The sequence below is a fragment of the Lytechinus variegatus genome, chromosome 3 (assembly GCF_018143015.1).
Source record: "Lytechinus variegatus isolate NC3 chromosome 3, Lvar_3.0, whole genome shotgun sequence".
Taxonomy (NCBI): Eukaryota; Metazoa; Echinodermata; class Echinoidea; order Temnopleuroida; family Toxopneustidae; genus Lytechinus; species Lytechinus variegatus.
The window spans coordinates 41,161,570-41,283,465 of NC_054742.1; the positions used below are offsets into that span (position 1 = coordinate 41,161,570).

Genomic DNA, 121,896 nt, shown 5'->3' on the forward strand with positions numbered 1-121,896 from the left:
AGAATAAACTGTACACATTATGGTGAAGCCAGTTTAAATGCAGCTAAGGCAAGTTTCAATGGATCGAGGTTTTTTAAAAGGAATAAACCGTACCACACATTATGGTGAAGCCAGTTTGAAAGGAGGTGAGGCAAGTTTCAATGGAGGTTTTTTAAAAAGAATAAACTGCATGTACCACACATTATGGTGAAGCCAGTTTGAAAGGAGGCAAATTTCAATGGAGGTTTTTCAAAAAGAATAAACTGTACCACACATTATGGTGCATGAAGCCAGTTTGAAAGTAGGTGAGGCAAGTTTCAATGGAGGTTTTTTAAAAAGAATAAACTAACTCACAATGTGGTGAAGCCAGTTTAAAAGGAGGTGAGGCAAGTTTCAATGGAGGTTTTTTCGAATAAACTAGCTGTACTACACATTATGGTGAAGCGGCACCAGTTTAAATGGAGGCTAGGCAAGTTTCAATCGAGGTTTTTATAACGTACTCTAAATTATGGTGAAGCCAATTTGAATGGAGGTGAGGCAAGTTTCAATGGAGGTTTTTTCAAAAGAATAAACTGTACTACACATTATGGTGAAGCCAGTTTAAATGGAGGTGAGGCAAGTTTCAATGGAGGTTTTTTTAAAGAATAAACTACCACACATTATGGTGCATGAAGCCAGTTTGAAAGGAGGTGAGGCAAGTTTCAATGGAGGTTTTTTAAAAAGAATAAACTACCACACAATGTGGTGAAGCCAGTTTAAAAGGAGGTTAGGCAAGTTTCAATGGAGGTTTTTTTTTCAAAATAAACTACTATACATTATAGTGAAGCCAGTTTGAAAGGAGGTGAGGCAAGTTTCATTGGAGGTTTTTTAAAAAAATAAACTGTACCACACATATTCTGTTGAAGCCAGTTTTAAAGGAGGTGAGGCAAGTTTCAATGGAGGTTTCTTAAAAGGAGTAAACTGACCACACATTATGGTGCAGACAGTTCAAAAGGAGGTGAAGCAAGTTTCAATGGAGTCTCCTCTTCCTGCACCATGATTTCGTTTTTGTACGAGCTATACGTACAGGCATATTAAAGAGCACCCTCTATGATAAATATACATGTGAACGCAGCGCCTGCATCGAGTCAGTACATACAGTGCAGGCATTTTTTGATACTACCACGTGCGTGATCGTGAATCCAAAAGTTGACGAGAAGCTACAAGATGGCCTTTTCAAGTGTGTCCATTGAAACTTGCCTCACCTCCTTTTAAAGGGGCTTCACCATAATGTGTGGTAGAGTTAATTCTTTTTAAAAAATACTGAGCTCCATTGAAACCTGCCTCACCTCCATTTAAATTGGCTTCACCATAATTTAGAGTACAATTATAAAAACCTCCATTGAAACTTGCCTCACCTCCTTTAAAACTGGCTTCACCATAATGTGTGGTACAGTTTATTCTTTTAAAAAAACTGAGCTCCATTGAAACCTGCCTCACCTCCATTTAAATTGGCTTCAACATAATTTAGAGTACAGTTATAAAAACCTCCATGGAAACTTGCCTCACCTCCTTTCAAACTGGCTTCACCATAATGTGTGGTACAGTTTATTCTTTTAAAAAAAACCTCCATTGAAACTTGCCTCACCTCCATTTAGACTGGCTTCACCATAATGGGTAGTACAGTTTATTCGAAAAAACCTCCATTGAAACCTGCCTCACCTCCTTTCAAACTGGCCCCATCATAATGTGTGGTACAGTTTATTCTTTTTAAAAAACCTCCATTGAAACTTGCCTCACCTCTATTCAAATTGGCTTCAACATAATTTAGAGTACAGTTATAAAAACCTCCATTGAAACTTGCCTCACCTCCTTTAAAACTGGCTTCACCATAATGTGTGGTAAAGTTTATTCTTTTAAAAAAAACCTCCATTGAAACTTGCCTCACCTCCATTTAAACTGGCTTCACCATAATGAGTAGTACAGTTTATTCGAAAAAACCTCCATTGAAACCTGCCTCACCTCCTTTCAAACTGGCTTCACCATAATGTGTGGTACAGTTTATTCGTTAAAAAAAACCTCCATTGAAACTTGCCTCACCTCCATTTAAACTGGCTTCACCATAATGTGTAGTACGTACAGTTTATTCGAAAAAACCCTCCATTGAAACCTGCGTCACTTCCTTTTCAAACTGGCTTCACCATAATGTGTGGTACAGTTTATTCTTAAAAAAAACCTCCATTGAAACTTGCCTCACCTCCATTTAAACTGGCTTCACCATAATGTGTAGTACAGTTTATTCTTTTGAAAAAAAAACCTCCATTGAAACTTGCCTCACCTCCTTTTAAACTGGCTCACCATAATGTGTGGTACAGTTTATTGTTTTGAAAAAAACCTCCTTTTAAACTGGCTTCACCACATTGTGTGGTACAGTTTATTCTATTTAAAAAACTTAGCTCCATTGAAACCTGCCTCGCCTCCATTTAAATTGGCTTCAACATAATTTAGAGTACAGTTATAAAAACCTCCATTGAAACTTGCCTCACCTCCTTTCAAACTGGATTCACCATGTGTGGTACAGTTTATTCTTTAGAAAAACCTCCATTGAAACTCGCCTCACCTCCATTTAAACTGGCTTCACCATAATGTGTGGTACAGTTTATTCTTTTTAAAAAACCTCCATTGAAACTTGCCTCACCTCCATTCAAATTGGCTTCACCATAATTTAGAGTACAGTTATAACAACCTCCATTGAAACTTGCCTCACCTCCTTTTAAAGTGGCTTCACCATAATGTGTGGTAGAGTTTATTCTTTTTAAAAAACTGAGCTCCATTGAAACCTGCCTCACCTCCATTTAAATTGGCTTCACCATAATTTAGAGTACAATTATAAAAACCTCCATTGAAACTTGCCTCACCTCCTTTAAAACTGGCTTCACCATAATGTGTGGTACAGTTTATTCTTTTAAAAAAACTGAGCTCCATTGAAACCTGCCTCACCTCCATTTAAATTGGCTTCAACATAATTTAGAGTACAGTTATAAAAACCTCCATGGAAACTTGCCTCACCTCCTTTCAAACTGGCTTCACCATAATGTGTGGTACAGTTTATTCTTTTAAAAAAAACCTCCATTGAAACTTGCCTCACCTCCATTTAGACTGGCTTCACCATAATGGGTAGTACAGTTTATTCGAAAAAACCTCCATTGAAACCTGCCTCACCTCCTTTCAAACTGGCCTCATCATAATGTGTGGTACAGTTTATTCTTTTTAAAAAACCTCCATTGAAACTTGCCTCACCTCTATTCAAATTGGCTTCAACATAATTTAGAGTACAGTTATAAAAACCTCCATTGAAACTTGCCTCACCTCCTTTAAAACTGGCTTCACCATAATGTGTGGTAAAGTTTATTCTTTTAAAAAAAACCTCCATTGAAACTTGCCTCACCTCCATTTAAACTGGCTTCACCATAATGAGTAGTACAGTTTATTCGAAAAAACCTCCATTGAAACCTGCCTCACCTCCTTTCAAACTGGCTTCACCATAATGTGTGGTACAGTTTATTCGTTAAAAAAAACCTCCATTGAAACTTGCCTCACCTCCATTTAAACTGGCTTCACCATAATGTGTAGTACGTACAGTTTATTCGAAAAAACCCTCCATTGAAACCTGCGTCACTTCCTTTTCAAACTGGCTTCACCATAATGTGTGGTACAGTTTATTCTTAAAAAAAAACCTCCATTGAAACTTGCCTCACCTCCATTTAAACTGGCTTCACCATAATGTGTAGTACAGTTTATTCTTTTGAAAAAAACCTCCATTGAAACTTGCCTCACCTCCTTTTAAACTGGCTCACCATAATGTGTGGTACAGTTTATTGTTTTGAAAAAAACCTCCTTTTAAACTGGCTTCACCACATTGTGTGGTACAGTTTATTCTATTTAAAAAACTTAGCTCCATTGAAACCTGCCTCACCTCCATTTAAATTGGCTTCAACATAATTTAGAGTACAGTTATAAAAACCTCCATTGAAACTTGCCTCACCTCCTTTCAAACTGGATTCACCATGTGTGGTACAGTTTATTCTTTAGAAAAACCTCCATTGAAACTCGCCTCACCTCCATTTAAACTGGCTTCACCATAATGTGTGGTACAGTTTATTCTTTTTAAAAAACCTCCATTGAAACTTGCCTCACCTCCATTCAAATTGGCTTCACCATAATTTAGAGTACAGTTATAACAACCTCCATTGAAACTTGCCTCACCTCCTTTTAAAGTGGCTTCACCATAATGTGTGGTAGAGTTTATTCTTTTTAAAAAACTGAGCTCCATTGAAACCTGCCTCACCTCCATTTAAATTGGCTTCACCATAATTTAGAGTACAGTTATAACAACCTCCATTGAAACTTGCCTCACCTCCTTTTAAAGTGGCTTCACCATAATGTGTGGTAGAGTTTATTCTTTTTAAAAAACTGAGCTCCATTGAAACCTGCCTCACCTCCATTTAAATTGGCTTCACCATAATTTAGAGTACAATTATAAAAACCTCCATTGAAACTTGCCTCACCTCCTTTAAAACTGGCTTCACCATAATGTGTGGTACAGTTTATTCTATTTAAAAAACTGAGCTCCATTGAAACCTGCCTCACCTCCATTTTAATTGGCTTCAACATAATTTAGAGTACAGTTATAAAAACCTCCATTGAAACTTGCCTCACCTCCTTTCAAACTGCTTCACCATAATGTGTGGTACAGTTATTCTTTTTTTAAAAAAACCTCCATTGAAACCTGCCTCACCTCCATTTAAATTGGCTTCACCATAATGTGCGGTACAGTTTATTCTTTTTTTAAAAAAAACTCCATTGAAACTTGCCTCACCTCCATTTAAACTGGCTTCACCATAATGTGTAGTACAGTTTATTCTTTTTAAAAAACCTCCATTGAAACTTGCCTCACCTCCTTTCAAACTGTCTGCACCATAATGTATGGTACAGTTTATTCCTTTTAAAAAACCTCCATTGAAACTTGCCTCACCTCCATTTAAACTGGCTTCACCATAATGTGTAGTACAGTTTATTCTTTTGAAAAAAAACCTCCATTGAAACTTGCCTCACCTCCTTTAAACTGGCTTCACTATGTGTAGTACAGTTTATTCTTTTGAAAAAAAACCTCCATTGAAACTTGCCTCACCTCCTTTTAAACTGGCTTCACCATAATGTGTGGTACAGTTTATTCTTTTGAAAAAAACCTCCATTTAAACTTGCCTCACCTCCTTTAAAACTGGCTTCACCATAATGTGTGGTACAGTTTATTACTTTTAAAAAACCTCCATTGAAACTTGCCTCACCTTCATTTAAACTGGCTTCACCATAATGTGTAATACAGTTTATTCGTTTGAAAAAACCCCCATTGAAACTTGCCTCACCTCCTTTAAAACTGGCTTCACTATATTGTGTAGTAGTTTATTCTTTTGAAAAAACCTCCATTGAAATTTGCCTCACCTCCTTTGAAACTGCTTCACCATAATGTGTGGTATAATTATTCTTTTTTAAAAAACCTCCATTGAAACCTGCCTCACCTCCATTTAAATTGGCTTCACCATAATGTCCGGTACAGTTTATTCTTTTTTTAAAAAAACTCCATTGAAACTTGCCTCACCTCCTTTTAAACTGGCTTCACCATAATGTGTGGTACAGTTTATTCTTTTTAAAAAACTGAGCTCCATTGAAACCTGCCTCACCTCCATTTAAATTGGTTTCAACATAATTTAGAGTACAGTTATAAAAACCTCCACTGAAACTTGCCTCACCTCCTTTTAAACTGGCTTCAACATAATATGTGTGGTACAGTTTATTAAAATCTCCATTGAAACTTGCCTCACCTCCTGGAGGGCGCTCTTTAATATGCCTGTAGGTTGTACGAAAAACGAAATCACGTTGCAGGGACTGGAAAAGGGAGTCTCTGATCTCGTCTTCGCTGTTTTCGTTTTTACAAACGGAATCACGGAGCGGGGAGCGTGTTCTGGTTTTGTTTTTGATACATAAAAACACAAATATAAAATGAGAAATCAGAGAGAGCCCAAAACATATCTGATTTCAATATTCTGTTTTTGATCAACAAAAACGAAATCACAGCACGGATTTCATGCTGTGGTTTCGTTTTTTGTTTTCAAAGACCGAACCACGTACTGATTTTCCGTTTTCGCTGTACGCTGAACGGGTATGAAAACCGAATTATCCATTAGTACCCTGATTCCTCACACTGTATCAAACGATTGGCTATCAAAATACACCATGGTCAATGAATCGGCAGTGAAGGAATCATTAGTTGAGAACACACTCTACACGGATCGTAGTTCCGTATCTCCGCATCATGCATGAATACCCTTTGCAAAACAGGTACGGTATTTCGAATTTGATTTCGGATTTCATACAGGGCTTTCACTCCAATGGTCCGTATATGGAAGAGTGTACGTAAAGATAAGTTGTTATACTAGCGACGTGCAGCCCAACGAGTGAGTAAGTTTATTTTCTTCATTTTCCAATGTCGTCTATTTTGCGGCAGGTATCGTGAGTTGTATATTAGCACTCCCTATTATGCTATGTTGCAGTTCAAACTCGACTTGGACTTATTACTACACAGGTAAACCATGAGCACCATTCTGAAACCATTTGCCGGTCCTCGATCATTATGAGTACTAGCGTGCCAAAATATTGTACTTGCCATGCATGATGACTATGATAGGCGGTTACCTCTTCATCGGCGACTTTTTCAGCTGGCGTTGTGGGGGGGGGGGGGTGACATTTTCGATGTTACCTCCCGAGGAAGGGGGGGGGGAGCTATGTGATGATCTCATTCTATTTATGCCATCCCTGGACTAATATCTGGTTGCGTAGTTATAGATGGAAAATGTAGTTAGATAGATAGATTGATTAGACAGATCATTAATAGATAGATCGATAAAACCCGATTACTAATCTCGATGAGGGGATGTTGGACTTCCGCTCATGATTACCATACCCGGTTTAAAGTTCCCATGCCGTACATGACCTATTTTTATCGATATCTGAATGGTTGGGTTTGAGACTACATGAATAATGCACCTTACATCAAATAGGTCGCCCTAGAATCTTCCATACACGATCTCGAATTATTCAAAATCTCAGCTGGGGCTCCTGGATATCCTATATATAGTATGGACGGACAGGAACTTCATGTGAGAAGGTCACCGGGTCATCAAGCCAGCTAGTATTACTTTAGTAAATGAGCTAGATGGTAATAGAAGAACTATATACCAACGTTTTACCACTTTTAACGATTTCAATATGAGAGTTTCTATTCATTTTTAGTGAACGTATTCGGGTTACTTATTTTACTTTTTCGTTTTACCTTCTGTATAGAACATCTCTTGAATAAGAATGGTACAATCGAAGATTGAAAACCATTTTTTTAAGAAGATTTTTTAAGGTATGTTTGAGATACAACGTAAAACCACTTGATATGAAGATGTGCAAAGCAGATTTTTTGCCTATAATATCAGAAATCGGGCATGGTAACAACATATCAAATGACGAAAGTAATCAGAGTGACATTTTTTAAACTTTGTTGCTGTCACCACTGCAAGCAGTAATTTACCAAAAAGGTGCTAGTCTTGGTTAAAAGATGATTATCATTTAAAAAAAGATCTTTCAAACCCCGATTTAACTCAGGCTACCAAAATAATTAAACTACACTTAGACCAGAGGTGAGGTTTAGAGGAGGTTTAGTTAAACCAGGGTAGTTTAGACTGGGGTTGAATTAAACCTGCTATACGGGCTAAGGGAGTTTATAAGGAATTTTTGCATATTCAGACATGTAACTAGTAGCCTAATTGTAAATGCTTTTGTAATCATAACAAGATATTTTAACAGGAAATATATAAATCCCATCCTTAATCTTCATGATTACGTAGGTCTATCTCATGTATGATTTAACAGGCAATGTGAGCGTCGAGCGCGAGCGAATTTTCCTCGATATGTACCCATTTGTTTATATTTTTCTTCCCCCGTACTGCCTCGACCCTGTGATCTATGCGTGTATGCTTGAGAAGGTAAAGGGGGTGTACAAGACTTAATTCACGCTCATGCACCAGACAATCTTCATTCATACTATATGTCTGATGTTATTACATAATACTTGCACGGGGGAAAATACGTTCGATCGATAAAGTAAACACTAAGTAGTATATTGAATAAGATTTCGCAAACAAAGTGTACAGTCATGTGCGGAACAACACAAAGTTTTAAAGATACCGATAGTGTACACGTCAATACACCTTTGAACTGTAATTACTATAGCGAAGTATTCGAAAATCTATTATGTAAAAATTTATAGCATATTTAAGATCATGGAAAAACACATATGTAGGAAGTCACTAGGAATATATTCTAGTGTTGTGTAGGGTATGTAGGCTATCAGATTGAGATTCTCTAGACTAAACATTCTCAAGTTCGTATTTTTTTTTACCATGGAGCATTAGCTCCATGGTTTTACTTTGTCATTGTCACGTGATATAGACCGCAGCCGCGAGGCTATTTTGAGGGGGGGGGGGCTGGGCTGAGTTGAAGAAAGCGGGGGCTCCACACTCACAACATCGCAAATTGATGAACATTTTCACGTTTTGATCATGTTTACCAATAAAAAAGGGGCAGTGACGGGGTTTCCTATATTTTTAATGAAATTGGCCAGTTACAAATACAGAAGAAAAATTGTGTGATCCTCATTTTGCACATGGCCCGTGTTCTGTATTTTTTTGTTTAAAAAAAATGAAACTAAACATTAAAAGATCATGACTTTCTGATCATTTTCAAGAAATTTTCTGAACTGTATTCTTTGTTATTTTTCTCTACAATTCAAATAAACTCTTTGTCGGAAGGGTTTGGGTTATAAGAAGGCAAACTTCAAAGTAGTATGCCAATAATCATTAGCGTTAATCTGTGACGTCATACTATTGAAGTTCAAAGGGGGGGGGGGGGGGTTGAAACAATAGATCATCCCCCTGAACAATTCACTGCTTGGATTTATGCCATTGCCAATAATAGGCCTATGCTCTCGAGGGGTGGAAAAGGCGCATGTACACTGTGTGAGGGCAAGAATAGCTGTCGCAGGGTCGGATATGTAGCTTCGGTCTTTATTGGCGCCATATAAAAACAGAATGTTTATCATCAATGTCGTTAATCACAATTATCCTCCTCTTCGTTATGTTACCATTATCATCATCAGTATTGTTACATGTAGATCATTATTATCATTTATGGTGTTTGTGTCCATTAGCGATAACTGGTTCACCGTGTTCACAATAACTTCAACAAATGCCCCGTTTATGTTTGAGATTTGGACATCAAGAATTTATAAAAGCATGATTTGTCTTCATCTTTTAAACACATCCAAAATTTTGTATGCATAGGGTGTGAGGTACTAACAATCCATTAACTTATTAACGGCATGCATGTTTACATTCGTGGATCTACCCGTATTCCAATGGGGTGTATAGGCCTATATCGAGATAAGATACGAATAGTCAAATATAATGTGAAAGAATCTTTACATTTTTAGAGGAAATAACGTGTGACTTTCAACTGCTTTTGTTTTGTAATTATTGCAAGTATATATAGTTTTTTAAACAGTGCCATTATAGTCCACCTTTTATTGAAACCGTGGTTTCTTCTCAACATTTACCTAAAGAGTGACTGTTATGCCCTACCTTAAGTGTACAGCCAGGTTTTTAGCTTGCGGCCTACTTAGATTACCCTCTTTTCTATCTTAATGTTTTCTGAATGTGGTGGCGTATTAATTTCATAAGTACTATCTTTATGTTGCCGAGATAATGTATCTTATTTATCCTCTTTCTTGTCATCCAGTTGAGGTAGCATAAAGACTCACAGGACATCGCCATGGCTTCTGCTGCATGGGGTTGGTTCTGCGGTAGTAACTCATCAGACTCTTCTTTCGATCTCAACTCAACCGTGAATCGGGAATGTCTTGTAGACGCCATCATCTCAGTCCCACCTGTGACATTTTCTGTGTTAGCCATCCTAACCACCATCATCACCCGGTGTTGCTGTATCAAGGGAAATGCTACCCCGTATCTCCTACGATATCCCGGACATTCTTTAAGATGGATACTGAGTCTTGCACTCATCGCCGTCTGCCTTGCTGCAATCGGCGAGGGAATCCTCACTGAGGAATCTTTCCGTAAAGGGGGAGACCACCCCCACCCCTATTTGTACCTCAATGGGGTCTTCCTGCTGCTATCTGCAATTATATCACTGTCTTATTACCAATTTTTGGAGAAGAGACGGATAAAACACTTGTCATGGTTACTTTTGCTCTTCTGGTCTGTATCCATAGTAACCATGTCTTATCGCCTGCACCACTTTCTCAACGACGATCTAATAGCCGACAGTGGGACAAACAAACTCGATATTTTTCGATATGATGTTACTATACTGTTCTTAGTGATATACTCCATCTTATTTTTTGTGGAATTCAACTTCATTGTCGTAAGTATTTCATGTTGTAATATTCAAATCAGTCGTCTTCTTCTTGGGCAATTCCATAAAATAATCAACCTTTTTGAACGTCCGACTCTCATTTTTCTCAAGTCTTACTTCACTTTATAATCGGACCAAGTCATGGTCATTTGAGAACTTTACGGGCTGTCAAAAGAACAACTAATCAGCGACAGAAAAGTTCATGAAGGTCCCACATAAATGGGGTCGGACGTACATATTTTATGGAATTTCCCTCTTTCTTCCGATGGATCTGATTTTCTTTTTAGTAGTTGATATTGGTCTATTTTAATTGTCTGTGCCAGCATTGAAATTGTCATGAAATATTGTGAAAACGAAAACAAATATGTAGATAGTGCTCATTGACCACAAGAATAAGATAAGACATTTATGACATTGAAAATCTCGTCTACTTTTCACAATACAGTGATATGCAATGAGAGAGTTGATGACGTCACTCACACACTGTTTATTTTGTCTATTGTTAAAATTATAAAATATATTTACAGATTTGACAATAAGGAGACTCTTCATTAAATCACAGTAGGTTAAAACAATGGCAAATCCACATTTTGAGGGAGAAATCAAATTTTGTTTTAACATTATAATGAGAAAATTTATATATTTCATATAATGAAATACAAAATACAAAAGAAATACTTTCCTATTTTACAACTGATTTTGATGAAATTGTCAGCGTTAAGCTTTTGTTTCTATCTGAATAAACGTGTTATTTGGTCTAACTTCCCCTTTAGATATTGAATTCATATTGTGAAAGAATGTGTTAAAGGGATCAGCAACGCCTAGGTATGTCTCACATTTTGTAGGAATATCTCACAATTTCTAATTCTCCTCGTTAAACTTTTTGATAAAACGTGTGGATAAATACATCATCAAAATATGTATCAATATTTATTCAGAAAACGATATGCTGTTTCGAGGCATCCGTTGACTCTCTTCCAGCTGACATAAAGAAGGAGAAGATGAGGTACTTGTCCAAGTATTCGAATCTCCTCTCTGAAGTGACCTACTGGTGGGAGAATTGGATATTCAAGACTGGCTACAAGAAGGTCGTCGAAGTCGATGACCTCGGAAATATACCCGAGGTTCACACATCAATGTACAACCACTCAAGATTCAAAAACGTTTTCGAAAGAGAAAAGGTGCGTGTTAAAAAATATGCAATGAATTATTACAGAGGAGACAATATAGGAAGTATGGAAATAAAATGGTTATATGTCTAGCTTTGCCCTGGGTGTTACAAAATTTATAAATCGTACATTCAAAAAGTTTTAGTGATGGATCTATCTTTTTGCTATGAGTGGGTTTGATCAGTTGGTTTTTGTTCCAATGACGATGAGCTGCGATGTACTGCTTCCATACGTACCTACACCCTTAACCTTTAGATCTGCCACATGCTTGCGCGACCCTCGTGGTCAGTGGATTTGACCCCCAGCAGCCTCTCCATTTTTTAGAGAGCACAATCGGTAGGGGGGTAAACACCTAACCAGGAAAATTCTTTGAGAACGTTATTCAATTCAATTCTTTATGGATATGTGGTCAGTTTTTCTGTGCCATTTAAACAGTTCTATAGTTCATTAACATTTAGGAAATTACCTCGTTTTACCTTTCCTCTAGGCCTTTTCCTAATCTGAGTAATTGTTTGATGTTTTTGTATCCATTCATAAACTCATGAATTATGTATATACTTGTAGTGTAATAATAGATGATAATTCTTCTTCATTCTTCATTTCAAATAGATTGACAAAGTAAAAGTACAACGCAAAATTTGAATAATAGAAAATTATAACGTTTAATATGGTAATTTCATGATGACATCTACAGAAAGTTTTCACTAAAAGTATGCACCTGTGAAATTAAAAACAAATTTAATTTCGGTATATGTTATCAGATTTTATTAGTAAATATTTATCATAATAATTATATTTGGCTGCAGCATTCCTTTACTCATTCGAAATGTCACATGATATCAAACATTTCCGTAGTGGTAGGCCTATAAATGAAAATGAGAAATACTTAATAGGAATTTTAAGGTATCAACGCGTAATATATTACGGCATTTGATATTCCTTTTATTGAAATTATTCGCACATGCTTTGGACTGCCCTGACTTAAAGGCATGGTCACACCGGCCGAGCGTTGTTGGAGCGGTCGTGGAGCGGTAGGGAAAGAGGGTCGAATTTCGCTCTCAAAATTGGGGAAAACTCGAAAACAAACTTCGAAAAAAAAAAAACAATCGAAATCGAAAATGGTAAACGGTAGCGAGCGGTGATGATTTTTTTTCTCTCCGCTCCACGACCGCTCCAACAACGCTCGGCCGGTGTGACCATGCCTTTACAAAGCGATTAATTCACAACTTCCGATGCATTTTTCTTGAAAATTGAAGTGAAATTTTGATAGAAATGTTTTGTTTAAACTGAATTCGTTTGATTATCCATGCAAAATATTATATATTCTCAGCAGATCAAGAAAGACCCGGTATAATGGTCCGGGATAATGGTATCTAGTAACATTATTAGGAATGGAATCTTTCCTTCATCAACAAATTTGCCCTTAAATTATAGTTGCTAGCTTCATATGTATTTTACTACAGGGCGTTCATGTGATAGTTAGCTTGACACAATGTACAGACGCGTTGGTAAATTATGTCAGCCGACGTTACCTAAGAAAAAAGTTAGAATTTAGACAGTTTTTAGTCTTAGAAATATGTTAGCCTTTTATAAAATGTTCGTAAAAATATATTAGGTAACCTATCTGCTTTGCTGGCTAGCTGATGCACGTTAAGTGGTCCCCAACCAGTTCCCAAGTACAACAATTTTACTTTGTTATAGTGTTGAGGGAGGAGCTAACGAGGGTTCTTTATTATGTATTACAACCAGTGGCATACCTAGGATTTTCCACAGGGGGGGGGAAACCGTCCGCCCCAAAAAAATTAGACAAGCAAAAAAAAAAAGAATCTTCAAGCTCGTCAGGGGGGCAAAAATGGTCTTTCAAGCTCGTCATGGGGGCAGGGATACGTCCTTTGCATGGGTTGTGGCTCGTCTTGGGGGGGGGGCAGATTGCCCCCTGCCCCCCCCCCCCCCCGTAGGTACGCTAGTGATTACAACTTTATTATTGTGTGACATCTGAAATTACTTTTTCATTTAATTGTGTTTTCTGGATGATGTATACCTACTGTTTACCCTGAACCAGCAGGTTCATTATTCATCAACCTGTTGGAACCATTGTATTGACTCATAATTATTGTATATTAAATGATGCAATTTGTAATGTAATTTCGTCTTCTTGAAAATATAATATGATTTAATTAATGCTTACTTGTTTACTTTCATTCATTATTGATTAAAATATTGTTTAGGAGAAATGTTTTCTGCAGGGCAAAGAACTCAATATCTTCAAAGTGCTGTGTATCACGTACGGCCCAACAATTGCTTTCGCTGGACTCCTGAAGATCATAGGTGACTTACTGGCGTTTGTCGGACCTTTGGCCATCAGCGGAATCGTTAATTTCGTCACCAAAACGTACTATCTTCCCGAAGATGCCCAGCGTGAGGTAATACTAGCAGTCATTTTAGATACAGAAATAATATTCATAGCTGAAGATTGCAATAGAGGCACTAAATTGACTTCTGTCTCTTTTGCGATTCCTATCACACCCAGCCCTCACCCCTTTTTGTAAATACAATATATGGCTTTCACCCAATAAGATCGAATTGATCGATCTGTCTGATAAGTCAGAAAAAAAATATCTAGGAACCAGCAGGATTTGAACCTCTCATTTACTGAATGCCGGTCAGCGACTGTACCACCGGGCCATTGTCTTCAGGAACCTATACTAGACAATTTTGGTCACATTTTTTTGCCATATTTTTCATATATTTGATATCCTATGATTTTTTATTTCACCTCTGCATTACTGTGTGTTAAAGAAGCCATGTTCACATGCATGTTGAGCATTTGTTTTATATACAATATATGGCTTTCACCCAATAAGATCGAATTGATCGATCTGTCTGATAAGTCAGAAAAAAAATATCTAGGAACCAGCAGGATTTGAACCTCTCATTTACTGAATGCCGGTCAGCGACTGTACCACCGGGCCATTGTCTTCAGGAACCTATACTAGACAATTTTGGTCACATTTTTTTGCCATATTTTTCATATATTTGATATCCTATGATTTTTTATTTCACCTCTGCATTACTGTGTGTTAAAGAAGCCATGTTCACATGCATGTTGAGCATTTGTTTTACAAGTTAGTGCACAGTCTACGGTTGTGCGCACTTTCACATTTGTATTGTGTCTTTCACTACAGATTCAAGTGCTGAACTTGTTCATTATACCACTGGTACATGTAATGCTGTTAAACCTGAAACAAATGGAAAGCACAAGTGTATTGGTACACCCTTTCAGCGGTATGCCAATGCTGTTTCTAGATTTCGCACTTTGCTACTGATCTCGGGATATATCAACCGTAACCCTGGGCCTTCCTCTAATGGATCTAACCTTTCAGTTGATTTATGACATCACATTTTACATAATATAGTCAGACACTTCATGCCCTTAATGTAAGGGATGGTTGTTCCACTAGAAGATGGCGGGAAGAAAATCCCATTGTATGGAACCAGTTGGTGTCTCTCGGGATTTGAAGACCTTGTCGAAGGCGGAGGACTCATCGGGGAAAGCGAGGAAGGTGTGGTCTCTTTAAAGGGCATTTTAAATTTGGCAGCATCAATTCCCGTTCTTTACGTAACAGACCAACTGTATTTCAAGATTTTGTTATAGATCACAAATTAGATTTTGTCTGAGACATGGCTGACATCAGATGACGATGCAGTCGTGGGTGATCTGTGACCTGATCACGTCTTCACGTTGCCACCACGCCGCATGAAAAGTTCGACAGTTTTGAATGTCTATCCGCAACCATCTCCAACAATGTTAATTGTACTGGCATCTCTGTAGTGTACAGGCTACCTGGTTGACACAGTTTTCCAGATTCCTAGATGAATTCTCTGATTTTATTCCTGGATAGAAGCATATATGACGAACTCCATCTTTTATCATCACTGGCGACCTGAACATTCACCTAGACAATACCTCTTCACCTAACACACCTGTATAAGTTTAATGACCTAATTAGCGGTCACGCCATCTCTCAGCTACTTGATTCTCCTACACACGACAGAGGTCGCATCATTGATGTCATGGTTAGAGACTCCGATGATCGAGCTCTTTATCGAAGCCCCGAGTCATACCTGGCATCTCGGACCACTCCGCCACCTTATGGAAGGTCAACTTTCCCAAGCCGAGTCGATCCCAGTCTACTATAATCTGTCGCAACATCGACAGGGTGACTTTTGCGAACGACATCACCGAATGTGACATCATTGCCCCTGGGACAGAGAGTGCAGAATTTTGTACATCGTTATTACTCTGAACTGGGAAGGATCGATCTTCACGCACCCCGAAAGAAAGGAAACTCCGGGTTCATGATGATTGTCCATGGTAAAATGACAACATCCGCACTCAGAAGAAAAACGAAGAAGGCTGGAGCGGCAATAATAGCGGCAGTGTACACTTCAGATCCACCGGAAACTTTTCTCTGCCCAGCGCGACCTCATTAATTCCCTTGTGAAGAGAGCAAAGCGTTGGTATCATGTGGCAATTATTGAAGACTGTCACGATGACTCTTAAAAAACCCCTCTTCTCTGTGGCTAACCGGCTACTGAATCGTCGACAGTCATCACTTCTTCCTTCTCAATCGCACAGCTCGCAAATGGCGTCTACTTTCCTTCGATTCTTCCAGACCAAAGTCAAGATGATCTGCGATGGGTTAGCACCAGATGAGTCACCACACCGCCAGCTCACTTCCCCTTCCTTTGAAACTATCCAACCTACTACTCCTGACGAGATCATGTCAATTCTACGGAACTTCCCCCCTAAGTCGTGTAAGTCAGATCCCGTTTCCATTAAATTACAAAAGGATTGTTCCCCTTCAGTTGCCCCGATTCTCTCACATCTGATTGATATGAGTATAGAAGAGACATACGTTCTCCCCTCTCTGAAAGTTGCTCTCATTACCCCCACTGTTAAAAAAACTCCCTGGGCCAAACTCCCTTCAAAACTACCGCCCAGTTTCAAACTTACCTTTTTTGTTCAAGATTCTTGAAAGGATTGTGTTCGCTCAATGTCAGAATACCTTTTGGATAATGATTTGCTCGATCCTTTCCAGTCAGGGTATATGTGTAATCATAGTGTAAAAAACACTAATCTTGTTGCGTCTGATTATATACTACAAGGCATGGATAAAGGGAACACCAATTAAAAAGCTCTTTAGCTATTGGACTTGTCATCCACCTTCGACATTGTAAATCACACTATCCTTTTGAACATACATGTACTTCGTTCACTTGGTGATTCGAGTCTTATCTCTCATTCCATTCTCTTGACGGTTATAAGTCTGATGCTTTGCCTCTCTCTTGCGAAGTACCACAGGGTTCTGCGGGCGGGCCGACTCTCTTCTCGATTTATTTATCTAGATTGCGAAAAGTTCTGTTGAATTAAGGCATAAAACACCATATTTATGCAGACAACATCCAGATCATGATTTCCTTTAACTCGGATTAATTGGCTGCAGAAAGTTCCATTCATCGTCTTGAATGTTGCATGGTTGATGTTTACAATTTGCTGACTTCTCACTTTCTTCAGTTGAATCCAGCCAAATGTGAATTTCTTCTTTTTGGCTCCAAAGTACAGCTTAGTAAAATCCACATCAACTCCATCTCATTTTCTGGCCTCACTGTAAATTTGTCAAGTTTTTATCGCAATCTCGGTATAGTTTTCGATTCTCACACAATGTCGAATCACATCTCTTTTATTGGCAGATCAATTCGCTACCAATTGCGAAATATAGGTTTTATTATAGGAAATACTTGCTCGGCCGGCCACAGAAAAATTGGTTCAAGCTTTAATTTCGTCCCGTCTCGATTTTGGTAACTCGCTTTTGTTCAATCTACCTCATAATCTGTTAGTCAAAGTTCAGAAACTTCAAAATGCTGCCGCTCGCATCGTTTCTCTGTCCACCAGGTGCACTCACATTACTCTTAGTCTAAGATCCTTACATTGGCTCCCTGTATTATGTTCAAGATTCTGTTATTAATACCTTGGTCACATTTGCTCTACGGCGCGCCGTACGGCGTGTCGAAAACAGCCGTTTTAACATTTTTTTTTGTACCAGCTACATATAGATGGTTTGAATAAAAATGAATAAAATGGCTGTTTTCGACTCGCCGTACGGCCGCCGTAGAGCAAATGTGACCGAGGTATAACTTTCCACTGTGTTCATGGCTCTTCTCCCCAGTACCTCATTTCACTGATCAAAAGTTATACTAATTCAAGATCCTTACGTTCCTCCTATTCGAGTTCTCTCGCTACCGCCAAGGTTTCCAAAACCTGGGGGGGGGGAGATTTTGTTCACTTATCCTCCAAGTCATGGAATAGCCTCCCTGAAAACATTAAACAGTTCTTGACCTCTGAAACTTTCAAACAATGCTTTAAAAAAATCTTCAGTTCTTCTTAATTTCCTTTATAATTTCCTAAAATGCGCCTTGAGCACTCTACAGAGTGGATTTGGCGCAATATTAGTATAATTGTTGTTGTTATTATTATTATTATCACTGGAGCACAGAACGATGAAATAAGAACAAAGCCCTCAGTTCGCCTGATTTAATCTGACATACATTCTTATATTGGTCTGTCATGGACAATTAAATGGAATGTTAAAGGCTTGCTGGGGAAGTTTCCTTTTTGTAAATACAATTAATGGCTTTCAACCCAGTAAATAAGATCGCATTACAGTCGCTGACCAGCAATCAGTAGATGAGAGGTTCAAATCATTCTGTTCCTTCACATAAATTTCGTGATGTATCATTTGATTTTGGTAGGTTATTAGAAAAGAAACCTAATGTGTTATCTTCTATAGAATCCGTTTCCTTAAATAATTATTTTTTTATTATACCGTTTTCCTATCCTGTTTTCTCTACTTTCTATTTATAATTGATTAATAAGGTTATAAAATATCGATAGTGGGTAGAGTATCATTTATTTCTATGAAATTTCGTCTTACACAATATTTTATGATGTTTCCTCATTTTCCTTCACCTTCTGATTACATACTATACTTCATATGGCGCCATACTGACGATGAAAATCATTACGTAATACGAATTGTATTATGTGTCATTATCAGATGATTTGTCAAATTGAACTAATTGTAATTTTATTACAGCTGGTATCTCCCCACTTGGTGTCCCCTGCCGAGTTCTTTGCTAATGGTTACATTCTAGTTGGTGCTGTGTTCTTATCGTCGCTCCTTCGCCACACTTGCGATCAGTATTACCAATACATGGTTTCAATGGAAGGCCTACATGTTCGCTCTGCAATTCAGGTATGATTATGAGGCCAATGGGAGGGGTGATTTGAGGATGTTTTGATGGGATTCATGTAAAGAGAATGTATCGTGTAACAGGACGAGGTTATATACAGGGGCCGCGGAACCGAGGGGGGGGGGGTGGCTTGGTGGCTTCAGCCCCGGCCCCATTACCTTTTTTTTAATCATGTTTACAAACGTAAAAATTCCCATCTGATTGTGTGTGTGTGTTTTTTTTTGCATGGTCAGCCCCGCCCCCCACCCACCACTCTCAAAACTGTCCCGCGGCCTCTGATGTATACAAATGCGATTTCTTAAATAATTCAATCAATGAGAATTACTTTGGGACGGAATTATTGATAATTATCGAGGCGGCTTTGAAGAAATACAAACCTCATGTGACAACACTAAAACCATATCAGTCAGAGATGCCTGCATGGGGCTCTTTACAGAAATAGTATGTTTAACGCGATAATCTTGTTTCAATGCTCGCTCCTGATTGGTTGAATGTCAAGATGTGTTTGGTTAAACAAACTGTAATTGTTGCAAATGGAAGTAAACGAAACGAAATGTTCAGGAGCGGTGCTACTCAGTGTTTTGATAAGGGACAGTCACTGATCTCTCTACAGATCAGTGGGGACACTTCGACCAAAACCTCAAACGATATTTACTGTTGAATCGATACGTTGTTGTCATTGTTGTTGTTAATTGGGTTTATCGTTCATTCAAAAGAAATAATAGGGGCTTTAATAGGAGGAAATAATAATTTGTTAACAAATTTTCGTCATTTTTCATATTTGTTTAAGATCGCTATGCTCGATCTGTAGTGAAAATCATATAAGTCAGTTCATCGTACTTAGCCGTGAACCAGAATACCATGGTGGTAAGGTCGCTGCCCGGAAAGCAGTAGATGGCAGGTTCGAATCCCACTGGTTCCATTTTTTCTGACCTAAGATTTCCATTACTGATCGAGCATAGCGATCTTAAACAAATAGGAGTAATGCCGAAAATTTGTTAACAAATTAGAAGTAATAGAGGGTTTCTTTAACGACTACGTAGGCGTTTTCTCGAACGAAAATGCAAGTAAAATCACAATGGACAGCAGCCGAGAGGTTTTTGTCAAAAGTTGGTGGACCGGAGCAGCAGATTCGGATCGGACGAAAAAATACAAACATGTCGTTTGTCCAGAGTCCAGGGGCCCGTTTCTCAACACCGTCATAAGTCTAACTTCTTGACTAAATCGGAGATAGTGAGCTACTTGTCCGCTAACCGTTTCACGAAGCCCTCTTTACCAAGATCGGGTACAACAACCTCACTAAATATTTATGACACCTCCGAACCTGTCACAAGTTCTTTCTTAATGACGTAGTGGCATCACGTGGGTAGACTATGACATGCAAAAGTGCCTGGAAATGTGAAAATTATAATCTTACGTAATCAATCATAGATGTTGAAATTACATCCAAAAACAAGTTGGATAATGCATTCTATGATCATTGTAATACAAAGAATCTACAAAAACTGTTGGTAATACTCCACAAAACCATTCATTTTGAAATAGTAAAACAATTTAATCGATAAAGATTCTACCACGTCAGGCCATCCATAAATGGACTCGTATTTGTTATTTCCAGACCCCTATAAACATTTTGATAAATTCTATCTCGAATTTATGCATAGAATTTGTCAAATCGTAAGTTTCAGTATCTAAGATTTAAAAGAAAACTGTTAAACTATATTTTGATGATGTTTGGAATCGTAAAATACCGTATAATTATCATCATTTTACAACGAAAACCGTTATGGTTTTACTTTCGTAAACTATTAAAATTGGATATCCCGGGGGTACCCATCTCAACGTCCACATGTGATTTTTTAGTCACGAGATAAATTATTCATAATTCCATATTCTCAGCAATTGAATGCTCTAGTCTTCATGGTCTAAGTATGTATGGTGCATAATATACATGTGCTATTATTTTTAAAAGATGAAATTCCCAATTCATCCGTATTTGCAATTTTGTTGTAATTTTTCTTTTTGAAAATTATGCTATTTTGTGACTAAGGCTACGTCTCATCTGCTCTTTTTACCGATAATATCGATATCAAGGTATTTTAGTTAGAAAGCCTTTCGAGAAACGGGTTTAGTAAGATTGGAACTAACTCCGTGGTTGGTGGATAAAGATATGACTAACTTGTCCAGGTGTTGAGAAACGGGCCCCAGAACGACACTGCTGTTTTAATTAACCATTTTTCGACAAAATGAAGCTCTTTTGACAAAAGATTCACTACGTAATGTAAAGCGTCTGTGTAGTGTGTGTAGTAAATGTGAAAATGCCCAATTATTTGTCCCACACCCTATGCCTCTATTTGTATAGTCTGTAGGGCCGCCCAGTGTTATATTTTGTGGTTAATAATGATTGATGTGATACACTAGCATGAAGTCCTGCACTGATTGCATGACTTCGTGGCATTCGTTCAAGTGAGAAGTAGATTGAGATTTGAAATGAGAAAATGAGCTTGAAGTTCAGTTTGTTAGAGACATAGATACAATAATGTAGTAGCAGTTGTTTATAATTCATGACTGCAAGTATGCAATCATTTGCATGAAATAACAAGATTTATTTTCAAACTTTTTATTTTAATTTTTGTTATAATTTCAGTCGATGGTATACTGGAAATCGATGAGGATGTCGACGTATGCGATATCGGGTGGGATGATGACCATGGGACAGATCACCAATCACATGTCGGTCGATGCCAACAATGTCATGATGTTCTTCCAGCTATCAAATGAGATTTGGGCCGTACCACTGAAGGTAGGATGAAACACATTTCAGATATTTCACTTTTCACTTGGATTTTGAGTAATTACATATGTAGGCCAACTGCATTCTTCACAATTACTCCTTGAGATTATTTTTTGTACATTGACCAAGATCTGCCAATGGAAACGGACAATTTAACATGTGCTATATTAATAATTTCCAAGATTTATTATAATCTGTCCCGTAATCTGTACGATTTTGTTAGTCTCGCTATGGGCCCAAACCTCACTATAGACTGACACAGTTCTCTGTCAGCTATAGGGTATGCGATATGTCTTTGTTAATGTGCACTATTTTCATTTTCAAAAAGTACATTTATGTTGCACATGCACCTCTATCTTTATCTTTATCCATGATATTCGTTGTACTCGGGATGTTGTCATTTTACATTTCTATTTAAAAGAAAAAAAATATATATACATATATATAGGGGGTAATGATCATTTCGGAAATAGTTATTTTTGTTTGTAATACTTGACCGACTTGTATTGGTAAGTCTCATGTTCTCTCTTTTCCTTTTTCAGATTATCATCACTCTGGTTCTTTTATACCGTCAGATGGGCTACCCTGCCCTTATCGCTTCAAGTCTCTTCTTTCTCACTTTCCCAATCCAGATTAAGATTGGAGTCACGGTCGCAGGAATTATCAAGCAATTTCTGGTATGGAATTTATTTATCTACCTCCCCTATTAGTATCTCTTTGTTGATTGTAATGTAATTATGATTTACTCTCTCTTCCAATGAAACGTCGCTAATTACACATTGATAGAGAAAATTTGGCATTTTATATAATCTAATGATATAAATTGGTAGGATTTAAAAGGGCCTGGGCTCCTTAACACAAAGATTAGCGATCAATCGCGAAATGGACTGACCAATCAAGAACGATGTTACACGCACAGGAACCAATCAAAAGCGTTCTTTTATATTTGCTATTCATCGCTAAGCTTTGTTTTACTCACATATACCGTCCCCGTGATTTGTTAATGTAATAAAAAAAAATTAAATGACAAAGAGGGATAAAGCTAACAACAAACAGAAGATTAAGTCGTACAGAGAATAACACAATAACCCAAGTATTGGGGAAAACAATGATGTCACCACCTTTAGCCTATCTTGCCCCTAGAGCTTAATTAAAGTCCATCCGAGAGCAGAAAGAAATATCCTCTGCTCACAAGGTACACTTGGTATTTCCATAGAGCAACACATTGTCCTGTTCAGAAAAAAATAAACAGATGCGATTTCTTTAAATAATATCAAAATTGAATCTCATTTGAGAAGGATCGTTTTTCTTGATAAGCTTTCTTTTCTCTGAACAAACTCCCGATGTACGCTACGACAGACCTCAAAGTTACTCTATTATATCTTTGCTCATTGAAAGATATAACTGATTTACATGTAAATGAGATTCCTCTTTTGTGTTCATGAATTTGACGACGAACTTCAAACTTGCAGTTTTAACATCCAGGAACTAAAGACAAAAAAATTGTTTTGATTTACAGTATTTTACATTGTGTCGTTTCTCAATCTTATGTATTAGCAATGTGCAGATAAAAGACTAAAACTGTCGAACGAGATGCTAAATGGTATTAAGTTGCTGAAAATCTATGGCTGGGAGAAGCTGTTCTACGGTCTCATCCAAAAGGCTCGAGAGAAGGAGCTAGCGCAGATACTGAAGATGTACATTGTTATTTCATGCAATTGTAGGTTTGACAGGTTATTCATTCGTTTAGATTTATGTAGATACGAATTATGAAGTGGATCCAAACAATATATCGAAGTTTCCTCATTTGGTGGATCCATGTTAAATATATTATAGCTCCTCGTTATATCACATTGTTATCCAATTAACAACAACAAGAAAAATGATGAAGGAAATTTCAATAAAAAGCTGTATATTGCATCATAATTTTTGTTTTATCATTTGATAATAGTACGCATGTTGTAAACATGTTTGCTTCTTGAATTTCTCTAAAATTAAAGTAATTATTTTCATGTTTGATTTTGAATGAAATATTTCTATGAAAGAAAGAAAAAGTATTTTGCATGTAGTAGTGATTTTTTGGTTCTTAATATGTTAACAGTAGGATTGGTTATTAATCTGAGCTCTTTTCTCGCATTTTTCCCCCTTAGTTGTTCTTAATTCCGGAGTCCCTGGCATTGTCACCTTGATAGTAAGTAATCATTGAATAGACACATAATTAGGAATATGTTGGATGATAACTGAACACATTAAAAGCATTATCAATGACCTATATAAATTATAATAAGGAAAGGTGCCTGATTCTTCAATGATAACAATTTCGCTTCGGTCTTTACCGCATAAGACTTATGTAGTTGCCACATTTTAATAATGTGTACTTCGCGTCAATTCAATTCAATTCAATTCAAGTTTATTTTGCTCTCTGCATAAAAATGAACAAAAATGTGGTAAAATACATAGGAACAAAGTTTACATAACATCAAAGACATATAAAAAATGTAACCTTGTCTCGAGCATTGATGACAGGATCATTTAATTTTCAAATATTCAAAGAGATTATTAAGAAGATCTCCAAGTAGTAGAGTGGTGCACTGTCCTAGTTACATAATCCTGGGAAATGAATTCACATCAATGTTAGATAACCCTGTACTTAGCGATAAAGATTTAGCTCCAAGGTGAACACATCCAGCAGTCATCCATTACACCAAATATAACGTCAATAGTATAAGATCAGATATGTGTTTATGCACTCTATCTCTTTCAGGCATTCGGAACGTACACCAGCCTGACAGGGAAACCTTTGACCCCCGACGTAGCATTCACAACCCTCTCGCTGTTCAATCAAATCACCGCTCCCCTCTTCCTTCTACCATTCGTCATCAATCTCTTCGTCAACTGTCTGGTTAGCTGCAGACGTCTCAAGACCTATTTCCTCGCGCCGGAGATCGGGGGTGGTGTCGATGATGATGACGACGAAAAGGATTTTGAGAGTACCATTATGAATAGGAATGGTAGGGGATTCAATACGCATAATGGCAGCTATCAAAATGTAAGTTCATCCTTGTTGGAAGGATTTATGAGATTGATAATTGTGATGATGGAAACTACCTGTGATATGATGCAAATATAGGCAGCTTAATCCATAATGTATGAAGTTGTAAGATTTTTAGTTATAACAGAAAAAATCGCAATCAGACACCAATTATTATAGCTCTATATTCATTTTGAAATACTCTCTCTATCCAGCGAGGCTATATGAGTATTTGATCTTTTTCCACTTCAAAGAAGGCCTGTTGAGTAAGAAAATGTCACACTTTCTAACATCAAGACTTATTTTACCAGTCGCATTGTACAGTTTTATGATTTATTTTTGTACATAGTTTTAATATTCATAAAATACTTTTTATATAGAAATGAATATCGTTATGTTATCATTCTCGATTGGAAAATGGAGTGTTTAAAGTTATTCGTTATCATTGTTGTTTCTTGTCAAAACAGATTCGCGAAGTGTTTTTTTTCAATGAATAAAATAGCTATCATTCAAATTGTTATATAGTGTAAGTCTACATGATCAAGATGATGCATTGTGGGTTAATTGAATAGTTGGAACCAGAGACTATTGAGGGGTTGAATTGTGTGGTCATTGGAAGTAGAGTTGACATTATGGAAATTGACATTATTGAGTTGTTTTATTTCTCCCAGGGTACCGATGTGAAGATTCGAGACCCCAAAATTAAGAAGAAAACTTTTACGGTTGATGATGATGATGGAATCCCAGACTCTGATCGTGCTCCACTCTTAGCCAGTAACACATCATATGGGTCTGTAGAATCCTTCAAGGGTAACATGGACACTTCTTTCTGTGAAGATCTACCCAGTGACGTTGCTATAAGGGTAAGATGCACTAGTTTAACGATTGGAGGGGGGATCAGAGTGTCCCTTGACAGAATATCAATGTTTTTTTTTGTCAGTTTAAATAAAAACCTAGAAACTCTTGGTGCAGGGCAAATTTCTTTCAATTTTCTCGTTGTAACTACAGGTAAGGGTTGTATAATGATTAGATTATAATCGTGGCCATTTTAGAAGAAAAAAGGGTTCATGCGCTGTAAAAATAAATCAAGTTTGGACAGCAATGGATTTGCACACGAAATTTGGAAGTGCGTTAAATTGTATCCCAGAACGAAACTCGTCGCTTATTACACTTATGTCGCATAATTTAATCAGGAATATTTCCTTTGTCTTTTTATGCAGGTAATTGATGGTAATTTTACATGGGATCCCAGCGCAACAACACCTATCCTTCATGACATAAATCTTGATATTCCAGCAGGTAAATTGATTTTACATTTTCATTAAGAAATTGTTTATATTTGACGATGTAATGACAACCAACCTGATGGTAGCAACATACATTGGTGAGAGGGAGGTCATGTGCTCGGAATCCCAGAAAATTTCTCCTATTCGAGGCCATCTTTAAGAAATATATCAATTTTCTTGTATTTTTCTCTAAGCACTCGTGAATGCACTTATTATAAGTTTTGATGCTAGAAAGGTATGACATTGCTAACTGATATATGCCATTGATAATTCAACATAGGTTGTACATTTTTCGAAGAACAAGAGAAAAGAAAATGGTCGCTCCTTTTTCGACGGGGCAGGTCCGCCCTAATTTTATCTGCATGGCCTATAAGCCTACAAAAAATCCTAATATAAACATCGCATGCCATGCTGAGTATGTCAGTACGTGCTAAATCATATACTTTTCATATATTAACGAACTAGTAGTAGTAGTTGTTCCAACATAAAAAAAAAATGTTTGGTGCATTTAAACACATTTGTTTTATATATCACTGTTTTCCTTATGGGCTTACTCGCCCCGCTTATATAGGGCGGACATTTTCTTTAGTGCTCGTTTTGGTAAAAACCGTATCATGCATGTCCTCGGTGAATATAGGATATTAATTAGATATTACCTGGGACTTTATACATGAAAAGAAATGACAGCTCTTGAAGAGCAGGGGGAAATTGGGCGAATTCACTCCGCTCTCTCCTGTAATTACAATTTTCTGCTTAAAAGGGGAAATCATCGTTAAGTAGAACCCCTGGGCGGGGGAACGAACGGTTTATTCCATTAACAATTGGGTATATAGGAGACAATAAAAATGACGAAGACCGTTTTTGTCAGGGAGAAAACTGAACAATAGCAGAGGACAAAATATCCCCCCTCATGTTTATCATTATTATTATTATTATGGTGATTATTATTATCATTATTATCATCATTATTGTTATTATTGTTATTATTTCGATGGAATTAATATTATTCCAGTGTATTATTACTTTAGTTGCTGTTGTTATAGTTATATATACTTTATATTTCATGTTGCGTTCGTAGCTTCCACGTAATTATCTTGTGTTTATTATGTGTCACGACAGGAAAGCTTACCGTTATAGTTGGGACTGTTGGAAGTGGAAAATCATCGTTGTTACAGGCGATCATGGGAGAAATGACCACACTTTCTGGAACCGTACAACTCAATAGGTAAGATAGTTTCTTGACTTGATATAGTTTGGGAGTCGATTCCGAGCATAAATTATATAACTTTGTTTCTACCTTCTTTGTCCATTTCTTAGACTCTTTCTTCAATATTTCCCGCTCATCTCATCCTCCTCTTGCGTTTATTTTCTTCTCATTTAATTCCCTTCAACTTTATTTTAAACGATATAAGAATTCTAAAACGTATCTTGAAGTTTATATTGCATAGAAGATTTTAGATTCCATGAAATACAATTTTCCAAGCTTCGGTAATTTCATTTTTATCAGTTGATTTTGCTCATCGGACAAACGATACGTGTAATTTTCCATCAGCTATGAAACTGGGACGAAACTGCTGTTCCGGTTCAACAGTTTTTGGCAAAGCCTTAAGTTGTACTTTGTCATATGACCGGCTTTGACGAAACATTTACCCTTTTCTTGAATCCCCCGTATGCCTCTGAGCGAAAACTCACTACTATAAAGGACAAGTCCACCCCAACAAAAACTTGATTTGAATAAAAAGAGAAAAATTCAACAAGCATAACACTGAAAATTTCATCAAAATCGGATGTAAAATAAGAAAGTTATGGCAATTTAAAGTTTCTCTTATTTTCAACAAAATAGTTATATGAAGGAGCCAGTTACATCCAAATGAGAGAGTTGATGAAATCACTCACTATTTCTTTTGTATTTTATTATATGAAATATTAAATATTGTTATTTTCTCGTTGTCATGTGAAATGAAGTTTCATTCCTCCCTGAACACGTGGAATTCCATTATTTTAACATATGTGCTTCAGGCAAGGAGGTCCTAATCGATCGTCAAATTCGTAAAAATTGAAATATTGTATAATTCAAACAATAAAAAACAAAAGAAATAGTGAGTGAGTGACATCATCGACTCTCTCATTTGGATGTAACTGGCTCGTTCATATAACTATTTTGTTGAAAATAAGCGAAACTTTGGAATGTCATAACTTTCTTATTTTACATCCGATTTTGATGAAATTTTCAGCATTGTGCTTGTCTGATTTTTCTCTATTGATTGAAATTAACATTTTTCTGAGGGGGACTTGACCCTTTAAGCTAGTTTTGTTTACCTCTCAGTCACGATTTCTAATTAATTTCATGTTTGCTGAACTATATACATGTATAGTCCATTTCCTATTCCATAATTCTGACTAAATAGCAGCTCTAAATATGATTCATGGCTGATCTTTTCTATCATGATACAGTTTTTTCCCCAACCTGCACATCTATAGCTCCCATTCATCTTGTGATGATAGAATTTGATTATTCGGAATACAAGTCTCTTCACAAAAGTCTCAATAATACCTTGTTTATGTAATTGGATCTTACTTTCCATTGTTATCATGCTACACTTTGTTTTGTTTTTACAGAACACACGAAGACATTGCCCTGGCTGCACAGAAAGCATGGTTGGTCAACTCATCACTGAAGGAAAATATCTTGTTTGGAGAAAAGCTCAAGGATTCAAAGTGAGATTAAAAAATAAAATACATTATTTAGTTCGTGTATAACTCATACCATGTACCATCTAATGTCTCTATACATGTTGTTATTGGTATTCTTGGAAGCCAAAACAAGTATTATTGGAAAGGTAATCTCAGAATACAACAATGCGAGTTTCATGCATTTTTTTGTCTCACCTGCATACGTAGCAGAGTGAGACTATAGGCACCGCTTTTCCGAGAGCGGCGGCGGCGGCGTCAACATCAAATCTTAACCCAAGGTTAAGTTTTTAAATGTCATCATAACTTCGAAAGTATATGGACCTAGTTCAAGAAGCTTGGCCTTAAGGTAAATCAAATATTACTGAACATCCTGCCTGAGTTTCAGGTCACATGACCAAGGTCCGAAAGGTCATTTAGGGTCAATGAACTTTGACCAAGATGGGGGTACTTGTTGAATTATAACTTTAAAAGTTTATGGATCTGATTCATATAACTTGGACATAAGAGTAATCAAGTATCACTGAACATCGGCCTGTGCGAGTTTCAGGCCATATGACCAAGGTCATAGGCCATTTAGGGTCAATGAACTTTGGCCAAGTTGGGGGTATTTGTTGAATTACTATCATAACTTCGAAAGATTACGGATCTGATTCATAAAACTTGGAAAATGAAGTAATCAAGTCTTAGGACACACGATCAAGGTCAAATGTCATTTAGGGTCAATGAACGTAGTATTGTGTTATTAGTTGAATGGTGTCTTTCATGAATAATTATTTTATAGTAGTTTTCAAAGTCATCACTGCTGCTATATTAAATCGCGTAAGACTGTCAGATGCGCTCCACTTAATACTGCTTAACAGTTGATATTTTGCTCTCTAATCACTTCGTGATTCTCGATAACGGGCTTCACTGCGCTTCTCAACGACATGAATATTACACGATATCACCCTATGTGGTCGGGGTTGATATTGCATGCGTTTGTATGTAGAAAAAAAATGATTATTTTATTGTTTTCCATATTACGAACTGGGAAATTGAATACACATCTAGACTATTCCCTGCTTGTATCGATGAAACCCAAACTAAGGAACTTATTTTGTGGTCAAGTTTTATTCACTGCTTATTTTGCGCAGCTTTCAACATGTATCTGCATTGAGTTTGTAAGTAACGTGTTTACTTGACATAGCAGTTCTGGCCAGAAAAGAGGAAATCACAAAAAAAAATAGAATATGGTGTAATGCTGTGGCGGTAACGTTTATTTTGGGCTAAAAAAGCCAAAGACATTTTTCCTTTGGAAATTTTCCCATGATAATTGAATTTGTAATCTGGAATATGAGAAATAAGAGGAGATGAAAATAAATCACTAAAATTTGATGTAAAGCAGAGAGTAACGTTCATGTCAGTTCTTAATTCAAAATACCTTTCCTTTGGAAATCATCCAGAAATATTTCAATTTTGTTTTCTTAAAAAGAAGAAAAATAATACATTTTTTCTTTCCTGCAAACTTGGCAACGTGTGTGTGTGTGTGAAGGGGGCTAATGCCCCTACGTCCCCCCCCCCCTTGATGCCGCTACTGCGGACATGCCTCTATAAATGACCAATTAGCAGCAAGAGTAGAATTTTATGTTCTCCTCCATTTTCAATGATCACTCAGGATTAAATGTTCTCTCGTCATTAAATTTGTTCAGATGTGTCAAAGTAACTGAAGTTTGCCTTGTTTTTAAGGTTGTTGACGACTTATTTTTAAATTTATATCAATAAGATGGATTGTTGTTTCTCTAATGAACTCAAGAGTCCACGTGAAATCTCTTTGAATTGCGAAGATAATATATATTTGACCATGTGCTCTGTAGCCCAATCAGAGTGTGCCTTCTTTGTATGGCTTCTCTTAATCCTGATTCATGTCTTTATTTATGTATGTTTAGAGAGAAAAAGTATGAACATTTATTTGTCACAAATTTTTATCTAGACTTATTTCCATGATGATTTTTCTTCCCTTTACCCAACCTTCCCCTCATCCGACCTCAGGTATCGCAAAGTAATTGACGCATGCGCATTGAAGCCAGACATTGACATGTTACCAGCAGGCGACCAGACTGAGATTGGTGAGAAAGGTATCAACTTGAGTGGAGGACAGAAACAGCGAGTCAGTGTTGCAAGAGCGCTCTACTCTGGTCGAAATATTGTCATTCTGGTAATATTACGATGGACAATACTGTCTGTACCATGACCAATGCCCATAGTTCATTAAACTATTTGAAGTAAAATTAGCTTTAGCTTGGGACAGCACCATGTGAGGGGATGGGGGGTGCACACATTACTAAATAAATCAATTTTCTAAAAAAAAGAAAAACGGGAAAGGGAGTAGTATAGGCCTATATACGGAATGAGTAGGTGGGGAAGAGTTCATCAATTCAAATGATATTTGTGCAAATGTTCTCATGACAATGTAAAATGATCCATGATTTCCTTTAAATTCGTACCAATTCAACACTGATAATAGCTGCATGCATGGTAGTATATCTGCATTTTATGACATTCGGCCTGTACAATTTACATAACTTATAGTTTTATTTCTTTTTAACAAACGTATAGTCGAATATATATATATATTTTCTACGCATCGCCTTAATTCAGCACAATAAATTGTGCTGATATACAGGGGCAGTGTCAGGACGTTTGCATGATGACGGGGGGGGGGGTGATTCTAATTTATCGAGAAATTGAAATGCACAATCATGGATTATATAGTTACGTGGAATTTCTTCCCCTTTTCCCATATTTTTATTCTTTTCACCTGAAATATCACAGTGATCCGTCATCATTGCCCCCATGTGGAATTGTCCTGGTGTATGACTTAGAGTAAAGAGAAAGCGCTAAAAGCCCAAGAATTATAATTATTTCTTATTTCAGTACCTTATCAAATGAAATGTTTTTTTTATTAAAGTATCAATATAGGAAACACGAAACCACCTAGATGAGATTTTGTTTTGATCTCGTTTTATTTTTGCTGGAGTGAGAGACATGGTACTGTAAATGTATCAACTGCATTTGTATTTTAGTAATATGACGATTTCTTGAATGATAACGTGAAGGAAATATATTATATGGTTTGCACTTTCAGGACGATCCTCTCTCTGCCCTGGATGTTCATGTAGGAGCGCATCTCTTTCAGCATGGGATATCTAAGATCCTCAGAAAACATTACCAGACTGTGATACTAGTAACTCATCAGCTTCAGTATCTACCAGAGGCCGATCAGGTTTGTCTATACTAATCTATAGACCATGCTTTTACAACACCCATACAGATGCTAGAATTCTAAGAATGATTTGATTCAATCGTCAAAGTGGAAATTGAAACCTTTGGTATGCGCCTTCCCTCCATTCGTCAAAATGAATAGCTATCAGTTGTTTTGATTTTTTATAATAATTTGTGTGTTCCCTTATACTTTTTTGGCTCTACCCACCTTAAAAAATTAACATCAGTTACGCCGTTTTCTCCATACATTAAGAATCATGAACATACCCTTTGTAGACCCAGTTCTGTTAGTATAATGTGCTCGGATTTGATTGGATTGGATTGAATTGAGATTTTCATCCTTAAAAACAGATAATCGTCATGAAAGATGGTCGGATAATTACGATGGGTTCTCCAGAGGAAGTGGCAATTCTTGATCCAACCCTGTGCTCAGAGTGGAACAGAGCCATACAGATCTTCAGTGAGTCCGAAGTCGAGTCTGGGGCTGAGTCTGAAGGTTTGATGGATGAGAGGAAAGCATTGAGACGTCTGGTGGCCCGCTCAGTATCCCCCTCTTGCATCAGTGCCGAGTGTAAGATCAAAATGACTTCAACATTAACCCTATATTCATCTGGTCTTTCTTTTATATATGTTAACCCAGTGCCAGTAAAACTCAATCAACAGGAGTTTAAAGCTTCAGTACACCTTTATTATGATCTGATATTGGAAACAAAATATATCTTGTGATATGAATGCTACATTTTGTAAAAGTATTTAATCAGACGCCTTGCGGGCATCGATGCATACTGCTTGTTTATTGCATAAATTATATTACTCTTGAAAAAGTGAGCTTGGTTGATATTTTTAACATGGAAAAGGCCTGGTTTCATTTAGCACATTTCGTGAGTAGAGAAATTTAGCATCTCTCGGGAATGATGAAAAACCGTGTGGTATATTATTATTTTTTCTAAAGTTTGATCTCACCGTGAATTCTTGTATAATGCCATAAATCTCTAACAGGTCCAGAAGAAAATGAAAAGGGGCGTTTGATTGCAAAGGAGGAGAAAGAGAAGGGGTCTGTATCATATCGAATGTATCTGCATTACTTCAAGGCTATGGGATATTGGCTTACTATCTTTGTTTTATTCACGGTGGTAATGAGATCAGCCTTGCAAATATCAACCAATTTCTGGCTATCTTCCTGGGCTCAATATGACCTCAATATCACAGGGGTAAGTATAAGATATTCAAGTCAAATCACAATTTGTCATAGAAATTCTGTTTTATGTTCATTACTTTACAAACTGGCAAATACTCAAACCGTTCACCCAATACTGCATTAAATGATCTTATGCTTTATGCCACGGACTTTACCTTGAGGTGTATATTACTATATTTTACAAGCTCGTAGTTCAATGTGAGTTAATAGCTTTATAGTAAGGTGGTGCACAAATTGACATTGAGTATTGAAGTGTAAAATTTTAACAATGCCATTCTGACATATAGCAGTATCGTAACAGTGCATCTTAAAAAAGGACGGTCATGAACTCTGGTAAGAATAACGATTGATATGAACAGACGGTTTACTGTCTCCTAAATAGACGTATATAACTATCCGTAACCCCCTCAAATCTATATGCCAAATTTCGTTTGATTTACCCTATGTTATTCCACCTTATAGAATAGTGTTGACAAGACATCATATTGGATAGGGGGTTACGCTGGTCTGTCCTTGTCAACTCTAGTCATCAGTGCTATCTCTATCTTTGCCATCGCATTTGGAGCCTTGCATGCAGCAAGGAATCTTCACTATGCTCTGATTGATAACATCATCCACATACCAATGAGGTAAGATATAGTACGCAAGAGAACTTTATCAACACAAATGCTTTTCTAGCTGAAATTTTTAGAAGAATGCATAAATTAACCAAAAACTACAAAGCATATACAGGCCCTTCAAAGTTCCATTATTCAACATTCTGAGGTTATTCACCCTAGGTGTTTTTTTACCAGTGCTCTTGATTATAAACTGAAGCAATCATTTGAAGCATCGAATTTTCACATTATCATCACGAGACAAAACTTTGTACAATAATATTAAATAGGAAAGCTGCAGCGTCTTTGTTATAAGTTCTGTTGATTCCCCATGGTTGTTTAATGAAACGCTTACGTCATGCATATACCTTTTTGCGCAGTTACATTGAACAACGTCATGCAGCCTTATGAAGGATTATTGATGCCCCAGTTTGGCTTACCATATTTGAATTTCACTGCAACCATGGAAGCAAATCGCAAATTTGTAGTAATACTTTAACGGGGGCAGCGGCGGGATGGTACACAATCTCAGTTCTTGGCATACTGTGGCATGAAGACTAGTCGGCATAGTATGCAGGGGCTTGGTCACTGGGCAAGAGGTAGTCGTGCCTTCCTTCCATATTAGTGTTCAAGTAGTAAAAAAGGGGAGAAAAGGGATATAGAAGAAAAGGGAAGAAAGAATAAAGAAGCGTATAAACTTGATATGTGTATTATTACTCCTATTATGATCACGTCACATATGACGTCATTCCGCCCTCCCCCATTTAAACGTCCTTGCGCCGCCTTTTGTTGCATGTGGAATAGTACTTCCCTTATGTATATCGACAGAAAGTAAGTTTTCATTCAAGTCTTCCCATTATTTCAAATGTTTTTAATTGAAACCAAGTTTATGATAATTCTAAAAGGTCTCGGGTTCACTACTCATTTTGCGTCAGCATGTTAATTCTCTCCGACCTTGCCATTCCATCAGCATGTTAATTCTCTCCGACCTTCCCATTCCATCAGCATGTTAATTCTCTCCGACCTTCCCATTCCATCAGCATGTTAATTCTCTCTGACCTTCCCATCCCATCAGCATGTTAATTCTCTCCGACCTTCCCATTCCATCAGCATGTTAATTCTCTCCGACCTTCCCATTCCATCAGCATGTTAATTCTCTCCGACCTTCCCATTCCATCAGCATGTTGATTCTCTCTGACCTTCCCATCCCATCAGCATGTTAATTCTCTCCGACCTTCCCATCCCATCAGCATGTTAATTCTCTCTGACCTTCCCATCCCATCAGCATGTTAATTCTCTCAGGTCCGTGAAGTTAGTTACTTATTACTTATTCCTTATTCGAAATGTGAAGTTAGTTACTTATTCCTTATTACTTATTCCTTATTCAAAATATGAAGTTAGTTACTTGTTACTTATTCGAAATACTTAGTTACTTATTAGAAATACCCAGTTACTTATTTGAAATACGCAGTTACTTATTCGAAATAAGCAGTTATTTATTCGAAATACGCAGTTACTTATTCGAAATACCCAGTTACTTATTCAAAATACGCAGTTACTTATTCAAAATACCCAGTTACTTATTCGAAATACCCAGTTACTTATTCAAAATACGCAGTTACTTATTCAAAATACCCAGTTACTTATTCGAAATACGCAGTTACTTATTCGAAATACGCAGTTACTTATTCGAAATACGCAGTTACTTATTCAAAATACCCAGTTACTTATTCGAAATACCCAGTTACTTATTCGAAATACCCAGTTAGTTATTCGAAATGCGCAGTTACTTTATTCGAAATACCCAGTTATTCAAAATACCTAGTTACTTATTCAAAATACGCAGTTACTTATTCAAAATACCCAGTTACTTATTCGAAATAAAATTACTTCGGGTAAACAAGAATTTTCACAAGTTCCGCGTGCGGGACGCGTGCAATCTACTGTCGACTTGCCTGCATTGCGTGTGACCTGCAGGCGAGGCACGTGCAAGCTATTCCGTGTAAGGCCCTGTCACATTGTTCCGTGCAAGCCTTGCGGGTGAGTTGCTGGTAGATGTTTTCCAGCATGCAACAAAATTTCCGTAAGTAACTGGGTATTTGAATAAGTAACTGCGTATTTCGAATAAGTAACTGCGTATTTTAAATAAGTAACTGCTTATTTTGAATAAGTAACTGGGTATTTCGAATAAGTAACTGGGTATTCCGAATAAGTAACTGAGTATTTCGAATAAGTAACTGCGTATTTCGAATAAGTAACTGCGTATTCCGAATAAGTAACTGCGTATTTCGAATAAGTAACTGGGTATTTGGAATAAGTAACTGGGTATTTCGAATAAGTAACTACGTATTTTGAATAAGTAACTACGTATTTCGAATAAGTAACTACGTATTTTGAATAAGTAACTGGGTATTCCGAATAAGTAACTGGGTATTTCGAATAAGTAACTACGTATTTTGAATAAGTAACTGGGTATTCCGAATAAGTAACTGCGTATTTCGAATAAGTAACTGCGTATTTCGAATAAGTAACTGCGTATTTCGAATAAGTAACTACGTATTTTGAATAAGTAACTATGTATTTGAATAAGTAACTACGTATGTCGAATAAGTAACTACGTGTATTTCGAATAAGTAACTACGTATTTCAAATAAGTAACTACGTATTTGAATAAGACTATATTTTTTTAATTAGTAACTACGTATTTCGAATAAGTAACTACGTATTTTGAATAAGCAACTACGTATTTTGCCCATATTTCGAATAAGTAACTATTACGAATAAGTAACTAACTTCACATTTCGAATAAGGAATAAGTAACAAGGAATAAGTAACTAACTTCACATTTCGAATAAGGAATAAGTAATAAGGAATAAGTAACTAACTTCACGGACCTAATTCTCTCTGACCTTCCCATCCCATCAGCATGTTGATTCTCTCTGACCTTCCCATCCCATCAGCATGTTAATTCTCTCCGACCTTGCCATTCCATCAGCATGTTTATTCTCTCCGAGCTTCCGTTTCCATCAGTATTGGTAATTTCGCTTCTATAATTATGACGTCATATATTTCTAAACAATGTTTCCCTCTTGTATTATTTTAAGGTTTTTTGATACTACACCCATTGGGAGAGTTCTCAACCGTTTTTCTAGCGATACACAACTCATTGACCAGGTAATCATTTCAGAGGCCTGTTCCAGCATGAGTTGATTCAGACTCAATCCCTTTTGTATCATTTTGCTCACCAACCTAGTTTCTCAAAACTTAATAACAGATAGGTTTGAGCAATAGCTTTTAATTTTTAAGGAAACTAATTTCATAACTTTCTACGTGGAATTTAATAAAAGTCATTGAGTGGAAATAAAATATTTAAATTAATTATACCATTGCTCTCGTTCGCTTTTTCAATTTTGTGTAGAGTATTTTTCATTCAGTAGAATGACATAAGCTTCAGAATATTCCGGACAAAGTCGGACAAACCAGTAACGTCGATGCTTTGTGTCAGAGAGAACTACAAAAGAATATCCGTTTTCTATCCTAAATTGTAGATTTAAGTCGATTTGTCTTGAAATAACTTACATCAATAACTGGGATATACCCATTTGATTTGCTAGTTCATTACGATGAACCTGCGTGCCGAATACTAGTATAGAGTACACAATTTTTCCTGCGCGCGCGCTGCATCTCCCTACCAACGCACTATCCCAAGATCGTCGCGCAATTTGGCGTCCATTTCCTCTTTTACTTTCGCCTGCGGTCGAGTGCAGTCGCAAGCTAAGTACACTCTCAAAATTGCATTTCTGTTTTCCGTTTGGATACTTTATTGTGCAATTCTTCCCTTATTTCAATCTTATTTTCTCTCATCTAAGATTGTTATAGGATTATCACGTCGCGCGGAGCTTCCGTGATATTATTTTAACGTTTCTTGTCCCTCTTCGTGAGTTTGTTTTTTAAAGATACGTTTCTCACAGGCGGGTTGTCTTCACCTCTCCGCCCCATAGCTCCGCGCCTTCCTGCTCGGGCGTTGTCTTCGCTCCTTTTTAATTCTTTTAATTCTTTTTATTCACTGACTTCTTCGTTTATACGACTCGTCGTGAATTTAATTGATTTATTTCTCCACAGATAGGTTCTGTAGGACGTTAGGAGCGTCGTATTCCAGCCTCGTTTCAAGTTCTTTGTCTCTTGTTTCGAGTTAGTTGATTGTTCTTTTGTTTCAATCAATCCTTTGTTCTTGTATTTATTAATTGAATTAATTGGTTAATTGATTAATTAATTAATTGATTGATTCTTTTAATTCTTGACTTGCTCCTTTGCCTCGATTCAAGTTCTTTGTTTCTTGTTTCGAGTTAGTTGATTGTTCTTTTGTTTCAATCAATCCTTTGTTCTTGTGTTTATTAATTGATTAATTATTCAATTAATTTAAAAAAAAAAAAAAAAAAAAATATATATATATTTTCTTTCCTTCACAAGAATACTTAGAATTTTTTTTTTAGGAAGCCGTCTCCTGTCAGCGTTCGTCGCCGTTGACTCGGCCTTCCTTCTCGGGAAAGCTATCTTTGTTTTTCCCCCCTCCCTTTCAAGTCAGCTACCGGTCTCTGGACTTATAATTTTTTTTTTTCTTAAACTTCTTGTTTATAAAAAAAAAAAAAAAAAGAAAGGGAATCTTACTCCCCTTTTTTCCTTAGCTGATCCTCACCTCAAGAAAAATTATTTTTTTTCTTTTGAACAGGTGGACACAACAAAACAAAACAAAAAAAAAAACTTAGTGTTTTCTTCTTTTTAGATGCTTCCCCCCTTCCTTCTTTTCAGAATTTTGGCGGAAGCAGATTCTTGTTGTGATAATCAAATAATTAAATTTTCTAACGGACTTCAGGGACAGTGTCTCTTAATAATTCTTAATTATTACTGTTTCCTTTGTTCTGGGATTTTACCTTGTATCATCCTTGTGAGATCCGTTTTTGACTCTCAAAAGTCCGCTTTTTGAGGTCCTTGTCTTCTGGGTTGGGGTTTGTTACCCCCCCCCCCCTACCCCCTTTGCTTCTCTGTTTTTTTTTTTTTTTTTATCTTACTACTAGATCACCCTACGGCAATAATGAGCCTTTCGGACTCTCTTTCTGAAGAGCCTCAGGCGACTGCTGTTTCGGGGCCCGACACCGGGGTCTTATCCCCCACCACAGGTAGTATAGATAGCGAGAACAGAGTCAGAGCCCCGTGGGCTCTCAAAGGGGTGGAACCGTGGACGCGCGTTCACGTGCCCCGCTTAATAAGGGTGGAACCGTGGATTTGCGACCACGTGCCCGCACGCTGATGGCCAAGGCTTCCGTCCCGGAACCTGAACCTTATTGGGGAGCGTCGCACTAGTACAGAAAACGGCGACTCCTCTAGGGCTGTCAGACCCACCGGCCATCGGGTCACCTAAAGTCCGGGGGGAGAGCACGGGTCTCTCCACCCGGCAAAGACTAGGCTCGATGCCGTGTAAGACCCCTCTAGGGAGCGTCGGCAAAGGGCTACCAGCCCCTAGTCGGAAGAGGCACCTGAGTCCGACCGTGTCGGACTCTCAATTCAATCTGACGCCGTCAGATTCGGCCGACGCCTCCTCTCGCTCGGCTAGCTCTCCCACGGGGAGAGCTAAGGAGAGGAAGACAGGCGCAGCCCAGCCTCTTGTCCCTTCTTCCGCTCCGGCGCCGGAGCAAGCGAAGAAGAAGAAAAGAAGAAGAGGAGAACCACAGACGTAAGCCCCGCTCCGTCGGGCGGTCTGTCCTCTGATTCTTTTGATGGCCAGGCCTCTCAGCTTCTCAAGCTAATCTAGAGTGCCCTCGAGCACTGCGGGTTTTTACCCCCAGGCTTGCCTGCTTCAGCCGACGGTACTACCAACCGAGCGGATCAAGCAGACACCGGCCATCCAACACACCTCGGAGAGTCACCGGCAATATCATGTTTCGCCGGCTCACGCACCTGCAAGGGAAATTCCCGCTAATACACAGGTGCTATCGACATACGGGCGTCGCCCGCCATTATGTCACCAGACTCCCGATCATTATACCCTCTTCTGCCCCCGGCGGGGGCCGCATAGAAGAGGAAGAAGAAGAAGAAATTCTAGGTCGCTAACCCCGCTGTGCGGGCAGACCTTCCCTTCTGATTCTTGTGCCGACGGCCAGGCGTCGTAACTTCATGTTACAACAGAACGCCCTCGAGCACCACGGATCTTCATCCTAATGCTCTCTGTCAGCTAAAACCGCCGTGTCGAGCACCAGGCAGGTCAAGCAGACAATCACCGTCTCGCACCTCGGAGAGTCACCGGCAATATGATTCGCCGGCCCACGCACCTGCAAGGGAAATCCCCGCTAATACACAGGTGCCATCGACATACTGGCGTCGCCCGCCACTATGTCGCCAGACTCCCGATGATTGTTCCCTCTTCTGCCCCCCGGCGGGGGCCGCACAGAAGAGGAATAACAAGAAGAAAGTCTAGGTCGCTAATCCCACTTTGCGGGCAGACCTTTCTTTCTGATTCTTGTGCCGATGGCCAGGCGTCGTAACTTCATGTTACAACAGAACGCCCTCGAGCATCACGGATCTTTATCCTCATGCTCCCTGTCAGCTAAAACCGCCGTGTCGAGCACCGGGCAGGTTAAGCAGACATTCGCCATCTTGCACCTCAGAGAGTCACCGGCGATTTCATGATTCGCCGGCTCACGCACCTGCAAGGGAAATCCCCGCTAATACACAGGTGTTATCGACATACGGGCATCGCCCTCCATTATGTCACCAGACTCCCGATATTTGTGGGTCAGGCGTCGCACATACTCCCATGAGCAGTGCGGGTAATTCACCCACGCTTCATATCAGCTTCAGCCGCCTTGCTAAGCACTGTGCGGCTCAAGCAATCACCTGTCCTCTCACACCGGGCATTTATTGAAACGCTGTTCACCTACACGGTGACCCCCGTTTCTATGCAGGTGCTTCCGACATACGGCTTTCAAGCATCAATATGTCGGCAAGCTCTCGGTGACCGACGGCTGGACGTTGCATCCGTTCAGGCTGCATCTATGCGTCCCCGAGCATTACGGGTTCTTATCCTCGTGTTCTCCGTCATTATAAGACCGCCGCGGTCTTATTGCCGGCGTCGGGTATTGAGCGGATTGAGACTTCTCTCGCCAACCCGCACTCCGGGGAGCCATCGGCGAGTTACCTGCATGGGTATTCCCCTTTTTATGCAGGTACTCCCGAATTCGCCCTCTACGTCAAGCCCACGTACGGCGACGACTCCTTCAGCGGTAACTCTCTCCATTCTACCCCCTAAGCGGGCCCGTAGATTGGAGGTAAGAATCTCTTACATACCGCATGCCGCACTTCTCTCGTGAGAATGTTTGGCTACTTTGAGGGGACAACCTATCACGTCCGCGGTCCGTCCGCCCAGGCGACGGGACCGTCGGTTTCTGGCCTGAACCTCACTTTCTATTCGAAAGTAAGGGTGCCCTGTCTTACTTAGCTCCTACCCTTGCAAGGCCAGAGTCAGGACTAGTACAGACACCCGTCCTCCAGCGATCGCCGCTGAAGAGAGGGCGACTCCGATATGAGCACCATCACCGCTCAGCGGTATGTCTCACTACCTCATAGCTCTCCGAACTTATGAGTATGTATATCGGATCTGAATGTCACGGCGATTTAAAGTTCTCCTGTGCTTAGTAATCGCTACGCCTTCACCACCCGGTGCATTATGGTTATGTTAACCTATTGTCTCGTATTCGGGCGGCTCGTTCGAGCCACTGATCTCTCCCCTACCTGGATGGGAACAATAACGCTGATTGGCCTATTCCGTGTTGAAGCACCGGAAGTTGGTACCTCCGCACGCCGAGTTCCCCCAAAAAGCCCAAATCGGAGTAGAGTCTGGTACACGGCAATAGTGTCAATTCTTAATTATACTTACCAAATCAACTCTTATAACAGCACTTTTCAATGTGAATTTATACCTGATACAAAGTTTAAGATGTCGTCCTGTGCCACGTATAATTGCACTTATTGTGACGACCGTGGAAACAGAGAAAATGGGATTACTTTTCACAGATAAGACAAGCTGGTGAACTGCATAGTTGTAGACTTTATGTAGTCCCATGTGCTCAAATACATGTGTGGTAATTCTAAATTACCAGAGCAAGTTTCCAAAACTTTAAAACTCGGGGGGGGGGGGGGGGGGTTATCGATTGTTGTGATTTCTCTGGAAGCGTGATGAATTCAAACCATGATTCAAATGAATATTCAGTTTATTAATATTCACAAATGTCACCAAGTTTTATGAGTTTATCAATCATGTTTGGACAGAAGAATATCACGACTGAGACACGAAAATACTGACCGTGTATAGCATGTATTGTGAAACTTAAGTTAAGACTGAAAATCTGCCGTTTCGGAGGAGTGAAAAAAATATTTTTTGCAAGCATAGATCCTGACCGAAATAGACTGATTTTGGGGACAAGGACTGGATCTACAAGGTATTCTGAAAATTATTTATCTTTTATTTGTGAAAATTACAAGCTATATAGGTACATGTACGGTATAGGACTAGGACTTTAAGGGGGCTTACGTAACTTGTGGCGTGTGAATTTGTGATATTTCTCTGTCAACAATAGATCGAATTATTTTTTCCAAGAACTCTTTTTTTTAAGTACGTAAAAAAGACATTAAGCTACAGAGACGGATTAATTAACAGACTTCAGAAATTTCACAGAACTTATTTTGAGATGCCGAATGTCTTCAAAGAAAAAATGTCTCGGTGGAGCAAAAAAGGGGGGTGGGTTATTATCAACCAGAAATTTAGGGGGTGACGCAATAAAAATAATCTGACAAGCAAAAAAAGGTTATCGACCCAAAATTTAGGAAGGGATGCAAAACAAAAGAAATAATCTGACAAGCATCAAAAAAGGGTTATCAACCAGAATTTCAGGGCGGACCACAACGATTTTAGGGGGGTCCACCTGAATTTAAAGGGGATGCAGGAAAAAAATTGACAAGCAAAAAGAACCAAAAAAAAGTTGTCAACATAAATTTTGGGGGGTCTGTCCCCCACCTAAAATTTAGGGGTACAGGACCCCCCCCCCCCCGCTTCCGCTGCCTACAGTGTATATGAACAAACTGGGTAGAGGATAATTGAAGAGGGTCGATCGATGTGACAGAAGGAAAGAGAGAGAGAGAAGGTCAAGTCCACCTCAGAAAAATGTTGATTTGAATCAAAAGAGAAAAATCAGACAAGCACAATGCTGAAAATTTCATTAAAATCTGATGTAAAATAAAAAGTTATGACATTTCAAAGTTTCGCTTATTAAAAAAAAATAGTGATATGAACGAGCCAGTTACATCCAAATGAGAGAGTCAATGATTTTACTCACTATTTCTTTTGTGTTTTATAGTTTGAATTATACAATATTTCAATTTTTACGAATTTCGGACGTTTAGGACCTCCTTGCCGGAAGCACAAAATGTTAAAATAATGGAATACCAACCGAGATGTGCATATAACTGTTTTGTGAAATGAAGCGAAACTTTAAACCGCCATAACTTTCATATTACATCCGATTTTGATGAAATTTTCAGGGTTATGCTTGTTGAATTTTTTTCTTTTTATTCAAATCAAGTTTTTGTTGGGTGTGGACTTGTTCTTTAAAGGGCGAGTCCACCTCATGAAAATGATTATTTGAATAGAGAGAAAAACACACAATAATGCTCAAAATTTAATCAAAATCAGAAATAAAATATGAAAGTTACATTTTCAACGTTTGCCAAATTTTTTGGTGTTACACTTGTTTGATTTTTTTTTGGGGGGGTGGGGTAGACTTAAATTAAAGGGGGGGGGGTTCAAGCCCAGTGTTATAAGCCTTCATAACCTAGAAAGTCCTCGCCATATCGATCCTAAGATGGTTATTTGGAAAACCTCCAAAATACCCCTATACAAGTCAAGGATTTCATCCATTCTTCCGTAGGTGAGAAAAACACCAACCCCTTCAAAATTATGTTTCCGAATTGTATACTGGGAAAGTACCATGGTTTTAAGAAAATTGCGAATTCTGGCACCTTAAATATATGAAGTTTTGTATAAAAAGCAATGAGTGCTTCAGTGTGCAGACCAAAGGTGCAGACAGCTAGCGTATCGCTCACAATGCACATGCTAATGGGGCGATCGCGTTCCTTTTGGGGGAACTGGTATGGCGGACAATAGAACTCGCGGGCTTCAAACAAAGGACCCTCCCAGCATATCCAGTTAGGGGAGAGATCAGTGGTTCGAGCCCTGCCCGAGCTGCCATCACCGGTCGTCCAGCCGGACACCGCCCAAAGCACCCGCACCGAATACCTGGAGGGAATCAGCTTTTCATATGCTAGATATCCCTCCTGTTGACATTCACAGCTGTTCCCCGAGTCCTTCCTGGTCGGGTAAGCATCATCTCGGACGAAAGAAACCGCCGTACATCTCATGAGATTATTGGCTATGTACGTGCGTTCAAGCTTGTTTAAAGCCCCAGACTTCTCTGTCGGCATTCTATGCCTACTTTCTGGGCACACCCACCGTACCGGGTCGGCGAGTTTACACCAAACAGTACGCCTTCAGACCATCGGTCGAGCTCTAACAGTCTATCTTATAGACTCTATGTGGGTCAAGCTTGCGGGCGTCTCCGCCGTTTCCTCCTTGTGTGGAGTGGTCTACGGTGGATGTCTTGCCGTGCCCATTTGTCGAACCGTCTTCTTATTTAGAAGCTTTTTCACTCGGCACACTCGAGTCGCCTCGCATGCTGCTTTCATCCTCCCTCCATGCAATGCATGTGGCCATGGTCACCGCACGACCGAGGATGATGTAACCGTGGATGCATGTATGCTTATGCCTACCTAACCACAATCACTACGACCCGCTTTTTCTCGGGCCGACTGTGGATGAGTCTCTCCATGTAAGTGATTTACTTCACTGGAGTTCTTCTTTGAGAAACTTAGATTCTCATTCCCCACTGCTTAGGGCGTCATTTTTGCCGCCCCTCCAGCTTTTTGGAACTCCTTATTCTCCGATATCGGACTGTTCCACGCTGCCGCAACCGGCGCCGGCGGTGCTTGCTCTTACGATCACCTGAGAGACCAGGCCTTGTGGCTGTTTTCATAAACAACTGGTTCTCACCGCAGACTGATGGAAATTTTTGTGATTATTTTCCTCAAGTCTCCCTCCTCCTTCGCTTGTTTCTTCAAGCGAGGACATCGACACTCTTAGCCAGTTTCCGTCCCTAACTTGATAGGACAGGGCCGTTGCTACCTCATTCGATTCCGTTGGGAACGTACTGTTGAGGTATCATATCTGGCGATGTCTGTTCGTTAGAACATCTCTTGATTGTCGCCTTCACGTAGGATCATGACAGAGACTTTTCGCCAGCTCCCTCTGGCGTACACTTGCTGCTGCTAGGGATTCCCCCGCCCGGCGGTCATCCATCGCAGCCTAGCCTCACGGGCTCTCTCGGCAATGGTGGCTTGAGCCAAGCCACCTCTTCCACCGCGGGCACTGCACCCTCAGATGGGTGCTTCGATCAGTACGGGAGAAAGGGGATCCTGAGTTCTCTCTCGATCACTCGGTCTATCACACTTTTGTCGTGATGTGTACCGCGCTGTTTCTCTGACACGCCCGGTTGAGCTATTTTAACCAGACTGCTTTATTCTACATAGGCAGCAGGTCCGCGGCATTTCTTATTAAAAGGATGGCACTCAGTCGCTTTCTCGACCCTTGACTGCCTTACGAGTGGTTTTCTTCTTAAATCCCTACTCTCCGTCGTTCCTAGTCCCCTTCGGACCGCTAGTAACTTCTGCCACAGCTCTCTATCAGAATTCTGCAGATGTTCTGCCCTCACGCATTTGAGACAGATATCGAATTCTGGGCGCTTTCTCCCACGCGGAGGCTTCTGAGATCTCTCGCCTTCTCAGATTGTTCGATTGATCACTTACTGAGCCTTAAATTTAAGCTACAGTTTTCCGATCACGATTCTTGTTGAAATTTTCAACAAATTCCGAATTTTACGCTCTAGTCAGCTGGTGATGTTGTTGTCCTGACACTAGGCAGAGGGCCCATGATACTTAGTATCATTCTTCTTGGGCTCTTTCTTGGAATCGTCGTTCACGACTTCTCGAGGTCCGCCTATTGACGCCCCTCTTTCCTTCACTCCTTGCTCTTAAGGACTTCTCCACATGAGGCTTTATCGCCTCCCCTGTCCGTAAGGCAACGGCCTTTGTGTCTTCATCTCCCTATTTTAACGCACTTCTTAGTCTAGACATGCCTCCCTTCACGTTGAATCCGTGTTGGTCTAGCAAATCAAATGGGTATATCCCAGTTATTGATGTAAATTATGAAAATACTTACCATGATTTTCTTATTTACGAGATAACTGGATATACCCATTTGAACCCTCCCTCCTACCCCTCGCCTTGTGTGACAACATGTCTTGCCCGCAGGCTCATGAGAGGAAATGGACGCCAAATTGCGCGACGATCTTGGGATAGTGCGTTGGTAGGGAGATGCAGCGCGCGCGCAGGAAAAATTGTGTACTCTATATTCGGCACGCAGGTTCATCGTAATGAACTAGCAAATCAAATGGGTATATCCAGTTATCTCGTAAATAAGAAAATCATGGTAAGTATTTTCATAATTTCTACGTATAATATGAATCCCAAGTGTGTTTTTCACTTGTATTTCTGCGTTCTCTTTTATTGTTATCATTTTTTTTTCTTCAGGCCACCTTGCCTGCAGACCTTTAGGCCTTTTCAGGTGTGCCACACAACCCCTGTATTTTAGAACACAATTGTATTGTTTTACTGTGATGTTTAGTTTATTTTGTCTCAATGTACTATCACAAGCTGATGCATTATTATGTACGTTATCATCTAAATGTTTTTTTTATTTGTATGTTTTATTAGCCTATTCAGTTTTTGCTTGTAAAATTATGATGAATTGTATAGAATCGAAATGGAATTCTTCATGTTTATCTGTGCGCATAATATATTTCTCTTAAACCAGCGTCTAGTACACACCCTCCGTCTCCTAATCAACCTCACAGCCAACGTGTTCAGCTCCCTGGTCGTCCAAGTTGTCGTTGTCTGGTACTTTGTATTTTTCTTCATTCCGATCTCCGTCATTTTCGTCATGCTGGTGATATACTACATAACTACCTCCAGGTGACTCTATGTTTATATACTACTGAGGAGGATTAAAATGACAATGTAACGTTTACATTTCATTACTTTATTTGAAAGCGTAAACACGATGATTGCATGATAGCAATGTTTAGATCTCTAACAAGTCTTTTTTATATTCGAGTAATCATAATGTCTACTGAAATAAGGAGGTAACAGAGATTATATGAATATCGTCAACGGGTCATTCGAAACGCTGCTTTGTTTAATTAAAAAACAATAATGGGGATGGAAAAAATTGCAGCAAAGTCTGTACTTTGTTTTTGATGTATTATTCATCTTAATATTTAAGATGGCAGTGAAGAATTTGTTACATTTTAAGAATTTGCGTTGTCGAATCAAATTTAATCTGGAATGGTTGCTACGCTTTAATGTTGATCATCAATAGAATCAATAAAATGGTGCTACTATCAAACAAAGGTCAAGCAATTTAGTAATGAATCTTATATATAATCGAAGTCGATTGCTGAGATAACATTTGCTATGTTGCACTTTGTTATGCATTTTACTGAAACAATGATGATTCGTTTATTATAGGGAATTGCAGCGGGCAGAGAGTGTCTCACGTTCCCCAGTCTTTGCTCACTTCTCAGAAACACTCGGCGGCCTTTCGACAATAAGAGCATACAAAGATGAAAAGAGGTTCTTCCAGATAATAATGGATCACATCAACACCAACAATACTGTCTTTCTCTATCTCCTCACATCGATGAGATGGGTAGCTATCAGACTGGTATGTTCAGTTTTGTAAAAAAAAAAAGGGTTCTATTCTCTGAATCTATTTCTTGGTCTCACATTACAAATAACGGTTGAAGTGTAAAATAAAAGCCTAATTGTTATTTTTATTACTTCGGTTGGTCGTACTTCGAAATATTTTTGTTTAAGCTCTTGTATGTATTTTTTTTTGCTTTATCCTCAACAAGCACGTGTACAGCCTTACATGTACGTTATATATTCATGTCACTCTCTACATGTATATTTTCATGTCATTGGCCATGTCGTCTGCTTCAGCGATTTCCTCACCTGCATTCATTTAGAATTACAATGATAACAATATTATTTTATACAGGATTACTGCAACTTTGCTTTTTCAAAACATTGGTGTTGATTTTAATAACTATTTACAACTAGAGAGAAGATCTTCATTAATGTGAATTAAGTATCTATTCAATTTGATGTTTTAGCAGCGTTTATGTCATCTTATATGGTCACACTTTGAAATGTATGCCCACTTCCATCATCAGTTAAATTGAAACTACAAAATAGTATTTCATGGTTAAATAATACCGTTTTATATATTTGCAGGATTTTCTTGGTGATTTTGTAGTATTTTCAGCGAGTTTGTGCGTCTTATTGGGAGCTGCTTACCTAGGGATTGATTCTAGCCTGGTTGGGCTTGCTATTTCATATGCACTGGAGGTAGGAGTAATTGGAATAAAGAATTTCTTAAAGCGAAGTCATGAATCGGAATGCAGACATTGACGGCAAATATTTCTCATTATGACTTTTGTCTCGCCTGCATGGCAGAGTGAGACTATAGGCGCCGCTTTTCCGACGGCGGCGGCGTCAACATTAAATCTTAACCTGAGGTTAAGTTTTTGAAATGACATAACTTAGAAAGTATATAAACCTAGTTCATGAAACTTGGACATAATGGTAATCGAGTATTATTAACCCTAAAAAGACTGGGGGGGCTGATTCAGCCCCCCCTCGACATTTTTCGCGATAAATCTGCCGCGCAAATTTTTTTGACCGCGTCGTTCGCTGACTTTTTACTTTCAAGTCTCGCGCAACTTTTGAGACCATAATTGTGACCCCGGATACGCGGTTCCAAAATTATGCAACATTTCGTAAGTGCATGCATACCCCAAATTACTCAAAAACGTGAATTTGTGTACAAATCCAATGCAAATAGTGTTCTTAGCCAAAATTCATAAATGTATCATTATTTTTCCTTTTACTGCTTAAAATCAATTAATTTTATCTTGTTTATGGTCATAATAGAGTCCCCGACAATTTCCATTGAAAAAACAATAAAAAACAAAAAGTAGAAAAACAAAGAAATACATAAGAAATTTAGAAAACAATAGAATACATAAGAAAATAAATGAGATTTTGAATTTTTTTTTAAATTAATTTGATCAGATGCCTATCTAGAGTATGTGAAACAAAAATTTGCATTTCAGGGGCATTATTTTATTAATTAGAGCAAACTTATGATTTTACGCATAAATTAGCATAATTAATGAGACATGATATTTTTTGCAGAATTTGATGTTATAGTTTTGTAGACAATGCCATGGGTAATGCGTGTGCCAATTTTCGTTGCGATCGGGCGATCGACGGCCGAGATCATAAGGGGGGCTGAATCAGCCCCCCCCCCCCCCAGTCTTCTTAGGCGTCGAAATAGCTCAGTCTATTTAGGGTTAAACATCCTGCTTGGTTTCAGGTCACATGACCAAGGTCAAATGTAACTTAGGGTCAATGAACTTAGACCATGTTGGGGGAATCAATATCGAAATATTAACCTAAGATTAAGTTTTTGAAATGTCATCATAATTCAGGAAGTATATAGACCTAGTTCATGAAACTTACACATGAAGGTAATGAAGTACTACTAAATATTCTTTTAGAGTTTCAGGTCACATGACTAAGGTCAAAGGCCATTTAGGGTCAATGAACTTTGGTCATGTTGGGGGTATTTGTTGAATTGGCATCATAACTCAGAAAGTTTATGGATCTAGTTCATTAAACATAGACATAAGGGTAATCAAGTGTAAATGATTGTTTAGCACACATCTTAGATCACATGATCATGGTCAAAGGTCATTTTGGGTCAATGGACATAGTATTTCATTATCATATGAATGTTTTATTTTGTGAATAATTATTCAATAGCTGTTTTAATAATAATAATACATATGATTTATATAGCGTCTTTCCATTTTGATTAAATGCTCAAGGCACTTATAAGAGAGCAAAACAAAAGTAAAGAGATACTATAAGACAAGTACAAGAAAGGGTACATTACAAATGAGGAAAAATGTCTGTCTCCAAACCTAGCTAGAACCTGCTGGTGAACAAATGCAATTTTAGGTTGCCCTTAAAGGATGTTGCAGAGTTTGAGTTCTTCAGCTCCTGTGGTAGTGAATTCCACAGGGCTAGTCCGGCATGAGCAAAGGCTCGATCGCCTTTCAAAGTCAGCACTGCTGCTATATCGAATCTCGTAATGCAGGCGAGACTGCCAGAGGCGTTCCACTTGTATTTTGAAGCTAGTTTATTTGATCTTTCAGAAACAAATATAGAATAATACCATTTACACAAATAACGTCTCACTTGACCTTGAAATAAAATGTCATATTTAAGAATATTATTTTTGCTACCATCGTAGTCGTCATTGCCGTTAATTTACACTTTGCTTAGTAATTATTTCAATCTTTAACATTTTCTCTTCAACGACTGAACGATCATTCCCCCATGTCTCTCTATAATCCCCTGACTCTCTCTCTCTCTCCCTCAGGTGTCTTTATATATGAACTTTATGGTTCGGCAATGTTCAGATTTAGAACTGCAGATGAACGCTGTAGAACGTGTTCGTTTCTACTCAGAAGTACCAACGGAAGATTACAATGGTAGGTAGTCTGACCACACAAGTGATATGAAGACTGGTCCGGTGGACGATTGAAAAAAAAAAGTTTCATTTATTGCAATGAACGAAATGGATTTCCTGACGTAAAGAAACAAAATGGCAATAGTTCCAAGAAAATACGTTATTAACCTTGATTTTGCTCCATGTATATTATATTATATAATATTGCATTTCCTAACATTTTAAGTTATTGTGTTGCAAAATAATGTTTAGCTCCCCGCCAACCCATAATCTTCTCGAGCATAGGACAATGCAAAATGATTGTTTAGATTGTTAAAAAAAAGAAGTCTGAATATTGTTTGAAAATTGTCATAATCTTTGTAACAAAAAGTGACGAGACTTATACACCCATTTTCGCCTCTAGGTTTTGAAATATTCAATTTCCTGTTTGTACCAACTAATCAGTAATACAAGAGGAGGAGGAGGCACTAATTTTGATTGGGGGCCACAAAGATGTAGAATTGATGTATTAATCTATCAGAAAGGGATCATCGGTTGGATAGAAAAGGGTTCAACGTTAGCTTCCTGAGGTCATGGGAATGAAAATACAATTAATTCTATAATAGCCGTATTCCAAGAATAATTAGTCGTATTTTAACTGTCTTTAAACAGGTCTTGAGCCCCCTCCCGACTGGCCATCTCGCGGTGAAATTCAATTTGAAGACATAAGTGTTAGATATTCACACGACTTGGATCCAGTATTACATGATGTGTCACTTAACATATTCTCGCAGGAAAAGGTGAGGAATAATTTACACATTTTCCCCCTTGTTACGAATACAGTCATGATCTTTGCATTACTTGGTTAACTAGGAAAAGCAGAGTCCAGAGCACGCGCGATTTAATCGTGTCCCCTTAAACCTGACGGTTTGGATAGCCCAGAAGTCGTTTTTAGTCCCAAGGAACGTGACTTTCCAGGATAGATATGCCACTGGATATCTTTGTTGAAATTAAAGATGTACACCGTTTAAACCAAATTTTGATTTTGATTTTTCCTCGATTGATTTATATATATATACATGTATATATATATATATATATATATATGTATTGACCAAGAAGGAATCCTGATAACTTGCTGTTACATAATAATTCTTTTTGAACCATCAAAAAAAGAGAAGGAAAAACCTTTGTTTTGCATGTTTTATGATGATCTGATGAATAGTTAATAAAAATACATTTTGATTCCAGTAAATATTTATGTGAGAAGAACTTCGAAGTAAATGTCAGTTATTGTTCGTTCTCTAAGTGTTTATGTGCGTTACCCTCTCCTTTTTTCTGACCATTTAACATTTCATAATTGTCAATGAAATTTATATAATTTTCCCTTTTTTAGCTTGGAATCTGTGGTAGAACAGGAAGCGGCAAGTCCTCGTTAACTCTTGCCTTGTTCCGTATGATCGATACATTCAAGGGTCGTATTTTAATTGATGGTATTGACATTGCTTCGATTCCTCTCCGAACTCTACGTCAACGACTCTCCATCATCCCACAGGATGCTATCCTCTTCACAGGAACCATCAGGTATGATTAGTTTCCATGGTAATGGTGAGAGTAATGAATGATGATGATGGCCGTGTCGAATATCGTGGTGGCGGTGGTGACGAGGATGATGATGCTGCTGTTCAGTGATGATGGGGAGGATGATGATGGTGATGATGGGGTCGATGATGATGATGATGGTAAGAAATTGGTGGTGATGGTGGTGGAGAAGAAGCAGGAAGAGGGGGAGCGAGGAGAAGGTGTTGACTCCATATTTTCCTCTTCAAATTAGGCACACTATTTTCAGCTCCTGAAAGTAACCTTTCAAGGCAGCAGGCTCCCTCGTAATGTGGGATATAGTTCGATTTGAAAGCATGTTCATTTACGTACACACATTGACAAATAAAAGGCTTCATCTTCATCACTTCCCTTTTTACACAATCTACTCTCTTAAAATGTTAAACGTGGATTAAGGAAATGAAATAGATGTAATTCTTTGATTAAACTGTAATTACCAGCTTTACGGATAGCCACCCACTCACACTGCCATTCCAAGGTGGGCTACACACTACCGTGGTAGAAAAGAAAACGTCAAAGGGAAGAGATTTTGAGAAGGTATCCATCCCCCGGTAATCAAAAACGATTGAACTTCCGATTGACACCCATGTATCAAACGATGGTATAATTATTGCCAAAACATCTTATGGAAACAGATTATAGAATGTATTCATTGAAACGCTTGTGTGCTGGCTGATCGGTGAGCGTGATTTTCATGCCGTTATCTGGCCGTTATATATTTATGTCGCTCGCCGTGACGGTGTATGTTTGATAGAGACTATGATGGTGTCAATAATAATAATAATTTACATTGCGCAGCTACTTAAATATAATATTCTGCTGCGCATGGTAGTGATGATGTTGATGAAAACGGATGATGATATGAATGAATGATGATGATTGATGATGATGATGGTGGTGGTGGTGGTGGTAGTGGTGGTGGTAGTGATGGTTATGGTTATTATGATGGTGGTGATGATGATGGTAGAAGTGATGGTGTTGGTGGTGGTGGTGGTAATGATGGTGACAGATATGGCGGAAATGATAATAATGACGTTAAGGATAGCCTATGACTTTGATGACGGTTTCTGTTGAGATGATGATCCCCATCCTCATATATGCACAGTATATAATTTCCGTGGTTGATGTTCGAAAAAAAAGGTAAACGAGGGGAGAAATTAATGTTTTTGTTGTTGCATGTTTAGGATGAAGATGAATTGTTTTTGGTGCTTGGGGCAATAACATAATCCCTCGGTACGGCACTTTTTTAATAATGTGATAGTAGCGTGATGTTCGTGAAGGCAGATATTTTTGTGATAAAGGTAGATCAAGGGATTTCGATGATCAATGTTTTTTTCTGTGATTGATGTATTTCAGGTACAACTTAGATCCAAGTAGTACAAAAACAGACAGAGAACTATGGGAAGCACTGGATGTGGCCCAACTTAAGGAGGTCGTTTCGAATATAGATGCAGGATTAGGTAAACTTTTTTATTTGAAAAAAAATTATATGCAAAAGATGATAAAAAATGAACGTTAATCAAATTAAATACAATCTCACCTCAGCATGACATTTGATTCATCATTATTATAATGTGTGTGTTCTTTAATTTGTGAGGGTATTTTTATATGAGATGTAGCATAATGTTATTCCTTTGTTGTTATTTTATATTTTATATGTTTATGTTAGAGTGCATTGACAAATTTACTGATAATGCATAATGAGAGCAAAATCATGAAATATAAGATAGTCTTCTCTATTTTCATTTAGCGCTTCGACTTTATCGATATCCAGTATTGTACACAGTCCTTTTTGTAAAATCATGTGCCGGAGAAATATGATTGGCTGTTTTTTTTATCATTATCAACACATAAGAAATAATCATTTAAGTATGTTGTCCCTATCTGTCCTTTAAACAGATTATCAAGTGACTGAAGGAGGAGAGAATTTCAGTGTGGGTCAGCGTCAACTCTTTTGCCTGGCTAGAGCCTTTCTTAGACATTCCAAGATTATTGTTATGGATGAGGCAACTGCTTCTATTGACCAAGAAACGGTATTTATCGTTCTTTTTTATTCATAGAAACGAGCAGATTGGTTGACTTTGAATTCAATGATTTCCATATTTTGAGCAAATAGAGGCACAATGATAAAACTTGTATAAGGACGTATTCTCCCAAGTTGACCCGGGTTAAATGTTAACAATGTTAATTAAATTATTTCAATTTCAATTTATGGAATGTTCACATTTCTTCTAAATGGTTCCTTCTTCTCGGGTCACTATTTGTGCAAGTTCTTTTTTGTGTGGTTGAAGAGAGGGGTTTGCATGATGAATTCCTTACATTATAACTACATCAGAGCAAAAATTTGCTCAGGTATGGCCAATATGACCTGTGACCTTGAGGGAAGATTTTGTCAGATATCTTCTGGATCACTTCAGAAATCGTTAAGGTTGCTCTTATTGGCCCGAATAAAGGTCAAATTGTCAGGTTTGCTACTGAAAATGTAATAAAGAGGAAATGTCGCTGGAGGAAATCTTTCTATCACAATCTATATCCCTGAGCAAAATATTGATGCAGTCTGGTTTACAATACTATGGCTTCACGGACCAAATTCATGATCACAATTGACGCAATACAGGTAAATAAACTCCAATCTACCAATGTATATCAATATTACATGTGTTTCTAAACTTTTAAAGGGGAGTGATATATTGCAAATAGTCATGACATGTATACTTATTAATTACATCAATCATTTTTGACAGGATTTAATTCTTCAAGATGTTGTGGCTGATATATTCAAAGACAGGACAGTCCTTACGATTGCAGTAAGTGATAAATCTAGTTGAATATAAAATTCACATTAACGCAACATCTATTTCTAGGAGAAAACCATATTCCATATTAAATATATGAAGCCTATATTGAGAATGATCATGTTTTTTTTTTAGATTTTGCATCAATTTCAGTTCAGGAAGGAATAATTGAAATCAAAGGATATGTCAAAATCTCATTATCTAACACGAAGAAACTCTGTATAACTCAGTTGGTAACATATATAGTCTTTCCACACCTGCAAATCTGCAAATTCCTACTTTAGAACAGTCACTGAATTTGGTAAATGATATACCTCAGCCCCATCAATAATAATTTGAAAACGTAGTATTGTATTGAGCCAAAAGTGAAGATTTATACTAAATATTGATTTCTGATTGTATTGTTTGGAAATAACCTAATATAAAGTGCCTGAAACGTTGTGATAACAGCATTTAAGTTGAAGGTATTTGTTCACTTTGCAAATATTGGTGATTTCCCTATCCAGCATCGTGTGGCAACGATAATCAACTCTGATAAGATCCTTACATTGAGTGATGGATATGTTGCGGAAAATGATACACCAGACGAACTACTTCAGCGAGAGAACAGCATTTTCGCTTCGCTTGTTAAAGCAGGAAAGTAGGAGATTTATATAAGCATTGCAATATTTGATAAAGTATATGAATGTCTATCCTGGCTTTAAATTCATAATTAGGAAAGAAGGGTATTAACGTTGTAATATTTTATACAATATCCTTATTTTTATTTTTGTATAAATCAAGTGATATGTATATTTGTCTTACATTTTGTTATTTAATGAAGAAAAAATAATTTGGTGAAAGTATACCCGATATTGAAGAACTAATAAAGGGGATTAAATTTTTGGATCTTTGGAACAATATCCTGGGGGGTGGCACTCAACTATGTTGCTGCAGCTACTACTGGACACAGCACGACCCCAAAAAAACTCGTAGCATTTGCTGGTTGAGGTACGATAATATTATATGACTCGTGTCAAAAACGAACAAAAATATTGTAAAATTATAAGTATGTTTTCGGAAATTAAAATAAAAAAATGCTAGCGAAATGGATGTTATTTGATAGTTTGCCACATTATGTTTAGGACATTAGAACTGATAAGTTTTCTTTTTGTGACTTTGGCAAATATGTTTTGACCAACATAGAAATCATGTTAAAGAATGGGTGAAAAAAAAACTGTGATTACGCTGTAGTTGAATGCCCCTCCCCCGGAAAACGTCTGGCAGCTCAGTTTTCACACAGTTAACCCTTTTGAATTATATTTTTTCAACAAATCTGATTATTCTGATTCCATATTCATGTCTATATCTTCATTATAATCTACTTTTGGGTTGATAAGAGGGCAAATATACGTTTTAAAAAGTGGAGTTATAGGAGATTATTGTAAAGGCGATGACTTATTTTATACACTATACGTCCATGTTTGAGGTAGCTAGTATATTTGCATTCTATGTTAAGAGGAAAACTTAGTACGGCGCACTGTCTCATATCCTATATAAGTGAAGACAATAATTGAAAACAATATAGACCTCTATAATATATTTTATGGCAACGTACCCTATTTACATGATATATGAGAATGTTTTTCTTTCAGCAAATCAAAAAAAAACAAAAAAGCCCAATTTTCGCTTTGGTCACGAGGCAAGGACATAGGAGAATCAAAGTTATGTGGTTGAAACGTTGAAATATATAAATTGATTAAATATATATTTTCAATGAAGAATAACAGCTAATTCAGTATAGTAAATATAGAAAATATTATACACTTTTGGGGAAAGTATGACCTAGTTTTGAAAAATAATAAGGGAAATGTTATTTTTTTTCTAATCTTGAGTAAGATAGCAGCAGTTTCTCTCGCTATAACAGAAACGCTTAAATTGTATGGTAGCGACAAAGTTATCTTGATATGAAAATCGTATTTTAAAAACGTTTTTATCAACTTCATTCCTTTTGTAAAATGAAACTAATAAAGGATTCAGGCAAATGATCAGTTATTTTTCTTGAGTAATCTAACTGACAAGTCTGACTGTCTGATCATGTTTTTTGTAATTTTGTTTGTTTTTAAATTGACGAAGACTTTTACATCGCTATGTCTGTGATAAATTTTCAAGTCAATTACTACATTCATTGTATTCAAAGTTCTTTGAGTGTATAAACTAATACGTGGAAGATATCCGGTATATATGTTGGAAAAGAAAACTTTTTTACTTTTTCTGTTTTGTGTGGTATATGTTTGACTTCTGGTTTTCAAATATATACAGTTTAAATTCTTCATAGACATATATAGGCCCTATACAGTGTGTATCAATAAAAAGTTTACACTTTGAAAAATTGCTAGAAATCTATTTAAAAAATCAAAATTGGGATCTTTTTTGTCACATTTCCTCTTTGGCTTTTGTCTCTTCTGTCAGATGAAAGTATAGTCTTTTTACAGACCATTTGAGTCAATGAAAATAAACTGTTACATTGTGACCTGTTATAACAATCATGCTACCCAAATGAACACGAATTTAACCTATGTCACTAGACTTTTAAGTTCTTTGTGTCGGCTAGATTTGAGGACATGAAATGAAAGAAATCAATGTAAATGAAATTCCATTTATTCGCGGTCGATTGTTCTGATATTCGTTACTTTATAACATGCCAGGCCTGAATATACGGAGGGGGGGAGCATGTTCCCCCTTTAATTCAATTGTGGTTTAAACCTATGTACACAAGTAGTTACCTAGTCAGTCTGTTTATTTATTTGTTGTTTTCTTGTCATTCTTTTTATCTTTGGCTTTTGGGCGGCAAAGAAAACTATGTATCTTAGTTCTTTGCTTGTCATTTTTCTAACAAAGTGAATCATTTGTTTTATATGTCCCACCCCATTATGAATGTTGATTTTGGTGCCTCAGTGTTGTAAAAGATTTGCTGTTATGCTTTTATTTTCAATACTCTTTCATTGTCTTGATACTAAACTGAACATAAGAATGGAGGCTAATTCATGACTTAACTTTCCATCATTGTAATATTATTTTAACTTATTTCATCCACTGTAATTATACCAAACATTATGGACAATAAATAATTTTAGATGTATATGTGTTTCAACGACTGCCTTGGTTCGGAAATAGTTTGTTTTTGTGATATTTTAGTTTGTTTTGTGATATTTATAGTTTTGTTTTGTGATATCTTTCTTCAGATTTTGCTTTCATTGTAAGATTGTAAGATTTTATTAACTCTATCGACTCCCGGGTATCGCCCCCTAGGGCAATGAGAGTACAATCATATTTAAATTACATGAATACAACATTTGGCATTTTGCCAATGGCTGATCACTCTTTAGTTTTCCTCACAGACTGACACACAGTGAAGAAACAAGTATAAAGAAGGTAAGTACGCCGATTGTCCCCCACCCCCTCCACAGAACAAAAGACAGACAGGAGCTGTGAGAAAAGATAAATTATAAATCAAATGTTAATTTTAATTTAATTTCAAAGTCAAAGCAGGCAAAGCGGTCATGACAATTCGGTTTAACGGCTATGCGTTTCTATTAAATTTGCCTTGCCATTTGAAAGTCAATAAAAGTACTATATCATACGTGCCCCCCCCCCCCCCCGATCGGCTGGCGGGGGGGGGGGGCGGGGAAAGGAGGAAATGGAAACGTAATGGGGAAAAGAATGAATTGTATATTATATAATGTTATATGTATTATATTACATAAACATTTTGTGCGTAACTTTATGAAACATAATTTGCTTAGGGCATATGTGTTCATCACTCCTGGCGCTCGCATTGTCTATTAATGAGATAAATAATCCTGTTCAAGGCCATTGAATAATAAAACATCCCGTTTTCACATCAGTCTCAATTTCCTCGAAATTCGAGCTTTTTAGTGACACAAGTCATGCTTCCTTTTCATGACTAGATTGCCCCCTGTTAAGATCTCAATATTCCTACAAACAAGTCTTAGAATGTCCTTCAGGTATGATTACAAAACATGCTTATAATGTCCCTTTTTAAGGGCTGGATATATTATATATATATAAAAAATCAGCTCGTGCTTCGTGCTCGAAATGTTTGAATAGTGAGATACGTATCATGTTCATAATTACCATGACTAGTGTAGAAGGTTTCACTGTACACCATGTATCTTTCTTGGGCAAGTGTTGGTCCAGAAAAGGACCATCCAAGTTTGGGTTGTTTGGTCCTTTTCAGGACCAACACTTATTGCCCAAGAAAGATACATGTACCGTGAAACCTACTACACTATACTTCGCCATGGAACCCCCCCCCCCCCCCCGGATCCGCCAGTGGATGAGGGCATTTAACGATAACCATTTCCTGACTGGTTATCAGGAAATGGGTTTGTGTTGTTACTCTCTCCAGGCGTTTTTTAAGACTTTGAATGTTAAAAAAGTATACATGAACATGGCAGGAGATGGGGTTCTAATGTTTTCCGAAAAAAGAAATTAATTCATTTTGGTAACTATAACGGTGCTGTTCTTGCAAGATAACAGGATATTATGCAATGATAAACTAACGAACGATGATAAACCTATGGAAGCTTAAAAGTGCCACCGAGATGTTGAGATAATTATCTCGGGAAGTCGACATCTTGATAGCAAAAGATAAGATGACGAGATCCCGGATCTCATCATGTCGACATCTTTAAGAAGAGATGATGAGATGACAAGATCCCGAATCTCATCATGTCAACATCTTTTAGAAGAGATGATGAGATGACAAGATCCCGGATCTCATCATGTTAACATCTTGTAGAAGAAATGACGACATGACGAGATCCGGGATCTTGTCATCTCATCATCTATTCTACAAGATGTTGACATGATGAGATCCGGGATCTTGTCATCTGATCATCTCTTCTAAAAGATGTTGACATGATGAGATCCGGGATCTTGTCATCTGATCATCTCTTCTAAGAGATGTTGACATGATGAGATCCGGGATCTTGTCATCTCATCATCTCTTTTACAAGATGTCAACATGATGAGATCGAGGATCTCGTCATCTGATCTTTTGCTATCAAGATGTCGACTTCCCAAGATAATTATCTCAACATATCGGTGGCACTTTTAAGCTTCCATATAAACCCCTCTCCACGATGGGGAAAAAACCACTCATCCTTTTTGATGGCAACATGACAGCTGAGCTCTACAGAGACGAGGACCGAGGTGCTTCAACCAGTGGTACTTCCATATTTGCGCGGTAATCTTGGCCCGAATGCTATCTTTCAAGATGACAACGCTCGACCCCATAGAGCACTCATTGTCAACGAGTACTTGCAGAATGAAGGGCGTTGAGAGGATGGAGTAGCCAGCGAATAGCCCAGACCTCAACCCAACTGAACACTTGTGGGATCAGCTTGGCATGTCTGTCAGGCAGAGAGTGACTGATCGTACAACGTTAGCAGAGCTTCGCCTGATTCTGGTTGAAGAGTGGAACGAACGCCATCCCACAGGCTCGTGTGATGAGATTGGTGAACAGTATGAGATGTAATGCAGTAGTTAATGTGTTTGGGTCATCTACCCGCTACTGACTCGTGTTGTATGAAGTTCTCAATAAAATTTAAGAAAGTGATAAAACATAATCAATTTAATGTTTGAAATAAAGAGTTCAACACCAATCCAGGTCTGTTTAGTACAATCGTGAATTCACTTTACTGAAAACGGTAAATTTTGCAACATTTTGTTCTTGACATTACTGCTCATTTATCATGACTGCGCATCTCATGGTAACATCAACATAACAAATGACATAATTGCAAAGGGGAATAATTCTGCTTGCATAATATGGTGATTTTTATAACCCCTCAAACTCGAGTTGCGTTACTTTTTTGAAGGGTTTATATGTGTGTGTTGTGGCTAAAGCATGTATTGATTTAAGAATAGGCGCCCGGATCAAACATACGCTTGATTTCGATTTTATCTGAGCAATAATGCTGCCCAAGCAAATAGTTTAAAGATGCAGCTAGGGGATTAAGTGTGTTGGTCGTTTGCGAGTAACCTCCAGATAATAGGATTTGTATTGGAGGGGATGTCATTTTTAATAAGAGCTTCTCCTGAAAATTAATCTAAAATGTATACTTTAAAAAGAGTATTTATTTTGAAAAAAGAGAAATTTCCAATTTTGGAAAAAAAAGTGCACTTATATGCCAAAAAGGGCATTTTGGTGCAAACGGATATTTTTACCAATATCATCTGTGTAAAGAAGTTGTGTGTTTTGTAGTAATTAAGGTGAGCAAAGTTTTTTTAAAATGATTTCTGATTGATAACATATATATTTGTAGCGAGCAAGCAGTTTGGAAAAAATTCAAATCTGAAGTTGTAAAACTCGCTTTTTGGTCAATTATGGAATTAATTACTGTTAAAAGGGCATTATTGTGAGATGTTGCTAGCGAATCACGAGCTCAAACTTTTGGAAATTTCATGTAGGCCTAATAAGACATAATAATAACATTGGTATTATTTAACAAGGGAAGCCACCTCAGTTCTGAAAAATTTTCTCCCAGCGGGCCCTACTATTATTATTACACCAGCTTTAGCTGGGCTGCCTAGGCGCCTAAAGGAAGGCATTTAATTAATTTCTTTACACTGGGTACCCATTCACCTCACCCGGGTTGAGTGCAGCACAGTGTGGATGAATTTCTTGTTGAAGGAATTTACGCAATGGCTGGGATTCGAACCTACGACCCTCTGTTTCATAGTCAGAAGACCAATCCACTAGGCCACAACGCCTTACATAAAAATTTAACATTAATTCCGAGCATTTTTTGTAATCATGGAAAACGGATTAACATTGTTAACACTAGGAAAACGATCAATGAAATTTTATTAACATTTATATTCTTTATTACCATTTTTATTATGATCATCGTTTGCGATTATTATGATCGTCATTAACATTTTTTAAAAATTTTTATTACCAGCAGAAGTTCTTATAAAAATGACATCCCCTCCAATTTTCAACGAAAACTATAGTTCGCGCTTCGCGCTCGCATTATTTAACAAAGGCTTATGATATTATTACATATTTACTTTATTTTATAATAATTATTGGCCATTAGGAATACCCTTCCAAAGAAACAAGCAAAAAAAAATCAACTTTAAAGCTGCCGATCCGGGAAATTATGGGTGAAAAAAATTCGCCCCCCATTGGCGAAAGTTGGATCCGCCGGGGGTGGGGGGTAGCAGGGGGCACTTGTACCCCCCCCGCCCCCCCCCCCCAAAAAAAAGAAGAAATAACAGGGAAATGCTATTTTTCCAAAATGGGAAATTCCTTTTTTTTTTTCAAAATAGATACTCTTTTTAAAGTATACATTTTAGATTAATTTTCAGGAGAAGCTCTTATAAAAAAAAAGGAAATCCCCTCCAATACAAATCCTATTATCAGGAGGATACTCGCAAACGACCAACACGCTTAATCCCCTATTTATTATTGCATAATATCCTGTTATCTTGCAAGAACAACACCGTTCTTGTTACCAAAATGAATTAATATCATAGTTCGGAAATACGAACCTTATTCAATTTTCGGATTAACGAACCTTATTTCGTTTTCGGACTAACGAACCTTCGGAATTACGAACCTCATTTCGTTTTCGGATTAACGAACCTTCGGAATTACGAACCTCATTTTGTTTTCGGATTAACGAACCTTCGGAATTACGAACCCGGCTTCGGAATAACGAAGCTTCGGAATTACGAATGTATGCGAAGAAACTTACGTGTCATTCAAAATTTCAAACTGAGGGCGCAAAAAGGACAGGAGATGAACGTGCAGGGAAATTTAATAGAATTTGATAAAAAGATATTGTATTTTTTTATCATTACGGCAGGAATGTTATACCTTCCTTCACCTGTTTGCCCCCAAATTATGGTTGTTTAGTAATGAGCTGAAAAGCGGAGAATTTGACTTTATGGAGGTGACGGCAGACATTGATAAAAAGACTACCCGCCCAGAAGTTGCGCGATCAATTAAAAAAAGATTGCTTCATATAGTTCGGCCTAACCTCACTCTAATTCCATGCCGTAATGCATACATTTGAATTTTAACTGGCAAGAAACACATTGTAACTGAGGTGGAAAAACAGAGTTTAGAGAAAGGGTGAGGGAAACAATGGAGATTTTCAATATTGTCATTTAACCGCGCACAGCGCGGAAGCAATATTCATATATAAATTTAGAGCAAGAGTGAAGGAGTTTCACTTTTAAGAAAAAAATAAAGAATGAAAGAAAAAAACAAAGCTACCTTTTTTTCCTTTCCTCCCTTCCCTTTTCCTTTTCTTCTCTCTTTTTTTCCTTCTTTTTTTCTTATTGGGGAAGTTTTTTTGGGGGGGCGACCGCCCCCACCGCCCCCCTGGCTACGCGCCTGCCCCCTGGGCGTTGTGGCGTGCGCCTGTAATCCAAGCTGTTGGGAAGTTACGAATTGATGCAGAGGTTCGAGGTTCGAGCCCTGGTCACGTCTTTCGGATGGTGACGTTAAAGGTCGGTCCAGACGTAAATAATCATATCTGATTGATACACGTCTGACAAAACTCAAATACACACACACACACCAGTGTTGTAGTCAAGGCTCAAACCTCCAAGGCCAAGGCTAAGGCCAAGGCTTTAATACCCAAGGCCAAGGCTTCAATACCCAAGGCTGAGGCCAAGGCATGGAAACCCAAGGCCAAGGCCTGAAAACCTCAAGGCCAAGGCCAAGGCATTTCAAACTTACGATATACAGAACAATGAGCTAACAATGCTTATAGGCCGCTAGACATCACACATGGCAAAAATGTATGTGAGCGAGCGAATAAAGAATTTCACCCTTGTACATTTAAAACAAAAATAATTTCATGATAAATTTAGACATAATATATTATATATAATGTTTTTTTGGGGGGTGGTTCAGAGCCAAAAAGGCACTTATATACCAAAATGGGAATTTTTGGTGCTAACAGATACATGTATTTTCAAAATGAGATTATCAACTGCGTGAAGTAGTTGTTTGTTTTGTAGAAATTAAGTTGAGCAAAGCCTTTTTAAATTTATTTCTTATTGATAATTGATAGATATTTTGATTTAGGTTTTACTTCTCAGCAAGAAAGTGTAGCGAGCAAGCAGTTTTGAAAAGAAAATCAATTCTGAAGTTGTAAAACTCGATTTTTGGTCAATTATGGGGTTAATGACTGTTAAATCACTAAATCACTGTTGCGTGATGATGCCGGTACGAACCACGATCTCAAACTTCTGGACATGTGTAATAAGACATGAAAATTAAATATTCTGAGCTGTTTTTGTAATCATGAAAAAGATGTGTACATCTAATTAAAGAAATAATGCTAGATAATGTACAGATCAGAAAAGGAAGCATTTAAGGACTGCATTTTTAATAGGATACATAACTCACCAATCAAAGTAATGCGAGCGCAAAGTGCGAGCTAAAAAACATTGTGATATTCCAACCTGAAAACTGGATATTCTAAGCATTTTTTGTGTGTAAACAGGAATAGAATGAGTACAATAATTGATTCGAGTGCAGAAAGCGAGCCAAAAATTTGTGATATTCCAACCAGAAAACACCATTCTACATTTTTGTAACCATGAACAGGATTACATGTAGTACTGTACTAAACAATAACTGATGTAAGCATGATTCAAAATTTGTGATTTTCAAACCTAAAATGTATCATTTTTACTATTAAAGAAGGTATTTCTTTTTGAAAAAGGGCAAAATCATTCTGAAAAAAGAAGGCATTTTTTACTTTGGAAAAAGAGGCATTTTTTTCCTACAGGATTTTTTTTGTGGGGGGGGGGGGACAAGAGAGCACAGAGCACAAGCTGAAATTTTCAAATGCTGACTTGAAAATGTGTCATTTTTAGGATTCTTGCCAGTTTTCATGTTTTTTCTGCTTACAACCACTTTCAAATTTCAATTCTCATTTCTTGTATCTTCTACACCTATTTTACCTAAAAAAACAGAATGAAGAATACTTACAAAATAAAGTTTTATTCAAAAGGATACAAAATAAATGGGGCGCACCCCATACCCTTAGTTGGGGGGGGGGTAAATCTTGATTATATCCTGAAACATTTAATTATTAATAATTATTAATAATATTGATAATTATTCATTATATATCATTATTTTAATTAATCATTATTTCTTGAACCCATATTGACACAAACACAAATACGTTATTTCATTGATTTTTTTCCCTTTGTTTTGTCAATCTGAGACCCTAGACCCAAAACAAAATGTATACAATTTAGAAAAGATGTACTGCCTATCATCATTAACTAATTCTGCAGTATGATCTGCCTAACCAGCCACCCCATCTTTCTTGCGCCCTTACATATTTCTCTCCCTTATCCTCTCTCTCTCTTCCCATTCCTCTTTCTCGTCTGTTTAAAAATATATCAGACCCCCCCAAAAAAAAAAATGAGAGAGAGAGAGAGAGAGGAAGAAGTTCCACCACCAAGAATAAACTTAAAATAGGGGGATAAAGGAAAGGAAAATGTGGAGTAAATTTGATATTATTTTCTAAACATACTGTCACAGTCTTTCAAAAAAAAGCTTTCTTATAGCAAAAGGGTGACAATTTTTTTTCGCTCGCTCGCTTCAATCGCTTTCAAATTTTTTGGCAGAAATTTTGTTCTATATGCCATGCTTGGCCCCTCTAAATTTTTGGCTCATCATGCCATTGACATAGCCAATTTGGATATTACAAAATTAAAGTCTGTGTACAAGTTTTCCAAATCTTTTCAGAATATAATTAAGACTTAAATCATTCTTGTTGGCTAAAGAAAATAATACAAGGAAAATCCTAATGGAATAGAAATCAACCTTGTTATAAATCATTCCTTAGAGTTAGCTATGTTTAAAGTATGAAAGTTGTTGTCAAAATTGCAGTCAGATCTGTCAGAATTATTCCTTTCATCAAAGCACTATAATCTTGATCATAATCATTATTACTGTCATTATTATCATTATTAATATTGTCATTATCATCATTAGTCATGATTACAACACATTACCAATTAATAGTTATTTTTCATTACTGCTGTTTTCTTTGTTACAATGTGATGATAATTCTTAATAATGATGATTTAACAATTAGAATCAATGACACAGCTAGTACACTTACTGCTGTTGCTACTGTTACTGGTGACTGGTAGTTTTGACCATTAGTGTCATTACAGAACAATTGAAACATTTATAATTACTTATATAAAACAAATGAAAGTACAAAATACAAAATGCCTTGAAAAAGCCTTGAAAATGCCTTGAAAATGCCTTGAAATTTCAAGGCTCAAAATCCTCAAGGCCAAGGCCCTCTCAAGGCCAAGGCTTGAATGTTCAAGGCCAAGGCTTTGAAAAAATAGGCCTTAAGGCCAAGGCCGAGCATCAAGGCACTACAACACTGACACACACACGCACACACCCCAACCCGATCGAACCCCTCATCTCATCTAGTCTACAAATGTAGACCCACATCTGCAATGTGTGTACCACAGCTGATTCAACGAGTCTGCATAACAGACTGGGTCTACTGTGGCCATAGAGATGTATATATGACTGTGGCTCGCCTCGCTCGCCCTTTTATTATTTTATTTCAGGCTTTGCAAACCAGCATCAGCGCGCGCCGAGATCCCACCATACGAGCCATTCAGAGTCTGCATAGCAGACTACATCTCATCGGCCAGATTCGTTCAGTATAGTACCATAATAATGGTACGCAAGTGTTGATTGGCTGTTATATGGTGTTATTAGTAACCATGGTCCAATCACCAGCGAAGGTATAACGGCACAAACTCTCGGCGAGCTGTTTACACGATCGTGCCTTGACAACAGCCACTACGTGTATTGTGATGTCGATGTACTGTGCGATATAGCTGCAAGCCTTGCCGTCAATATTTATGTCGAAACTTGAAAGAGACCTCCACTGATCGAAGATAGGAAAGCAGACTTTCTCCAGACAGTCAAGAACTAATTTTTAAATTTGGATCAGTAAAAGAATAAAGGGAAAATGTACAAACTTGATTTACCCATAGACCACAAAGAGGCTGCTGCCATCGAAAGGCGTCGGAATCTTGAATTGGAGAGACAGAGTCGCATTTTCAACGCTAAAGTCAGGACGATTGGCGTAAGTTTCATGCCAGGGGCAGGGCAGGGGTAGCCAGGAGGCTTCTCGAGAGTAAAAATCATTTACTAACTTAAGTACTCTCAACGAAGCCAGGGATTCTAGTAAAAATTCTAACGTTAGGCCTAGCCCAGCCCCTAATGTTTTTGGGATAGATTCTAGGCCTAGTGGTATTAGTAACGTTAGACCTAAGGCTAAAATACAATTTCATTTCTGACATTTCTACGGTATTCATTGATTTCATTTTTAAACAAGAATTCATTCAAAAAAACAAGAAAAATGTTATTGTTATGAAAAGATATGTTTACGTCGCCATCTTGATTTCAATTTTGTCTTTCGCTTGGCGACAGCACGCAAATCGTGCAATTTGCATGCTGTTTTAGTGTCGCCAAGCGAAAGAGAATGAAATCGAGATGGCGACAATTTTTGTTGGGCAAATTTGATTGAAGCTAGCCGGTACAAAGCTGTTAGTGCCGACTACTCGATGGGCATGATGGAGGGAACCTAACTGAAAAAGTTAAATTACATGTGAGTGATTGTATTACCGACCAGCCTTGTATTACCGAACGTGCGCATTGTACGCGTCAGAAAATAATTTCATATGCTCAATTCTTTGCAACATCCTTCCAAAGAGAACTTGAAGAGAAAGATGATGAAAAATGGTCAAAACACATTTTCAAAGTCTTAATATTCTAAAAATAATAAAATATGGTCAAAATAGCTCAGTGATTTTGTTGATTTCTCAACTTTTCCCATAGAAAACACACGTTCGGTAATACGATACCTTTTTCAGGTGACCAAAATATTTCACATCCGAAGAGGGGTCTGATTGGAAGCTAATATCAAAAGGAAAAACGATTTCGGCAAATTTTTACATATTTATATTTTGTAGGTAATTGTGTATTTATGGTGAAAGTTTGGTGAATTTTATGAGAATAATATTTTTAAAATGATTGAATTCATGAAAAATGTTTGGTAATACGATCCACTACCATACATTAATTCAGAGTGTCAAAATTAACCACTTCATCAGTTTTATCCTAAATTCCTAGCTAAGGTCATGTGCACTTTACATGAACATTGTTATTTTCTGTAATTTCATGTATAGGTTGATGTCCAGTCGTTACAGGAACAAGCACATGATCGACGGCTTCAGGAGCAAAGGGAACATGAAAGAGAAGAAGCATTTGGTAAGAATTTATTAGCTATTTTGAATCATAAATGTTACATGTGTACATACAATTAATCAATACTGGATGTAACTATGATCTTAAGGCAGTAAAGTCTTCAAAAGATAATAGCAGCAAATGCGATTATTGAGTATACATGTATGGTGGTTTTTCTGTCTCGTTTTCATAGCAGAAATGAGACATACTTACATGTAGGCGCTGCTTTTCAAACAGCGGTGTCAATATCAAATCCTAGAATGTTATACAATGTCAATATCATAACTTAAAACAGTATCAGGACCTATTTCATTAATTTTAACGGGTTAATGGTTATCAAGTTTGAAGTACATGTAACTTAAAATACTTAAAGGAAAAAGATTTTGAATTTTCCAGGTAATGTAGAAAAATGGTTTGATTGGATCCATATCACAGATAATATACCAAGCTTCCAAGCCACAGGGTCAAAGGTGATTTGTGGTCTACAGATTAAGGACTTCACTGTCAATCAATTTTTTTTTCCAAGTGTATTTGTATGTAACAAAAATACAAAATTTGTTTGTAAATTGGACACTGCTGCTACACGTACATGGCTACATGTACAGTATGTTGAATTGCATAATGCATGCATCATGAATAGACTGTTTTGCCCATTTCTGTTCAGCTGCTGACATGATCCGCAATGATAAGATTTCTGAGCTGCTCCAAAGACGTCAGGAACAAGACATCCGTAACCTCAACATGGCTTTGAATGAATTCAGAGATCTCCACCAACAACCTGAAGGCAGACGAGAATGGGATCTGTACGACCCTGAGGCCAAGAAGAAGGACAAACCAGCCAGGGTGTCTGATGATGATCCTCGATGTGGCCCGGCCAGCCTCCAGAAGTTTGACGGGGAAGACTTGGGAGGGAAGGAACGCAAGAAACTGATGGAGGAACAGATGAGAGAATGGTCTACAAAACAAGCCAAGGAGAAAGCCATGCAAAAGAAACGCCAAGAGGAAGCAGATAGACTGTATGATCTGCACAGGAGAGAGATGGACCAGAGAGCATGTGAACTGGCAGCAGCAGAAGAAGCATGTAGAAGGGCTATCAATGAATCAACTAAAGACTATAACAAATCACTGGTAAGACTTAAGATTAGAAAAGATTTAGAAGAAAAGACAATATTTGATTTTATCTTTTGCTGTAAATAGGATGTAAATTGGTGAAAGAAGAGTGATATATATATTTTTTTCAAATTATTTGTGAGTCACCAAAAGTCTATTATTATTTGTAAACTACATGTATTCCACAATATTTTAAACCTGAATTCCAACTGATATTGATGTGCATGTGCTTACACATTTACCACATGGTCCTGAATATAATTGAATTCTGCTATATTGCAATTATGAACTAATGCAATAACATTTAATTTGACTATATAAATAGGCTGATGAACAAGCAGAGAAGGACCGTCTCAGACGTGAGCAAGAACTTGATGACAACTTTACAGAGCTGGCCAATCAAATCAACAGTGATATGCTAACAGAAAATCCTGATGTAGCAAGCAGTGCGTTTGGTCCACACCGTGTTATCCCAGATCGCTGGAAGGGTATGTCACCCGAGCAGCTTAGAGACATTCGCCATATACAGGAACTTCAGAGACAGGAGAAACAACGCATCAAATCTGATGACGCAGAGAGGGATAGAGAATGGGATACACAGAGGCTTGCTGATGCTAGGGCAGGTATCCTCATGGATAGAGAGCAAGAGAGATTAAGAAAAGAACTAGAGCGACAACAAATTGCAGCAAACTCAAGGCTATCTGAAGAGCAGAAGTCGCAGTAAGTGTCAACTATGACCTGTTTCCCCTACTCTATTACTACTGACATTACCTCTTATAAATAGCATGTGTACATTCCCCCCTTAAGAGTTGTTTTATTGTAGAGCAGTAAATATTCTGGATTTCTTGGTATTAAAACTTTTCCTTAACACCTGATATTGCAGATATGCAGATTTCATGTTTTGAGTACACTTAAAAGTGAATAAGTATTGATAAATGTCCAATAATTTTTCAAAAGATGTCAAGTTTATATTACATTAGTTTAGTGTTGATAAGCCCACAGATTTGAATGATAATTTATTAAGGCAATTTGTGAACTCAAACTATTAATTCATACCTTGTGACAATAGCATTCATTATTGTACACTCTGAAAGTTCACACTACATGAGGTTAATTAATGCATGAAATCTGCTTTAACTATTTGAATTTAGGCCAGTGGTTTTTAAGCTGTGTTAGAACTAATTTTTCAATCTACAACAATACACTCAAAAGAATGTTGAATAGCAATTGCATTTTTTGTTGGTACAGTGTACCTTTCCGTCCAAGCACGTTGTGTAGTGTCTGTATGCAATCATGTTCTTATGCAAAACTAACTGTGGACATATCATTCTGTGTTCTTCCTTTCTTTAGACAAAACTACCTTGACAAAGAAGTCTACACAAACCCACCCACAGCAGCCTACTTCCAACAGTTCAACAAGACAAGTCGATAAAGCTCCAATGTTACGATGAGTGAAATACACATACTCGTGGCTGCTGCCTCAGAATATAGAATTTATTTTCTTGACATTCCTTCTTCAGCTCAAAGGGGGTTTCCTGGTCAAGAGATATTTTCAAACAAGGCTTTCACTTAGGAAGTGTTTGTGGACATTTAGCATTACTCTCGTTACATTATTGTTTTCATGTTTGAACATTATTCAGCAACTGTTCCTTCTTACCCAACACAAAAACTTCACAAGCATCATAGAAAAGATTTTGTAAGTGAAATGAAGCCTTAATTTTTCCTTGTTTATCTTCTATGATAAGTGTGAACTTTTAAACAAAGAAAGATTTGATGCTTGTTCTAGGGCAAAATAAAGTATTCTTTACATGTGTGAGATGACAGTCATAATTTTATGAAGCAAAGAGTGTGTTATGTTGTGTATTCCCTTTCTGTACTGGGAGATGATTCATTAACAGCTGAAATCACTACAAAGTTTCAAAAAGTATATTCATGTTTAATATCATTGAATGCTGGCATTCAGCTCGCCTTGAATACAAGAGTGGTTTGGATCTCTTCTAAAATCAGTTCAGTCAAAAATACTTGCTATGTTCCGATCATGTTGTTCCTATTAAATGTGCACGCACGGCTGCGTCTATGTTAGAGTGTTCAAAGTCTAACACTTATGAGCACTAAATTCATACAATTTTATCACAGCAGACCAGGAATAGTACTAAGACAAGATCGTCTGGCATGAAATTTGCTCTTATGAAGGATGATGAATATTAATACCAGATAATGAATCCTCTTCCAGTCCCCATGTTACATTATTTACCATGTCAGCCCATCCTTACTATTACAACAGCATTAGAATTAATGGAAACCTGGTTTATGATTGATAGTGGACCAAATATGGTTGTTCCCAGTGTAATTACTATGAGATTATATTAACTTCTTATGGCAAGGGGACTGGATTGACTTTGTTGATTTAAATCTTAAAACTACACCTTGAAGTAATATAGAAATGGTTTTATGTGTTTTAGTATGGTTTGAATTAAGACTTACAGCTTTAAACATTAATTTGGATGCCCAAAATAGAGAAGTCATTTAAAGTCACAATAAATATTGTTTTACTCAGCCAAATGCCCCATCTCAATATGAATTCTACATATGCTAGAACGGTATTATGCTGCTTGTGTTACTAGCAATTTGAATTTAGTATGTTTCCCTTCTATAGAATTGAATTTGTATATGTATTTATAAATATGAATGATATTCATGTAAATATGTAGAAATTATGTTAATTGTCAGTATATTATTACATTATGAATTGAATTTCCTCATAGATATGTCATTTTCTGATAAAAATATATGTAAATGTGCTGTAATCTTCAAAGAGATATAGTTTGGAATGGTCTGTTTGTATAAACTAATTTGATAAATATATTAAAGACAGACAAAATTGAAACATTGATAAATGCTTGTTTGGAGAGAAAGAGAGAGAGAAATACAGAAAAAATGGAGTGAGGGGGGGGGGGGGTGCTACATACTGGTGAGGAGCTCCTAATGATATACAGTAAGTGGTAGAGAGGAAATGCAGTTACATTGTGTGTTTATTATCATTTCTTCTCATCTTGTCACAAACCCTTTCAGGGGCATGTTCCAAAAAGGATTTCCAATCATTATCCTTGTGAGTCCTTTAAGAAGTGGGCCCCTAAAAGTTTTTCTACCAAACCCTTTACATTCTTCACACCATCTCTACCAAACGCTTTTGATTCATCACTCCATCTCTACCAATGCCATTCTGTTCTTCACTCCATCTCTACCAAACCCATTCTGTTCTTCACTCCATCTCTACCAATCCCATTCTGTTCTTCACTCCATCTCTATCAATCCCATTCTGTTCTTCACTCCATCTCTACCAAACCCTTTGTTCTTTACTCCATCTCTACCAAACTCTTTGTTTCTACTACATCTCTACCAAACCATTCGTTCTTCACTCCATCTCTACCAAACCCTTTGTTCTCCACTACATCTCTATCAAACGCTTTTTGTTCTTCACTCCATCTCTACCAAACGCTTTGTTCTTCACTCCATCTCTACCAAACCCATTCTGTTCTTTACTCCATCTCTGCCAAACGCTTTTTTGTTTCACTCCATCTCTACCAAACCCATTCTGTTCTTCACACCATCTCTATCAATCCCATTCTGTTCTTCACTCCATCTCTACCAATTCCATTCTGTTCTTCACTCCATCTCTACCAAACCCATTCTGTTCTTCATTCTATCAATTCCATTCTGTTCTTCACTCCATCTCTACCAAACCCATTCTGTTCTTCACTCCATCTCTACAAATCCCATTATGTTCTTCACTCCGTCTCTACCAATTCCATTCTGTTCTTCACTCCATCTCTACCAAACCCTTTGTTCTTTACTCCATCTCTACCAAACCCTTTGTTTCTACTACATCTCTACCAAACCATTCGTTCTTCACTCCATCTCTCCAAATCCTTTCTATTCTTGAAAATGAAAATCCATAATTTATTTTTCAAAATAGACGTGAAATGAAATACTCCGAAAATTTGCTTTGCCCAATTCATCGTGGGTCCGGCAGCCACCGTGCAGCGCCAGATCGACGAGGCTCTATCCCTTTAATTGTTGAACGCCAAACAGGGTAGCAGCAAGTCCCATCTTTTAACGTCTTTTGGTCTGACATGCCGGGGTTTGAACCCCGACCTCCCAGATGTGAGACGGACACTCTACCAACTGAGCCAACACACCGGTCTTCACTCCATCTCTACCAATTCCATTCTGTTCTTCGCTCCATCTCTACCAATCCCATTCTGTTCTTCACTCCATCTCTACCAAACCCTTTCTGTTCTTCACTCCATCTCTACAAATCCCATTATGTTCTTCACTCCATCTCTACAAATCCCATTATGTTCTTCACTCCATCTCTACCAATCCCATTCTGTTCTTCACTCCATCTCTACCAATCCCATTCTGTTCTTCACTCCATCTCCACCAAACCCTTTCTCCTCTTCACTCTATCTCTATCACACACTTTCTGGAATGTACTACTATTCTGACTACTTTTTAAGTTCAAGTTGTTTTTCAGCAATAGGCACAAAAAAGAAGAAAACACATTTTCTTTCATAAACCTGTTATATCATAATAGAGATTGATAATACAAAGTTTCAGCTAGATCCAGTTGCAATTGTCCTTCATTTGACAAGTTACAGGTATACAGATAGCAATGACTCTTCAGCATTAAAAAATGTAGCAATTTAATTGTGGTTGATCGTCCGAAGAAATGTGGTCATATGAGGCACAGCAACTGTATTCTCAATCAACCAGAATGAGCCTTCTTCTGGCTTATGCCTCAATGATATTTATTCTTTAGTTTTAAAAGTGAGATCGAGTTAAAATCCAGTTAAAATTGTGATTTGAAATATCAACATAAGTTTTAACCAACACACTATGCATAGCCTAGTTGTATATACAGTGCGTCCCAGAATAAACGAAACTGAGGTTGATTGATGATTTATCATAACTTATTCTTCATCAAATTTCATAAATGACTCATCATTTTAAAGCTTAGGGTCTCCTCTTTCATGTGAGGAAAGCAGTATGACCCGTACGTCAGGCATGAGTAAGTACAAACAATTTGAAGAGAGGAAACCAAAAAGTCGTTTGGCGAGCGGTATCTGAAATTTTCTTAAAATTTACATATTCAGAAAGTTCATTTCCTGCCCTTTCATATGACACGACAACCAATAAAGACGCCTCAGAAATAAGAAAGTTATGTTCATTTTAACAAGTGCTTGTAATTCAATAATTTCTTTCAACAAACTTGTTTGATAGTCATTTTAAGCTAGCTTGATTAACATCGACCAACCGGTTCCTTTCATTACATATCATCCATGCACAAATTCTTATGTTACCTCTGTCTAGTGCGAAGAAAGGCAACAGTCAAACAAATTTATCGAATGAAATTATTGAAATGCAAGCACTGTTTCAAACGAACATAACTTTCTTATTTCTGAAGCATTTTTATTGGTTGTGGTGTCATATGAAAGGGCAGGAAATGAACTTATCGAATATGTAAATTTTAACGAGAATGTCACATATCGGTCGCCAAATGACTTTTTGGTTTCCTCTCTTTAAATTGTTTTTATGTATTCATGCGTAACGTATGGGTTATATTGATTTCTTCAAATGAATGAGGAGACTCTAAGCTTTAAAATGATGGGTCATTTATGAAATTTGATCAAGAATAAGTTATGATAAATGATAAATCATCAATCAATCTCAGTTTCGTTTATTCTGGGACGCACTGTATAATCACCCGTTGAAATAAATTTGTAGATTTTAAAAGGAGCGTAGCTCTCAAAAATCAATCAGGTAAAATCACTCTTTGTCAGTGCCCATGATGTGACAAAAAAAAAAGAAAATTAAAAATCTGTTTACCAAATGCTTTTGAGATTAGATGAGGGACAACTAAAAGGATAATGCATGAAACCTTTTTCTTTATATGGTTTCCTGAATCATCCTTTGAGTTGACAATCATCTTGGCTTGATATTCTCACCACCATCGAGGCTGTGCACATTCCTTTAAAAAAAAAAAACTTTGATCAATGCAGGTCAAGCTTAGAAGCAGCCATACAAGGTTATAGATTTCAATTTCCTGTCGGTGGCTCCGAATAGATTGCTGTTGCCCTAGCAGCAATAAATCCTCATAATATATGTCCCTGTATTCATAGTCAAATCTCAATACAAGAGACAAGAGTGATATTGATCCCTGAAACATTTCTTTGGTTGTCACAAGAATAAAATTGATCATTTGTTAAATGTTTCTTCCCTTATGAGAACTTAAGGTGCCAGGTGCCCTAAACATAAAAAAAAATACTTGTTATACCCTTAGCTGGTTTCAGGTGAACTTCTACCTCCTTTTTTATAAGAGGGGGGGGGGTCAAAACGTATCAGAAAAAAATTCGGCCCAAAGGAGTTTGACTATGTAAAACACAAGGGATTTTACAAATGTGTGATATAATGAGCAGAAAGCTATTTCTTTACCATTATATTGCACAAAATGATTTTTTTCCCCATTAAAAGTTTTGAGAAAATGTGTATCTTGAAAAGTACAGCAAAATAATGATAACTTTTGTACATAGTATCCCACAGGTGGAGTAGTGTATAAAATTGTTTCCTAAAATTGTTTATCATTAAATCGTTTCCTGAATACATAGTATCCCAAAGGTGGAGTAGTGTATAAAATTGTTTCCTGAATTTCCCACTCTCTAGATAGTCTCTTGTTGAATCCATGATTCCTACAATTCTATTGTGAATAATTCTCAAAGCCATCATTAATTCATTACAAAGAAGTCAGAAAATTAAAATAATCCATCAGAACTTAAATCACTCCCTGTGTTGTGGAGTTATAACCATACCAACTTCATTTATTGAAAAATCATGAGTTTCAAATTCATGATTTTGAATTACCAAATGTTGCTTATGTTTTAAGCAAACCTGCTACAGAGCAAATATTTGTGTAAATCAGCTCATAAGCTTTCTAAAAATACATAGTTTGTTGGGGGTAAAGGTACTTAGTAAGAATGCTGTGCTGTAGTCTTCTCTGCATGGTAATAGGGAACCTGGTACCTTTAGCAGGATGGATAAATGGACAACCCAGGAACATAATGCCTCCAAATATCACCCTTTTTTTGGGGGGGAAGCAAAATAAAATAGCTTATGTATTTCAGTTTTTCAAAAGCATCTTATCCACATGTGTATGTCTGGGTTTTTACAATCCAATTAATCAGATACAATTGTTTAACCCTAAGAAGACTGTGTAGGGGGGGGGGCTGATTCAGCCCCCTCGACATTTTTCACGATAAATCTGCCGCACAACATTTTTTGACCACGTCGCTCGCAGACTTTTTTTACTTTTAAGTCTCATGCAACTTTTGAGACCAAAATTGCGTCCACTGCAGTTCTGAAATTACCCAAAGTGCATGCAGACCTACAATTGCTCAAAAACATGAATTCGTGTACAAATCCAATGCAAATAGTTTTTTAGCCAAAATTCATAAATGTATCATTATTTTTCCTTTTACTGAAAATTAATTCCATCTTATTTATGGTCAAAATAAAGTCCCTGACAATTTCCATTGAAAAAACAATACAAAACGAAAATTTAAAAAACAGAGAAATACATAAAAAAATTTAAAAACATAAGAAAATAAATGTGATCATGATTTTTTTTTCATCAGATCCCTATTAAGAGTCTGTACCAAAAACAGCATGTTAGAGGCAATATTTATTTAATTAAAGCAAACTTGATTTTATGCATAAATTAGCATAATTTATTAGCAATGAGATTTTTCACAGAAGTTGACCTTAGAGTTTTATAGATTATGCCATAGGTAATGTGCATGCCAATTTTCGTCACGATCGAGTGATAAACGGCCAAGATCCTAGGGGGCTGAATCAGCCCCCCCCCCCATCTTCTTAAACCCTTTTCATAAACCTATCCTCCAATTAGCCGCCTAAGAGTAATGCGGATAATTCAATAAAAATTGCGTTCACAAACTCCGAAAATAAGCCGCATTATTTTTACGAGCGCTCGTCCTGAAAAAGGCGGATAATCGTCATGACAACTGGACACGCCCCCTCCAATGCGGTTGTGTTGGAAAAGGGTGACCTTGTGACCGCACCATGGCAATTATCCGCATTATTTGGAAATGCGTTCATAAACTCAAAATCTTGTCCCGATGCTGCTATTATGCGGATAATAGCAGCATCAAAATAATGCGGATAACTCTTGTCCCCCTCCAATTTTACGACCAAATTATGCTGCTATTAGCCGCATAATTGGGTTTATGAAAGGGGTATTAGGCATTGAAATAGTCCAGTCTATTTAGGGTTAAAGTCAATCACATTATATTACAATCAAATAATGTGACCTGCAACATGGCTCAAACCACAATAACTTTAATAAGACATTTGTAAAGAAAAAATTATCACAACTGGACAAATGAGGGCAAGCTTTAACAAAATCCTTATTTTGTTACCAGCATCTATGGAAATATTTAATCAAACTGTTGGCACTATGGTCTTTCATTTTTGTGTTTTTACCAGAATAACATTGTCATCAGGCTGGACTTCCACTTGAAACACTTTTCATTGGATGTCTCGTTTCAATGCTCTCAAACAAGGGCTTTCATTCAGAGATATTTAAGTAAGCAATGCAGCAAGCTAAGTCTCTCACGTCAGATATACAGTAAGACTGCATCATTACAGGCTCCTGCTTACCCCCAAAACATTTGGTCTTATCTCCACCAATCCTTACATGTAGTATACACATGCTTGGCAATCTTACAATCTCCTGCCTGGTTGAATTTGTTATCAGCTCTGAATGCAAAGACCATTATATGAATGATCCAATCAGCATCCTTTCTTTCTTCCAAAGTTCTCCACTTCAATTCAATGAATACAAACTTTGCCTCTCTTCCATATACTTGTCAATAGAGCATCTGCGATCGTGTCCAATTGTCTATCACCAAACAAACGGTGACCGTTCTCTTAAAAGCTTGAGTCCTTCGCGCTCCCATTCAGTCCTGCTAATCCATAATTCTTGAGTGGTGTCAAGATAACTCAGTACAGCCCCTCCTTTCCAACAAGTCACCCTGGGATCTTGTTCCTACAGGATGAACATAAACCATAGACTTAAAGTTGAATTGCAAAAGAGATTAGAGAATGGGAAATTTTGATTATGATGCACCTATAAACAGTGAAAACCTAAAGACATTAGAATCATCAAAACAAAAATTTATTTCATGTGTTGAGAGTCACATGTGATGTTAACAATATGAAACACTCATAACAGTCATTTCAGCTTTTTTTTCCTTCACATTTTTTAACATGAGGCAATTCATTACCTATACCTGACTAATCTAGGAAAGATGTTTCAATGCATCTTAAGGTGGGTCTTGAAAAGTTTAAGATTATCTTAAAGGGGAATGAAACCTTTGGAAGAAGTAGGCTTTTGTCAAAACAGAAGATACAAAGAATAAGAATAAAGTTTGAGAAAAACTGGACAAATAATGAGAAAGTTATGAGCATTTGAATATCGCAATCACTAATGCCATGGAGATCTTCCAATTGGCAATGCAACAAGGATGTGTGATGTCACATGTGAACAACTTTCCCTTTGATGGACTATAAAATACCCCCAAAATGTCTCTTTTTGCTTTTTATTATGGTGATACAAACTCTTTATCCATGATGTACTATTTGACAATCTGTAATACATGCCCTCCTATAGAAAGAACATGTGATCTACTGATAGATGTGATGAAAGAGGCAGTTTAAGTGAAATATACAGTAAAGTAATGGGGAGAGTTGTTCATGTGACATCACACATCTTTATTGCATTGCCAATGTGAAGATCTCCATAGCATTAGTGATCATAATATTCAAATACTCATGTAACTTTCTCATTATTTGTCTGATTTTTCTCGAACTTCGTTGATCTGTTTCTTTGATTTTTTTTTGTTTTCACACAATCTATCTTGTTTCAAAGGTTTCATTTTCCTTTAAGAACACAGAGCACTTGATAAAGAGTTCCAACGTTTATGCAACTGTAGATGAAAGATCTTTGGCTGCATGTATTTGTTCTCTACCTTGGTATGGGAAGTTATTGGAGGATGTTTTTAATGATATTGAATGAATTGATGAGATCAAGTGAAAAAAAGTTATTGGAGGATGTTTTTAATGATATTGGAGGATGTTTTGGAGGATGTTTTTAATGATATTGAATGAATTGATGAGGAAATTGAGTTAAAAAAAAGATGAAACAATGGACAGGAAATGGGAAAAGACTGACCTTTGATTTGCATATGACCTCCACTCTATCTACAGCTCTCCTGAATGAAGGGGGCATCTTGGTTTGGATTCTCTGTTGCAGCATCTCAGCTGCTCCTTGAAACAAAGCCACTCCTCCTCCTACCACAAGGATACAGCTGTACATCTTCTTCTTTGTTTCATCGGACGCTATAATAAAATAGTAATCAGTTTCTGGTAAAATGCTACCTAGTGGCAGATCAGGGGGGGAGTACCTTTTGTAGTCATGTAATCATGATTATCATACGCATCTTACTAATCAAATACTGCAAGCGCAAAAGCGCGAGCTGAAAATTTAGGAAATATAGACCTGAAGAGGGGCATCCTAAGGGTTGTTTGTAGGAATTCTCTAAGGCCCTTCGTATTTGACTAACCAAATGATGCGAGCGTGAAGCACGAGCTGAAATTTTTGTATATATTGACCACAGACATGGATATTTTAAGGACTATAGTTACGAATCCATTAAGTCAGAGTATACATATCTCACCATAGTCATCTAATGCGAGTGCCAAGCGCTTGCTGATTTTGTTAGAATTACATCTAAACACATGGAGCACTTTTTGAAGTCATTGTAATCATGATTATTATACGCATCTCACCAATGAATTACTGCGAGCGCGAGCTGAAAATCTAGGAAATTCAGACATGAAGAGGGGCATTCCAAGGCTTATTTGTAGGAATTCACTAAGACCCCACGTATTTCACTAACCAAATGATGCGAGCGCGAAGCGCGAGCTAAATTTTTTTGATATTCAGATCAGAAAAATTGACATTTTAAGGACTGATTTTAGGAGTTCATGAAGAGCAGAAATCTCACCAATCCACTAATGCGAACGTTAGCACGGACAGGAAATGTTTTATATTAAGACCTTACAATAGGGCAATAACTTTCAGTAGTCATGAAAAAGACGAATATATCACTACTCAAAACAATAACTCTAATTGCGAGGAAATATATTATTTCGTTGTATATTGATTTGAAAACGGGAGGCTTTATTACAGCAGGTTTATATATCTCGTTAAAAAGTCTATTCGAACACCAGGATCAATGAAGACACAATTAAGCAAATACTGTTTCATAAAGTTGTGAAAAAATGCTTCTTATGTTATATAACATAATATAATATAACACTATGATAAACAACAATTACTTCTTTCCCCCACTACGTTTCTCTTCCTTTTTCCCTCTTTTTCTCCTTTTCCCCGGTTTTTTTTTTTTTTTTTTTTTTAAGAAGGCCAGCCGATTGGGGGGGGGGGGGGGCACGTGCCCCTTCATGCCCCCCCCCCCCCCCGTAGTTACGCCACTGCTTCACAAGATAACAAAGTTGACATCTGAGACATTAAAATCCACTCCTTTATTCAATGGCTTTTTAAACATAAATTTTGCTTTTTTGATAAAGTAGGCGTGTTAGAAATAATTAATATTGCTATGAGCATTCTGGTCGCTTGTACAGCTGAACCCTGCATGGGCCATTGTGACATATTTTGCGTTGAGTTGATCAATTACTCAAACAAAATATGCGTTAATATCTTTTCTCTAAATTGCATCATTCAGGTAATAATGGAAAATATTCAATTATTGAGGCTGATACTGATATAAACAAAGAGTAGAAGTAAAAAATTAACCCCTGAGAGAAGAAATTTCAAGATGTTGCAATATTTACATCCTGCTACGAGATTTGAGTATCGTCCTGTATCATATTTTATGTATCATATTTAATATCAATTTCACAAAATGTCCAAAGACAATTATAAGATACAAACAAATTTAAAGTTAAGGCATTTTAAGACTATTTTGAAGGTAAAAAGTATGTGATTAAATTTAATCATTGATAACTAATACATAATAACATAGCTAACAAAACATGTGAGACTATCTGACACTCGAAAATCTCATTCAATAACACACACACAAAATGATTTTTTAATATCACTGAATTTGGCCTCTTGGGAGAATGGGTCTCAAAACGATGATTATATATCTCCAGTCATTCATAACTTTAAAAGCTGCTTTGTATACCAGCCTTCGTAAATTAATGCTTACCACAACAATCAATGCTGTAGAGAATAGCTTGATCCAACCCAAGAGGCTTGTCCAAAGTCTGAGAGGTGGAAATCCGACGGGATATTATTGGGGGAGGGGCCTCCTCAGCCTGCATCAACATCTCACCTTGGCACTGACCAATCAAAGGAGAGCTGGTTCTTTGAGTTACAGATCCTAGCAGAAGGCCATCTAAGCCAGTCTGTAGGCCAGCTTGGTCATCTCGCATGTAAACTCCATTGTCTGTCTTCAGCTTTGTTGCCTGCTTAAAAAAAAAGAGAGAGAAACTAGAAATTTGACGTGTCCAAAGGACAGAGATGCCCCGCTAACGTGGTCAGAAATTCATTCAATATGATTGAACTTAATATTGTGCAGAAACCACTTTGCATATATACATATAATGAACAAATCTAAACCTTTGACCGAAAGACTCAGCCTTTCCATAATAATCTCTGTCAGAAGATACGACAGTCTGGTCATTTGATGTGGATGATCCGTCACTTCACCTGTGGGCTCTGATTTCAAACTGAGCCTGTATTTTGGTGTCATCTACTTGCACACCCAAATTTTTTTTAATCTGTTGAATATTTCAGGGGGTTATCATGCAGAAACCAACTTGCATATTTAATGAGCTGTGACCTTTCAAATGCACACTCCGAATTTGAACTTGGCCTGTACTTTGGTGTCATCTACCTACACACCTAAGTTTTTTTTAAATCTGTTGAATATTTAATAATTTATCATGCGGAAACCAACTCGCATATTTCATGAGCTGTGACCTTTGACCTTAGACCTGCAGACTCCAAATTGAACTTAGCCTGCATTTTGGTGTCATCTACCTACACACCAATTATTTAATGAGCTGTGACCTTGGACCTGCGGAATCTGAATTTGAACTTAGCCTGTATTTGGTGTCATCTACCTTCACAAATTTTTTTAAAAATCTATTGAATATTTTCGAGTTATTGTGCGGAAACCTAGAGGGGGGCCGGACAGGGGCAATGCTTAATAATAAACGTTGTCAATACGCCATTATACGGTAGCTGTAAGTTATAAACACGTTCAGTAAGTTTTGTGGTCGTCCGAGCACGTCTTCATACGTCAATATACGTTGGAGTTAAGTTACACATACGTTCAAAGCACGTTACTCATAGGTTAGAAGTTTTAGGGTACGCTGGACATTATCTCGCGGCTTGCCGTACATCGACTTATGAGTAACTTACGAGTAACATGTGTCAACGATCGCGTAACTTGCCTACAACTTTTGACCCGCGTATGCGGGACGTATGAGCCATACGTCGAAAAATTTTGTGCTTGCACAAATTTTTCGACGACCTCGCCGTATGACGACGTATACCAGCGTGTTTTAGCGTACTCTTAACGTATGCAAAACTTACCCGTAACGTATTCGACGTACGCCAGTGTATTCGCCAAATTCCTCATACGTCAGGCATACGCTGTCTAAAACGCCAAGGTGTGACAGCGCCTTAACTCAGCAAAAAAAGTTCTTGGACACTTATCAAAGTTAAAATATTCCATATAGATATTTGATTAAAGGCAAATTATTGTATGTCAACATGACCAGACAATTTTCCTCGTCCAGTATGACATGTCATTTTCATGTGAACAGTCATGCATGGGTGGTTGAATGCTTTAAACAATAGCATTGTCAGTAAAAGAAAATTGCAAGAAATGGAATATTCAAATGCTAATGATCATGGCCATCCTGTAGGCATACATTCAACAATTTCAACAGACTGTGGTCATCATTTGAATTGAATGCTTGAACTGAAATTTGACATTTTTTTCATCGACTAACTTTGACTTAAAATTCCAGTGGAATAGTGATGCATCCAAGGTGGTTCTCTTCACTTTTTGAGTGGTATTTGACTTTAAGTTTGCTTTTATCTTTTATGGGATATTTATGCCACACAAACATTCACAACTGAAAGAATGACTGATCGTTTTCCTGCAATTTTCTTTTACTGACATTGCTACTGTTTAATGCCTATAACCAGCCATGCACTGAATGATCCATTTCTTGCAATTTTGTTTTACTGACATTGCTATTGTTTGAAGCATTTAACCACCCATGCATGACTGTTCGCATGAAAATATCATGTCATACTGGAAGAGGAATATTGTCTGGTCATGTTGACATACAATAATTTGCCTTTCATCAAATATCTATATGGAATATCTTAACTTTGATAAGTGTCCAAGAACTTTTTTTGCAGAGTATAGATAGAGAATGATCATGCATGTATAACCCCGCCCTCTCTGACCAGATATCAAATTAGGACTGATTTGCAAAATAATTAGCAATCTTCTAAAGCTCATTTCAGTTATCAATTAAATAACCTGAATGCCGGAGTAATGCCGTAAGAGTAAAGTATACGTTGATCAGGTATAGGATAGACACACCCCCTCTGATCAGACACAACATGTACATGGTGTATGCGGGTACACAAGTTAAACTTAACATATTAAACAAATCAATGTAATTCGTATGCATATTGTAAAATCAACCAATGCCTCCTCGATCAAGCATTTCAATCAAGTATCATGATAGAAATAGATAGAGACTGATCATGCATGTATAGCCACACCCTCTCTGCCCAGATACTTGAGAACATGCATGTTTTCATATCAGGACTGAATGAAAAATAAGAATTCTTACAAAGCTCACATCAGATATCAACCCTGCATATCGTATGAATCAGTAGAATACAAGGATAGGCAGTCGTCTTTAATAGGAATAGGCACACCCTCTGATCAGATAGTACGTGTACATGATGTAGGCCAATGCAGGCATACAAAAATAACAGGATGACTAAACGATACAAAGAACAAGTGGAATGCCTCTGGCCGTCTCACCTGCATCACGCGGTTCAATATAACAGCAGTGCTGACTTTGAATACTACTCTAACTCGCACAAGATGTTCAGAGATACATGGTTACTCTTATGTCCACTTTTTATGAACTAGACCAATAAACTTACAGAGATATGATGGTTATTCAACAAAAAACCCCAACATGGCCAAAGTTCATTGACCTTACATGACCTTTGACCTTGATCATGTGACCTGAAACTCGAACAGGATGTTCAGTGATACTTGATTACTCTTATGTACAAGTTTCATGAATCAGATCCATAAAATGTTTCCTATGTATTATAACATAACATGATTATAATGTATTATCACCCGTATCAGACATCTGAGCTGGTCATTTACAAAACCGTATTGCCCTACATTTTCTGAATATCGGGAAGGGTAGGTATATTGTTTGTATTTTCCTCGGTCTCAGTGCGCGTATTTACTTTGCATGCAGAGACGAAGCAAAATATACCTTTGTATTTTCCCTGGTCTCACATCCGGGAATTTGTGGATGCGTATAAAGAGATACGCTTCATAAGGATCCGCCCACCAACAATATACGTCATAATAAAGACAACGCTGAATCCGAGCGCTTGCAAGTACGTCATAATGGTAAAGTGCAGAGCCTAGACTGATATTAACATGACACAATAGAACTCTATTTTTAAAAGAAATATCCCCATTATCATGATTTTTGAACTAGATATCTGATTTAGATGATAATAAAAATATTGACTGGCTCTTCTTTCGGGGAACATAAAATATATTGCCCTTAAATGACCCATATTGCCCTCGTCTAAAGACTCGGGCCAATATGATTCATTTGCTGGCAATATATTTGATGTTCCCCTCAAGGCCAGTCAATATTATATAAATATACCATTATAATGAATAATAATTTCTTCTTTCCCACTACGTTCCTCTTCCTTTCTCCCTCTTTTTCTCCTTTTCCCTGTTTTTTTTCTTTTTTTTGTCAGCCGATTGGGGGGGCACGTGAACCCCCATGCCCCCCCCCCCCCCCCCCCGTAGTTACGCCACTGCACCCTTTGGCATGAGCTTATCCAAGTCAAGGAGTGGCTGGTTAAAACAAAGGGTTTCACAAGGTCTAGTAGTATGATTTCTCTGAATTTCAGTTATTAAATTTACTAATAATCTTGTAGGTCTTGAGAAACATGCAACATTTTGAAGGGGTTGCTATCGATGAGTCGCTTACAAGTATGCGTAGCCACACCCAATGTACAAGACTGCAGTAATTAATATAAATTGCATTATTTTTCTTTTATATATACTATATGTATAAAAAATATTACATTGTTGGTTAACGAGCCTGAAGTATTGAGTAACTCTACTATCATTAATCTTGACCTTTCTGAATAGAACTTGGATCTATCAAAGAAGAACAACATTAATAAAGTTGTCTGAACTAAAGAGATGAACAATCTTACTGTAACTTGCCACTAGTTCTACATCTCTTTTGTGAACTTAACTCTTCATTTTATCTGATATGAAATCTACAACCAGTTGGTATATAAACCATTTGTACATCAATAAAGACACATTCATAATGCACGCATGACTGAATTAGAACGATTGAAACTGCAGCAAATTATGAATAAGAGTGAGCTTTTCTTACTTTTACTGCTATGTATTTGGAAAACAATGTTAATAACTTTCATACACAATTTTTAATTTTTATTTCATATGAGACCTCGTGCATACAATATGATTGGCACATTGTTGAGAAAAAGCTGCATGAAAACATGCTTGATTTCTACCTATTGGACGGATCATTGAAAAACGGAGTATGATGGCAATGAAGAACCTAATAAGCCTAAAAAAAGGAGTGAACAACTTCACAGTATCTCAGACTTGTCTCTTTCTTGCTGAAAATAATAAACATTTTAATAGATTTTATGGGTCAAACAAAAACTATACTGTATTCACCGGTAAAGAAAACACGCTTTTTCCCCCTATTTAAACTTGACAATCAGATGCGGTTTATCCAAAGAAACAACAATTTTACTTCTGAAAGAAGAACAAGTTTCTTCATTGTCAAAGATTCAGGAACACCAAAGAAACATGTAGTATATTTAATATAACCATTTGTCATTATCTAAAATCAGACAATATATTTTGTAAAGTTTTAGTAAAAATCTTCTTAATGTAGGTAGGTTTATATCATTAGCATAATTACAATTGATTTCATGTTTTTGTTAACCCCCCCCTGGATTTGTGATGAAAAACTGTGTTTTACAGCTTAAAAAACATGGAATATGCTCTATAATATGAATGGGATATTATCCTTTTTCTCTCAATTTTTTCTCTTCTCTTTTTACTATGATTTTAATATCCGATACTACTTTTTCATAGCATTTCTTCTGTATTCTACAAAGAAATAATTTATCTTCTTTGAAAAATAAAGTCACCAACTGAATAAACAATTTGTGAAAATAAAAAAAATGATATTTTTACTGATCTTCTAATATTTTTAGTGAAATCGGCTAACCTAAATTGTTGTAAATTTTGGCTGCCATTTTTTTTTGAAGGTTTCCAGACAAATGCCTTTGTAAAGACGTACCTGCTGTTGCTGGTTCTGAGTCTGCAGCAGATAAAGCTCGTCATTAATATCTTCAGGATCACCCTGGTTTCGCTGCTGAGTAAAGGTCATCTTTTCATCCACCACCCCAAACAACTGCGGATAAAAGATGGCCATTGGAGCCTGCAGGGTTTCATCACCCAGTTTCATTTGGTAGGTCAGCATAGGCTGGTTTGGGTAACAAACTTGGAAATCCAGTATTTGTATGCCATCAAAATCCTGATGAAATAAACAGATAGTAATCATCTTGCTCTAAAAAGAATCTGGGATGGTACCCCATCAGAATAAATATGAAACAAATATTTAAAAAAGTGAGCAGCCATTTAAATAAATGAATGCAATAAAAAATTTATAAACTAAAGTACATGTAATATATGAATGAATAAATACACGTGTTCAGGGCATCCCAGAAAAAAACTAAACTGATAAGTATTAATGATCTATCATAACTTAATCACTAATACAAAAGACAAGCAAATGATCTTTCATAGTGAAGCTTAGAGTCTCCTCTCTCTTCTGTAAACTTAGATGATTACTAATTCACATACATTGCATAAAAAAATAAAGAAATGATAAAAGCCACTTGGCAGACGGTATCTAAATAGATCACACATGTCGAAATAGTCCAATATTTGCTCTATTATTTGATACAGCAATCAAAACCAATAATGCTAAGTTCACACCAACGGCGAATGCCGCGCTTTAAATCGGCGATCAATTCGGCGTAATTTTTTTTTACTTTTAAAAAAATCTCGCGATCTCATAAGATATGTTATGCTCTGATAAGCTCTGATACGATCTGATACGAAGTTCGTTCCCGCTTGTGCGACAAATTATTTCCCGAATCGCTACGGCTTCTCACGCTATGATGCCGATTGATGAGGATTTATCACGCTTTAAATCACGCTCTGATACGATTATCAAGATCTCTTGTGCATTGATAGGGTCTGTCAAGTTCTGTTACGAAATGACAAAATTCGAGATTATGATTGCATCCCGCCACTGATCCAGAGTATATAAAGATGCAGCAGATACACGAAATCATTACATCTTTGGCAGAAGAACAAGATATGGAAGTTCAATATTTACCAGACTATGAACCATCTTATGATGTAGACATGACCTTTGTCTCTCTGCTATATAACTACATCATAGCCCTCGAGGCAGAGGAGAGAGAAAGAACAGCAAAGACAAGAGGAGATTGAACTACCAGCAGGAGGGAAAAGATCATTCATCGGGTGCTGCTGGACCAGGCCATGGCTCACTGAAGAAAGAAGACAGCAGTATGGCCAGTACAACCGCGGTTAGAGGACCCTGTTGCCTTCACATTGTTCACCAGAGTAACCCCTGAGGTGTTCGATGAGATCCTTGCGAGAGTTGCACCAGTCATCCAGAAGCAAGAGACTAACTCCAGGCACCCTTTGTCCGCTGGCCTAGCAATCACCTTGAGACATCTGGCCACTGGGGACAACTACAGATCACTGGCATATGGTTTCAGATGTGGTATCTCCATATCAGAGTTGATTCCAGGAGTGTGCAGGGCCAATGTAGAGGCGTATAAAGATGAGGTCTTCAACATACCTACCACCCCTGAAGCATGGAGCACCCTTGCCCAGCAGTTTGAACAGAGATGGAATATCCCCTATGCAATTGGTACCTTGGATGGAAAGCACACAGCCATTAAGAAGCCAGCAATCACAGACAGTCTCTACCACAACTATAAGGGCTTCTTCTCTGTACCACTGCTGGCATTGGTAGATGCAGAGTACAAGTTCATCTGGATTGAGGTGGGAGGTAAATGACACGCTTTTCGAATGCCTAGAAGATGGGTCCATAGGGCTGCCCCCATCATGCCTCCTCCCTTGAGAAAATCAGCTTGATATTCCCTACTTCATCCTGGGTGACGATGCTTTTGCCCTGATGAGCTACATGATGAAGCCATACAGCAGAAGAGGGAAGACAGATGAACAGAGGATCTGCAACTACAGGATCTCAAGGGGGAAAAGAGTGGTGGAGAATGCCTTTGGCATCATGACCAACAGGTTCCGGTGCCTGTTGGGAATACTGGAACAGAAGGTAGATAACGTCACAGAGTTGGTGGAGACTGCTGTGGTGCTCCACAACCTGCTGCGGAAGAGAGTGGCGCTGGCAGCCAATGCGGTGGACCACGAAGATGAAGAGCACAGCTTCGCACTAGGGGCCAGGAGAGGTGGACCTCACTGGGAAGATGTTCCGCAACCACCTGCAAGGGGAAACCTCGCCAATGTGGATGCCAGACTATGTTTATTTTTAATATAAGTTTGAAATAATTGTTGTATTATGTGTTCTTGCGAAGATGTTATTACTATCATTATTATTGATGTTATTGTTGTTATGTATTTCATCTGCTTCTAAAAATCATGAATACAGACTCTATTGATTTTTTACCAATGAAAAATCAGATAATACTACTATTGTAAATCAGGAGTGAAAATTTAAAGGAATCAAGTTGCAGAATTCGAAATTTAGACATGTGCGAATAAAGATTTTTAAAATACGCATTTTTTTTGTTAAATTGATTATTACAAGTTATTACAAATTTATTTTCTTACTAATTTAAAAATTAGTAAGAAAATCTATTTTATATGTGAGATAAATAACCCTTATTGTAAAAGAGAAAATAAAACAAAGGAAATAAAATATAAAACATTATAGAATTAAAAAATGAAATATAATAAAAAAAAAGATTAAAAAAAAACTTGGAGTTTTAAACAGAGTTTTTCTATTCATTTATTTTTTTTTATTCTATTGCCTTTTCTATTTTATTATGTTTTATACAGGGTGTCCCATAAAAAAATGCCCGGTACACTTCTGGTCGTTTTTTTTTCATTATTTTTTGTTTCATTGAAAAGACCAACTCTTCATTTAGTATCTGATCCAAAAATACCAAAATCACATTCAGTGGTTTTTGTGTTATAAGTACTTCTTGCAAAGGTCTGTAAGCGGTAAAATCAGGCTGAACGAATCCTTAACTGTAGGGCCTATGGGCAAAGTATCAAAAGTGGGGTCACCGCTTGGAACCAAGCTCTCTTAAACTCTGTTATGCTTTCCTACGACTTTGATAAGCTTTGTGACGGTTTGATAAGCTTTAATACGCTCTCCCCGCTTTTCTCAATCCGTGACAGATCGCCTCAAATTTTTAAACAGTTTAAAAAATTTTGGCGCTCTTGCCGAATGTCCCGAATTGCTCAAAGCTTTCTCATGCTCTATTACGGTCTTTACGCTTTAATTAAGCTTTGTTACGCTTTGCCGCCGCTTTGCACGCCGCTTTAAAGCGCCATCAAAGCGGCGTTGGTGTGAACCTAGCATAACAAAATTAACAAAATTATGTCTCTTTGAAATAATGCATGCATTGCATTTCCATAAGTTTATGTTAAAAAAAATATGTTTAGACAGAATGCCTACCATAGCTATCACTCAATGAACAAATTCTTTATGCATGGCCGATCATAAACAGTGTTGAGTTAATCTGATAGCTACCCTGTAAAACTTCATTCAAAAAAAATTCTTGAAATTCAAACATTATCTTTATACAGAAATGTATCTTTGTTATTCCTTGATCATTGTTTTTTATTGAGGTAACATATGTATTTAAAGAGCAGACACAGGATTTTTTATTTAATAGTTAATAGATGACATTACAAAAATAATTTTGTGAAAATCTTTTCTATATCTTTTTAACTTATTCACACTAGTGCTGTTATCGATAGCCTCTTTATCGCTAGTCTTGTCAATAATCGCTTGTGTTTTGCCACTTCGCTATATCGATAACCTTTCAATAATACCCGCTATTACAGGGACATGACGGTGATTTTCCATGATCGTGGAAAACATAGAATTAGCGGAAACACAATAGAAAATCACAGAAAACATATTTTTCCTCAAAATGCACAGAACAGCAACAGAAATCTCGACATAATACGAATACTTACTAGCCACAAAGCACGATCTCACTTTGCTGCAATCATGACAATCCAATCATCGTGACTGCACTCAACTCTATCACTCGATCATATAAGCCAGTTTGTAGTTCCACTATGCGCATGATCAAAGGTCATTAGTACTAAAGCGACTTTGATGTCTTGATTATTTATATTATTCATATATTCTTCAGAAATGTGTTTTTCCTTTATATCCAAAAAAACAACAATGCGTCCATGAACAACTTGTATTTCACAGTTTGCTAAGTACATTTAACAGCATGCTATAATAATTCTGCATTCAAAGTAGAAATGCAACAAAGACCTTCATAGAGTGCTCATTGAAGTGCTATTCTAGTCATCTAGTCTATTCAAGTTCTTCATCCTGCTATGTAAGGCATGCTTACGTAATATCTTGCTTTGAAATCTGCGTATCATAATGAAAGAAATGAAAGGTCACTTGACCAAAACTTTCCATGTAGTAATTACGAACTGGTCTACTGAAAGTACCAACCATAGAGGTGGATAAAGCTAGAAGGCAGCACACGGCCATGTGTTGCTGCCCTTTACGTTTGAAGATGTAACAGCATGATAGCAAAATTGTTGACTGCTCAGAACGATGTCCAAAAAGCCCCAAAGTTTTAGATAAAATTTCATCTAACCCTAAATTCATGCTAAATGTGCTTGTTAAAAGATGTTATGTAATTTGTTTAAATCCGATGAACGCAGATTTTAAAGTGTTGTTGGTACAGTGGCAAATACAAATTCTGACCAGCGCGAGTATTGGACATCGCTGAAATAAAACATGCCTATTGATTATGTTCTTTTGTTGATAAGTTATCGAGATCAGTAAGATATTTTTAGCGATATGTCGACAGAGAATTTGCTTACCGATAACAGCACTAATTCACATGTATATGAGGATTCATCCCAGTTTACAAGATAAAAAGAGAATCTAAGCTTTACAATGACAGGTAATTTTCCTCCTATATTCCTGATTATAAAGGTTGGATAATGCTACTACTACTACTACTACTACTACTACTACTACTACTACTACTACTACTACTACTACTACTACTACTACTACTACTACTACTACTACTACTACTACTACTACTACTCATACCCTTTTTACACAGGATTTTCTAATAGCCCCGGACTATCGCTAACCCCGTACTATCCTTAACCCCGTACTATTTTTTTTCCTTTTCACACATGCCAAATTGTTATTGCTAACCTCGGATAAGGAATGCTTGCTTTTCACACACGAAACTCGCTAACCCCGGACTAGTGTTTTTTGTCGATCATTCGTAGTACAAGTACTTCACTCGTACACTTTTTACACACGCTAAAATTTCCTTAACCCCGTACTATAGGTGGGGCTAAATTGCCATTTAGCCCCACCTATAGTACGGGGTTAAGCTTTCGTTTTACACTAGCGATCTTAACCCCGTACTATCGCTCTTAGCACCGCAATTGCTGGGATAACCCTGCTTTTTTGCAGGGCCAAATAATCCCGTACTAAAGGTGGGGTTAGCCCACTTTGCAAAAATGCTGTGTAAAAAGAAAGTGGGCTAAGCTTAACCCCGTATTATAGGTGGGGCTAAATGGCAATTTAGCCCCACCTATAGTACGGGGTTAAGGAAATTTTAGCCTGTGTAAAAAGGGTATCACACTACTACTACTACTACTATTACTACTACTGCTACTCCTACTATTACTATTACTGCTACTCCTACTACTACTAGTTCTACTATTACTTCTACTACTACTACTACTACTAAAAATTTTCGGCTTCACCACTACTTCTTACAATAATACTGCTTGCTCTATAATTGTTTTTTTCCAGGGGCTACTCTTTACAACCAACGAACGTAGAGGGCAGCAACACACAAGCGTGTTGCTCTAAGGAAGGTCAACTCCGCTCGAATTTTGTGACCACTCTAAAAAATAAGGTGGACTTTTCGGAAATTTGTCGAGTTTATTCATTTGTTAATTTCAAATATTTTTTAAATGAACAATTATTAGATTGGTTATTCTGGGTAGAAATATCAAAAATATTACTTTTATTTTTAAAGAAATTATTTAGCTTAAAGCTAAATTCCAGTAGTTGCAGTATAACATTGATTTCGTGAGAAAGTCTGTAAAACCAAGATTAAGTATTACTATTTCATCGTCGATCTAGATCTGGTAAAGTTACATAAATTGAACTTTGCGAAATCATTAAATCTAAGCTGAAAAACAATCACACTGAAAATCGCTAACACAGATAGGCACACGTGGGACAGTGTATATTAAATTGCTGGAATAAAGACCCGACGGAAGTGCCCGAATCCGTGCTTATTTTGCTTATTTCTCAGCAATTACACAATTTCTTCCAGAATCCTTCGGCACATATTTTTTATTCATATAAACAGACACTTGGGTGGTCATTATATTGGATTCTGTAAAAAGTCATTTTGAGATCGTTACCAAAACTGGCATGTACCTTTAAATAATCATGATTTTGACATTTTTCCTCATTTTGGAATATTAAGTCTATGACGAGGATACCTCTTATCTCTTATTTTCTTCTGCTGAATATCGCTGCACCACTAATAAATGCATAGACAACCACCGTAATAATCGAGGTCATTTTTCTGGCCTGGGTGCGCCGAGTCTGGGCCGGTCGCGTAGCTGGCTAGTGACGTTGATGATGCGCTGGGGCTTCAGTCGACTCGTCATAGATCTTCTAGCAACATAGACAATGACGTCTAATTTGCCTGGTCTGATTTGAAGTGCAATGGCTTCAGGGCTGATGTTTATCAACGATGATTGTTCAAGGTTAGATTTCAAATTTTTAATTTCATACGAATTTTAAATCTATAAATCTGAAATAAAGGCGCCTTTTCCCCAAAATCCAGGGGCGGTATTCTGAAAAAGTTCTTATCTTAATTTTGTTCTTATCTACGTCATGATCTCAAATTGGTATTCTGAAAACGTCCTTATCTTTTTCTTATCTTTTGTTCCTATCTTTTTCTTATCTTGCTTTCCATCCTACGCTGAGCGCGTAAATTTACCACTCGCGCATATAATACAAATATGCGCTAAAAAGATAACAAAATCAAGATAAGTGGTATTCTGAAAACGTTCTTATCTTTTTTCTTTCTTATCTTTCACAATATTTAAGATAATATTTAAGATAGCTAGAGGGTTATCACATCTCACGATGTCCGCGTTTTTTCTTGCTCAAAATCGATGGCCACTAGTAGTAACAGGTTCCCACGAGTATTCCTCCCATCATTTCTTTCATTCAGCCTTTTATTTTGCCCGTCTCTTTTTTCTATCCCTTCTTTCTTTTTCTTTTTTCTGGCTTCTCTATCTGTCTGTCTTTCTTCCTTTCTATCTGTCAGTCTTTCTTTCTTCCTTTCTGTCTGTCTTTCTTTCTTCTTTTCTTTCATTCTTCATTTATATCTTTTCTTTTGTTCTGTTTGAATCTTTTATTTTTTTTCTTTTGCTTTGTTTCATTTATACTTCATCTTTCTTCCTTTTTTTATTTTCCCTTTTCGTTTTATCCCTTTCTTTTTTTCTTTACTGAGTCTTTATTTCTGCTTTCCCCCCCCCCCTTCTCTCTTCCTTTTCTTTCTTTTTCCATTTTCTTTCTTTTTCCTTTTTCTTTCTTTTTCCTTTTTCTTTCTTTTTCCTTTTTCTTTCTTTTTCCTTTTTCTTTCTTTCTTCTTTCACTTTTTTGTAATGTTTTTATTTTTCTTCCTTACTTTTTCTTCCGTTCTTTCGTTTTTATAAATGCTTTTCCTTTTTTAATCATTCATTTTATTTTCTCCCTTTTCTTCCTTCCCTTTAATAATTCTTTATTTTTCTATCTTAAGTTTTTATATTTCTGCTTTCTGACACTTTTGTGTTTTTTTTACTTTCTTTATTTTTCCTTATTTCGCTCATTCTTTTTTTGTTCGTTCTTTATTTAGTATTTTTCTTTACTTTCTTTCTTCTATTAACTTTTTCTTAATTCTTTCCATTGATTTTTTTTCGTTTTCTTTTCCCAACTTTTTATTTTCCCTTTTCATTATATTTTTCTTTCTGTCCTTCTTTCTTTGAATTTACCTTTCTTTCCTTTGTATTTTTGTAGTCTTCATGTTTGAGTTAATTTTCCTTTCATTTTTTTCTCTCTCATCTTTATTTCTTTGTTTCATTTTCCTTTTTATCTCATCCTTCACTCTTTACATTCTTATTCCCTTTTTTTTCTCTTTCTTTTTTTTCTTTCTAACTTTCTCTCTTTCATTTTTTCAGACTTTTTTCTTTTTTGGTTCCTTGTTACTTTATTTTATCTTTTTAGTTTGAATTATTTCTTTTTTTGTGTGTGTTCCTTTTAGTTTCTTTCTTTTTTTTCTTCATTTTTGTTCCTTCACTTTATCTTTGATAATTGTTCTATTTCTTTCTTCCTTTTCCTTCTTTTATTCATTCTATTTTCTTTCTTTTTTATTTTTAAGTTCTTTTTGCTTGCTTTCTTTCGTTTACTCTTTATTTTTCATTATTTTCTGCTTTGTTCCTTTCATCTTTTTTTCTGCTTCATTCTGACCCTTTTCTGTCTTCCTTTAATACCTACTTACTTTCTTTCTTCATATTTTATTCTTTATTCGTACCTGCTTTATTTACTTTTCTTTCTTTATTTTGTGCACGTGGACGTCTCGAAATAATAAAATCAGTCATTGCGTATAAAATTCCTATTTCGCGCAATGTGCCAGAAACCACGATGCGCGCAGCGCCATGATATTCTCTTCACATAAGGAACGCTTCTATTGGTTGAAACTGCCAATATAAAGCGCATTTTGATTGGTAAAATTTAAAAAATGGGCGTGTTGCAGATAAGAAGGGGGCAGTCCTTAGAGAGATAAGAACGCGTTAAGAAGATTTTCAGAATACCGATTTGCAATGATTTTAGCATCTTCTTATCTCAGTAAGATAAGATAAAAGATGAGAACAAAGATAAGAACGTTTTCAGAATACCACCCCAGTTCTAAATTTCAATTACTTCGAGCCTGAGACTATGGACAGCGAAAAAAAAAACAAGCATCGGATGAATTGCATTGGCTGCGCTAGCTGCAGCTGCACAACCAGGCTGCGTCGCGTACGTCGAAGGTCGATTGAGCAACCAAACTTCCAAAGCCAAATTAAAGCTTAAATAAACGGCCACCTATCCACATTTTCCCTGGCTTTCTTCAATAATTTCTAGGAAAAATAAGCCAATTGAGGGAAACTGATTGCAATGGCAGAGTGCCATCATCGTTTCGCGTTAGACCTAACCCAGTAAGTATTAAAGTTAAACTTGTCTTAGGGTGGGCATAGCTAGACTTAGGGATGGGAGCTAGATTAGACCCACCTTAATTTCTGATTTTGGGCAGAAAGCTGATTTGATAGACAGCATCCATATCTTAATTTGACCATTGATTCTCTGCAATCAATGTTTAAAGACTATTTCATAATTTTTTTACCATATTGCAAATTTATAAATTTTCCTGGGCCTGCATGACCTGGGCTTGACTGGCCGGCAGAACGCGTAATTTTTGTTCGAGAAATTTCGAAAGCAAAAGAGCAAAGTGACTGAGCTCGTCGTGATTTTATGCATTTTCTAAAGTGAATTTTAAGGATTTCATGTTGAACGCTAAGGCCTAACGGTAACTTGTCAACCATATAATCTTCTAGATCTAGACTCAAGGAATTTACCCTGTACTCCCCAACCATTTATCGGACTAAGGCTGCGTTTATGTGACCTCAACCCAGAATCATGATTTGAATCACGATTTGAATCATGTCAATCAAAACAGCAATATGAATAACGATCCGACAGAATCAGCGTTTATACGACCATCTTTCTAACGCTGTTTCGGGCCGATCCAGTGCGCATCACAGTGGGCAGTTTGACCCAGGAAGCATAGGTCAACATTTTCGCGCGTGTTTCTAAATTCACGTCGGCTGCTAGATTTTTGTTGCCGCCGGAGCCAACGCGTGATCGTTTGTGCAAGTGCAACGTTTACACAGCTTCCGAAAAATAAACCTTTTACTTCCAGAATTCCGTGTATTGTACCTCGTATAGTTTTTGTTTACTTGTATTCAATTTCTGTGAATCCCGGTAAGGGATGCTTGTGCTATCAGGCTGAGCCCAAAGCACAAGCAGAGCCGGCCTGAGTTCGTCGTTAGTCCAAATGGAACTTGAAGACATGAATGACGAAAACAATGAACTATACAAATGACGCTGAAGTACGACCCGGGGGTACAATACACAGAATGATAAATTCATTTAAATGCACATTGGCATATACCGGTACTAGTACACTGGCAGTACTGCTACACGAAAATTAAATTAAACACAGCGCGCCCCTTTGAGTCGAACCCGGAAGAAGCACGACAAAATGACGTCATAGAATCATGATTCAAATCACGATATCGTTTCTACAACCTTTTTCGTTCGTGATTCTACAGAAACGTCTTTCAAAACGCTCCTTTTTCCGTGTTTCATGTTTGTGATTTGAAAGACGTTTATTTCCACTTTCGACTAAACGCAATCGTGATTCTGCAGAATCGTGATTTGAATCATGATTCTAGGGTGAAAGTGTCGAATAAACGCACCCTAAAAAAATCATAACCACCTAGCGGCTAGCCCATGCAGGCTGGCCTTAATTGAACCAAACTTAGCTTGCATGGACCAACCCTAAAATGGTCTAGGTTTAGGCGTCCTATACAATATAGACGGTGAAATCCATCTGTTTTGAGTTTATTATTATTTTTTTTTTTGCATAGACTATCTCATACCAGCAAGTCGTGCTAGGCCTAGATCTATTCTAGATCTACTTAGATATCCAGTGTGGAACAACATCTTCAACAAACAGATCGAGACTAGTCAAAGCATTTGTCTAGTTAGACTAATGTTAGATCTTTAGACTTGGGTCTATCGATCAACTAGACAGGAATAACCGTCGTTTCTGGGGATTTATTCAACAATTTCTGACATTTTACTATAATAAAGCCATAAGCTTTTGGTCTATCGATCAACATGATCAAGATCTAATTTAGATGTAGACTTCACTTATTACTAATTGGAATGTATTTCTAAATTTATGAAGTTTTGGGGAAAATGGTGAAAAGAAATGATAACATACTACTGATAGATGTACGTGAACAAGTTTTTTTAATACCCATTGGCATTGCTGCCGGTTCTGATAAATAAATAAATGAGTCACGGCCTATGGGCTGCAGATAAATGCTGATCGACGCCTAGAACAAGTACCAGTGCTAGACTAGGGGTTTAGATCTAAGCAGACGATGGAGCATATTGTAGCTTAAGCATAGAGTGATGATGGGCTCAGCGAAGAGCTCATAGAAAATAAGGTGGTTATATTCAATCCCGAAATGCTTTGCGAGTGGTCACAAAATCGTCTCGGTGCAAATCACCTATAACAGCCGTCTGGTGAAATCGCTGATAACAACAATCACCGATTTGGTAATGATTTAAGTTTCCTGGAACTTATATTTGTAAAGTTTTAGATATCATTGTATGTTCTCATATGTATGTATATTCCTCAACATATTTTTAATGTTATCTTTGATATTCGTTTCTTGATCGCTACTAATTTGTTATTGTATTTGATCGGCATTTCATTTCGTTGGCATGAACAATAAAATATGCGCGCACTTCAGTTGCATGCGCGTATCTTCCTTAAAGCAGCACGCTTGTGTGTTGCTGCCCTCTACGTTCGTTGTTTACAACTTATTCCTGAAATCTGCAAATTGGAAAAGCTTTTAAAATTGCAATGAATGGAAATATCCAGGGTTCCTTTTTTTTTTAGCTTTCAGGGCTCTTTTGAGCCTTCCGGAAGTAAAATTGCTTCCATGTTGCTCTTCTACTACTGAACATTTCCTCAACAACTACTTCTCCTACTACTCTGGCTCCAATTATTTCTTATTCTATATCCTCTATCAAGCTAATTATAAGGTACCTGATCAAGATGGCAAAATGTTTCTTTCAATTCAATCAACAGGAGTGCATCCATAGTTGTCTCTGGCTTGCATTCTCTGTATGGAAAACGGGCTTTTTCCAGCAACCATGTAAAAGTCCTTGTGATGTCTTTTCCCCCATATGTCATACACACCCTGCATAATAAAGCACACATGATATGAGATCCCTTATCATATAAGAAAATCCACTCGAAGTTGTAGCACGTTGTTCAATCCACCCTCTGTTCATGAACAGTCACTAAATGTAAATGACAACATTGACAGACTTCACACAAATTCACAAGAATGATTACACGAAATGGCAAAGTGAAAGCAAAAAAAAAATATTAACATGAATCTAGTCCAAATCAACCAAGACCAACACAAATACTTTAAAAGATCACTTAATGAGGCCAAAACCCTGTTATCCTTGAATGTCAATATAGTTTTCTTCCCCAACTTAGATTTCAAAGAGGACAATTCAGCTGACAGTTTGTCCATAACTGCAGCTCGCCAGCTCCACCACTTGAAAATTACAGAAAGCTTCCCATTTATGTAGACATATCTGCAATGACATAAAGTTCTAGAAATGAGGCATTACTCAAACGTGAACAGGTGGATATATATTCCATTCTTTTCATAAATTTCATTATAGAAAATCCCTTAATAAAATTATAGCAGAATCCTTGAAATGCGATGAATTAAAAGTACACAGTTTCAAACATTTGAAATATTTTCACTTCATGTACCATACTAGCCCCACATATGAATGAATATGCGCAGCTTTTTGTAAGCAATTTTATTTTGAAAATTATCAAGCTTGATATAAACTTTTCTCAAATTGTTTTAGGAAAGTCCTCACTAAATCTATTCTAATTACTAGACAATTTCCATCTGTTTCTTCTTTATTACCTTGTATTACGATGAGAAAGCCCATCCTCCACACAACATACTGATGTCTTCTGGTCACCAACATCAACAACACAGGCACTGCAAAGTCCACTACCATACGTTGCACAAACAGATTCCTTTAAGAATAAATCAAGGCCAATCCCAAGTAACTTCTCACCTGCATTTAACAATCTTACAAAGAATTTGCGGCATGCCATGTCATTTCAAGCTTTGATAAGAACAGGAAGTTTATATTTGTTCTTGAAATTTAAATAAGCCTATCAAACTTACCCAATATATTTTAATATTCAGTAAAAAGAGCTGAAATCCAAAATAATGTACATGTAGTTAGACCTACTATAGATGTATCTTCGAAATTCAAAATTAAATGCACCATATCACATTTAAATATATTTTTGAAGGTTGGAAAAAATTGATTGGAAAGTCAGATTTCAGTCCAAAAGTACATGCTGCAGCTATCATCTATGATCCCAAATAACTAGATCTCAGGCAATTTTGTTTGATTTTTTTAAAGGTTTCTACAAAGCTACTATGATATTCATCAGGGTGTCTGTAGATTTTATTTTTTTTAGTTTACATACATGTAGATAGAAGGAAATAATGCACAAAGAAATAATCGGGGTTAGACAACTCTTCACCTATTTTATAATTTTATAAATGAAAATCAGAAAAAATACACCTAGGGGCTAAAAAGCACATACCTGATGAACAATAGCTGCTTCAAAGCGTAAGTCAATTAAAAGTAGTTTGACCAATTCCTTTATGTGAGGTCTGTGGTAGATGTCAGGAATTAAAAGTATTGCTCTATATTTCTGCAAAATATAGATAAATAAAGTAAATTAAAGGGTTGACAGAGGCATAACAATGCAAAACTTGTATCTACTATTTGTAGTAAGTTAAAGCTGGGTATCAAAAGACTTGAGAAAAATGAGCAAAATAAACATGGAATTCCATCAAATTTTGGTATTTTACCAATAGCAATATTACATGTAAAACACTGTTACTAATCATAAGTGTCAATTTTCAGCAAAGATTTCAAGATTTCACTAGGTAAGTTCATGACAATGACCCAGGTCTTGATCTATGATAATAGGGTGAAAATTAACCTTGATATTAGAGACTTTCTCAAGAAATTGTTTTCTGCAATATAATCTCATCAAATTAAAATCTGATCATTGTCAATCCCAAATGCAAACATAAGCCAAGTTTGAAGTAAATTGGTCGAGAAGCTCTTCATTTATCATGACCTCTCTGAACTTTGACCTCATGACCAAAAATATCTTTGCTTCCATATACATCCCAAGACCGAGTTTAAAGTAGATCCCTAAAAGGGTTCTGTACTTTATTGATATCAATAAATTTCATACAGAATTGTCTTTTGCCTATGTGAGCCTTGACCTCAATACCCCCACTTCCATACCCCTTAAACTACATTTTCAAACAGAGTATTCCCCCATGTGTACTTGAATCAAGTTGGATATGGTCAATCAAAAGAATCTTTATGGCAATCAGAAGAAATAAAATGGAACTGACAGACAGGTGATTCCCCCAAATATTGCCTTATAATTGCTATAGGAGTTCATCTCCAGATCAACTCCTACTGTACTACCACGATGATCAACATCTTCCATACTACTGCCTTATAGTTCAACAACCACCTCGATCTCCTGGCCCATGCATTTGATTATCTGTCAGGTAGGAGGGGGAGGGGGTTATAATTGATTGTTAATTATATATGGTATGCAAAATTATGCTTGATAGTAAATGTAACAGGGCCCATGGGGGTTACTTCAAAAAGCTGTCCGTATTAAGATATGCATGCTTGACTTTACTACGCACAAATAATGACACTGAAATTGTGTTAAATGATATACCTGTACCATAAATTTCCTTGTTTAAGGGCATATAAGCCTTATAAAATACATAAGATATTATTTCAATTTGGTGACTCTGCCTAGGACCATGATGACTTGACTACTAGACTGAGAATTAATGAACAGACCAACATGTATAATGTTGCTATGACACTTGCACCAATTTTGGTTCTGGCATTGGCACGATAGATCATGACAATGCAGGGCACAAAGTGCTTCAGTGGTTCGCGCCATGGTTCCTAATACTTCACAAGTTAACACATAGGAAAGACATGTTCACACGGTGTTTATGAACAGATCACGCACTACCATGTAATTCACTTCATCACAATTCATTGGTGCATGAAATCGGACTCAACAATGATTTTTGAATAGCCATTCGTTATAGTCAAACCGCGCATGCGTATGCCTTTTATCTGAGACTTGTGTAACCTATTTGTGAACTAGTCGTGTACTAGTCATGAACTAGTCGTAAAATGGCCCGACTTGGCCTGAAAAAAATTTGTCATGCCCGAATTTCAAGAATTCTAAAATTTTTGCACAACACTTCAAGCATTGACACTACACGACATGGAACGACGTGACACAATTCGCAAACTTGTCATAAACTATTCAGGCCCAATAATCATCCAAGTGTCATAGCAGCAGCAGATATACTTGAAAATTCTTCAATTGGTCTCCAAGGCAAGAGTGAATGAGAAAAGCTTACCTCTAATTCTCCAGGTGGAATTCCCAAACTTTTGTCTAACACATGACCCCACAACGTACACAGGTCTTGAATGACAGCAGATATAGAACCGCCCACATTGTTATGAAGATTCAGTTGACCATGCTTCATTGGCCATTGAATATTGTAATCTGATGAATTCTCAAGGTAAAGTGCCTGAAATAGAAAACAAAAATGCAACTCATACACAAACCATTCCTACTTGTAGCCAGTATATCATTGAAGATTTGGCTACGCACAATTTTTTTTCAAACACATATCCACTGCCAATAGTGCACTGTACACTTTTGTGATAAAAGGGATTACACCTTCGGCCCTTTCACACGGTACCAAAATCGTAATTTGAATGATTCCAGTGAAAAATAATTATAATGACAATTTTTTATCATGTGTGAAAACAAACTAGAATCACAAACTCTAATCACAATCATGAATTTGAATACTACTCCGGAGGTGAATTCAAGTTTCACTCATATTACGGTTCAAATTTTACGTCTGAAAAGGTTGAGGGGCGGAGCTTATGTGACCTTTCTAGCACTTCTGTAGATAATACAATTGTAATGCACTCATCTTAGTTTCTTTTTTGCAATGCAGTGCTTTGAATGGATTTGATTGACAAGTCACCAAGGATATAATATCGCCTTTGGTTAGGAATTAAAACTCAAATCACAGTTTTTTAGTTAACGTGTGCATGGTACAAGGATTCTAAAGACGAATTGCAATCATCACCATGATGATTCAACATTCTCATGTGAAAAGGCCTCTTGTATTCTAAAAATAATTTCTCTATAAAGATGCATTTATTGATGTTTCTTCTTTATCTAGTATCCTCCTCCTCCAGTAGTGATTTTATTTTTCTTTAAAAGGGGCTTATTCAAGCTTTAAAAAGGCTTTAAGAAATTAAAAGATGAAAAGAGAAACACAAAGGAAAAAGTCAAAGGATAATTTCTATTACCTATTCAGGATAAAAGGGGAATGAATATAACTTAAGTTTATTTCTTACAGAATTGTCCATAACAAAGGAAAATGATTATTAACTCTTATAGTTCCAGGGTATTTTTAGTCTTTTTATTCGTAGCCATGGATTGCATGATTGCGACAAAAATGTGAATAATAGTTAAAAGTGAAGTAATCTACAAGGTTGCAAAGCACAATTTCTCTATATATTTGTACTTTACTTTTAAATGTGAGTGAATTATGTGATTTAATACATGAACCGGGAGAGCGTTTAATCAAGATAAATCAGATTTGTTGAATAAAACATCTGGCAAATCCATTCATGACCACTCCTTTGAACCGCTATCTTTATTGTTTAGAGACTATTTGTGGGATTCAGATCAAGTTTCATGAACTATATCTATATACTTTCTAAGTTATGATGTCATTTCAAAAACTTAACCCCAGGTCAAGATATGATGATGACGCCGCCGTCGGAAAAGCGGTGCCTATAGTCTCGCTCTGCTATGCAGGCGAGACAAAATGTTGCAATAGAATTTTGTGGCCCTACCTATCATGCCAAGCGTAGAGGGGGGGGGGGACATCATGGCCCCAAGTCCTTTTAGGGTTAAAATAGCGATTTTTTTCCAAATACCATTTCAACATTTTGGTTACAACATAGTGAATAGCAGATACATAATATATAGGCCTTCTAGAAATGCTCATACCTGATCTCCAATGAAGTATTCTGCATTGTTAGCTGTATCTGTCCATGACATATCAGTAAACTCATCCACAGATTGGTGACTCACAGAATCATTGAAGCTATGGACCTACATGCAGGATAAAAAAGTTAAACCAGTATGAGTGACACTTGTTTATTGTTCAAGGAATAGGCAACAGAACACACACAAAGTTATCAACACTAACATTCTCTGGAGGCCATGAATACTTGTGATAATTTTTTTGCCGATGTTCTTCAAGAAAATTTGCCAGTTATCAACTTCAATCCAACACTTCTAAAACTGTCCAACATTCCTTACCCAGAATGCAAAATTTCGATTTTGAAAAATGCCCACTAGAATAAAAACATTACAACCAGTGGCAGATCCAGGAGGGGGGGCACATCCAGCCCATGACCCCCTCCCTTTGAGAGGCATAATCAAAATTTTTAATGTAAATATGTCGTTCTCACACAAGTTTGCCCCCCTTTTGAAAGTCAGAGCATGTATTTTTAATGGGAATAGGTTGTTCATGCACAAATGAGGACATTCTTTTTTTGTACTTGTCAAATTTTATATGGATGAAATGACCTTTATTTTAAACTTTTTTTTTCATTTTGTTTGCTTGTCAAACTTTTCCTCCGGAAAAATGTGTCCCTCCCCTTTGGAAATTCCTGGATCCTACCCGTACCTGTTTTCAACATTCATATCTAAGCAAGTGGAATGCGTCTGGTAGTCTTGAATGAATTACGTGATTCAATACAGGAGCAGTGCTGACTTTGAAAACAACTACTGAATAATTATTCACAAAAAACACAATTCATATGATAATAGAATGCTATTTTCATTGACCCTAAATGACCTTTCACCTTGATCATGTGACTTCAGACTCTTTCAAGACGGTTAGTGATATTACCCTTATGTCCATGTGTCATGAACTAGATCCATAAAGTTTCAAAGTAATTATGGCATTTCAACAAATATCCTCAACATAGCCAAAGTTCATTGACCTATGACCTTTGGCCTAGGTCATGTGACCTAAAACTCGCACAGGATGTTCAGTGATACCTGATTACCCTGACCATGTTCATGAACTAGATCCATTAACTTTCAAAGTAAGGATGGCAATTGAACAAATACCCCCAACATGGCAAAAGTTCGTTTACCCTAAATGACCTTGAATCTTCAGTAGTAATGTGACCTGAAGCTCAAGCAGGATTTTTCAGTGATACACAATTACCCTTATGACTTTATGTCCAAGTTTCATGAACTAGATCCATATAATTTTAAGTTATGATAACATTTCAAAAACTTAACCTTGGTTAAGATTTCAATGTTGCTTCCCCAAACATGGTCTAAGTTCATTGACCCTAAATGACCTTTAACCTTGGTCATGTGACCCGACACTTGGACAGAATGTCAAGTAATATTTTATTATCCTTACATGTATGTCCAAGTTTTATGAACTAGGCCCATATACTTTTTAATTTATGATGACATTTCAGAACTTAATCTTGGCTAATATTTCATTGTTGACAATGCTGCAGTCGCAGCCACCACTGCCGTTGGAAAAGCGGCGACTATAGTCTCACTCTGCTATGCAGGCAAGACAATAAAAATTGAGAAAAAAAAACAGTCTATAGTCAAGCGTTCCTTTTTTCCAAAAAGCCAACTTCGGCATCCAAGATCTAAACCCATAATAGAATGACCAAAATGAAATTGTTGATATCCCTGCAGTTCAAAACAAGCAGATTATATTACATACAACTAGTCAAAATCTGTCAATAAAAGCCATCACAATGAACATAGAATTTCATGGAGAGCTTCAAAGTAAGAAAAGAAAATGAGGACTAAAATGTAATTTTTCTCAAATGCATACTTGGCAAGACTTCTGAACTACGCACAACCCCTATTCATCTCTTGATAGGTTTGATTTCACAAAATCATATTTGATGGTATGCAGAAGAACAACCCTTTCAGATTCTTTCTATTCATTTATAAAATTTGCGAAGTTCAAATGCCTTTTTTGCCTTTGACAGTAAATATTGTTTGGCTTTCTATTGAAGTCAATCAAGTATATTAATCACACTGCAACAAACGTCACCAGCAAATGCCTTATACTTTACGAAAAAAAAACCAATATTGCCCATGCAAAAATCTCACCTCTGATGTATGAACACTTTCTCTCCGGTGTCCTTGTGATGTTTTCCGTGACCATATTGCCTGTTCCACCATCTTCAATGCCTGCTCTCTATGAGCACAGCTACCAGAATGCTACAGCAGAGAAATGAGATTTCATGAGCTATTTACATGGATGGCACATTTCAAACAGTGTATTTTAAAACATGTTTTGAAATGTGTTTTAAAACACTGCATAGGCTTGTGTGTTGTAAACATGTATGGATGTGATTTTAGATGAATGTTGTTTTTTAAATACCGTACTTTTATTTTTGAAGTGGTGGATGGATTATTTTCATCTAACTAATTGAAACTCTCAACAACATTTTTTTTCTCCTCTTCCTCTTTCCCCCTTTATTCTCCCTTTTTCCTTCACTTTTTATAATCTTTTCCTCCCTGTTCAACTGTGCACATCAATCTTTATTAAGAATATTCTCATTTTAACAAACATTCTGAGTGTATTTTTTGGACAGAGAAAGAAACTACTTAAAATAAGCTCAAGAAATTGTACATGTAATAGCAGACCTGCCAACCTCTGGAAAAACATACTAAATACCCCTAAAAGCATTTGAATGAAATGGAAGTGTTGCGCAAGCACAATATTTTACAAATAGACTGTAAAACTGACATCGTACTCTTGAGGTACACACAAAAGCAGGTGAAACTTGCGCTTCATAAAGATGAAGAAAAATACTTTTACATGTACATGGTGTATGCTGGTACACAAGTTAAACTTAACATATTAAACAAGTCAATGAAATTCATATGCATATTGTAAAATCAACCAATGCCTCCTCAATCGAGCATTTCAATCAAGTATCATAATAGAAATAGATAGACTGATCATGCATGTATAGCCACACCCTCTATGACCAGATACTTGAGAACATGCATGTTTTCATACTAGCGCTGAATGCAAAATAGAATTCTTACAAAGCTCACATCTATAAACCCTGCATATCGGATGAATCAGTAGAATACCAGGATAGGCAGTCATCTTATATATTAATAGGAATAGGCACACCCTCTGATCAGATTATTACAGAGATGCCAACTTTTGGAAATCGGAATTAGGGAGGATTTGCAACCGACACCAAATTATGTGTGCTACACGCACATAGTACATGTATGTGTACTTGATGTAGGCCAATGCAGGCATACAAAAATAACAGGATGACTAAATGATACAAAGAAAAATTGGGGGATAAAGTGGTTTCCTAATGACTGAATGCATTCTGCATTATAATCAACATAATAGATCAATGTGAACTGTGTGAAGTAGACTCATGTCTGTCCTAGCGAACATAATTTTTTGAGTACGGCGTACACGCATGTGTAGCCACACCCTCACTGCTCACTTACAAGATGTTATGGTGCATGCATGTTTTCAATTATAGAGTTTGTAACAAAGCTCGAACCTATACTTAAAACATAAAATGACGATGATGAACCACACCCCAATCTGATCATTGATCGATCAAGCAAATGGGATTACATTTCAAGTGAATTGGTTAAAATACTTGAGATGGTGAACAATAAATAATGCAATTACCACAAGAATACCCCTGGTCTGCAGTACTAAGGTTTGCAAAAATTCTAGAGGTACTAACCCTAACCCAATGATACAAAAGAAAACCCTGACAAATTGGAGATAAGTAGTTATTAATTGAGTGAAAATATTCAGCATTGAGAATAATTAATTTTTAACCAAATTGTCATATGTGTAGCTTACAAGCATGCCTAGCCACAACCTCACTGACAAGACATTATGGCACATGCGTGTTTTCAATTATAGAGTTTGTGGCGAAGCTCGTATACCATTAAAACATAAATTAGCCTTGTGTAAGCCACACACCAATCTGATCAGAGAGTGATGTGAAGCACGCACGTGTAAGTTCACGCATGACCAACGGTATTAACACAACAATCATAGAACGACAATCGGGATTACATTTCAAAACGGATGTTTAAAATACTTGAGATAATAGGAGCGCCTTGAGCACCTAACAAGGTGGATATGTGCGCAATATAAATACCCTATATATTATCATTATTATTACAATTATTCTCATTCAATGCTCAATCAAGCAAATGGGATTACATTTCAAGTGAATTGGTTAAAATTGTTGAGATGGTGAACAATAATGCAATTACCACAAAAATACCTCAAATCTTTAGTGCTAAGTTTTGGAAAGATTCTAAAGGCACGTATGACACAAAAGAGACAAATTGATTGCATTGCATTATTTACATCTGTGATCAACGCTTGACATCGCAATCTGCATATCATTATTCATTAACAAATCAGCTGCTAACAACATGGGTAGAATGATAGCATAGAAGGCACAGAAAGCACTGTTTTAGGGTACCGAGAGTGTTGTTAGGGGATTTGAGTTTTGTTACTCGGGAGACATACACACACTTGAGACAATTACGAGTTCATTTCAATAAAATCAGAAAAAGGGGAAAGAGCTAGAGGATATATGGCATCATCCTTCCATTTATTGCATATTCATGGCCACATGCTGCTCAGTAATATCATTCACAAAATACAGTGTTAATTTTTTAATATTCAAGAATTTTGTTATTCCTCATCAGATTTTGATAAAATTTTCAGCAATTTGCTCATCTAACTTTACTCCATTTATTCATATATTGTTGTGTGGGGCCGGAATACCCCTATAATTCGGTCGAGGCCTATTTTAAATTACTTGGTATAAGAAAGGGAGACAAGTTTTAAAGGGAGAAATTATTCACCAACATCGTCACTATTGGTGACCTTGGCACTGTTGGCGATTTGTATTAACATTATAGCGCCACTTTTAGCTTCTGCTGGGCCTTTTATTGTTAGTTTATTAGGAATTCGGGTAAGCTTCTGTGATTTTGTCGATAACGATAGGCCTCCTGATAGTGCTCTGTTAGTGAAAACAATGCGTCTAGGCGGTGTTCACCAGTGAAAGATGTGACTGGCCCTACTGTTAGCGTTCTGATAGCTTTCAACGCTTCTGTGCGGCCACCACTGGACTATTGATATAAGAATTTACAGAGTGCATGAAACACCCAAGTGAAGACCAACATATATCCCATGATATCTCACGAAAAATAAGTTTCAGATTCACTTACACCAATCCCATTCCTGTGAAGAAGCTTTTCTTCAAATCTGTCTTTCTCCATACCATGATTACGTCTAGCAATCACTTGTGGAATTGCTACTGGATAAGGATCCGAGGCACGTCCAATACGAAGCCAATAAGAACCTGGGTGAATCACAATCACTGAACTCTGGTGAAGTGGCTGAGATAGAAAAGAAAAATAAAAATACACTACAATCAAGAATGAAACTGTGCTACCATGCATGCCATTTGAGAATAAATGCATCAAGCAAAAGCGCAAGCCAATATAAATAATAATAGGTATATTTACCAAGGGTAGCCACTTCAGTTTCGAAAACTGTTCTACCAGCGGCCCCTGCTATTATTATTACCCCGGCTTTAGCTGAGCTGCCTAGGCGCTCAAGCATTCAAGCTAGTGAGACATGTGTTGTTTTTTTCCGGAAAAAAAGAGAATGTGATAAAATGGTTGCGATGCACCCTGATTTACTGGAAAATTATCTTGTCAAAAGGGGCTTTTACAATTGCTTGTGCGATCGTTTGCGATCATTTGGTCACAATATATGTTGCACAGGATCGCGACGGTTGTAAGCATTCCACCACCAATCATGAAAGGGGCTTAAGTTCTTTCTGTGATTTGGTTAAGATATTTTCATACAAAAATAATGTGGTTGTAGGTAGAAAATATTGGAAAATGTATGTAATCAAAGTAAGTTTAGATTGAAATCTCATTTCCCCCACGTACTAACAGTTAAATTCAAAAAAAGAAAAGTTAATCTCGGCAAGTATGCATCCAGATAAGGGGAGGAAGGATAAGAGAGGTCGGACTGTACACTACAATTAAGTATAAAGCAAATGATCATAAATGTTGGTCATAAAGTTCATAATTATATAAGAACAGCAGGAGACCCTTATTTATTTTGCCTTTTTTAAGGGGAGGGGGAGGTAGGAGAAGGAAAGGGTAACTGATGAATATACAAATAGGTGTATCGTAAAAATATCCATGTGTACAGTCAATGCAATATTAAATTACTATAGGAATTCATGTACATGTAGCTACAATGACCCAACCCCCCCCCCCCCCACCGAGTAAGTAAAATATACACATTTCTTATCTTCTGATAATTTGAAATGTCAAGTATTATGAAACTTTTATTATTTTAAAAAGCCTTACATAAAAGTACCAAGAAAATTACGGTATGCTTTTGAAAATCATATAGCACTGGTCAATGTTAATGTGTAATGTTAGTTACCGACAGGTAATGATGAACAGTTTGAATCAAAGACAAGGAATTAAAAAGATTTTTTCATGGAAATGTTTCTAGAAACTCAGGTATACTTCCAAATCAAACTCACTTTCATGTGAAGCCTTGCAATGATTCCACACTTCCACCTGCTATCTCTATGGCAAATTAAGTGTAATGTCAGTTACCAGCATGGTCATGGAAAAATTATCATAGCCCCCAAAAGACAAAAACAAATTATTTAATATTTTGACCGCACGCCACCGCAGCTCCCAGCAAACTGACGTACCGTACTTCTCCAATAATCGCAAAGCATATCACAACTAAAATATCGCCCCATACGATTAAACTATGAAATACATCTTCCAAGGTATAACTCCTTATGCTACAATATCTAGAACGAGGATATGGTACCTCCTTTCAATTTTTAATGGTAGAGGAAAGAGTAAAAAGATGTTGAGAATTTAACAATATAAATTATGCATGCAAAAATGCGCGCAGCTACATAATCTATGAAAAGGAGCGCTAATGAATTGAAATATTGAAATGGCGCGGCACACACTGTCACTGCAGTGGATAACCTGAAGGGGAGTAAAAATCATCTACTATACGTAGGCTTACTCCCCACGAAGCCTGGCGCTTGTATATATAGGCTTCCACACACCAAGGGAAAAGGCAACTGTATGCGCCAAACTGCTAATTATGTTTAGAATCTGAGGTTAATACTTCTGTACATGGGTAAAAATATTGGTTGGCAACGTTTGGCAAAAAATGGATAATTATGGTTACAAAATGACGACAAAATGCGATAAAATAATAGAAGTAGAAGAGAGTTTACTTACGTTTGTTGTCATCGCCATCTTTGATCCTTTGTTAATGCAACCTAGTTACGTGACACGTATAGAGGGCGGCAAAATCATAAGCGGTGCTACAAGATTAAAGTGCTAAAATGTCCCGCTTCAACCACTGAACTGAAAATACGTATTTCAGTGGTTGAAGCGGGACATTTTAGCAATTTTCAATCTAGCACTGCTCATGATTTTACTGCCCTATAGGTAAAGTAAACTCTCTTCTACTAAGTTCTCCTTTTATTATTTTATCGCATTTTGTCATCACTTTGTAACCATAACTATCCATTTTTTGCCAAACATTGCCAACTGGTATTTTTACCCATGTACAGAAGTGTTAACCTCAGATTCTAAACATAACTAGCAGTTTGGCGCATTTTTATAGTTGCCTTTTCCCTTGGTGTTTGGAAGCCTATAATACAAGCGCCAGGCTTCGTGGACGTGGGGAGTAAGCCTACTTATAGTACCGGTCACTCATTCAATGAACAAGGTTATGATATAACCTAACCCAGGGAAGGGTTAGTTCACTGCTACCATGTTCATTGCTACCATCCTGCCTGTGGAGAATCTACAGGTAGAACTATGGTATGCCAATGCTGTATTGAGCACACACTTTAAAAAATCATTAAAATATCACTTTTGTGACCAAAATTACTAATTTCCATAGAGTTGCAATTTATTTTTCATTAGTAATTTGGGAATAATTTTTAAATTCACCAGAGAGCTCAAACAACTTGAATTTTGGGAATATTTTTGTGTACGCCCTCTATTGGTGGAAAGTAATATGGCAAGAAAATTTTCATTTTTCAATCTCTATTTTTAATTAAGAAAAAAATGAATAAAAAATTAAATTTACATAAGAGCCAAGTTATATGATGAAAAGCTGTAGTGAAAACTGACAGTGTAAGAAAATCAAGCATTTGTCCCATAGAAAAGGAGAAAATAAGTCAAACATTGCCACCCTTATTTTGCCACACATGAGATGTAACTGAGAACAAGGTTATATCAAAATCGGGGGCCTGTTGCATGAAATGGTCTTTCGTAGAACCATTCTACATAAGAACGAGATATCGCTCAACTGTTTCACAAAGCCGATTTGGGCGATACGAAGAATGGTCCTTGGAAAGACACCTCCAGACATGTCCTATGTAGGCATGATCTTCTTTGCACACCGCCCGCCACCGTCGGCATTGAGAGAAAATGCGTTTACGGCAAGCCACACTGACATATCACCTTTAAACATATTTTAGGGGGTTGATGATGCATTTTATCTGGGATGGCGCCAAGTTATTTTTTATATGGGGGCTAGTTGTCATCAATTTCACGTCGACAAGACGACCAAAAACGGATGTCATTTTAACTTCTCCGGGGGTAATGCAGGGGGTAATGTAGGCCCAAATATTTTTTTTAAATATGTCTTTGTTTATTCTCCCTCCGTCCTATCCCCACCCCTTATCCATTAAAAAAATAAACTTGAACTATCGAAATGGGCGGCACTATCTCTCTGACCCCTCATGCTTTCTCATTATAGATATAAATTGAACAACATGAAAGACTTCTTTAAAAGAAATTTTGTAAGGAAAAAATTCAACGTTTATAACGTTAAGCAAAAACAAAAAAAAATGATACAAAACTAAAATGTTAAACATCTAAATCATTTATTTATTTTCATTTAATTTTCATTATGATTATTATTTTTTGATGAGATTAATTTTAATCAATGAAAATTAATTCTTGGATTTGATATAACTTGAGATGTGAAACAGTGAAACAAAACAAAAATCTGCAGTATCAAAATAGCTAATAAAAATTTAAGATACAGATTAGGCCTATATACGAATCCATCACATGAAGATAAGTTCATCAAATAAAATATTATGAAAAGTCTGAACAAAGAGGCGCATTTTAAATCGTAGGGTAGGCCCCCTTTCGGCTCCTATGTCATGTTAAAAGAATCACGGTAGTCTCTACTCCTTAACTTTGAAATGTTGAACATATATATATTGTATATTCTTAAACCTTATATTCTTATATAAACTTCCATAAATCAAGTGATCAGCTTTAAATATGACCAACGTTTATGATCGTTGTAATTTTTAGCATTTTTTCTGTTAATAGTATTTTCTCCATTGCGGATTGCACAACTTTTTCTGTGTTTTAATTATTATTGCAAAGCACTACTTTATTCACTTGGAAATGTTTGCAGCAATGTTCATATTTTCCTTCTCTTCGGTTACTCATCATGCAACTGAGGTATGTTTATACTCTAATCACTCACATTTGTATTTCTTGCGTTATATCTGACAAATAAAATAAATAAATTAGATTTTTCACACGCAGCCTCTCATATTTTCCCCTTTAGTCTCATACAATCAGACACTGTTGATTTTGTACTCCATTCAAACCCTATTTTTACTCAACAAATAACATATTAACGCATAATTTGCTAAATTATAATTATACATAAGTATTCTATAAAAAATACAGAATATTGAACTAATAAAATGTCGAAATTACTTAGTTAAATCAATTTTTAAATCAGACAAGGGTCTCTTTCGTTGAAATATCAATGAAAGGTGTCTCTAAACGGACACCATGTTCTAAATAAGTGAAATAATGAAAAAATCGATTTTATTCAGTTATGTTTGTGAATCTTCAAAGTTTTTTCTATTTTTACCACATAGACTAAGCTCCATACTTAAATTCTACAATCAGTAATAAATAAAACATCATTTGATCTCCTTTTATTGAAATAAATGATTTTATGAAGTCGTCATTCTGAAATAAAAGGTTTAGGTGACGATGAAGACTAAATATTTTTCCGATACTATCGATATCAGACGATGTCGCGGACTTGGAAGACAAAATTGCCTTCGTGAAACGGAAAGCGCTGATTTGTCGCCAATCTTCCTATCTCGGAAGAATGGTCCTAGGCCGTTCCTACGTATTGCTCATCTCATCATGCAACAGGCCCTTTGTTCATTGAATGAGTGGATGGTAGCAGTGAACAAGTGGGTAGATAGATGATTGGTACTCCCCAGAAGCCACTCATTCAATGAACAAGGTTATGATATAACTAGTGCTGCAGCCGAACCGCCGAACCGAACGGAAGTTCGCCGAACTTGGCACTTCCGAACCGGACCGAACCGAACGCCAAGGCCTGGTTCGGAAGTTCGGTAAAAAAAAAAAAAATGTTAATATGCGTAAGTGCGATGACTACATAGATTTAACTATAAAATTAAACAAAAAAATATTGGTTAGTGATTGTGCACAAAGAGAATTCCACTCAATATATTTTTAAAATCCACTATGATAGCTCCCATCACGTCTTTGATTGAACTGTTATCAACTTAAGAATATTTTATTAACATAAATATATTTTTTCTTGATAAAATGAGGGGACATTTTGAAGCTAAACTCGGTATAAAAGTGTGGTGTAATTACGTATTGCCATAATCGATCGTGATCGTAATCGGACCTAATCATTTTGTATTTAATAAAGAAAAAGAACCAGACATAAATTCATTCCTCGTAAATGACAAAGTATGACAGTTTCGGTCTCGTGTTTGATTAAATTTTTATCATTTTCAATTTTTTTTTATAAACATGAATATATTTTTTTCCTTATAAAATGTGGGGACATTTTAAGCTTAGCTCAGTTAAAAAGTGTAGTTGAATTACGTATTGCTGTAATCGGACGTACATTTAATTGTTTTGTATTTAAAAAAAGAAAAGACAAGACAAATTAATTCCTTGTGACTGACAAAGTAATGGTAAAGTATACATATTCCACCTTCTGAAATTTCCATATTAATATAAAAGATAAATAAATAAGAGATGAAGGAATGAGGGTGAAAAAACAGAAAATATAAAAATTCAAACCAAATCAACGCATGTTCCCTGATCGATGTTCCGGAAATGGTTGGTAAGGAAAGTTGAAACAGGAAGTCCAAACAACCTGCTCTCGGTTGCTATTATACAGGTAAAATTCGTATTCCGAACTTGAAACGTTTTTCCATTGTCAATATTTTCTTAAAAGTGGTTTAATCTGGTCAATTACTGAAAATGAAATGATAAATTATCAGTTCCGTCTTAGTTCTGACGATCAACGCCGGGTGATTTCACAACACTAAAATACAGTGTACAGTCCCATGTACTCATTTTCGTGTTGGAAATATGTTTGAAGTCACGTAGCGTCGATCTTTCTGGACCAAGAATGGACTGATATTTTATCTTTTTAAAGTAATTCATTGACCAGATTTCACCAATTTTAAGAAAATAGGGACTTTCTAAAACACTCATATTCTTTGGAATGTGAATTTTACCAGTATAATAACAGTTGAGTGGAGGTTGTTTGTCTACTGTTTCGACATTCCCGATCAACACTTTCCAATTTGAGAAGCTGCGTTGGCAATGACATCGTAATTAGGCCTGGGACGATTGTCATTTTCACCATTCGATTATTTCCTGAAAAAATAATCGAATGATTCGATTGCTCGTTGGGGAATCACGTCTTTTAAGTCACAATAGGTGACCTAATTTATGGTGACCCCCCCCCCCATTAAGAAATCTCCATAAAAGTCACATGTTTAGCATAAATGAAAGTAGGCCCTTTTCCCCCTTTTCCATGATTTTTATATCAAAAGAAACTACATGAAATGAGATTAAATCTTTCAGTATATTGTTCCAATGAAAATCTTTCCTAAATCAATGCTGTTACTCTGGCATCATGCATGCATCCCTCCAAGTGCCACACCCCTGCATATGAATGAATCAGCCCAGATCAGCTGAGTCCAAAGTCCAAAGCCCAAAGACGTAAACAACTCATTCATGAAGTATTCTTTGAGATTGACCCCAAGTGGAGCATTTCACTTGAAAAATTTCATCCCTTGCCCACACCATGTCTCCGCCCCCACTTGTGGTACTGCCCACGATGCTACACATGTATTTAAAAAATAATATTTTGCAAAATACTTCATTTGAAATACCTTCAAAATTACGATTTTTTTATCATTTGAACCTACATGTATAAGTATAACTGGGTCTATTTTGGGAGACTAGTCGAGAAAGTACTGGTGAAGACGGGCGCATGTTGGAATGTCAGAGATGCCAAGTTCAAAAAAATGTTATGCGTGAGATTTTCATGACTCGACGTCTCTGTGAGCACGCAGCCAGTACTTACACTCGTACGTTGCGAAAAAGCGCGCGCGCAACGCGCGCACGCATGAGATATAGGCTTCAAAACCATGAGATGCACACACGCGATTCATCGTATCACGTACTAGCTGTGCGCTGACTGCACTATCGATTCGTCTCGCGTGCCGGGCTAGACGCGAAGGCGGTCGGCCAGTCGTATAATCTGGTGATTAATGCTACTTTTTCTCTTTTTTTTCTGTCGGGTCCCGATGCGTGAGAAAAATGGGTGCCATGCGTGAGATCGTGAGACGGACCCTGAATGCGTGAGACTTGGTAGCTCTGGAATGTCGTTTTCATTGTGTGAGGGGGATATAAAAAAGGTTGCATTGTTTTGAAACATGAAAGGAATTGTCCGGCTCCCACCCTATCTTTCTCTCTCTCTCTCTCCCTCACACACACACACACACACACAGATGGGGGAGGGGTCAATTCATTTCTGAAGTCATGACCTTTCCTGATAAGGGAACCACTGCCTTCTTCTTTGTTTCCCAAAGTTTCATTGGCTATCCGAAGGTCCAATCAGCTCAAGTGAGCTGGTTGTGTGTTTACTTATTGTTTTGTGCACGCAGACAATGACTTATTTTGTGTATCGACGGCAAGGTCGGGTGGGATTAAAATTTTCGGAGCGCTTTCATGTTGGTGTGTAACTGTGAATGTGATACAATCATTGATAATTTTTGAAAAATTACCTCGGTAACATAATTTTTAAACCTGTATGAAGTATTCAAAAAACGTTGTCATCGTTGTTTTCTTGTTTTTGTTATTATTACTTGGGTATTCGAGTTATCCCAATGTCATAATCAGGATCTACCGAACATTTGATTAGTGTAAATTTTTCTAATCGATTGGTGATTGGCGGCATGCCAATCGAACCATTCGATCAATCGATGTTTACTCCCAGGCCTAATCGTAATCGATCATGATCATAGCTACATGAAATAATCATGAAAAAAATATTCTGATCTTTGTAATTCTGTTTCTGTCCTGATTCTCTCATTATCAATATTTTTCTTTTTTTTAAATTTTCATTTAAAAAAAGAAAGTAGAAATGACTGTCATTTTTGTTTAAAGATTAAAACAAAAGAAAAGTTCAACAATTTTCATAACTATTCTTTTTAGAAACAAAATTTATTATAAATATATGACAGATCATCCTGTAGATCACTTGTTTGTGGGTCGGCGATCTTTATTTTTTATATGTTAAATTTAATTTGGCATTTATTGCCGAACCCCGAACCGAACCAAAGTTCGGAAAAAAATTGCCGAACCCTGCCGAACCGAGCCGAACCCGAACATGCCGCCTGACTTGCAGCACTAGATATAACCTTGTTCTCACTTATCTCCATGTGTGGCAAAATTAGGGTGGCAATGTTTGGCTTATTTTCTCTTTTTCTTTGGGGCAAATGCTTGATTTTTTTACACTGAAAGTTTCCATTACACCTATTATTCATACAACTTGACTCTTATTTAAATTTGATTCTTTGAATTATTTTTTTCTTAATTAAAAATAGATATCAAAAAATGAAAATTTTCTTGCCATATTACTTTCCACCAATAGAGGGCGTACAAAAAAAATGCCCAAAATTCAAGTTTTTGAGCGCTCTGGTGAATACAAAAATTATTCTTAAGTTACTAATGAAAAATAAATTGCAACTGTATGGAAATTAGTAATTTTGGTCACAAAAGTGATATTTTAATGACTTTTTAAAGTGTGTGCTCTTTACAACATTGGCATACCAAAGTCCTACCTGTACTAGATTCCCCACAGACAGGGTGGTAGCAGCTATGCCAGAGGCCCCAGGCGAGCACTGGACACTGACACACACGAGAAGAGAGGTGACTTCTGATTTATTTCAGGATAAGGCTCCGGCCTATGTGTACTTACCTCGGCCATCTCAAATAAGAGGGTCTAGATTTACTGCGGCGAGGTCTAGAATCTGACTGTTCAACTCTTTCTAAAATTCTAGATCATATCTCGCTTCGCGGGCCGGATCCGGAGCACCCTGGCCTGGGTTAGATCTTTTGTTGACATCATATTTATGAGGTTGGGCGTATGGTGTCTCCAATCAGTCCAGGAAAAATAGCCGATTTGGGGGGTCAACCTCAAACAAATTGCAATAGAATTTTTTTCACCATAATGCATTTCCCTGAAGTACCCAAAATGACATACTAAAAGTCCAGAAAAATCCCAGTGGTGGAAAAAACGCCTAATTCGCATAAATCCAAAATGGCCGCCAAATTTTCAGAAAATTTGAATTTTTGTACATAGATTTTGACATGAACATTTAATTGCCACAAATTGGTGTCATATGAAACAGAAATACATTTTCTACAATTTGGTATTTTATAAGGGATAAATAGGTATTTTGGATGATATCTTTAAGTGGAAAACTTCATTTTCCCCAAAAATTTAAAATTTTGGAAATATATGATTTACATAAATCTGAGAGAAATAAAGCAATTACCTTGACATGAAGTTCCAGAAAACTGTATTGATATACTATTAGCATGTGGATGAAATTCTAACTTGGTCTCTTTCTTTTTAATCCATTTATAAGGTATCAAAGTTGACTACTCAAATTTCACAAATGTCGCTTTTGTATGCATTTTCGAAAAACTATAATTAATGTGTATAGTTAAAAATTGTATGTATTTATCTACCATTTTTTAACCACTGGGAGATAAGATTGGCCGTTTCTCTGTCAGCTACACTAAAGTGCTGGCACATCAAGTCAGCCCCCCCCCCCTCTCGAGGGGGCCGGGGGGGCTGTCGAAGCCACGCCCCCTGGATTTATCATGTTGTACAGTGTGTATCAAAATAAATGCAACCACATTTCATTTCAATTTTTTTGTAAAAACTTGTGTTAGCTCTATATATAGCTGTATAGTCCAGGAAAAAATAACTGATTTGGGGGGTCAACTGCAAACAAATTGCAACGATTTTTTTTCACCGCAATGCATTTCCATTAAGTCCCCAATATGACATACTAAATGTCCAGAAAAATCCATGTAGTGGAAAGACGTCTAATTTGAATAATTTCAAAATGGCGGCCATCATGAGAATTTTTTATTACTTATAGTAGTGCAAACACTGGTATGATCATACCACTTTTAATAATTATGATTAAAGTATTTAACTTTCACTTACCATAGGCTTCATTTTAAAATTAGATGTAACCTCTGCTGACCTCTAGAGGTCAATGACCTTAGGGTCAACGACCTCAAGATATCAGAAAATTGATGTTTTACATTTTTAGTTCATGATGAATATTATAATATTAATACTGAGCAAACAAAATCTTTCGATATTGACTTTCGAGGTATCCTGTTATTCTAGAAAGAATTTTGTGCATTATAAATTCTGACCTTTGACCCTGGCAAAGGGCAATAACCTTAACATATGTTCGAATATTGCCGGAATTGATACTTAGCTTCAGTAGTTTATGATAAACAGGCCTCTCGTGTCAAAATTGCAATACAAATTATTTCAACACAATGAATTTCCACAAAGTCTGCAGACATACTAAAAAAAAAATGTAGTGGAAAGAGATTTAATTTTCATAAATAAAAATGGGGCCATCGTTAGAATTGTCCATGATTACTATAGTAGCAGTACCAACACTGGTCTGATCAGAGGTCAATGACTTTGAAATATCAGACAACTGATGTTTTGCATAATTATTTCATAAAACAATAGTTAAGATGCAAAATAGATATGTTTTATTGACTTTCAAGGTATCGATCCTGATATTCTAGAGAGAATTTTGTAAATTGGAAGTTCTGACCTCTGACACTGTCTGGAGAGATGACAAAGGTCAATGAGCTAAAAGTTTTAGAATATTGACACTGACTGGTTAATGATATACAATACAAGGCTTTCACGTAAAAATATTGCAATACAATATATTTCAACACAGTGCATTTCCATGAAGTTTCCAAAATGATATACTTTAAGTCCAGTAAAATCCAAGAGGTGGAAAGATGCCAATTTGCATGATTTACATGATTATCCCATTCCAGGTACAGTATAAACACTGGTTTATCATAACCCTTTTAAAAATCAAAGCCCTAAACAGTCACTGGTGAGTAGCTCCGTGGTATATCCTGTCATAAACTTCCTTTTAGAAATAGAAGTCAAATTTGATCTTTGCTAACCGGCTCTACGGGTCAATGACCAGTGGAGTAGCTACGGGGGGGGGGGCCTGGGGGCACGTACCCCCCTGAAAAAAAATTGGCAGAAAAAAAAGAAAAAGGGGAAAGATGAAATTAAAGAAAAAAGAAAAAAAAGGAAGAGGAAAACTAAAGAGGAGGAAGACGAGTGAATGAAAAAATGTGAGGGGAAGACTTGCAAAAAAAATCTTTCACGTTACCATACTCCGTTTTGCTTGCGGTTCGCGCCAGAATTGCCTGTTCGATGAGTTTCATATCTTGCTCAATAGGCTGATATGGAGCAAGTTTTGAAGTCAATATACAAAACATATTTTAGCTCGGACATCGAGCTTTCATTATTTTTTTTTTCATTTACAAATTTAAGTGCTCTGTAAAATGTCCGTTTTATGGTCTACATATCAGCATTTTATGCTCACGCTGCGTGGTCACATTGTTTGATTTGCCAAGTTCATATTGTCTACGTGTATTCCATAATGTTCCATTAAACAAAATTAATGTATTCAGAATGCCCAGATTCTAGGTCTAAATCTAAGACATGCGCGATAGCCTGCATGTTCTTTATTTAAAATGTACTTAAATTATCCAGTTTCACATCAAAATATAAATAATTGTCTGCTCACGCTTCACGATCGCATAATGATACCCAATTAACTATATCCTATTTATGATTTACAAAATATGAATAGAGTGTCCTGCT

At 37.0% G+C, this 121,896-nt stretch overlaps 3 protein-coding genes and 1 long non-coding RNA gene across 9 annotated transcripts; 2 read left to right on the forward strand and 2 right to left on the reverse strand.

The window, feature by feature from the left end:
* Positions 1–6,268: 6,268 nt before the first annotated feature.
* Positions 6,269–58,077, forward strand: LOC121411038 (ATP-binding cassette sub-family C member 9-like). Of its 5 annotated transcripts, none has more exons than XM_041603508.1 (30): positions 6,269–6,357; positions 9,859–10,500; positions 11,430–11,672; positions 13,889–14,083; positions 18,818–18,976; positions 21,622–21,777; positions 22,311–22,445; positions 23,326–23,488; positions 23,919–23,959; positions 24,533–24,817; positions 25,471–25,662; positions 26,020–26,098; positions 27,205–27,310; positions 28,705–28,803; positions 30,808–30,973; positions 31,904–32,041; positions 32,392–32,611; positions 33,040–33,251; positions 33,701–33,867; positions 36,939–37,008; positions 46,868–47,025; positions 47,581–47,776; positions 48,349–48,462; positions 50,564–50,675; positions 51,305–51,432; positions 52,029–52,216; positions 53,609–53,712; positions 54,152–54,285; positions 54,997–55,059; positions 55,554–58,077. In XM_041603508.1, the coding sequence occupies exons 2-30, from the start codon at positions 9,892–9,894 to the stop codon at positions 55,689–55,691; spliced, it is 4,770 nt and encodes a 1,589-aa protein (XP_041459442.1). In that variant the 5' UTR covers positions 6,269–6,357; positions 9,859–9,891; the 3' UTR covers positions 55,692–58,077. The 5 variants fall into 5 exon arrangements, with proteins under 5 accessions (XP_041459442.1, XP_041459441.1, XP_041459440.1 ...); XM_041603507.1 differs by lacking the exon at positions 6,269–6,357 and adding an exon at positions 6,364–6,473; XM_041603506.1 differs by lacking the exon at positions 6,269–6,357 and adding an exon at positions 6,370–6,477.
* Positions 49,951–64,876, reverse strand: LOC121411039. Its single transcript, XR_005969415.1, has 3 exons — positions 64,867–64,876; positions 58,486–58,488; positions 49,951–50,234 (listed from the first exon to the last, which is right to left on the reverse strand). It is a non-coding gene; the product is annotated as an uncharacterized LOC121411039 (long non-coding RNA).
* A 1,999-nt stretch (positions 64,877–66,875) lies between these two features.
* LOC121411040 (RIB43A-like with coiled-coils protein 2) lies at positions 66,876–72,055 on the forward strand. The gene is made up of 5 exons (XM_041603511.1): positions 66,876–67,220; positions 68,326–68,407; positions 69,048–69,511; positions 69,819–70,213; positions 70,844–72,055. The coding sequence occupies exons 1-5, from the start codon at positions 67,104–67,106 to the stop codon at positions 70,923–70,925; spliced, it is 1,140 nt and encodes a 379-aa protein (XP_041459445.1). The 5' UTR covers positions 66,876–67,103; the 3' UTR covers positions 70,926–72,055.
* A 5,745-nt stretch (positions 72,056–77,800) lies between these two features.
* LOC121411041 (actin-related protein 8-like) lies at positions 77,801–119,070 on the reverse strand. 2 transcript variants are annotated; one of them, XM_041603514.1, is made up of 12 exons: positions 118,915–119,070; positions 109,755–109,925; positions 106,617–106,727; positions 104,460–104,564; positions 102,778–102,951; positions 100,896–101,006; positions 100,195–100,310; positions 99,285–99,438; positions 87,317–87,553; positions 81,862–82,120; positions 79,800–79,966; positions 77,801–78,614 (listed from the first exon to the last, which is right to left on the reverse strand). In XM_041603514.1, exons 1-12 carry the CDS (start codon positions 118,921–118,923, stop codon positions 78,471–78,473), a joined length of 1,758 nt encoding a protein of 585 aa, XP_041459448.1. In that variant the 5' UTR covers positions 118,924–119,070; the 3' UTR covers positions 77,801–78,470. The 2 variants fall into 2 exon arrangements, with proteins under 2 accessions (XP_041459448.1, XP_041459447.1); XM_041603513.1 differs by having other exon boundaries at positions 81,862–82,123.
* Between the last annotated feature and the right edge of the window lie 2,826 nt (positions 119,071–121,896).

Bases quoted from the DNA above. Each gene is read 5' to 3' on its own strand.
- LOC121411038 (XM_041603508.1), top strand. From the start codon at position 9,892: ATGGCTTCTGCTGCATGGGGTTGGTTCTGCGGTAGTAACTCATCAGAC. The intron at 23,489-23,918 runs GTAGGTTTGACA...TTTCCCCCTTAG, and splicing joins CATTGTTATTTCATGCAATT to TTGTTCTTAATTCCGGAGTC. The intron at 30,974-31,903 runs GTAATATTACGA...TTGCACTTTCAG, and splicing joins GTCGAAATATTGTCATTCTG to GACGATCCTCTCTCTGCCCT.
- LOC121411040 (XM_041603511.1), top strand. From the start codon at position 67,104: ATGTACAAACTTGATTTACCCATAGACCACAAAGAGGCTGCTGCCATC. The intron at 67,221-68,325 runs GTAAGTTTCATG...TTTCATGTATAG, and splicing joins CTAAAGTCAGGACGATTGGC to GTTGATGTCCAGTCGTTACA. The intron at 68,408-69,047 runs GTAAGAATTTAT...ATTTCTGTTCAG, and splicing joins TGAAAGAGAAGAAGCATTTG to CTGCTGACATGATCCGCAAT.
- LOC121411041 (XM_041603513.1), bottom strand. The intron at 101,007-102,777 runs GTAAGCTTTTCT...TATATTTTGCAG, and splicing joins TTCCACCTGGAGAATTAGAG to AAATATAGAGCAATACTTTT. The intron at 100,311-100,895 runs GTATGTGCTTTT...TTATTCTTAAAG, and splicing joins AAGCAGCTATTGTTCATCAG to GAATCTGTTTGTGCAACGTA.